General features: G+C 48.7%; 3 protein-coding genes and 2 long non-coding RNA genes across 5 annotated transcripts; 3 read left to right on the top strand and 2 right to left on the bottom strand.

The window, feature by feature from the left end:
- Nucleotides 1-30,290: 30,290 nt before the first annotated feature.
- On the top strand, nucleotides 30,291-32,025 carry LOC139061123 (uncharacterized). The gene is made up of 2 exons (XM_070540708.1): nucleotides 30,291-30,724; nucleotides 31,624-32,025. The coding sequence occupies exons 1-2, from the start codon at nucleotides 30,527-30,529 to the stop codon at nucleotides 32,008-32,010; spliced, it is 585 nt and encodes a 194-aa protein (XP_070396809.1). The 5' UTR covers nucleotides 30,291-30,526; the 3' UTR covers nucleotides 32,011-32,025.
- Nucleotides 32,026-32,240: 215 nt separating this feature from the next.
- On the top strand, nucleotides 32,241-141,697 carry LOC139046773 (uncharacterized). The gene is made up of 8 exons (XM_070540682.1): nucleotides 32,241-32,304; nucleotides 32,588-33,005; nucleotides 103,198-103,555; nucleotides 104,874-105,005; nucleotides 105,898-106,276; nucleotides 117,472-117,892; nucleotides 125,904-125,976; nucleotides 141,440-141,697. Exons 2-8 carry the CDS (start codon nucleotides 32,812-32,814, stop codon nucleotides 141,539-141,541), a joined length of 1,659 nt encoding a protein of 552 aa, XP_070396783.1. The 5' UTR covers nucleotides 32,241-32,304; nucleotides 32,588-32,811; the 3' UTR covers nucleotides 141,542-141,697.
- LOC139061120 (putative solute carrier family 22 member 31) lies at nucleotides 56,512-61,631 on the top strand. Its single transcript, XM_070540697.1, has 2 exons — nucleotides 56,512-57,118; nucleotides 60,049-61,631. The coding sequence occupies exons 1-2, from the start codon at nucleotides 56,925-56,927 to the stop codon at nucleotides 61,118-61,120; spliced, it is 1,266 nt and encodes a 421-aa protein (XP_070396798.1). The 5' UTR covers nucleotides 56,512-56,924; the 3' UTR covers nucleotides 61,121-61,631.
- Nucleotides 73,063-77,127, bottom strand: LOC139046878 (uncharacterized). Its single transcript, XR_011506965.1, has 2 exons — nucleotides 76,975-77,127; nucleotides 73,063-73,168 (listed from the first exon to the last, which is right to left on the bottom strand). It is a non-coding gene; the product is annotated as an uncharacterized lncRNA (long non-coding RNA).
- On the bottom strand, nucleotides 78,869-82,833 carry LOC139046877 (uncharacterized). Its single transcript, XR_011506964.1, has 3 exons — nucleotides 82,697-82,833; nucleotides 81,886-81,976; nucleotides 78,869-79,135 (listed from the first exon to the last, which is right to left on the bottom strand). It is a non-coding gene; the product is annotated as an uncharacterized lncRNA (long non-coding RNA).
- Nucleotides 141,698-144,179: the final 2,482 nt, after the last annotated feature.

Here is a 144,179-nt window from a genome sequence, read left to right as displayed (position 1 = left end):
GTAACATCCCAGTTGTGGTGGTCGGCGCCATTGTACATTGAGAGCATGTCGCTTATGGGGCGATTAAGCCGCTCGGTGAGACCACTTGCCAGAGGATGATAGGCGGTGCTGACCTTGTGTTTTGTGGAACACGAGTGGAGGAGGTCATCGATGACACCGGACAAGAAGTAAGGACCGCGATAGCTGAAGAGCTGACGAGGAGCTCCGTGATGCAGAAATATATCGCGGAGAAGGAAGTCGGCTATATCGGTAGCACAGCTGGCTGGAGGCGCGGGTGTAGCAGCGTGGCGCGTGGCATAGTCTGTAACGACAGCAACCCATTTGTTTCCTGATGCTAATGTAGGGAAAGGTCCGATCAGATCGAGGCCGACGTGGTAGAACGGCTCTACTGGGACATCGCTAGGCTGAAGAAGGCCGGTAGGAAGCGTCGGTGGTCCCTTGCGTCGTTGACACTGTTCGCAGCTGCCAACATACTTCTGCGCGGAGCGATAAAGCCGCGGCCTAAATAACCGACGCCGCACGCGGTCATAAGTGCGCGTTACGCTAGGGTGACCGCTGTGGGATCGTCTTGTAGCTGCTGGAGTACGGTAGAACGCATGTGGGAGGGCACCATCAGCGAGTACGCAAGGTGGTACAAGGCTCCATAATGTGAAGTATATATCCGGAGCGACTCGTCAAAGGCCCTTGAGCTGAGACAGTCGATGATGGAACGCAACGCCAGATCATGCGGCTGTTCAGCGCCAACATGAACAAATTCCGAGAAAGAAAAAAAAAACACAGGCATTGGAGTCAAGGTTGGTGTTGTCGGGCGATTCAACGATATATCGGCACAGGCAGTCCGCGTCCTGATTTAATTGGCCAGACTTGAGCACGACGAAAAACGAGTACTCTTTATTCCGCAAAGCCCAGCGTCCAAGACGGCCTGCAGGATCTTTCAGCGAGCAAAGCCAGCAGAGCGCATGGTGGTCCGTTACTACCGTGAATGGACAGCCAAAGAGGTACGACCGAAATTTGGAGATGGGCCAAACATGGACAAGACATTCACGCTCAGTAATTGAGTAAAATCGCTCCGGGGCAGAGAGTAGGCGGCTAGCATTCGCTATGACGCAGTCACGACCATGCTGGGGCTGGGCAAGGGCAGCTCCGATTCCATATCCACTGTCGCCCATCCGAACTTCCGTAGGAGCAGAAGGGTCGAAGTGCGCTAACAGAGCGGAAGTCGTGAGAAGGCGGATAAGCGCAGAAAGCGTATGAGAACGGCGTATGAAAGCCCTATGAAAAAGGCGTATCTTTCTTGAGACACTCAGTGAGTGGACGTGCGTGCAATTTCAGCATGATTTTCGATCAAGCGACGGAAGTAAGAACATAAGCCAATAAAGGAGCGAACGTCTTTGGTAGAGGAAAGTAGGGGGAAATGTGTCACGGCACGATTTTTTTTCACGGTCAGGTCGGATACCTTCGCCATTAACAAGGTAACCGAGCATTTTTATTTCGCGGCGACCAAAGTGGCACTTGGACCAGCTGAGCTGAAGACTGGCGCTATGGAACTCTTGGAGAATGCCCAACAGGCGCTGAATATAGCTGGAAAATGTCGTTGAAAAAAGAATAACGTCATCCAGGTAACGTAAGCAGGTCAACCATTTCAATCCTAAAAGGAGCGAATCCATCACGCGCTCAAATGTGGCTGGCGCATTGCATAGACCGATGTGCATAACCTTAAATTGGTATAGCCCGTCAGGTGTTACAAATGCGGTCTTTTCGAGCTCCATAGGATCTATGGGAACCTGCCAATAGCCACACCGCAGATCGATGGACGAACGATCGCTCAGTGGAGGCAGTCGCGGGCATATCTTTGCGAGGCAACAGATATACGTCCTTCTTAGGGATGTTGTTTATGCGTCTGTAATCGACAAAGAAACACCAAGTGCCGTCTGTTTTCTTGGCGAGCTCAACAGGAAATGCCCATGGGCTACTCAAGGGTTCTATAATTATTTTTCTGCCATCTTGTCTACTTATTTTTGTATAATCGCCCGCTCAGCAGCAGAGACGCGATGATGAATAGGGTTTGCGTCGCCGGTGTCGATTCGATGCATGACAATCGTTGTCTGGCCAAGGGGGCACTTGTCCAAGTCAAAACATACCGCTACGACGCTAACACACGGCAAAGATCAGCAGCGTGTGCAGGTGAAAGGTCCGCAGTGATCATATAGGAGAGTTCACTGGTGGGCAAGCTGATGGTTCCTGCAGCGCTCGTAGGACGTGAAGGGACTTCGCATGTTAGGTTGGGAATCTGACAGTCGTTTAGGGATGACAACGTTGCAAGCGGAATTCCGGAAGGTAGAACATGTGCGGGTAAGTCGAATTTGAGCGCAGAGAAATAAGCTTCTTTGTCGACAATTTCGAGAACCGTCTATCATAGGGGATGCAACGTAATCCCCGTAAGCGACAGAAGGAGAGGGCGTCAAAACAACATTAGTGGATTGCAGCGGCTGTCGCACAAACTCGGCAGTACACAGTTGCGTAGGCCGGGCAGCAATAGTATCGAGGACAGAAGGGAGTTCGAGTTGAAAGACACTGGCGCCGCAGTCGACAAGGGCTGAATGTGGTTAAAAAGTCAATGCCCAAGATCACGTCGAATCGGCCACTGCTCAAGCAAACTAAACAGACCACTTGTCCAATAGCCAGATATAGTGACGCGGGCAGTGCATGTTCCAATAACGGTAGGTGTGTTTCTATGGACGACTCTTACTGCATGTTGCACGGCATGCATGTTGCAGGACTTTCTTCAGCTTCTCACGAAGACCAGCGCTCATCACAGGGATTTGTGCACCCGTGTCGATAAGGGCCGTAACAGTAACACCGTCGACTTGGATTTCAAGCAAATAAGAGCGGGTAGGGACAGTAAGACGAGGATTTGGAAGAAGAGTCAAGAATGCTGCGTCACCTCCGGGCGCTGCACTGGTTAGTTTTCCGGTGCGTAGCGTCCAGGTTTTGCAGGCGACGGAAAATGGCGTGCTTGCGGCGAAGGCGAGGGGAATCGCCGGGCTTGCGGCAAGCGAGATCGGTGGTCGTGCGGTGATGGCGACCTGCTATACAGATTAGTGCGAGTGTCGACATCGGGCGTGTCCGTCGGTAAAGAGAGCGACGATGTTGCACGAGAGTAGCCTTTAGAACAAGGGTTGTGGGTGCTGTAGCCAGTCGGTGATGTCCGATCGCTCCAGCAGTGCGGCGCAATATGCCCAACTCGAGAGCATGCGAAACATAGTGGGCGAGTGTCTGGCATCCTCTACTTGACGGGATTGTGATATCACGAATAGAGGGGCTGGCCCCTCGGTGCGACTTCTGGAACTGATGGTGTGACTATTGGAACTGGTGGGACACGCACCGTGCAGACAGAGGAGAGTCACAGATTAACGGCTTCCTGTCGAACCATGGTTTGAATCAAGGAAACCGTAGGTTGGTCAGCAGTCGAGACGTCGTGCACAAGATGGTGACATTGCTTCTATTTCATGACGAAGGATACGTGTCAAAGTGTCCGAAGCAGGCGATTGTAAAGTCTGAGGCGGTTCTTCGCATTCAAGGTACCCAAAAACATGCACACTGAGTACAATAAGGCAAGGCGAAAAGTACGCGCACAACATATCAGAACAATGTATGAAAATAATCCCACGTCCAACACAATATGCACGGACGCAGCAGCGTATTCGAACGTACACTCGAACGCCAGTGATGCCCAAAAGAACATCAGGAGGTACGCAGTGGCAATCGTCGATACGAAAGCACAGGAACAATTTACGGCATCCGTCAAGGCAGGTAGTCCGGCGGCTTCCGAAACTTTCGCCGTGGCAATGGCCCTCGCTCATGCAGAACGCACGCAAAAGAGCGTCCCCATAATAACAGACTTACAAGAAGCATGTCGCCTTTTTCTCAGGGGCCACGAGACCAAAACATGTCATTCAATAATACCGACGAAATTTGCCTGTCATCACCGGATTCTATGGTGTCCAGGTCATACAGGCCTTGAGTGGGACGAACTGGCCGATTGGCTAGCCCGAGGTATTATTAACCGGGTCGACTCGATTGGGACGCTCCCAGGTAGGCACTGTAATGACCCCAATCCAACGAATGCCTGGGAGATTCTCACTCATCAGCGTGCAACCAGAAAAAAATACTCTCCCCCTCACCCACAACTCAGTGGAGAGGAAGCCACCAGCTGGTGCAAAATCTAGACTGGGGTATTCCCCAGAATGCGATGTTCCCCACTCGCTACAGGCCCGACTGCCCGTGGTGCGGAGGCGTACCAACATTACAACACATTACTTGGGATTGTGAATCAGACTCGTTCTATAAAACACACCACACAATGGAGCAATGAGAGGCACAGCTATCCAGCTCAGACCTGGCGGGCCAACAATCCTGTATAAGACATGTCAAGCGTGCGGCCGAGGCCAGCGGGGCCTTGGACTAAAGGGTCTCCGACCACTGCACGTAAATCATTTGTCAATAAAAGCTTCTCTCTCTCGCATGATGACGATGCGGTAGAATTGTGGGCGGTGGGGAGGGGTGGTGATTTGCTGCGGAATACGGCGGTATTTTGCTTGTTCGAATCGCTGACACTCTTTCACGATGGCATCCGCAGCAGCACAGTTCCTGAATACCAAGAGGTTAAATGCGTCGTCGGCGATACCTTTGGGTATGTGCCCGATCTTGTCCGCTTCGGACATGTCACCGTCAACATTGCGGCAAAGCGCTAGACTATCCTGAATATACGAAATCTATTATTGAGTAGATGACTGCTCGCGAGAGCGAAGTTCTTTTGTAGCGTCTAGTTGACGACCCAATGGCTTTCCGAACAACCCGTTCAGTTTTTCTTTTCATAGGTCCCAGCTGGTGAGATCGTGCTCAGGCGCCTTGTACCAGACACGTGCAGTTGCTTTGAGAGAAAATACCAGATTTGCCAGCATAAGGGTACCGTCCCACCTGCTCTGTTTGCTTACACGCTCGTACCATGAAATTCAATCTTCAATGTTCACGTCATCTGTGCCACAGAAGGTGCCTGGATCTTTTGGAAGCGATCAGATGACAGACGGTGGGGAAGGCTGCGGCGTGGTAGGTTCTGCCGCTGTGAGTGCTTCAATATCCATCGGCGAGGGAACAACGAGGGGGATACTTTGGAGTTCCGTGCTGGGATGATAATGATGAACAGGCAGCGTACCCCGCACCTCCATCAGAAATGTTGCACAAAACACGTATATTTACAAATATTTGCGAATGAGGTGAGCAGCACAGGAGTCACAAGAGCCAATATGGTGAGGAACCACTTTTACGTCTTCTTCACCGATGCTGGTTTAATGCGACAGACTTCTTTTGCCTCGCAGCAATATTGTGTTCAATTCAGGGTGCTTTATGAAGTAACTCGCACGCATATTGCATTAGACCGTTTCCTTATTAATCACCACAGTGAATTTTACCTTGTGTACGTTAATTCGGCAAGTACGACACCAATTCTTTAACCGTTACGATCCCGGTCATTCAACATTATATTACTACTCTCGATAGCCTTTGTGATGGCAGGAATTTTTGGTTCGACGGTTAGTCATATTCATCTGGCATCGGGCCCTCTGATGATTATGGTTTCGTACTTTATTCTCTGTAACGTTGCAATTGTCACTGCTACGTCTTTTTCAGCGATGCTGGTTTAATGCGACAGACTTCTTTTGCCTCGCAGCAATATTGTGTTCAATTCAGGGTGCTTTATGAAGTAACTTGTACGCATATTGCATTAGACATTTTCCTTATTAATCACCACAGTGAATGTTACCTCGTGTACGTAATTCGGCAAGTATGACACATATTCCTTAACCGTTACGATCCAGGTCATTCAACATTCTATTACTACTCTCAATAGCCTTTGTGATGGCAGGAATTTTCGATTCGATGGTTATTCATATTCATCTGGCATCGAGCCCTCCGGTGATCGCGGTTATATACTTTACTCTCTGTAACGTTGCAATTCCCTGAAGCATGCCACTCCTCATAAGATTGGAGCGTAACATTTTTGAGCTCCAGGTAAAGAAATGTTCCTTAAGTACCGGGAAATCTGGCAGTTGTAACCAAGCCGATTACCGAAGCAGTGCAGTCTGCGTCAGCGATCGACGTCGCACAGCCAAAACAGCTGGTCGTCCTTTTCGCTGTCGTGTTGTCGTCATCATATTTTTTCCTTGCTGGAGAGGGCAGCATTCTTCTCGCATTTTTACTTTGTGTTCATTTCAAGTTGCCAGAGGGCGTAGCCTGCTCCATATAGTGCTCCGTCAAGATGTCTTACTGCTCTACGGGTGCGCAATATTTGTGCGCTGCGGAAACGTTTCTTTTTCCTAATAAACTATCGTCAGCTTTAGCACACTTGGCGTAATTATTATGCAAACCATGCCGGTATATGCACAGTCGACATTGTTTGTGTTTCTTATTATACTTAGAAATAGAACAAATAAACTAGACAGTCCTGACATGTTATTTTTTATCATCACTTGATGCAGCCAAGCGCCAGGCTATGTGCTATATTCAATCATTTGCGTTTATTTTATTTATATCTTAGGCCGCCTCTTATCGGCACGTAAAATGATGGTCACGGTTAAATTTGGAGAATAGTACGGCCACAGAAAATGCTAACGCCTGAATTTCCGTTGGAAATTCCTATTAAGAGGAAGCTTTACCTCGGCCACTACTCCAACGCCGCCTATTGAAATACGTGTAAAGTGCAGAGTGCTTTTCTCAAATAACCCCTGGGCTTATTTTAACGAAACTTGGTGCACTTCAGAGAAAACCCTCAATTATGACATCTCTCAAGCGAAACTTATGTTTATGGCGTTGATCTTTTTACAAAAATTCACGAAACTCGCCTTATTATTTACTTATTTATTTATTAGGACCCGCCGTATACGTAATTTCCTCCGAACTCTGCCACACACTACGAAAGGTTTTGACGCCTATCTCCGACTTCATTCTTCGAACCGAGAACGCTCACCATATTAAGCCTCTCGCTGCCTGTACTGCTCGCGTTTGGATTCAAGAGCTACTATATACCGTCGAATTCGTCGTGCTGCGCTCGTGTTCCCATGACATTATATTAGGCTGGGATTTCCTTGCAAATAATAACGCCGTTAGTGACTGTTGTCACGCCGAACTCGAACATTCTGCACTTCCCGACCTTGATACTATCGAAAACGGCCCTTCTAGTGCAAAACTGGTTGTGTCCGAAGACAATGCCGTCCCTCCACGCTCTTCCCTGCTTGTGCTGGTGTCGTGTGCCGCTATTTCTGATGGCACAGTTCTCTTTACACCCTCTGAGGTGTTCATTCGCCGCCGATGTTCTCCGCTGCCCTTAGCTCTCCTTACTTTTCACAGTGGCGTCACGAAAATAGTCGTCGATAATCCCACGGCCTGCCCTTTACCGTTATTTCACGGTGAATGCCTAGGCCTCGTTCAACCAGTAGACACCTTTTGTATCTTTGACGCTGCCACCGTTTCTACTTCTGCGGACTTTGGCGCACTTACTTGTGACCCAGCGATTGATCAGTCACTCCTCGACGCTTTCCACTGCTCCATCGACGATGCAACGTCATGTTCAGAACGAAGCCAGCTTATTGTTCCTCTGCAGAAGTTCAGTGCTTCTTTCGACAGCCATGATTCCGGTTTGGGCCCCACATCTACCGTTTTTCACTAGGTAGATACCGGCAGTCATGTACCTTTACGGCAACGCCCTTACCAAATATCCTCGTCTGAGCGCCACGTCACTGACCACCAGTTTGCTGACATGCTCAAGCGCGGCGTTGTGCAGCCTTCCAAAGTACCTGGGCACCACCGGTCGTTCTCGTTGAGAAAAGGGATGGCTATATTAGATTCTGCGTCGAGTATCGACGTCTGAACTAGATAATGCGCATGGACGTTTACCCGTTACCACGCATCCATGACGCCCTTGACTGTTTGCAGGAAGCGGAGTTCTTTTCTACGCTGGATTTACGTTTCGGATACTGACAAGTCTCTTTGGTACCATCTGATCGGCCTAAAACAGCACTTGTAGCACCTGACGGATTATACGAATTCATCGTAATGCCTTTCGGCCTGTGTAACGCTCTAGCCACTTTTGAGAGAATGATGGATAATATTTTACGTGGCCTCGAATGGAACACATGTCTGTGCTACCTGGATGACCTAGCTGTCTTTCCCGCTGATTTCCGAACACATCTCAGCCGTCTCGAGTACGTTCTGAAATGCCTTATTGACGCGGGACTTCAACTCAACTTAAAAAAATGTCGTTTTGGCGCCCGAAAGCTCGGTATTCTTGGCTATGTTGTATCGCGAGACGGCGTCCTTCCCGATCCAGCCAAGATCCGCGCTGTCACCGACTTTCCACAATCAAATAAGTTAAGGGAAGTTCAGAGTTTCCTTGGTTTATGCTCGTATTTCCGACATTTCATTCGAAATTTCCCTTCCATAAGTGCATCCCACACAGCCCTCCTAAATGGCAACAAAGAACTTTCCGCTTGGTCGTCCGCCTGTGATGCCGCCTTCACGAAATTACGCCACCTGCTAACCTCGCCACCTATCCTCCGCCACTTCGATCCTGCAGCCCCTACAGAGGTCCACACCGATGCCAGCGGCTTCGGACTCGGCGCCGTACTCGAGCAACGAAAAGAGGGGTTTGATGAATATGTCGTTGCCTATGCGAAGCGAACTATAATAAAGGCCGAGGCATATTACTCTGTTACAGAGAAGAGTGTTTAGCCATTATTTGGGCCCTTGGAAAATGCCGTCGTCATTTGTATGGTCATCCTTTCGATGTCGTTACTGATCATCACGCCCTTTGTTGGCTGCCTACCCTTAAAGACCAATCTGTCCGACTTGCTCACTGGGCCTTTAAGCTACAGGATTACGAAATCCACGTTCTCTACCGTTCCGGCCTGAAACACACGGACGCTGACGCCCTTTCTCGCTCACGGGGCTCCGCTGACTGCGCTTGCCTATCCGCCCTTGAGCGCACACTTACGTCTCATGCACTGCGCAACATGCCGTCGGAGCTGCACAAGGATCCCTGGATAAGTGCTCTCATCAGCATCCTTTCTGATCCATCAACCTCTTCACCATCTTGCGCCCTTCGCCGCCAGGCTGCCCACTTCTGCATTCGCGGCGGCCTTCTTAATCGTCGTAATTACGTCTCTGACAGTCGTAAGTACCTTCTTGTGATATCCCGCCATCTGCGTGACGTTATCTCCGATGCTTCTCACGCAGACCCTCAGTGCGCGCATGCCGGCCTCTTCAAGACCTGTGCTTGACTACGCATCCGATTATATTGGCTCGGCATGTATAACTACAGCCGAAAGTTCATTCGCTCCTGTGCCCAGTGCCAACGCAGAAAATTACCTCCCGGACAAGTCTACCCGTCACAACCGCTTCGCTGCTCTAGTCGGCCCTTTGATCGTGTTGGTATAGACATACACGGACTGGTGCCCTCCACACCACCAGGCAACCACTGGATTTTTGTTGCAGTGGATCACTCGACCCGCTTTGCTGAAACAGCCTCCCTGCCGGCTGCCACCGCTCGCTACGTCGCATCATTTCTTTTTCATTTCCTTCTTCGCCACGGGGCCCCTCGCGAACTTCTGAGCGATAGAGGCCACGCCTTTCTTTCCGATGCTTTGAAGGCACTACTCGACGATTGCCGAATCGTCCACCGCACCAGTACAGCATACCATCCGCAAGCTAACGCCATGACCAAGCGCTTCAACCGTACTCTTGGCGATATGCTCTCGATGTACGTCACCTCTGATCATTCAAACAGGGACCAAGTTCTCCCTTTCGTGACGTATGTGTACAGTGCTGAGGCTCAAGGAACTACTGGATTTTCCCCGTAATCTCGCCTATACCAACGAGAACCGAGAACGAGAATTCGCAATGAAACCCCACACGTTGTTTTTAGCACAGGTCCGACGCACTGCAATGTCTTCTGATGCCGAATTCTGAGGACTTGGAAACACTATTTGTAACTCAACCCATTAGCAACTGTACACACGAACTTGGACGAGGGAAGATCAAAATATCACTGTTTCAAGAACTAGCCCCAGTTAGAGCGCACTGTAGCTACATTACTGCGAATAGCACAAACAACAGCAATATTTTTTCTTCCTGCTAGTATAGGCAAAGGTAGGTACTTTCAAATTTATTTTCATTCTGGTACCTGTGACACTATTACAAATGGCAGCGCATCCATACTACGGATGTCATTGGCGACGTCACTGTGATCTACCTTTTATATTCTTACAATGGGTGTGGAGCTAGTGATGACTCGTTATTTAGATGGTGCGCTAACGGATGCATTTCTGCATTCGCTCCAGCGGCACGGGCCTCCGCCGTCTTTCGCCGCATAGCGGCCCAGATTGTCGCATATTTCAATGGTGCGTAAAGTGCATCCTTTTTGTCTGCTTTAAGGTTTTATTAGGTGCTGTGCACAGAATGGAGATGCTATTGTAGTTTGAAATTATAAACAAATAGGTAAACAAACGAAGCGTGGAGTATACAGAGTTGAAAAATTTATACTTGTGGTCTCTTAGTCTGTAAAAATATAGATGGCCTATAAATAAAGAACCTGGGCCTGTATTCACAACAAGCTCGTACGCTATAATTTATTCGTTAAGTGCAAAGATAACCCAATCCTTATGCTGGACATATTATTTGCGCGAGTGATCGATCAATGGCAAATAGCACCCACGAACGATATTTGCTAATTCGGCTCCTGCTTACTAAAGTCGCCAAATTTGAACGTTTCTTTTAAATGCACAAATAGAAAAAAATGAATGGTTGCCGAACAGAACGATTACTCCGTTCCGATGAATTTAGATTTATTCTTCTGAACTATACTTTCCTTTTAAGTAGTTTGAACGGAACGAAAAGAAATGAAGAGCAATAATTAGTGAAACATTGCGAGCTGTAAAACTAGTTGTGTTTCACGCTCTGTCCGCTGTAGTAAGACGAGTTGGAAGCGAGCCCTCTACGTATATTATGTTGAACATTTTCTTCGCGGTGCAATGTTCGTGGTAGCTCTATAATCACGCTCATTTATTATCTACCGCAGGGCGGGTATACATTTATCCAGTTGTCTGCAGCTGTATTGAACCACAGGCTGCCAGCCATTCTTTTGCTCGTGTTTCCCTTCATAACGCTGCCTTCGCTGTCCTTCGTCCTCACTTCTTATGTATTGCACTACGACCACGTGTTATGTGCTCTGTGTGGGCCTATGAAAAGGGCGTTGCAAATTTGCATCCATGTGCGGCTGAGTTTGTCGCGCTCATCAGTGCATGGATATTTAATACTACAGCGTACTCCGTAGAAGCTCACCAATAGTAAATGTTCTGTATTTGCATGTTTGTTTCAACAAGTGTACTTCTAGAATAATTTGCCACTTACAAAAAAGGTTAGTGTGTTTTCTTGATTTTCTGATTGGTCGTTCGACGGGCATCCTGCCAAGCTAATATGCGCTTTTGGCTTTGAAGGGACCTGGTTTTGCCTGACGATAGTTATTACTTATCAGGATTTGGGGATCTTTTAATTGTGTGCTACATAACGCAGCGGGCGCCTAATCCATGCCACAAAGTGAAACTGGATTTCATGGGACATGCAATTTAAGAATGATACCTATTAACTGCAAGTACTAGAAAGTATTGCAGGCGACGGCCGTCGTAGCCAAGCTCGCGCATGCTGGATCCCGATTTAGTTAGGCATCCGCCAACGTTGCTTTGCTAGAGCAGCTTGGACACACCACGCAAAAGGTCGTCCTCCTTGCTGCCGCGTTGCCGTCGTCATCGTGTTCCATCCCTGAGCGCAGCGCGCTTTTTCAGAGAGGTTCTACGAGTTCGCGTCAATTCCCCCAGAGGGCCTAGCATGCTTGGCAGCTCACTATAGGTAGCACACATGGAAGGTGATGTCTTCTGCTGTCGCCGTCAAAGTTGCTGTGCAGAGCCCAGGCCTTTTCATTTTTTTTTAATATAGTGACACTGACTCATACACACTGGCCGCCATTAAAATTCAACCTCGAGGGTATACGTAAGGCCTGCTTGCATGCTCGCTCGAGTAGAGCACTCTTGAAAAGCGGGGAGGCTGGCAACGTCCGCGTGACCTTTAAGGGGGAATGTGCGCCCGGCCTGGTCGAATACAAAGCACCTTGGCATTTTGTGGCTGTCTGCGAACTCGTTTGTGGAGTGGAGGGCCGGCTTTACGGAAGGAGAGATAGAGAGAGAGAAAGAGAGATAGATAGATAAAGAGAGAGAGAGAGAGAAGAGGGGGGGGGGGAGGGAGGCGACTGCGAGTGCGCGCCAGTGACGCGCGGAGGACAGTGAAAGGTGCACAGTATAGCGAAGGCATTTGTTGTGAAACGAACTTGAAGGACCTCTTACGGGCTGAGTGCGAAGGCTGTATGGTGGCGGCGTGTACCGCTATTAGCCCCGAGAACGAACGCGAGCGGCGCTGCGAGCGCCGCTCGCGTGACGTCAGGGCACGGACTCGCGCCTGTCGTCTGCTACAGTTCGGGCGTTGTCCGGGCGCTTTCTGCGGTGTTTTCGTTTGTTCGCCCTCGTTCTCTCTGCTTGTATACTTATGGTGGTCGTCTCAAATATATTTTTACGACGTCTTCCTTTGCGAACATTTATTCAAAGAGCTAATTTCTTAGACAACAACGCAGCTCTCGAAGGCAACGCTTCAGTGCCAGCCGAAGCGACTCAGACCAGCCCATTGTGGGTTTTTCATGCGCGGATAGACAATCGCAAAAGCATAGCCTATAGGAATCCAGTTATGATACCATACTTGCCGCGGTGCAACAAGTATGTCACAAAGCTGGCTATATATGACTTCTACAGCAGTTACGTTGATTTTATTCCGCTAAAATAGGTTTGCTCACGACGAGTAGTTCATGGTATAATATCGAATTTTTGCATTTCCTCACAGAAACGCTCGGCAGTAGCACGGGGACTTAACTAATACTGGAGCTTAGATTCTACACGCCTCACTTGCTTCTTTAACTGCCTGTCAACATTAGGCGGTTCTTCACGTGTCTATTTTTTTTTAAGCGGCGGAAATTTGAAGTAAAGTTAATGAAGGCTTGCAGCTATTTACAGAGTACAAATAGGAATGTACCAATATATATTTCCTTTTCCGTGTTACACGTTCAACTCACCTCTTTAGGGCGCGTTTGTTAATGATTAATAATGCAAGTTATGTTCCTCTTTTTTGTCTATATTACCAAGTGTATATCATTTTTTTTTCAATGCCGCAGTGTGTTTTGCATTGTTATTGTGGAAATATTTCACTGTCTTTCATATATTGTATAACTGCAATGTTTTATGGCCACTATATAAATGTAATTTATATGGCGCTTGATGAGTTACCCCATGCAGCCATATTGTACCTAAGGGGGTGAGGTTGCCTCAAGCCGCGTCTGTGCGACTTTTTTCCCTCATCCACCTCCACTTACCACTCCTCTGTACATGTGTGTGTGTAAATGGAAATTAATAAATCAAATCAAACTCACTTGAGAAATTTACTGGTGCTTGCCGCTTGAGGAATATACATGACGAATCTGTTTGGCGAACGGACACAGGCTGCTCGGCCCAATGTTTTTAGTGAAGTATGCCTGCTGGACCGCATAGCTGCAGCCAAAAGAAGTCGAAGCGTCAATGATTAGTAGTATGGGACATATTGAAGATATCGAAATTCCCCCGGTGGAGGGTCAGATATCAAGTGAAGGTATATGCAAGGCTTGTGGTGCTTTCTTTATGAATGTTTGCGATTGGATTGGAGCAAACTTAATTTGCCTGCAAGGTTCTCTTTTATGTACCGACGAAGCGAATAGTTATCCGTTTGTATAATTGAATAACGCTGAATCGAGACATGGTGAGACAGAAGGTGCTTGAATTTTCCTTTTGTATACAGGAAATCTAAGCTGCGGTGTAGTAGCTTGAGAATACTTTAGCCATTCCAGTTGGCGCTGTAAAAAACATGCTTTATGGTTTTAATTCGAAGTTGTAGTGAACTGATGGGTTTCGCGAACATAGCGTGCCTCGCCATACGGACAGTCGATTGCTACCGTTACGTGATCAGGGGTGTGCCATATTGTCGATAAAGGCTACTGAGGGCCACTATGAAACATTTCATCACTTTCAATTGAGTGGCTCTCGATCTTAACAACGAAACTTTTCTCTCAGGTGATTGCTACTATGGTGTTTGTGAATTAACTATGTAAATACTCTACATGACGCGCCGTCGTGTTAGCAGCCAAGAGCAATTCGTTTTTTGGAGGCCTGTTTCAGAGGGGGATGAAAGTAGCAGCAAACTTTTTTATAAGAAATGCGCGCCTATTTTTTTACGCATTAACGAATGGCCGTATTTCAATAGAACAACACACCAGAGTAATAGGAATCATGATGAGAGCTTCGCTGGGCAGTGTCTTTCTAAAATCAGATAACATGTTGACGCCAATTACCAAATTTTTCTTCCACGTAAAACGCAATGCCTCTCATAGCTAAATACTAAAGGAATGTTAAATGTTTAGCGAAGCATCATACACAACATCGCGCGTTGAATTTGCAGATATTCTTTTTTCAGTCAAGATTTACCGATAGACACGGCGCATATATGCATCGCAAAACCTAGTAGACCCCTTTAACGCTACTTAGCTTGCGATATCCAAGCCGCAAAGTTTCTCGACTCACACGCTTTTGAAGAAGAAACTGTGGTTAAGGTACGGCAGCTGAAAGAAGCCGACGTATTCTTCAATACGTTCAGCTCGAGCCACCCATACCCCAAGCATACACGAAGGGAACGAGCGCGCGCGGCAGCCGAGCGAGCCGGAGCGAGCGGCGTCCTGGCCGTGACGTCACTCGCGAGAGGGCGCCACTCATAACTCTCGGGGCTAATAGTGTCCTAAATGGCAGCCCTACACATCGAAAGCATATACTGAGCGCATTCGTCATGTTTTGCTGCCTATAGAGTTGCAAATATATATTCTCTGGCAACAGATGCCTCGTTATCTTTGGCGACGGCCAAGATCCGCCACCTGCGAGCATTAACCGGAGAACCGGGAGAGCTGACCGTCTTCGCACGGGTGGGAGGGGTGAATGGAAGAACCAACCTCTGTGAATTTGACTGCATGTTTATGCGATGACTTGTGCATTCTCAATGTACAGCCAAAGAGAATAAACGTGCTGGCGCAGCTTGGTGGATTATCAGTTTGTAGAGGCAATAAGCAGCCTCAACGTCCGCTGTTGAATTATCTTTGTAGAGTTTGTTGCTATGCTGCAGCGCTTGTCATTGTCTTTACAAATGGTGATGATGATGACAGGTATACACGAGAATGAACGCGGCTCTGGGCGGCAAGAAACACGACTTGCAGCTGGGAAATTCAATGAGCACAATCACTGTAAATGATCACATCACACGCATCTCTACTTTTTATTGATAAATTTGAGAAAACAGCATGACACTGAACACACAGTCATGACTTATCATGAAAAAGTCTTATCCACAAATTAGGGACATATTTCATCACAGTGTATAATACATTACTTTGGTATGCTTTAGTTGCATTTTTGCGTTCAATTGACAGAATTATGATATCGCTGTCTAAGTTGAGGTAAATAATTATAAAGTTAATAATTGTGTTCCTGCTTCTTTGCAGGAATGCCCATTTGAACGTTTTCTTTAAATCAACAAACCCTACTAAATTGCTAAATTAAGATGCTAAAGCTTCTTTTTAAAGCGCAGCATTATAGGGCTGATACAAGAAGAAGTCTTACTTTAAGCACAAGGAAAAATGAGCAAACGTAGCAGAAAATCTTCCAAGGGGATAAAATCAAACATTGTTGGAACAGTAAATGTGGAAGAGGCAACTAGATAATGCTTAGTGACACGAGAGAAATGCATCTGCGATGAGAAATAGTGAACTGTCGTATTTTAATAGTTCAGTGTCCTAACCAGACAAATTGGAGCGCTCACTGTGAAGCACTTTGTGCAGCCGTAGAAACAGCTACGAGCAACAATCTTGACGGTGGAAGCGTCACAAGATTCAATGTACCACGCGGAAACAACGGTGGCTGCGCTGAGCTTGGTTGCTCCTGCATCTGATTTATTTTTACGTATTTTTTTGTAAGAACTCTTGCAGGGAGTTTCCAACTGCAAAAATACTTCATGACGGTAGAAATGTCTTGAGTACTGTACTCTGAAGATGAAACCTTAAAAGATGTTCGTGGCCTGGAAAGGAAGTTGAATTGAAATTACATCCTAGCGTTCTACGCGGCCAAAACGACGATATAGTTATGAGGCACGCCGTAGTGGGCGACTCCTGAATAATTTTAACCACCTGACGTTCTTCAAAATGCTCCTAATGCACGGTACAAGGGCGTTTTTTAATTTTATCCGAAATTTTATCCCACAAGCTCGGGCTTAGCAGCGCAACGCCAAAGCCACCACCACACCACGGCAGGTCAGGCAAGCAAGCTGAGGTAGTGAAAAGGGCAATCATCATATTTACACCGACAGGGGAGGTGATCAGTATAGAGAAACCAGAAAGAACAAGATATCAGCATATCAAAGGACGATGCCTCAAGAAATGTCAGCGCCTGGCATTAGCAGAGTAAACAAAAAGATCAGTCTCTGAACGCAGAGCTTGCATATTTTTTTTCCTCGAAGAGCACGAGATTTCCTGGTGAGCTGGCCGAAATGACGTCCGTTTTCTGCGTGAATGAGCATGCGTATGTTGACTTTGAGATTCAAGGAAGAGTTCTGACGTTGACAAAAGCGTCACTGATGTTTATGCGTTTTAAGGCCGCGAAATAATTGTGAAGGCCCTTCGAGCGCGAAGGCTCGCGAAACTGCCGAGAAGTATCCCAATAAAATGAAGGCATGGGTGGCAAAGCTGTTTGTTGAATTACCAAAGGGAACACGGAGAGGATTCCAAGAATGACTGCGGTATTTTGTTCCTTGTCAGTGCTTCAGTTGACTCGTACGAAAGGAATTTTTTCGAGCTAAAGCTAATCAAAACATATCTACTGGTCACCTCGAGCGACGTTGCGCTCCTGAGTGTGTCCGTGTTGTCTTCAAGAAAGAGTGCGTCTTCAAAAATATGAAGCATTTCACTAAAAGATTTACCGATATATATAACACAATGCGGGAAACAGGTATCGCAAAAGTAGCCGCGCAAGAAAACGAAGGGCTCAGCATTTCTAAACTTCGTTGTGAGATGCTAAATTTCAAAGAAAGCTTCAAGTGTCGTCGTGTATACATAGTTAAGTAAAGAAACGAGAAAAGTATTCGGTGGCAAAACCCACCGAAATTATTTTTTGTTTACTACTGCATGACTTTAACCCACTGTGGTGTCTAAATGGATATGGCTTTGCGATGCTGAGCACGAAGTCGAAGGTTCGATACCCGTTGGCGGCAGCCACATTTTCATGGGGACGAAATGCGATAGTGCTCGCTTACGTGCATTTATGTGCACGGTAAACAAACCCAGGTGACAAAATTATTTCGAAGTCTACAACTGCGGTGTGCCTCACGATCAAATTGTGGGTTCGGCACGTAAACCCTCATAATTGGTAAAAAACGGGATTAGCATTCTTTGCAAGCTGTACCCACTTTGCGGTGTGCCTATTTAGGCTCGTCCCTGGTTAACCTCTTTCGTGCCAACTTGGCTCACTCGGTAGTCGTTGGTCCAATGGGTAGCGCATCGGGATGTTGGGTTGAGGGAACAGGGTTCGAAACCAAAAGTGGGACTAACTTGGTCACAGAGACACTGCGACACTGGGGATGCGGCACTCTTTAGTCAACATCTTTCACGTCAGCTTGGCTCACTGGGTAGCCCACGGTCTAATTAGTAGACCATGGCACTTCTGTGATGAGACATCCTGGTTTAAAACAAACCGTCGGACCAACTTGGGTTACTCGGCATGGTACACTGGGTATGTGTCGTACTTTACGGAAGGAGAAAATCTTTGATGGTATGTTGGGCCACTGCGTATGTGGCGCTAGGTATGTGTCGCCCCTTCGATTAGTAAAAAAATACTTCGGAATTTGACGAATCGAAGCCATGCCATATTTGGGGAAAGCTCCACCACTTGAGAGACTGGCGCTGCATTCGGCATGGCGGGGCATGAAAGATGACGTGGACGCAGCTGCCGCGTCGGCTGCTTCGGAACTAGGTAATTGGGCCGAGAACGAAAGCTGTACCAACGTCATAGAAGCCTCATCAGCATTGCATGTGGTTACTCGCCGACCTATGATAAATAAAAAGATACAAAAAAATTCCCAAAGAAAAGGTCAGTATCGACGAAGTGTCGGCGCTTTCGAATGTCAGAGACGAAGTCAACGTATGCGGTTGTGCAACTGATTGTACGATTGAATGTTGATTATACGTGTCTGTCTGTCTCGTTTTCAAGTTTTTTATTCGCCTAATTTTTATCTTAATCGTATTGTGTTTGATGTGCAATTATGATCATGCCCATCAGGCCTGCTTGTTCATTCTGCTACGTAGTAGACGCTCGCATTGTTGAGAATATTCGGTAGTCGCGCATTGGTGTTGGGCGGTGCTCTTCGGCCCCCCAAACGCTGCCCGAGGTCCTGCGGCTTCTGGCGGGCGCAATGCCAGTGAAGCATTGAGGTGAGACCGGCCTCGCGAGCTTCGGCCGTATTCTCGGCATGGCTGACGCATGTGCTCAACGCTCGTCGACACTCTCACTGGCCCGTCGAATGCGTGAGGCCTCGGCGTGATTGCGTTTCCTCTCTTGAGCGTCGAGCCCTGTCTTTCGACACGGCGGCGTGTTGTCGTTAGGGAATCCCTCAGGGGAAATTGTAGCCTGACGCATTCAGCGTGTCACGCAGCCGCCGTCGATATCGAGTACGTCACGCTGACGACGCGAGAATCGCCCAACGTTTGCACCCTGCATAGAAGTTTTCATTGGGCGAGGGGTCTGGCTTGCGCAAGTCGGCGTGGAGCTGCTTGAATGTGTTGCGTGTTGCGAAACTATTTCGAGATGCACGTTTCTGCGTGAAATTTATGAGATTTCTGTTCATAGAAAGCCGTCGAAGAACCATTGTGTAGCCCTTCGGTACAGCGGTAGCTACAGTGCGCGGGAATGTCTCTTGACTGCGCACACATGCAACCTGCTTCATCAGCCGCGGGTGTGTACACGCGTGTTGCGATCTGTTTTGGATGCATCGTGTTTTCACTGCACGAAAAGAACCGGCATCTATCAATGCTCAGCGTGAAGTGGCACTTGACACATGCAGACGCGTTTGCAATACACCGTGATTTATTCTCCTGTTGATGTTTTTATGCATAGTGAATATTCTTTATAGAAATCGCCTCTTGAGATGGGTTATCTCAAGAGGTGGCCAATATTTTCCACGGTAAACCAGTGTCCGGGTAGCTAGAAATAAAATAATAACGAAATACCTTTTCCCTTTGGCGCTATGTTGGATGTGGAAATTGGGCAGTTGTGAAGTCATGCCTGATTAGTGTAAATTTTAGCACTAGAACCAGTAGAGACACCTGGGTCTCCAAAATTTGGTACGAAATGTATTAGCTTTGCTTTTAACAATTTCACAAAAGCGTCCCTCTAAGAGTTCGGAACCATAATAACTGTATCTCCAATGGAAAGATTATCACTTTCTGTGGAAAAATACGTTCCAACCAAAAAAAGAAAGAAAAGAAGAAAAAGTGAGGCGCACAATGGTACCACTCGAAGCAAAATGGAAATATTGCATGATAACATACAGGCTCCCGGACGACGACTGGTCAAGGATCAGTGCGATCTCTTCATTGAGACAACAATGGCTGTCGCTTTAGACTGTTCAACTCGAATAATATTGGATTGCTTATTGCCCGCAAAATACCGGCTCGGCCTACCCTATTCTGACGAACGCACCCAATGGCCCCCAATTTAACGTTTTTTGTTGCGAAATTCTGCTGATGTGCTGTGTTTGCGGTTTGTCCAGGACCAGTAATATTTCAGTTACCAACTTTTCTTGTTTTTAAGGCACTTACAGAACGGCACGTGGGGTGCTTTGTGTGAGCGTAGGCAGCCAAACTATGACGAGCGCTACCCGTGTTATTTCTCATGCTACGTCATAGGCGGACTCCCGTAGGATGACACCACGGTTGTCATCGCCCCCAATGTCTGCTCTCATTTCTGTTCTCACTGGGATCAGGTTACGTCTTTTCATCATCATCTAGAACTGACTGCCCTGATGCTATCGGATGCCATCCTTGTCGAAAACCGCGATGTAAAGTAGGCCCCTACATGGTCACATCGCAACAGGTTACTAGTACGTCTTCAAACTTTTGTTTAAATATCAAAGGCGATTTCGACTGCGACACAAAAAACGTAATATACATGCTTGAATTTACGCTCTGCAAAAAACGGTACATCGGACAAACAGAAGGGCCTTTCAGATTCCGCTTTAACAATCATAAACCCCACGCTAACACGTTGCCCAACCTGCCCATCTCAAGACACGTGCATCTTCCAGACTACTCATTTGATAAACTGAGAGTCACGTTGCTTGAATCTGGATTTCGTTCAAATTATGATAGAGAAGTCCGCGAATCCTTCCTTATCTATAAGTTTGATACCATCGCATGTGGTATGAATGAATGTGTAGGAAAATTGAGTTGCCTGTCTTTGTTGCCCGTTACTTGTCCCTTGTTCTACTAGTACGTGGCTATTCCCCTTTTTCTGTGTCTGTGTTTGCTTGATAACATAGCACGTATTGAGCAGATATTGACGTTTTGTTGTCACGTGGCAATAGGTTTTTACAATTCATTTCGGTGCGTTTTTATGCTTTGTATTTTAGATGATATGTTTGCAATCGTCATCGGTCTATACACGTGTCAGCTATCCTTTGAACGATTCGGATGCATTTTGTTCGTCCGTTTTATTCATTTTTCATGTAAACGTATCTTCATTTGGTTGACAGGCACATGTATATTAACTGTACTGACACCATGCAATGTATTCTGATGAAGGCCGGACCCCGGCCGAAACGTCCATAAACCGCTTCATACGCGCGTCTGCTTCAGTGTGAATATTTACCCGGAGCCATAACTGTTCTTTTCTGGTTTATATATATATATATATATATATATATATATATATATATATATATATAAACAGATACACGAACTTCTAAGCTGTCGGAGCGCCTTTCTACTTCTACTACGTGACTGGACCCGCCGCTCTGGTTTAGCAGCTGTGGTGCTGCGCTTCTAACTACCAAGTCACAGGCTGAACTTGCGGCCGCGGTGGCCACATTTCCTGGGGATGAAATAATGCAAAAACGCCCATGTTTCGTGCACTGGGGGCACGTTAAAGATGAGTAAAATTAATCTGGAATTCCCCACTATGGCGTGCCTCATCATCGAATCATGGATGCGGCATGTAAAACCGAAGAATCCATTTCAATTCACGAGACCGACTGCCCACACTTCCCATACATACACTTTTTTTCACTTCGAAGCTCTTAATGTTAACGCATGAACGAGGAAAATGACGGTATCGCTCGAAGGGCGAAGCGAGAGCTAAAGCAATATTTAGTTTCGCGCTTGAACTGCTTGGTTGGTGTTCCAACCGCAAGCTGGTGTGACATGTTGCCCTGGCGGCTGCCAGGCGTCTCAGGATGCTGCCCTAATGAGGACCGCCACCAGTGGCGCTGTAGGCGTCGCACCTCCATAGTCGACTGTAACATATGTGACATGTATCAAGGACTTTCTCGCCTTTTTCCACAAGGTTGACGAGAGTATGTCAGAAGAATATAAAGGGAACCACGTACTGAAGGGCATAGCCGACAACGCTTTGAACCTTTTAGTGCACAAGAAACTTTCCACCATGAATGAATGCCGACGCATCAAGGAAGCAAAAAGTCACCGCATCTCATAGCAGTTCACGCGCCTCCTAAATACAGCTTCGACGTCGTCGTGCGAGAACCTCCACTCTCTGCATTAGCCGCCAACGTTCGAGAGCCTCGTTCTCATTGTCCGCCGTGTGATCGAAGCAGCGGTACCGGCTGCTTTCCCGACCTAATCTAACGATTTCGATCAACCATTTCCTTGTGCTGTCTGTCGTATGCGAATAGTTGGCGAACCTTGGCACTCAGGCTATCCGGCTATCGCGCGTTGTTGCTAGCGTTGCTATACTCCGTTTCATACATCAGGTGCAATGCTGTGGAGGCTTGAGATACTTCTTGCAGTGGCTGCGTTCGCACTTAGAAAAAGTTCGGTGTTTCTTGACCTGATTTTTGAGAAAACGTTTCATATATACGCTCAGGTCTAAATGAAAAAAAAAAGAATTTACCCGTAGAAACAATCCGTGTACTTATACGGCTGCTAACACGTTCTTTTAAATGAATTTTCTTTTCGGCATTGTTTAATTGCAGTCCGTCGCGGCAGCTTCACGTGCATGCTCGCGCGAGCAAATGCCGCTGGCACGCTGCGAACCATAGACGGAAACGCGCGCATGTAATAAATTTTGGTAACCGGATTTCGTGCGTAGCTTCCACAGCGTTGCACCTGAGGTATGAAATGGAGTATAGGCTTGCCTAGTGACATTCGACGTACGGTTGTAGTTATCATATTTACCACACGGCGGTGCTAAAACTGCCTAATATCTTTATGTCAACACTAGCATGGAGCGCGCATACCGATTCTTGATCAAGCCACAATCGCAAAATCGTCGAACCATATTCTGAATATTGCACATATAATCCCCCTGACCATCTCCACCTGGATGTGTATGATAAGCAACTTCCATGACTGTACCTCGCAGCACTGCATGTGCGCGCTTTACCCCGCAGGGGCGTCTGCGTAAGCAGGCGTTTGGTGTGTTGCGACACCACGTACCCGAGCACACGAGGGTTGGACCCTCCCGCGTGTAGCCGTGCGCGGCTTAGCCGTGTCCGGGGAAAAGGGGATCCTGGGGGTTGAGCCAATGCCGGGTGTTTGGACCTTTACGGCCCCTCGGCGGCGGCAACACACCCCTTTGGCCTCGGCTTCACGTAGACGGCACCCCCGGACTGACCCACCCGGGGGAAATCGGCAGTCGCCTTTTCCTGTCCTCCTCTCCAATCTTCGTCTTTTCTCTCCCACTTTCCCATCTTTCCTGTCTTCTCTTCACTTCTTATTACTTCCGTATTTCCTGGCGGCAAGGGTTAACCTTGTGCATTATGCCCAGCCTCGGGTATAGGTATTTGGTTATAGTGGGGATGTACCGCTGGCGTGCGCAGAACTGGATACTTCCCGTCCTGTGTCGTCCCCTGGTTGGGCTCCATGGTGGGTGGCGGCCACCCCTGCCGAATATTATTATTACTTATGGAATCAAATTTCCCTTCACTCCCTGATCGCTCCTTCAAGAGGGGGCGCACCGAAGATTCCTTCAACTTCTTCATGAGTCACAAAGAAACATTCCCAAAATACCATGTCATTCACAGTCAACATGAAAGCAAGACAGTCCGAACAATATCTCCTTTTGTTGTGGCAAAATCATTGGCAAACGCCATCGGCCCAGGTTACAAAGTAACTAAAATGGGAAGCGGCGATCTTCTTCTTGAACTTCGTGACAAGACACAGTACAGCAAACTGTCAAAACTAATTGCTTTTGGAGACATTCCAGTTTCAGTAGGCCCACACAGATCTTTGAACACTGTCCGCGGTGTCGTCTCTGAAGATGACCTGCTCGATCTTAGTGAAAGTGAACTACTTGAGGGATGGCAAGATCAAAATGTAGTAAAGGTCCAGAGAATAACGATTAGGCGAGACGGCAAGGAAATCCCCACAAAACACATAATCTTAACTTTTGGAACTAGCAACTTACCAGACTCAATAGAAACAGGATACTGCAAACTCCGTGTAAGGCCATACATTCCTAACCCACGCCGATGCTTCAAGTGTCAGCGGTTCGGGCACGGTTCACAAAACTGCCGAGGGCGCACTACTTGTGCAAAATGTGCATCAAACGAGCACTCATCTGACACTTGCACTTCCACCACCCATTGTGCTAACTGTGACGGGGATCACCCAGCGTACTCCCGTTCTTGCCCATCCTGGAAAAAAGAAAAACAAATCATCGAAATCAAAATCAAACTGAACCTTTCCTACCAAGAGGCGCGCAAGCGCTTCTCGATGAACCAATCTAGTCCGTCTTACACCGATGTGGCGCGCCGGGGGGCAGCGCTACATCATTCGGCGGCCGCCCAAGTCACACGGAGTGTGACGGCGGTCATGCCACCAGCCCCCCCCGGCCGGAACAGCCAGCGCTGTTCAGGCCCCCTCAAAGGAGGAACAGCAGACCCTCGGGCCTGTTGAACCCAGGGCCACTGCGCGTGCAGATAGGCCCACCACCCCCGCGAACGTGCCCGCTGCGCAGGCACTATCCACCGCCTCAGACGAGGTGATGGACACGAACGCAAATCCGGCGTCTCAGACGCCCAAGGAACGGCGCAGCTCCCTCGAGCGCGTCCGGAAGCTAGAGAGATCTCGTTTCACGGGGCCTGGAAAGGTCCCGTGAGGTAACCTAATCTATATTTCTTAGACACACAGCACAAAACACATACATTATGGATACACAAATAATACAATGGAATGTGAGGGGTTTACTCCACAACCTAGACGACATTAAGGAACTTTTACATAGTTACACCCCAAAGGTGCTGTGTGTCCAAGAAACACACCTTAAACCTTCACAAACAAACTTTCTCCGACAGTATGCCATTTTCCGGAAAGACCGCGACGAGGCCCTTGCCTCGTCGGGCGGTGTGGCAATAATAGTAGATAAGTGTGTTGCTTGCCGGCAGTTACCCCTTAAAACGCCCCTAGAGGCAGTTGCAGTCAGAGCAGTGCTTTTTAGTAAGCTGCTGACAATTGCATCATTATACATTCCTCCAAACTATCAGCTCTCCAAAACTGAATTTGAGAGCTTTATTGCGCAACTCCCGGAACCCTACATTGTCGTCGGAGACTTAAATGCTCATCATACCTTATGGGGTGACTCTCGGTGTGATGCCAGAGGACGTCTGATTGAAAACTTCCTCTTCAATACAGGGGCATGTTTGCTAAATAAGAAGGAGCCAACCTTTTACAGCGTTGCGCACAAGACATTTTCATCTATAGATTTATCCATTGTTTCAAGTACAGTCGTGCCGTACTTGGAGTGGAAAGTACATAAGGACCCATACGGGAGTGATCATTTCCCGATTGTATTAAAATTAAGGAAACGGGACGAGTGTTATCCACATGTACCCCAGTGGAAAGCTGACTCAGCGAACTGGCAGCGATATGGAGAGCTGACATATATGACCTGGGATGATATTCGTGCGCTTAGTATCGCCGATGCAGTGTCATATTTAACAGCATTTATTGTCGACGTAGCGTCGATATGTATCCCGCAAACAAATGCATCGCGTAATAAACGACGTGTTCCCTGGTGGAATGATGAATGTAAGGAAGCACGAACGAAACAGAATAAGGCTTGGAATCAGCTCCGTGACTCTCCGACTATCGAAAACCTTATCAGATTTAAGAAAATAAAATCAGAAGGCAGAAGAACGCGCCGCCGTGCCAAAAGGGATAGCTGGCAAAAATACATTTCCGGAATAAACTCTTATACAGACGAAATAAAAGCCTGGAACAGGGTAAACAAATTAAAAGGCCGTGAAACTCATCCTCTACCGTTAGTAAACACACAAGCAGACACTATTGAGGACCAAGCTGATTGTCTAGGAGCACATTTCGAGCACATTTCCAGTACATCTCATTACACAGAAACATTCCTAAAATACCAGCGACTAGCAGAACAGCTGCACTTGGGTCGGGAAAGCACATCAAATGAACCATACAATCGTCCATTTAGTATGGCTGAGTTCCAGGCCTCAGTGAGCTGTTGCAACAAGTCCGCTCCAGGAAGTGATAGAATATTGTATGAGATGATCAGACACTTACACCCTGAAACCCAAAATACACTACTGTCACTCTTCAATTCCATGTTCTTTGCCGGCTACATTCCTTCTGCCTGGAAGGAAGCAATCGTAATCCCCATTCTCAAAGAGGGCAAGGACCCTTCCTCACCGAACAGTTATAGGCCTATAGCTCTGACAAGTTGTCTATGCAAATTATTTGAGAAAATGATTAACCGTCGCCTCATCCATTTTCTTGAAAGCAACAAGACTCTCGATCCCTTTCAATGCGGCTTTAGGGAGGGTAGATCCACAACAGATCACCTTGTCCGCATCGAGACAAATATCCGAGATGCCTTTGTCCACAAACAATTTTTTCTCTCAGTATTTTTAGACATGGAAAAGGCATACGACACAACCTGGCGCTTTGGAATCCTCCGTGACCTGTCTGAAATGGGAATTCGAGGCAACTTGCTGAACGTGATTCAGAGTTACCTCTCCAATCGCACGTTCCGTGTTAGAGTTGGTAACGCTCTCTCTCGTCCATTTACGCAAGAGGCTGGTGTTCCGCAAGGTGGTGTGCTGAGCTGCACTCTTTTTATTGTTAAAATGAACTCGATCCAGACTGCCATACCACATACTATGTTTTATTCTGTATATGTGGATGACATCCAGATAGGTTTCAAATCATGTAACCTAAGCATCTGCGAGCGGCAAGTACAGCTTTGCATAAATAAATTATGTATGTGGAAAAACGGTTTCAAGCTAAACCCGCAAAAAAGTACATGCGTCCTGTTTTCTAACAAGAGAGGTATACTTGCGGACCCCGCAATAGATCTAAATGGAGAGCGGCTATCTGTGAGCCATGAACACAAATTTCTAGGAATCCTTTTAGACAGTAAGCTGACTTTTGTACCACACTTGAAGTATCTGAAATCAAAGTGCCTCAAGACTATGAATCTGCTGAAGCTCTTGTCACGCACATCTTGGGGAAGCGACAGGCGGTGCCTTTTAAAACTTTACAAAAGTCTAATATTAACACGGCTTGACTATGGAGCAATAGTTTATAATTCTGCTGCACCTAGCGCTTTGAAAATGCTAGATCCTATTCACCACTTAGGCATCCGCCTTGCCACAGGTGCCTTTAGGACTAGCCCTGTGCAAAGCCTCTACGTCGAATCAAACGAATGGTCATTGCACTACCAAAGGACATATTTAACTTTCTCCTACGCCCTGAAAGTTAGCTCAGATGTTAAACATCCTTGCCATTCCACTATCTGCGACTTGTCCACTGCTAGGCTGTTTCGTAACCGCCCGGCCACTAGGCCTCCTCTGTCCCTCCGGTTGGAAGCACTCTCAGAAAACACAGGGGTCCCTCTTTTACACAATGTCCTAATGCCTCCTACAAGGCTTCCACCGCCTTGGGAGTGGCAGACTATAAGATGTGACATCTCCTTTTTAGAAATATCGAAACAAGCACCTGAGGCTCACATACAATCGCATTTTCTAGAACTTAAAGAGAAGTATTCCTGTGACGAATATTACACTGATGCTTCAAAGTCTCCTGCTGGTGTTGCTTACGCAGCTCTCGGACCCTCATTTGCAACATCTGGGCCACTAAACCCACACACCAGCATCTTTACGGCAGAAGCATACGGTATACTTTCGGCGATTAAACACATAAGGCGCAGAAATGTCACTAAGGCTGTTGTCTTTACAGACTCACTAAGTGTGGTGAGAGCCCTGATTAGCTTACGAAAGCATAAGAATCCCGTTTTGAAAGAGCTGTATAGTTTGTTGTGCTCCGCATATATCTGCAACCAAGTGATTATCCTATGCTGGGTACCTGGTCATAAAGGTATAAAAGGCAACGTAGCTGCTGACGAAAACGCTACGTCAGTGAGTTTTAGCGACACAGATGGAAACATCCCCATTCCTGCCACAGACCTAAAGCCCTTTCTACGCCATAAATTGAGGAAACATTGGCAAGCAGAGTGGGACACACAAACATTGAATAAGTTACATATTATAAAACCAAGAGTGCGGAATTGGATAAGTGAAAAAACAGCACGGTACAAAGAAGTACTTCTTTGCCGATTAAGAATAGGACATACTTACAGTACTCACTCCTACCTCTTAACTGGCGGGGAACCTCCTACTTGTAGTAGGTGCGGCGATGGCCTGACTGTCATCCATGTTCTTATCCAGTGCCCTGCAATAGAAACGGAGAGGAAAAAGTATTTCCCTTCTGCATATCGCGAAAATATACCTCTCCATCCTGCATTTTTTCTTAGTGACGAACCGTTTTTCAAACTACAAACAGTCTTAGATTTTTTAGACGAAACTGACATCCTGAAAATCATTTGGTCAGGAAATTTTAACACGTGATTACCAGCCCTTGCATTCGAGGGCCGTCTTGATGATTTAATGTAACTGTTGTCTCGTTTTCGTATGTTTTTTATCAAAACACAACTGCCATCGTTCACGTCCATAATTAATCAGTGTCATTGTTTTACTAGCTATATATTGACGTCATCTACAGCGAAAGTTTTTAGGCCCTTATACAGCCATGTCACACCTACCATAATAAATTCACTGTCCACCCCATTCAGAATAAATCCTTTAAATTACCATTTGTCATGGCGCTCTTTGGCCATAACTGGCCCTTGCGCCATTAAAAACCACATATCATCATCATGTGCGCGCTTTAAAACGCGGCACTTATGTTCGCGATCGTGTATCAACGCTCAGAAAGCCACGCGATGTCAAGCAGCGGCAAGGTGCTTGACATCGCGGAATTGTACCCGTGTTTACAATCTAATGAGAAGTTAGTGCTTCGGCATTCTTCCAGCAGCAAGTTCCCAGTGACACTCTAGCGCATTTTTTCTCCCGTCATTGGAACGTGCAGCTACATGAAAAAAAAAGCATACCTAACAGCTAAGATTTCCAACGCTCGAGAAGGTGCACACATCACTCTCGCTTTTGGCACACTCAACATCGTCGTTGCCGCCGTTGCCGCCATCGTTTTCCGTATCGGCTGTAGGTTCGAACATGTACGGCGAAAATACAAGCTGTCCGAGACAGCGAGAACGTTCCATAATGCTTACAACTCAGCTATGACGCCAGAACAGAACTGCGTGCTATGCTCTGAAACGGCGGCGCCTACCGGCGACCGCCGCCATTGACGTCACAGCGGCTCCGACCAATCACGGGCAACAGCGGCGTTCGCGCGATACCCTCAGGCGCTGGTGCGCGTTTTCATGAAAAAACAGCCGCTTGCGCTTGTTTCCGGCCTTTTTAAACGAGATATTCGTGTTCAGGGGACTCAAAACTGTAGAATGCCGCAGAGAACTCATTTTTTTTCGAAAACTGCTTCAGCTTCCCTTTAAGGACATGGGACCAGTGCAGCAGTCGGTTTGATCAATCAATCAATCAATCAATCAATCAATCAATCAATCAATCAATCTACGCAGTCGTGTCCTGGTTAGGCACTTAGACTTCTGTTTGGCAGAAGTCTGTCAAGGCGATCGATTAATCGACTCTGCCCTGTTCAACTTAACGTACGCGAGGCCACTGTTGACCAGTGTCATATATATCGATGAGTCAATGAAACAACATATCTATCCTAAGTAACGTTGGCATGAAACTTGATGACTTAGATTGCAATAGATTCAGACTCGGAAAAGACTCGCTGGTTAGGAAGATGTCTTGTTGTGTGCCAACCTTGTGTGCCACCTGAATCGTATGTGGCTGAAGTTAGGCACTACACTGCAAGGAAAAAGTTGAACCGATAAAGTGCAACAAGGTTAACTGAACAAACCATTAAACACAAGCAAACTGTGCACGCAAATAAACACGAACTAACGCTGACACTTGACGCGGTACTGACGCGTTTCCTTAGCCCCAGTATTTTGAGCACACATTTTGAGCACCACCACCAAGCCGTCGTATAACGAACATTCAGGATTAACCCAGTGATAAACACCGGGGCCGCACCTTTCAGCTTCGCTGGTTAAACATTTGTACGGGGTGCTTGGGGGGTGATTTTTTTTCTTGCTTGTAGAAAATAATACAGAAAGTAGTGTTGGCTCTAGCTGTCGGAAGTTGGCGTCGAGCTTTGTTTCGGCCGCGTCGTACTCTGACGTTGTTTTTTAACGTACTAACTGGAAGAGAGTGCACGATGTCGAGCGCTTCTTCCCCGACTTAATTAGCTTTCTGCGAGTGTCCGCGCTATTGTCGGACGCGACGAGGAAGTTTTGGAGCCGTTCTACCCGTTTTGCCTATTCCTGATCGATGTTCGTGGCGTCGGTTGCTCGGGGCTCGAAACTAGGGATTGGCGGTTGTATTGCGCCATGTTGTGCTAGCCTGCCTGTTGAAATTTCCTGCTGGCATTGTCATCCATGATGTCGATATATCGTTGTCAATTTTCCTGTTGCTTTAATTTAGCACTTCTGACACCAATGTAAGGGCGACATGATGCTTGATGACTTAGAAGCGGGGGCGGCTTGCTCGTTAGGAATTTTAGAGCTTCGGTTGCCATCCGAAGATGTGCCTGGATATACTTGGATATTACATCCAGTTCTTTTTTTCTACTTTTTGTGCACGTACACAGGCGATTGATATGCGAGATGTGGACGAGTCCGAGAATGTATTGGCCCAAAGCCGACCAGTGTCCGGCTACGCCCCGATCGAGAAGGATGGCCGGCTGGTGATGCCGCCGTCCTTGGAGCTGCCGTCACCGGCGGTAAGCCACGAAACGATTGCTGTATAGTTCGATAATAAATTTGTGTCACGAGAAACATATTATATGATTATATAGTGTATATTTAGCAGCGCTGCCATTTCACACTTATGAGGACTGGCTGTAGCGTGACCACAAATAGAACGCCCCATGAAATGCTTTTTAGTTGATATCCCGGCGTCCGCAACACCGGCTCAGCTCGGGACAGGACATCGAAGTAAATATAGGTCGACTGCACGACTTGCCCACAACGCATGGGACTACAGTCAGTCAACACTTGGCCGAAAAGGGAAGCTTGAGCATGAAGCGTAGGTTTTCGACAAGGAAGCTTGCTACCGTCATGGAGGCCCTCGCCCGGCCTCAGAGCATATCTAGCAGTAGACCCTGGGCCCTTCCGGTTGTTCGTGCATACTCGTCGCGTACTACCCTCGGTCACTATCATCAACTGGGTAGCCGCACTCGGCCTCGCCGACTCCGGGCAGTGAAGCAAAAATTACGGGTTGCGACAGGAAACCAGAATAGACACTCCGGAGAAAGGCTCATTCATTGTCAGCCTGTAACCTCTCTCAGCGCGATGACGATTTAAAGGAAGTTTGTCGCAGGTATTAACAGCGCGCAGTGGGAGCCCTCTTCCCTCCTCCGAACGCTCGTTTACTGAATGCCTCATAACGAGCCCTAGCCTTCGCGGCACCGCGCGGGGTTGTAGAGACTGAGCGTATAGGGACGATCGCGTGTGTTCGTGGAACGATTGGCCGATGCTGCAACTATTTGATCACTCTATTACACCACGTGGTCCGCAATTTCTCTAGATATCGCGATAAGCATGGCAGTGGTGCAATTTCAACCTGCGCCTCCTGAGGTCCCTTTGATTTTCTTTTCTGAACTGGCATGTGCATGCGCAGCTCTCTCAGGATGGCCAGGACCCCACGCTGTCGTCGTCGCCCAAGCGCAAATCGCGCGGACAGAGTACGGTCACGTTCGGCGACGCGCAGTCGTACCGCCTCACGTCGGCCGAGCTGTCGACGAGCGAGATTCTGGGCCAGGGATCGCACCAGCTGCGCATCTTGGCCTGCGCCCAGCTGTCGCTCGGGGCGCTCGCCTTCCACTACCAGTCGATGCGGCTGCTGGCGCCCGTCGACGCGGTGGACCACTGGTGCAGGCAGCCGCCCGAGTTCGCCAACCAGAGTGCGCAGGCGTGGAAGCACGCTTCCATTCCCGTTGGTCCCGACGGCCACTACAGCAGATGCACCGTCTACAGGTTTCCCTACTCGCACGGCACGGGTGCGTAGTAAGCACACAGGCGTGTTTAGGGTTGACGAGTTTGCTGACAGTTCGTTATCGGAAAATGGGTGACAGTTTACTTTCCTGGAAATTCTCAAGGTCGGAAAACTACACGCGTTCTGTCTTTTTTTTTTAGTACTGCGTTGACAGCATTCGGTGACAGATCAGAAATCAGTGATCAGGGAACCCTCAAACGAAACGTGTGTACTACATGCGCCAGCGATCCATCTAAATTTCGGTGGGTCGCGCTGCTTACGGATGGTTCACGCGGTGTGCGATTGCGACGTCGGGCGGGTACGGAGGTGAGGTTGATCACATAGAATCCCGCATCACAATCGCAGTCGTTAGATAGCTTTAGTTTAGGGGACCCAAGCGGCTTGCGTACGCAAGAACCAGAGGCGACGGTTCTGCGCATGCGCAGACGCACACGTAGGGTCTGCGCATGCGAGGTACCGTCAGCCCTAGTTCTTGTGTACGCATGCCGCTTGCGTCCGCTAAACTAAAGCTCTCTATTGCGATCACCCGTTGGCCGATACTGCGGTATAACTTCACGCAAGTTCGCTTTCTCTCTGGACGACGCAGCAGCAGCGGCCACATCGGGCTCCGCGTCCTCCTCGGCATTGTGGCCCGGGGCCGTCGCCCAGCCTCGGGGCGAGCTCCCGTGCCGCGACTGGGACTACGACCTGCCACCGGACGTGCTCACGGCCCTGAACGAGTGGGACCTGGTGTGCTCCAACGTGTGGCTGCTGCTCGCGGCGCGCCTCTACACCTACCTCGGGGGACTCGTCTGCGCGCCCTTCCTCGGCAAGATGGCGGACAGAACGGGTCGCAGGCCAGTCCTGCTCGCGTGCGCCGTGCTCGCGGTGGCCGCCGCGGCGTTGACCGTGCGCGCGCACTCGTTCCTGCAGCTCGTCCTGCTGCGCATGCTGGTGGCGGGCTCGCTGAACGGCTTTTCGCTCGTTTCCATCGTTCTTCTGTTCGAGGTCACCTACGAAGCCAGCAGGTCGGTGATTGCGATTTTTTTTGACGACGAATAGTTACGATATTCCAAATGTGGCGGCCATGATGTCAGCGGTCCCTTTTGTGACTGCCGGTAGTACAGCGAAAGCACGATGGCCTCCTAGTGGGTTGTAATGTTAACGCCGCTTATCTATAGGCCTTCTTTTTTAATGGGCGCTGTAGCGCCGTCTAATTGCGTAAAGCTCCCTTTAATAATAGGCGTCTGCCTCTTTTAGCCGCGATGGGAGAGTGCTTTATGTTACATCCCATGTTATACGCTCGGCGGCACTCGACGCGGTGGCTGTTTTCGGACTCGCGTGGTCTGCTTGATACAACGTTGCGTCTTCTGCGTTAGAAACGGCTCCGTGAGACGTACTGAAGTCATCTCACTCGGTGTGGCCGGAGTTTCCGCTGCCGGTAAGGCGGACGGAGCAGATCGACGAAGGGCGTTGACTCTTTGCACTGATGCAGCCACAACACTTTCGACCGCACCACGCCATAGTAGCTTGTTGTCGATGGTGACGCCCAGGAATTGAACATGAGTTGCACGAAGAATTGAATGCCCTCTGATATTCAGCGTCAGACGTGTTGACTTGCGTCTCACTCCCGGGAAAAGCATGAAGGCAGGTTTTTCTGCTGATAAAGATAGGCCAAGCGTCGATAAGTGGCGATTGATAGTGGAGATTGCGGCCTGGGCTATCCAGGCCAAACGTTTGTGTCGGTACCCCGAGATCCAAATGCAGATGTCATCTGCGTAGATGGACATTTGAACTGCCGTCCGACCTACTTTCAGGGCATCTGGAAGGCTGGTCATGGCAACAGTAAAAAGCAAGGGGGATAGGACACTTCGTTGAGGGACGCCGAGGGGAAATTCGTCGCTTGTGACTCATTATACTTCCGAGGTTAACTTGGACACATCGATCACTGAGAAATTCATGGACGAATCGAAGAGCATTTCCCGAGACTCCCATGGCTCGGAGTCCGTTGATGATGCCTGTATGAAGCACACAGTCGTATGCCTTGGCAACGTCCATAAAGATGGCAAGTGTGGAGAGGTCGTCTACGCGATGGTGCTCGATATGGCTTAGTAGATCCAAGACACTGTCCCGGGCACTCAACCGTGGACGAAATCCGGTCATACATGATGGCAGTCTATTTCCTTGCTCAAGATACCATGTTGACCTCGTACATATTATTCTTTCCATCAACTTTGATACGCATGATGTTAGCGATATTGGCCGATGTGAGGTAAGGTTAGCAGGATCCTTTCCGGACTTGAGCACTGGCACCACCCATGCTGTCTTCCACGCTTCTGGGATCTCTCCTGTGCTCCAGACGTGATTAAATATGTCCAGACGGGCTCGTTTTCGTTCATACGGCATATTTGTCAGCATCTGATTGCTGATCAAATCGAGACCCACAGCACAGCGTCTTCTTAATTTGCTAAGCGCCAAATCCAGCTCACGAAAGGTGAACGGCGTATCCATGGTATGAAATGCTTCAGACAACAGATGGTTCGATACTCGTGCTGATCTGCCAGATGTGTATACGTCTGCAAAATCTTCAGCAAGGGTTTGTAAATCTTTTCCCTGCTTTAAAGCAAGTGCTTCGAATGGCCTGTGTAGGCGAATCTTTCCGGATAGGCTCTTCATTACTCCCCATATCCTTGTCATGGGAGTAAACACCGGCAAACTCTCACAGAAAGCAGCCCATTGAACTCGTCTTAACCGGTTTGTGTGAAGAGAGATGACAGCTCTTATCCTGTTGCATTCAGTTTTCGCAAATGGATTTCCCGTTTTTCTCATTAGTTTTCGCTCCGCTCTCCTACGCGCAGCGCAGAGGTTGTTTAGTTTCAAATCAGGAGTAGGGAAATGATCTGGCAGTTTCAACATTGAGGTAGCCACACTTTTGCTCCACAGCACATCTGCGAACAGCTCATCAGGGGAGTCATCCAACGCTTCTCTGTATGTGTCCCTGCGTGTCCCAGCACAGAATTGTCGCCCAGCAGTGTGAAATCCGGTGATGTTGGTGAAGATCGGAAAGTGGTCACTGCTCATCCTGTCTGGGGCCGTTGTTGACGATACGACAAGGTCTGTAGAATGGATCACGAGGTCTATGGCTCTCCATGAATCTGGTAGTCTCAAGAAAGACGGTTTGCCATCGTTCGCGATACATAAGTCAGCAGCATACGCGGCTGCGACAAGTTCCTTGCCTCGGGAATCTCCAGTCTTATCTCCCCAAAGCGAATGATGTGCGTTAAAGGCGCCACAGATTATTCTAAGAGAGGGGCAACGAATGCAAAGGTCCTTTATAAACACCTCCATGGAGACCTTCCTGCGCGGACTTATATACATACACCGACACCACACTAAGTTTTCCTAGGCACACTTGCACAGCGGCGACTTCCAAAAAGGCACAACAAAAGTCTTGCACTGGTAAGGTAACGTGAGGTATTTGTCGCCTGATGTATATCACCGCACTTCCATTTGCAAATGACGGTATACTCGGATTGGCATGTCTGATGTACCCTGGGATCGTCCTTCCATTTCAGAGACCGGCCTCCGAGAGGGCTAGAATTCGTATAGGTGTGTGTCGAAGGAAAAGGCTGAGTTCAGAAAGACGCTGTAGAATACCAGCGCAGTTCCATCGCATTATTAAGGGAACTTTTGGACGACCGAATGGACCAAGTGAGCGAGAAATCGCCATTATGCTACTGAGGGTATGTGGAAGTAGAGCAGAGTATTACTGACTCAAGAGCCAGCACCGCTTCCAGCATATCCTTCGTTGAACTGGTAGGCATGTTCGCGATGTGGGAACGTAGTGCCTTGAAGAAAGCGCGTATCACATGATGGCAGTGTTCCTGCTGACTGTTTCCAAGTGGTACTTTTCCTTTGTGTCATCGTATCGTAGGATCGGCATACATGGAAGCCTGCGTAACGCTGTTGTTGAGTCGTACACACTTGAACATGCTTTTGAGAGGTGTACACTGACAGGATATTTCTAACTACTCATTCTTTTTTTTCTTAATATGAATGTTCTAGGCATCTTAACCATAGAAAAAATACTGGGAAATCCCATATAGCGCTCTGACTTATGTAATTATAATACTTTTTCTACAGCTATTCTCGGATTTATTTTCCGGGAGGTTTCCGCGTTGTGACGTCAGGAGGGAGGACGTGGTCACGTGAGAGCAGGACATTGCGATTCTTCGACACTCGCCCAGGCTCACTTGGTGGCCTCCCACGCTGCTGCTTGTTATGAGGCCGATGCAGGAACATATCAGGCGGCCGAGCGAGCCGGAGCTCGTGTCAGAATCTCGCAATGTCTCGCTTGAGCGCTCTCCGCGTCGTGACGTCACCACACGACAGAGGCGACACCGAAACTGGTGAAGATTAGAGAGCAGATGGGTATAACTGATATTTCAGTTGATATTAAAAGAAAAAGAAAATGGAGCTGGGTAGGTCACTTAATAGGGACGATGGTCTGCCGGTTGTCTATTAGAGTTATAGAAGGGTGTCCTAAGGGACGGTAAGCGCAGTCGAGGACACCCAAGAATTAGTTGGTGTGATGAAAAGAGGAAATCTGCAGGCATAACTTAGAATTAGCTAGCGCAAGATAGCGGTAATTGGAGATTGCTGGGAGTGCCCTTCATCCTGCGGTGGACATAGCAAGCCTGCTGATGTTGATGATGATTATGTAAAAGCGCAATCTTCAAGCCCCTGTCCACTAAGAGTCCCAGACCGATCCAATTGGAGAGGGATGGCCTTGGCCTCCCTCCCCGCCTTCTACAATGAGCACTTTACCTCTCCATGACCCCCTTCCCGGACCTGTACAAATTTCTCTTCTGGAACGATGTTGAGCCGACTTGAACAGTTGTCTGTTGAGAAGAGAGCTCCCCTTCAAGCTACGCTTGATTCGCTCCTGCCAGAAGTCGCACTGCCGTTTCGACACTTATTGGCTCGAACATGTCGCGACAAGCAGCGAAAACGCCTATCGATGTGGCCTCACGTCTAGACTCGAACGAGTGAAGAACTCGATAAAGCTGCCGCGGTGTAACGCAGGACTGACTACCTCTGCGGAGCGATGGCGGCGAGTATTATCTGCGGCTGGGCTCCTTGCCTTCTCAGCGCCGCCGAGCATGTGTTCAACCGACGAGCGCTGCCGTTCGGCTTCCTCGTGCCGGTCTCCCTGCTAATGACCAGCTTCCAGGCCGTGCGGGAGTCCTCGCGGTGGCTGCTCGTCAGCGGCGGCGTCGCCGACTTCATCGACAGGCACAATGCCATGTCCGCTCATGGAGGAGGGCGTCGCTCCGACGTCGAACTGGACCGTGGCGCTGTACGGCGGCTGCGTGATGCCAAGGCCGCCGCGACGGCCGAAGGACGTCGCACCACGGAGGCGTCTCTGCAACCTGGCAGCGCTGCGAGCATGATCGTCCTGCCCGGATTTGTGGCGAGGACCGCGTCGCTGTCGGCGCTTGTCTTAAGCCTGATCGTCATCATGAACGAGACGTCGGAATGCGGCGAACCGGAACGGCGCCTGTCATCGCCGGCTCCGTCCTTCTGGCGGGCGGCGGTCCTGGTGATCCCGCGCGCCGTCAGCGTCCTGCTGGCGGCTCGATTTCTGCGACGCTGCGAGCGCAAGAGGGCGCTGATGCTGGGTCTCCCGCTGAGCTGCGCCGCCATCGCGCTACTAGCCCTCGTCGAGCTGGCCCTCCCGAGCGGCGGCTCGTACGTCCTCCTCGTCGTCGGCGAGCTGGTGTTGGCCTCCGCGTCCGTCAACCTCGCCTTCGCCTGCGTCTACTGCCTCGAGCTGTACGCGACGGCCCATCGCGCCTCGGGCTTCGCCACCGTCTGCTCGTCGGGTGTTCTGGGCGGCATCGCGCTGATGAGCCTCTTCAAGGGCCAGGACCCGGCGGTGCGGAAGATGCTCGGCCTGTCGCTGGCCATCGTGGCCATGCTGATCGGTCGAGCAGCTGCCCGAGACCAAAGACGCTCGAGTGCCGGACGCGTTGTTCGACGCCATCTCGCAGCTCAAGCGCTACAGCATGTCGAGCTCGTCGAAGAGCTTCGCGGAGCCGCGTCCATCCACCGAATCTGGCTGCTTGCCCCAGGGGAAATTATTCGCGACTTGCGACTGAAATCCTCGAGTACAAGATGTGTCACACCGTCGTTTCAATTTCGCGATCTGATTGTTGAAATTTTAAACGTACGTAAAGAATTCCCGTTTGTTGTACGTGTCGTCGTACGTGTTGTACCTGCTTACTTGCACGAGTCAATACGTACTTATTAACCTGATCGGTGACCAAAGTTTTTCTGCAGCCTACCCTTGCTCTTGCTTATGACCGAAGTGACTTTCGTGGGACTTTAATGGGTAGCTGTAATCATTTACTTTAAAGAAATAACGGGACTGGAAAGGTAATCGGTCACCTTTTTTTCTGTAACGTGTCTGCACTTGGGTCTATCGTTGAGACTTCGGCCCCGTTTGACCGACCTATGCGCCCGCGCACGTTGGCGGTATTTGGTGCACAACTCTGGTTCCACGGACAAAAGACTGCTTTACGTGCCTCTTCCCGCCTACGACTTTTACCTTTTTCGTTTTGTAGCTGACGAGGGCCCGCGATTTTGAGAACTTGCAAGGCGCCGTGAGCGTGAGGACAACTCCATGTTGCTGCCGTAACCTTTTTTAAGCTGTATGACATGTGGCAGGAACATACAGCATCACTACGTAGTTCAGTGGTTGCTTTTTTTGCATGCTTGACCCGTTGAGACCGTGGTATAGCTCTTGAAGCAAGGAACAACTCACAGCTACGAGAACAATGGAGGGGAAATCCGAGCTGGTCAGGTGCATAAGATGATGTTCGACGCTATGGCCAGCCTTCTGCATACAGTACTTTGGCAATGGGGAGTTTTGGCATGACTATTTGGTTCCTCGTGTCACCAGCTTTGTATGGGAAGAGTCGTATGGTCAGCTGCTTTTCTTTACTGTGCCATGTGTGTATGTATGTATGTATGTATGTATGTATGTATGTATGTATGTATGTATGTATGTATGTATGTATGTATGTATGTATGTATGTATGTATGTATGTATGCATGCATGCATGCATGCATGCATGCATGCATGCATGCATGCATGTATGTATGTATGTATGTATGTATGTATGTATGTATGTATGCATGCATGCATGCATGTATGTATGTATGTATGCATGTATGTATGTATGCATGCATGCATGCATGTATGCATGTATGTATGTATGCATGCATGCATGCATGCATGTATGCATGTATGCATGTATGCATGTATGCATGCATGTATGCATGTATGCATGTATGCATGTATGTATGTATGCATGAATGCATGCATGTATGTATGCATGCATGCATGCATGTATGTATGTATGTATGTATGTATGTATGTATGTATGTATGTATGTATGTATGTATGTATGTATGTATGTATGCATGCATGCAGGGGGGAGCCCTGTAGTGGATCCGATTCCGCCGCCGCCGCCGTGAGCGTCTGCACAACGAGCGGATGTTTATGTTCGCGGCGCCGGCCTCCCCGGCGTGGAAGTCACGTACAATAAAGTTTCAGTTTCACCGGCGCTCGGCTGCTCGCCGGTCGCTCTCAAAGTTCGTTCTCTTCTCTCTACGCGCGTCTGTCTATAGCGGACGCATTTCGCGCCCCTATAGCATGCATGCATGTATGCATGTATGCTTGTATGTATGTATGCATGTATGTATGTATGCATGTATGTATGCATGTATGCATGCATGTATGTATGCATGTATGCATGTATGTATGCATGTATGTATGTATGTATGTATGTATGTATGTATGTATGTATGTATGTATGTATGTATGTATGTATGTATGTATGTATGTATGTATGTATGTATGTATGTATGTATGTAGGTATGTATGTATGTATGTATGTATGTATGTATATTGCCAGCTAATGTGATCGTCCTGATAAAAACAAACAAAATGAAAGCTAGGTTTAGGAATCGATGACAGGCGGTTTTTATATTGTAAGTTCAGTGGTAGTAGGAGACAGCGAGTGGGAACATCTGTTAAGACATTGTGAAATTCTATTAGTCACAATTAGTGTACTGTCAAGATGCCTTCGTAAAATTACGAGAAAGTCGGCCACGTATCTGTGTCTTCAAAAACGCATTTCCTCAATTTGGTGCACAAGATGGCGGGGAAAAACAGCTGAAAAGTTTTGGAGCAGCTTGTGGGAGGCCGCCTGGCCTCTCTTTTCGCGACAACTTGTTTTTTCCGTTGAACGCAGTGATGAATATGCGACACCAACTACTCCCAAGTCTGCACCCTTGTACTGCAGTAATTTTGAGAATCAAATATCATGCTGACGCACCAGGCACACTGACAACGACTACAAGCCGAGTAATATCAACTGGAGAGATCGTTTCGACGAAAGTTTAGTAGGTTCCAAAGTATTCAACTCTACCACTATCACTAATTCGTGTTCGCGGTCGATTGCGCAAGGCCCTTTTTTGCCACTTGAGCTTCACTTTTATCCTTGATTCCTTTACGAAACCATAGCGCCGCAAGAACGACCATTCCTACTGTCGCAAGGACAGCCAGAACCAGTGGCTTTGAAGGTGTGGAAGATGAGCTGCCATCGCGCTCGTTGCATTCGGTGGTGTTTCGGCCTGTGAATTTTGTTCTACTTTTCGAAGCTGCCTGGTTTTGTGGACACCGCTCTTCGGGCCTTTGACGTGTATTTTTGATGATCGTGCGGGTCTCCTGTAGTGGACTTGTACACCTCATCCTCGTACACAGCTGTGTTTCCACCTGTGTTGACCTTGTGCTCTTTCCTCAGTGGTCGCGCGTGTTGTGGGTCGCCTCTTACTAATCCTTATTGCGCACGTACATGATAAAAACAAACAAGCCAAAACAAAGTTAGGCCCAAGACTCGATGACAGCCTTCTTTTAGGAAATGGTAGTAGAGAACAGTGAGTGGGAAGATCTTTTAAGACGTTGTGAAGTACTATTAGCTACGATTAGTGTGTAGTCAAGATGTCTGCCTCTTTTCCATTGCTCTCGCCGTACCCGAGGGTTTCATGGAGGCCAGTGGTGCCTACATCGACCGCTGGGCAGACGTCTTCACATTCTAATAAAACATGCTCCATCGCTTCCCTGGCTTTCCAACTTCGCCGTCTCTCCGAGTGAAGCGAAAGTCGCAGTCTGTTTCACACGGTGCGATTGAGGCGAAAGAAACCCTTCTGCAGCGCACGTCGCAGAACGAGTGTCGCTTACAGCTTTCACATATGCGTTTCCGGCAGCGCGATTTCAGTCGCAGCGATGCGCAAAGTTGCCTCCTGCTCGCGAAGTATCCATGCCTGCATCGTTAAAGGAAAACAACATTGATACTAATGAAATATTCGAAGTTTCCTATTAATTTTCGATAACAGAATAGGTACACCATTTAGAGCAACTTACGACAGTACACCAACTTTACGACAGCTTGCAGATACGGTGAGTGTGGCGTTGCACAATGCAAGTATGAGCGTGCGGCTTGTGCGGCGTCGGTGGCGTGGTTCCTTTTAGTACACTCTAGTTTTGTTGTTACTACTGAAGACGCAACTTCTTTTCCTGGATGAACATTTGCTTTTGCAAAAGAACAGGCTACTATTGACTATGCATGTATAAGCAGGTTGAGCAATTTGTCGCGAGGAAGAGGTTGATGGTGGCGATCGAGTGGGTACGTGCCTTATGTTGAAGCTGTGTCCTTCTCCCGACCTGAATACCGTGCTGCTTCTCCTTTTAAACGAATTGTGTAAGCGGAAGAAAAGAAAAAAATAACGTTTATGAAGCTACTAAGCCGCAAACCGTAGTGGATACGCCCTATTAAAAGATAGGTAAAACTGGTGTGTGAAATTGCTCCACTGAGCTACCAACGCGCGCTTAAACAGGAAAGCGCCTATTTTGACGGCGCTTTGTTTCGTTACACGCATTGCTCCTCCCACATCCCGCCGCTCGCTGCGAATAGGTGATGGCGCGACCAACTTCTTGGAAACCTGTCGCGGAGAGCCCGCGACGTCGCAGCGGTCGTTGAGCGACGGAATTCGCTGTGTCGCTGAGCTGTAATCGCGCCATGTGAAGCAGCCTAAAGGCTAAGCATTGATAGCGATAGCAACGTATCACACTAGTATGCGAAGTAAGGTTCGTAGGTTTATCGGTCGTATATTTGCAGTACACATTCGGTTACTTATTAGCAAGCACGGTTTCACTCGCGCTCAGGCGAACACGCAACAGATCTCGCTCGATGATCGAGAACACACACTGTCCCGACGCTGGTGGGATGAAGCGGGCAAACTGAAGGGAGCGAACGCTTCTTCCAACTTTCCCTTCAACGCGCTTATTACGCGATCTTGAGCACTCTGTGCTCGTGGAGACAGCCTGCGGTCAGCGGCGAGCCATCTTGGCTCGTCAAATCTTTGCACTATCTCCAAGGTAGGATGCGGGTGGCGCACGGCCGGACTAGGCAGAGACGTGAGCCCCCACCCCCTACGTGAAACGCTTTTAGTGAGCTCCAAGCGAGTACTAACTGCTGATTAAGTGGAAACCTGTAAGCATCGTCGAGCGATCACGATGGACGAGGAGCAAAGTTTGTTCAGCCTTAACTAAAATAAAGAGTGAGATATGTACCAAAGTACTAGACGCTTCGTAGTTGAAGTAGCAACGTGTTTCGCGTTCGCATATTTGAAGTTCGCCATTGAAGAAACGTGTGTGGCACAGCCTCGCGTTGCTTTAGTTTCGCTTGTGCGAAAAAAAGCACACGTCGACACAGAAAACCAGGTATCAAAGAGTCAACTACACGAAAACGGTACCCTGCAATCATTTAATTATTATGCTTTATTGCGTTACCTACACCGGCAAAGAAAAGATTGCCGAGAGCTGGTGGGGTTAAAGTGGATTCGCTCAGTGGACCTTCGTGATGGTGAACGAAGGCCCGCTGAGCTTCAACAAAAAGCACTTCCTCATCAGAACAAGAATCGGCCTCCCTGGTGCAGTACGCGGAAACTACCTGCCTCACGACTCCTGTAATTAAGCTACGGCCCTCAATCGTCTGCGGCTGCGCAGCACCTGAACAAAGCGGCGGTCAGACCTGTGACGCGGCAGAGGATGATAAGAATCTCTGGATCTGGACAGGTCACCACTGGAAATTGAACCTGGCAACTTTTGAATGCGCGAACCCTCTCAAGTGATGAATTACCAGGCATTACCTGGGATATTATTGGCGTTAGTGAGGTTAGAAGAACCGATGAGGCTTATAATTGTCACACGGGCACATTTGGGAGGCCTTCCCGTCAACGGCCTTCGCAGTGCCACAACTCTATCATAGACTGAAAGGAGTCAAGGAGTTGTTGCGCTGCTACACGGCACTTTTGAAAGGCCTTTGAGTGGTTCAGGCGTTTCTCGCAAAATATTGTGGCGCTGAGGATCTCTATTTTCGTTTTCATGTCACACGAAGTAAAACAACATTAAAATCACATAAAAGCGCTATGGAGGTGGTATGGCGGCAGCCGGCAACACATGGAGTAGATGGAGAGTGTACTAGACGACATGCATGGAGGACGAAATGAACACAAGCACGTCACTGTTGTCCAGAGTATGTGCACTTCGTACATATCAAGTGGCAAACGTACTTTACTGAATAATCAATAACATTGATATTATTTTTCGAGCATTTTGGTTTGATTTGTTCTTTCTAACCGTGAGGACGAGCACACTGTGAATGAGAGCGCATAATCGCGCTGTTTCCGCTTCCGTTGCTCAAAGACTATCGAAATTTCGATATATTTGCAAGGTGCTCCATTGACTCGATAGACTATTTATTTGTTTATTTATTTATTTATTTAAAAATACCTTACAGGCCTCAAAGTGACGCATTGAGCAAGGGGGGCAGTACATAGAAAATACATTGAATACAAGACATCTATAAACCGTATCTGTTTACAACCTACAACCAAAGTGCAACTGAGATGAAAAAAGAATTATTTAGATCACGATTCACTAGGGAAAAGAAGAAACATAAAAAAAACATAATATAGTAACAAGGAATAAATCACACAGATTGTTTTCAGTGAAGTCGTGTAATTAATAACAATAGTAATGATGAAAACAATGACAGAAAAGTTACGGACGCGACATTCCAACGTAACGGTAAACATAGCGACATAACAGTAATAATGCGAGAATAAGCTGTAAATATAGTGCAAGTACAGAAAGCATTGTGCGACAAACGTAAAACTTCACTTTTCTTTAGTCATGTATTCAGTCAAGGCATCACGGAATGAATCGTAGTTAGATTGGCTTGCAATGCTGTCAGGGAGCGAATTCCATATTCTGGTAGCACGAGGAAGAGCAGAGTAATGGAATGCCTTTGTAGACCGGTATAGGCGGGCATAGCTGAAATGATTATGAAGCCTATGTGACGTGGAGTAGGGTCGTTTCAAGCATGCGGGTGTTCGAGTGGAGTGAAGGAATTTGTGGAACAGTGTTAAAAGGGCAATGTCTCGGCGAGTGCTCAAGGATTGTAATGAAAGCTTAAGTTTTATTTGTGTAACACTAGACTGGTAGAGAGCTCGGCGACCTTCGAAACCGCCCGTGTAGCAGCTCGAACTTGACCTTTGAGTCAACTGACTATCGGTTGGAAGGCCTTCGAAGCTCCCGTGTGACACGGGTATTAGTGCTGACTAGCGGCCACGTCCTCTGCTACAAACCAGATAGGATTTCTGATCCACAAGGACACAGCGGGCGACATTGAATTCTACAGCGTTAATGTGAGGGTAGCAGTCGTATAGTAATAAAGCTGGATATGGGAAGTATAGAATAAAGGGAGTGGAAGAATGCGCTCCAACCTCCACTGATGATGATGAAGGAATAGAACAGTTTTATGAAGATGCTGAATTAGTGAGGAGAAAGGTGCAAACGCAGTATCCCGTAGTCATGGGCGACTTCAGTGCAAAAGTGGGTAAGAACTGGCTGGGAAAGAAGCAATTGGCAACTATGGCATCAATTCTAGGAACACTAGAGCAGAGATGTTGGTAGAATTCGCGTAGAGGAATAGGCTCCGAATAATGAATGCTTTCTTCAGGGAGTGAAGTAACAGGAAGTGGACCTGGAAAAGCCTTAATGGAGGCACACGAAACGAAATATATTTCACACTCTCTGCAGATCTGAGCATAGTGCAAGATGCAGAAGGGTTAGGTAGGGTAAAGTGCCGTGATCACAGGTTAATTGGTGCAGTGCGAAGCACAGGAGAGGGACACAGAAAGTATATTCTCGAGTATTCTGAGACAGTATTATTGTATATAAGGAAAACAAAAGCTAGTGCCGCAGCAAGGGGCTTCGTACTAAAAATGTCACACATTTTTGGAACTACCTGTGGGCCAAAGCTTCCGCGTGCCTTAGCAGAGGGCACGTGCCTAAAAGCTTACGAAGAAGAAGTTGAATCGAACGCCGTTTCGCGTTTAGCCGAGATCGAGTTCCCTGATAGAGAAGAACGTCTCCTTGCGTCTAGCTGGCACCATGAGCGAAGGAGGCACGTACTCCAAGGCAGAAGGAAAAGACTCCAAGGCGTCGAAACGCCATCGGAGTCGCTCCCGGGCCGGCACGGTGACCTCGGCAACGTCCAGGAGGAGGTGAGCTGCTGCATTACTGGGCCCTTTTCGATAGTGTAATTACCATGGTGCCACAAACTTGAACGCTGCCCGGCGCCCTGCTGCGGCAGTTGGGAGTAGTCGTCTGCTATTTCTGGAATTTGCGAAGAATCTTGTTTGCCAGCTGCAGTAAAAACAACGTGGCGTTCTTCGCACTTTACGCACAGCGCTGGATCAAGCCCGTTTTATCTAAGCGTTGGCTAACTGAAATTTAAGGAAAATATAATATCTCGCTTCTTTCAGACCCAACGACTCGCCAGCAGAGGTGGGCAAATTATCTTCTTTTTTTGTTTTTCTGCCGAACACAACACATGATTCCTTCCCACGTCGCTCTGATCCTCACCTTGTAAAAGTTTACCCCCTCCCCCACTAAACCTCACCCTCCGCTAATAATTTTTCTACCTTCCTCACCCTCAGCTAGATGGGTTGCGTCGTTCGTCGTCATGGTTAATTCTTGGGTTTACTGAAAAAAAATATGCTACAAACCATCGAAGACCATTGCCAAAGTATGCGAGTAGCCCGAACGAATGGACGAACCAACGAGCGAGCGACAGTCCCCTGCTCCTTCCTCCGGCCCCACCCCGGAACCCGGTTGCAGGTTCACAGGGAGGACCAGTGGCAAACGTAGAAAAAAAGCGGCGTAATCTTGTCTTGAATATACAACAAAACGCCATTTTGACGCATAATATCTCCACAGATCAACTATAGAAATGAACGTATGATAACATGCAGCGCAATCATCAAGCAGACCGTTGCCTAACCTATCCATGATACACGTGTCCACTGCGGAAAAACAGGCTCGCCTCAACGTTCTCGAAGATAGGGCGTGGTACTTAGAATTTAAAAGGTTCGCTTCTTTCGCAGATGCAACAGTGGTACCAATCTTCATACAAATCGCCAGAAGCATAGAAGCACAGCACGGGTTTTTACATGAATGGTATTAAAAGTGTGCGTCCCCCTTTATTCATCATCATCATCATCATCACCATCATCATCATCATCATCATCATCAGACTGGTTACGCCCACTGCAGGGCAAATGCCTCTCCCATATTTCTCCAGCAACTCCGGTCATGTACTAATTGTGGCCATGCCGTCCCTGCAAACTTAATCTCATCCGCCCACCTAACTTTCTGCCGCCCCCTGCTACGCATCCCTTCCCTTGAAATCCAGTCCGTAAACCTTAATGACCATCGGTTATCTTCCCTCCTCATTATATGTCCTGCCCATGCCCATTTCTTTTTCTTGATTTCAACTAAGATGTCATTAACTCGCGTTTGTTCCCTAACCCTATGTGCCCTTTTCTTATCCCTTAACGTTACACCTATCATTCTTCTTTCCGTAGTTCGTTGCGTCGTCCTCAATTTGAGTAGAACCCTTTTCGTAAGCCTCCAGGTTTCTACCCCGTAGGTGAGTACTGGTAAGACAAAGCTATTACACACTTTTATCTTGAGGGATAATGGCAACCTGCTGTTCATGATCTGAGAATGCCGGCCAAACGCACCCCAGCCCATTCTTATTCTTCTGATTATTTCCGTCTCATGATCCGGATCCGCAGTGACTACCTGCCCTAAGTAGATGTTTTGCCTTACCTCTTCCAGTGCCTCGCTACCTATTGTAAATTACTGTTCTCTTCCGAGATTGTTAAACATTACTGTAGTTTTCTGCAGATTAATTTTTAGACCCACTCTTCTGCTTTGCCTCTCCAGGTCAGTGAGCATGCATTGCACTTGGTCCCCTGAGTTACTAAGCAAGGCAATATCACCAGCGAATCGCAAGTTACTAAGGTATTCTCCATTAACTTTTATCCACATTTCTTCCCAATCCAGGTCTCTGAATACCTCCTGTAAACACGCTGTGAATAGCATTGGAGAGATCGCATCTCCCTGCCTGACGCCTTTCTTTAGTGGGATTTTGTTGCTTTCTTTATAGAGGACTACGGTGGCTGTGGAGCCACTATAGATATCTTTCAGTATTTTTACATACGGCTCGTCTACACCCTGATTCCGTAATGCCTCCATGACTGCTGAGGTTTCGACAGAATCAAATGCTGTCTCGTAATCAATGAAAGCTATATATAAGGGTTGGTTATATTCCGCACATTTCTCTATCACCTGATTGATAGTGTGAATATGATCTATTGTTAAGTAGCCTTTACGGAATCTTCCCTGGTCCTTTGCTTGACAGAAGTCTAAGGTGTTCCTGATTCTATTTGCGATTACCTTAGTAAATAGTTTGTAGGCAACGGACAGTAAGCTGATCGGTCTATAATTTTTCTAGTCTTTGGCGTCGTCTTTCTTATGGATTAGGATTATGTTAGCGTTTTTCCAAGATTCCGGCACGCTCGACGTTATGAGGCATTGCGTATACAGGGTCGCCAGTTCCTCTAGAAAAATCTGACCACCATCCTTCAACAAATCTGCTGTTACCTGATCCTCCCCAGCTGCCTTCCCCCTTTGCATATCTCCCAAGGCTTTCTTTGTTTCTTCCGGCGTTACCTGTGGGATTTCGAATTCCTCTAGACTATTTTCTCTTGCATTGTCGTCGTGGGTGCCACTGGTACTGTATAAATCTCTATAGAACTCCTCATCCACTTGAACTATCTCATCCATATTAGTAATGATATTGCCGGCTTTGTCTCTTAACGCATACATCTGATTCTTGCCAATTCCTAGTTTCTTCATCACTGTTTTTAGGCTTCCTCTGTTTCTGAGAGCATGTTCAACTCTATCCATATTATACTTCCTTATGTCAGCTGTATTACGCTTGTTAACTTCGAAAGTTCTGCCAGTTCTATTCTAGCTGTAGGGTTAGAGGCTTTCAAACATTGGCGTTTCTTGATCAGATATTTTGTCTCCTGCGATAGTTTACTGATATCTTGCTTAACGGAGTTACCATCGACTTCCATTGTGCACTCCTTAATGATCCCCCCAAGATTGTCGTTCATTGCTTCAACACTAAGGTCATCTTCCCGAGTTAAAGCCGAATACCTGTTCTGTAGCTTGATCTGGAATTCCTCTATTTTCCCTCTTACCGCTAACTCATTGATCGGCTTCTTATGTACCAGTTTCTTCCGTTCCCTTCTCAGGTCTAGGCTAATTCGAGTTCTTACCATCCTGTGGTCACTGCAGCGCACCTTGCCGGGCACGTCCACATCTTGTATGATGCCAGGGTTAGCGCAGAGTATGAAGTCGATTTCATTTCTAGTCTCGCCGTTCGGGCTCCTCCACGTCCACTTTCGGCTATCCCGCTTGCGGAAAAAGGTATTCATTATCCTCATATTGTTCTGTTCCGCAAACTCTACTAATAACTCTCCCCTGATATTCCTAGTGCCTATGCCATATTCCCCCACTGCCTTGTCTCCAGCCTGCTTCTTGCCTACCTTGGCATTAAAGTAGCCCATTGGTATGGTGTATTTAGTTTTCACTCTACCCATCGCCGATTCCACGTCTTCATAGAAGCTTTCGAATTCCTGGTCATCATGACTGGATGTAGGGGCGTACACCTGTACAATCTTCATTTTGTACCTCTTATTAAGTTTCACAGCAAGACCTGCCACCCTCTCGTTAATGCTATAGAATTCCTGTATGTTACCAGCTATATTCTTATTAATGAGGAATCAGGAACATAGAAGCCAAAATTATTACATGCAACCATCACCGTTTCTTCCGTCTCTTTAGACAATTATAAACACGGCCTATGCATTTAAAACGCTTTTTTGTTTAGAGTTAATCACAAATTTAGAAGTTTGCCGTAGAACGCACGAGAAATTATCTGTGCAGGTCTTTACGGCATGAATCGCGATTATTTTATTTAAGCATGCAAGAAAGACACATTCCGCGCATCAGATCCAGAATAAAACAAGCCGGTTCCTTCTCAGCCAACTCCACTGCGATTACACGAGTGCGGAAGCTTATTGAGTCCGCTATAGCTCATGGTCTTCGAGTTTGCGGGAGCTACTTCCAGCACGCTTTCCCGGAGGCCATGCGTGGTTCAGTTTCTTGAGAAAGTTACTGGGGAAAACTCTGGTGCTAGTGTACACGGCGACATGCTCCCGGGCTGACTGAACCACCAGTAAGCATGGTGGTTCAGTCAGTATGGGAATGATGGGCAGTACAAGGATTTGCCTGGCTTCGTTTTTCTGGCTTTACACGGCTTTGCAAAGTTTACTATATAAAAAAAAAAGTTTGCCATGTGCGGAAGTACTCGCATAGATTATGCATGTACGAAGAAATTGTCCCTGCCGGTATAGCGAAATATGATTTCTTGGAACTTAGGAAAGTTAAAGCGGGACGAAAAACGTCACAAGAACATGCAACTCTCACAAACACGAGCATTAGAATGTGCCCAGTATTCTCGTTGTAGTTAAACAATCCCTATGTCAGAGTTCTCTATATTAATTTTTGCATAAAGGTTTATGGCGACAGCTTCACTTTTGCCACGCGCCGTGCAAGCCATGCACCCGTGAGCACAGACATAGCCAGAAATTGTTTTCTGGATATACGGGACAGGCTTACGCTCTTAAACGGGGAAGACGAGGAGGGAAAAAGGAACGAATGGTAAGGCCACGTACTAACACAGAAAGTTCCGGGAGAGGGGTACTTCTCAGTGTACAACTCCTCTATTGAGTCGCATACCACAGGCTTGTGGAGAAACTGAATCATTTCGTAATTCAGGCCCACAAGATGGAACTGACGGGCTTTTCAGCAAAGATCTCAACGCCAAATTCCTACTGCGATCCCCGAATTCAAGCTACATTGAAATGCGCAAATGAAAATCGGCTTTGGCGCGAAATTTCTAGTTAGTAAACTTTTGCTCAGGGGAGTGCACGTGGTGATACGGCGTCGTCCGATCGCCCCATTGCAGAAAATCGAAGAAGAGGCATGCTGGTGAGACGCCAACACCATCAACATCGCGTGTCTCTGAGGCGAGCATGCTCTTGCCATCCAACGCATCCACGCCCCTTAAGGAGGCCGTGGCGTCGACGACCATCTCGATCGACCCAGGGTCCGACCTGGCTGCCACCTGCAGCGCCACTTCGACGCCGGTGACCGAGGTTGTTCCCGAGAACGCTACGACGACCACAACCCGCGGTGCGGCCGGGCCGTGCGGCAAAAGCAGCAGCGTCATTAGGGACGAGAAACTCATGTTCATCGCGCTGGCTGCCGAGGCCTCGGAGAGCACCGGCACCACGCACGCTGCCACGGATCTGGACATGGCGGCAGTGAGCACGTTTTCTCGATGTCTGGACGTGTCGTCGTGGCCCAGTTTAAGGACACGGGGCCAGTGCAGCAGTCGGTCGGATCAATGAATGAATGAATCAATCAATCAATCAATCAATCAATCAATCAATCAATCAATTGGTCGGTCGGTCGGTCGGTCGGTCTACGCAGTCAAGTCGTAGCTAGGCACACGTAGGGGCCTCTGTTTGAGAGAAGTCTGTCAAGTGAATCGATGAATCGACACTACCGTGTTCAACTTCGTAGCAAGTATGTGACGCCCCCTCGGGCATAATCTTGGTTCGCCCGCCAAGCTCGGTGGCCTGATAAAAGTTCGGCAGGCAACATTGGTCACTGCACCACAATAAACACCGACGAGCACGGCTCCTCGCCGGTGAGTCATCATTCAGCACCACCACGCTGCGGAGCGTGCGTCTATCGGAGGGTGCCAGAAGCCCTCCCTTGTTCGCGACCCGGGGTGGATCGTGACCCTGGCGACGAGGGTGGGACCCTCGTGACACTGGCGACGAGAATGGGATCCTCGTGACACTGGGCGAGAGGGCGTCACATACTTGCTACAAACTTAGTGTGCGCGAGGCCGCTGTTGACGTATATCGATAAGTCGATTAAACAACTTACATATTCTGTGTAACGTTGGCATGGTGCTTGATGACTTAAATTGCAGTAGATTCAGACGCGGAAACGTTTCGCTGGTTACGAAGCATTCCTTGTTGTGTCCCAACCTTGTGTGCCCCCCTAATCGTATGTGGCTGAAGTCGGACACCACACTATAAGGAAAACATTGAACTGAGAAAGCACAAGGTTAACTGAAGAAACCATTAAACACAAGAAAACTGTGCACGCTAATAAACACAAACTAGCGCTGACATTTGAGGCAGTTTTGACGCGTTTGGTTAGCGCAAAGTTGTTTAAAGTAACCTAATACTTCATATTTTCTAAGCCTTGCAAGGTTAACAAAGCATATGCAGTCAGCAACGCGGCCACGCTCCTGTCACGGATGGGCTATCATTGATGGGGAGGCTCGGGCTGTTGCAGAGGTTCTGATGGGCTATCTTCCGTTTTTGGCGACAGCAACAAGTCGGCATATTCTTTAGCTGTCGACGGTGTGCATGTTTTGTACAGCACGTTCCCGGAGTTTCATCAGGTTAACCGGACGTGTTCCACTGGGAATAATACCTTCTGGTGTTGTTGTCAATCGTGCTCTTATTGCTACAGATGGGTTTAGTTTTGACATCCACAACAAAATATGCGGGATGACTTTCACAAGCCGCGGCAGTTGTGGATCTGTTTGTTTGACTGATTCCTGTATTGAGGCTTTTGGGATGCAGTGGCGCTGGATAAAGTAAACATATCAATCTAGTACTTTGTTGTCGATTCGAGTTTCCAGCGTCTCGATGGGCACTGGATGTTTTAGAAAGCAGGGTGTGTTTAGGCTGTTGACAGTATGCTGCACGTCGTATGCATACTGCTGTATCTGTAAAGCAAAACATGGTATAAGGGCAGATCGCGAGCTGATCTGGGGTTTTCCAAAATAGAAACCAAAGGCTTGCGATCTGTGAGACGACCGAAGTTGGCTCTGCACAAGTAAAGTAGAACGTTGTCTGTGCAAAACACAGCTGCCAGCATCTCCCGTTTGATCTGAGAACAGCGGCTTTCAGCTGTTGTTGGCGCTCTGCTTGCATATGAGGATGTTTGTGTCAGAATTGCACAAAACGCATGTGGTGTAAGCGATGGCATCAACGACAAGGTTTCTGTGTTTGGACGGGTCATAGTTTGCAAGCCTAGAAACGTTTGACATGGCTTGCTTCTAATTGTTGAAGGCCTGCTGATGGCAGGCAGGTCATTCACTAGTTGCTTTCTGAGTGTCAACTACCGTAAAGATTACGTGAGATCTGCGAGGTTCTGCAAAAAACAACCGGGATAATACACCGCGCGGACAATTTTCTTGTGGTGTCTCTGGCGTTTTGATTTGCGATAAGCCCCGTACAATGCAGCGTTGAGCTCTTGCTCAGTTGTACGAAAGACCAAGATATCGTCGCTGACGTTCAACACATTAGCGATATTGTTTATCGTATGGTGTCATAAGAGTTCTGCGGCACTGCAAGTGTCGAAGATGAGACACTTGTAGCGAAATAGGCCAACAGTTGTGGAAAACGTCATCAGCTGTCTAGAGGATCCCAATCGACAGTAGCCATTCTTCAAATCAAAGCTGGATCAAACTGTTGCTCAATTCAATGGCACAATGATGTCGTCTACAGTTGGGTGCAGCTGTTTTTCGCTTGGAATCACTGTGTTGAGAATGCACATAACAATGCATATCCCAATCTCATCAGTATGATGGAGTTTGGGAATGATAACTACCCCGGACACCGATGGTGTGAGATGAACTGCTGCTCCGTACGGGTGTGCAATGCCATATGTATGCATCTGTGAGGTTGGGAAATTGGAGGGACTTTTTGGTCTACAAGCAGATTTTACAATCTTGGAGCTTTTCAATTTCTTGTAATATATCTGGGAATCATTTGGACGGTTTGCTTTTCCTCTAAAATGTTTTCACTTTGATATGTGACAAGTACAAAGTCAAGAGAAGTTGTTGCTGCAGAACTTCTGGATAAAGAAAGATGTCTTTACCGGTGCACTTTGTATGCCAAACACCTCACATAGCTGTAAGAGCGACGTTACTCTGTATCAAAAACTCCGATGTTTCTTCAAAGTAGTTGTTGATGTTACAGTTAGGGAGACCATTTTCATTGATGACTGACACCGCTGCATCGTCATTTGCATCTGTGTCGATCCGAAAGACAATGCGTTTGTTGTTGACTTTGGACCATTGCTCCGGGGGTCTGTTAGAATTGTCATAGCTACAATGACATACTCGTTACTGCTTGAGCTTTTCATGACTTGCTGCTTTAACTGCAGCGTCGAACGAGACAGCTTCTCAAAATGCCCGATTTTGTTGCAGGCCTTGCGGGTTTTGCCCCCGTACAGCCCAACCTACCACCTTTATGTGGCTATTACACAAACGCAGTTGTGAAACAAAGTTTGGCTTGTCGCATCGTTCGTTTCATAGGATTGTAGAGAGGGTGGATTTGCGCGCAGCAAGAACAAATAGAACCCGCGAGCGATTAGGCAGAAAATAATCAGATAGTGACCGCACCGAGGAAGTCATAAATGTGACAAGCCGCTTCTTCAAAATATTTGCCAAATAAAAAACTAATAGCGAAACACACTTGTCCTGATTCAATTCATAGGACGAAAGTTTGGACAGCTTGGAATACATATTTGGCCCCGCTTTTAGAACAAGCACCATGTACAGTCGCCCAAATCTTTAACTGGTGTGCGGGAGCGGCGACTTTTCCGTGCGTCAGCGCCGTTTGACGGGGCGAGGCTGGAAACAGTCTGAGGCTAAGCGCATGCGGACAAAGCGCGCTCAGCTGGGCCCATCGTCTACTAGGTTGTTTCCAGCCTCGCCGCGTCATACGGCGCTGACGCCCGGAAAAGTCGCCGCTCCCGCACACCAGTTAAAGATTTGGGCGACTGTACGTTGCTTGCGCCATTTGGACATTGCTTAATCAGCTTCGAAATCGCTTTTCCGTGTTGTCTGAGGCTGCGGCCAAAGTTTCGTTTCGTCCACCCAGTCACCGTCTACGATATCCCCCGAAACAGAAGTTTCCTAAGCCGCACCGGAGTCATACAAGCCCATTGTAAACAGGAAGGCAACGCAGGCAGGTGAAGGCAATGAACGCGTCACTACGTGATGAAACATGGCAGCTCCCACGGGATCACCGCAAAAGGGGCCAATATGGCTAGCCGATTTGCCCGTCCGTTCGCCTATACGCGGAAAACTTCTCCGGCGCAACCCCATGCGCATGTAGCAAAAAACGAAAGAGAAGGAGCGCGATTGGCTTCGCCAGTATAGTGACGTCGTTGGTCTCAATCGCAACCAAGCGCGGGCGCAGCAGGTTCCCTCCGGCTGATGGTATAGATGGTATAGATGGTATATAGTTGTATACTGTATATTTAGCAGCGCTGCCATTTCACGCCGAGAAAGACTGGCTGTAACGTGACCACAAATAAAACGGCCCATGAAATGCTTTTTCGTTGATATCCTGGCGTCCGCAACACCGGCTCAGCTCGGGACACTACATCCAAGTAAATGTAGGTTGACTGCACGACTTGCCCACAACGCATGGGACTACAAGTAGTCAACGCTTGGCCAAAAAGGGAAGCTGAAACATGAAGCGGACGTTTTCGACAAGGTGGATTGGCTACCGTCAAGGAGGCCCTCGCCTGACCTCTCAGCAGATCTAGAAGTAGACCCTGGGCACTTCCGGTTGTGGGTGCATACTGCATGGTCATTGCGTGCTATCTTCGGTCACTATCATCAACTGGGTAGCCGTACTCTCCCTCGCCGACTCCGGGCACTGAAGCGAAAAGTACGGGTCGCGACAGCAAACCAGGATAGAGAATCCGGAGAAAGGCTCATTCATAGTCACCCGGTAACCTCTCAGCGCGACGACGATTTAAAGGAAGCTTGCCGGAAGTATTAGCTGCACGCAGTGGGAGAGCCATCTTCCCTTCTTAGAAGGCGCGCTATAGGGTGGTTAGATAACGGCTAATAGCGAGCCCTTGCCTTCGCGGCACCGCACAGGGTTGTAGAGACGGAGCGCATAGGGACGAGCGTGTGTGTTCGTGGAACGATTGGCCGATGGTGCAACCATTTGAGGACTCATTTGATGAAGCATGGCAGTGGCACGATTTCAACCCGCGCCTCCTGAGGTCCCTTTGGTTTTCGTTCCTGAACTGGCATGTGCATGCGCAGGTCTCTTACGATGGCCAGGACCCGACGCTGTCGCCGTAGCCCAAGCGGAAATCGCGCGGACAGAGTACGGTCACGTTCGGCGATGCGCAGTCGTACCGCCTCACGTCGGCCGAGCTGTCGACGAGCGAGATTCTGGGCCAGGGATCGCACCAGCTGCGAATCTTGGCCTGCGCCCAGCTGTCGCTCGGGGCGCTCGCCTTCCACTACCAGTCGATGCGTCTGCTGGCGCCCGTCGACGCGGTGGACCACTGGTGCAGGCAGCCGCCCGAGTTCGCCAACCTGAGCGCGCAGGCGTGGAAGAACGCCTCCGTTCCCGTGGGTCCCGATGGCCGCTACAGCAGATGCACCGTCTACAGGTTTCCCTACTCGCACGGCACGGGTGCGTAGTATACACACAGGCGTGTTCAGAGTTGACGAGTTTGCTTACAGTTCGTTATCGCAAAGTGGTTGACAGTTTACGTTCCAGGAGTTTCGCAAGCTCTGTCTGTCTTTTTTTAGTACTGCATTGAGAGCATTCGGTGACAGATCAGGAATGCAGTGATCAGGGATCCCTCAAACGAAACGTGTGTACTACATGCGCCAGCGATCTATATAAATTTCAGTTGCTCGCGCTGCCTACCTATGGCTTATGTGGTGCGCCATTCCGACGTTGGGCGGGTGGGGAGGCGAGGTTGATCAGATAAAATCCCGCATCACAATCGCAGTCGTTAGCTTTCGTTTAGAGGACGCAAGCGGTTTGCGTACGCAAGAACCAGGGGCGACGGTTCTGCGCATGCGCAGACGCCGACGTAGTGTCTGCTCATTCGGAGTACCGTCGGCCCTAGTCCTTGTGTACACAAGCCGCTTGCGTCCCCTAAATTAAAGCTCTCTATTGCTTCGCCCGTGGGCCGATACTGCAATATACCTTCACGCAAGTTCGCTCTCTCTCTGGACGACGTAGCAGCAGGAGCCACGTCGGGCTCCGCGTCCTCCACGGTGTTGTGGCCCGGGGTCGTCGCCGGGCCTCGGGGCGAGCTCCCGTGCAGCGACTGGGACTACGACCTGCCTCCGGACGTCCTGACGGCCCTGAACGAGTGGGACCTGGTGTGCTCCAACGCGTGGCTGGTGCTCGCGGCGCGCCTCTACACCTACCTCGGGGGCGTCGTCTGCGCGCCCTTCCTCGGCAAGATGGCGGACCGAACGGGTCGCAGGCCGGTCCTGCTCGCGTGCGCCGTGCTCGCGGTGGCCGCCGCGGCGTTGACCGTGCACGCGCACTCGTTCCTGCAGCTCGTCCTGCTGCGCATGGTGGTGGCGGGCTCGCTGAACGGCTTCTCGCTCGTTTCCATCGCTCTTCTGTTCGAGGTCACCTACGAAGCCAGCAGGTCGGTGATTGTGCATTTCTTTTTTTCACGACGAACAGGCGCGATGTTCCAAACGTGGCGGCCATGCCGTCAGCGGTCCCTTCTGTGACTGCCGGCTGTACAGCGAAAGCACGATGGCCTCCCAGTGGGTTGCGATGTTAACACCACTTATCTATAGGCCTTCTTCTTGAATGGGCGCTGTAGCGCCGTCTAATTGCGTAAAGCTCCCTTTATTAATAGGCGTCTGCCTGTTTTAGCCGCGATGGGAGAGTGCTTTATGTTGCATCCCATGTTGTACCCTCGGCGGCACTCGACGCGGTGGCTGTTTTCGGACTCACCTGGTTTGCTTGATACAACGTGGCGTCTTCTACGTTAGAAACGGCTACGTGAGACGCATTCAAGTAATCTCACTCAGTTTGGCCGGAGTTTCCGCTGCCGGTGAGGCAGACGGAGCAGATCAGCGCGGTGTGGTCGATAGGGTGTCGCGCCTCTAACCAGGGTGTACAAACGGTGAAACATTCATTGGACAAAGAAGGAATCCTTAGTAGTGCGCATATCGTAAAAAGAACAGAACTGTCGCCTTCTTCGTTTCTTTGTACGATTTGCCCATTAGAAAGGAGTTCGCCTTGCCTGAAGAATGTTTCATCAACCTCCCCAGTAGCCACCCTTCTGCTTCTGGGTATTACCCGGTCCGTTTAGGCTCGTCTCCGAAGCGACGGTTTCAACCTTTTCAAACCAGTTCATGAGGGTTCATACCGGTTTCGAATAAATATAATTGAACAAAAGGTAGCTCATTTCTGCTCCTACGTGACGCATACTGATGAACTCCGGTGTATTTAATATTACGCACCAAAGCAAATACACTGTGACTGCAGACGCGCAAGCGTGCTGTGTTATCTTTCTTTTTTTTTCGAAGGCCACAGTGCCCAATGTGTTCAAAGCACTATTAATCCTATTGTTGTGCCTGGGAGCTGCCCTATTCCATTGTGCATATCGCCCGTTGAGGTTCTGAGGAGTCATGGAAGGAATATTATAGTAAGATTAACGATAACGTAGAAACGGTACAATAGCAATCAATACCGCTCGTGCGACGGCAGAAGCGCAATCAGCAAGCACTTGCCTTCATCGATCGAGAACTGTTGGAGCATAAAAAAAAGGATGCGTTTTTGGATTTCGTGTCTACTATACGAACGGCGATATCATCTCAGGCACCGAGTCGTGCTGAGACGATATCATTCACAACGCAGATGTTTGTTCCGTCTCATGCAAACTTCTACCGCGAAGTGGCGGCGGCGGAGGCGTTTCTATTCTGGTTGACAATAGATTAAAAAGCGTGTCGATATCGTGGACAATTCCTTGAGTGCAAAAGTGTGTGGCGTAAAATTGAACTGTCTGGTGCACACCACGTTGCTTTGGGTGGTTTTTTTATCGTTCTCCGAACAGTGACAATGCGCTGCCGCTTTAAGCTTTGTCTGAAGCATTGGCTATATTTCAGGTGCTGAGCACGTTCTGTTGAGAGGTGACTTGAACCTATCGGATATTGACTATAGAAAACTTACGCCACCGTCTTACGTTAGCTGTCTGACCCATGTATACTTGACAGTTGAGGAACTTATTAACGAGCTTGCGTTGCATCAGTTTGTCAATTGCCAACTCCCCCACTAGGCACAGTGGGGTATGTGCTAACCTAATAGACCTTTTCTTTTGTAACCACCGACTTTTATGAAGTCAGTTACAACAGTAATTGTGATTAGTGACGATGAGATAGTTGTCGGTAGTATCCTTTGCGAGACTATGATATTCACAAGAATGCAGCCGTGAAGGATGTGTCCATATCTTGCACATCCTGTACACTGACAGGATAATATCCTGTACAGTGACAGGATATTTCCAACTACTCATTCTTTTTTTTTTCTTAATATGAATGTCCTAGGCATCTGAACCATATAAATATACAGGGAAATCCCATATAGCGCCCTGAATAATGTGATATAATACATTTTCTACAGCTATTCCCGGTTTTATTTTCCAGGAGGTTTCCGCGTTGTGACGTCAGGAGGGAGGACGTGGTCACGTGAGAGCTGGACATTGCGATTCTTCGACACTCGCCCAGGCTCACTTGGTGGCCTCCCATGCTGCTGCTTGTTATGAGGCCGATGCAGGAGCATATCAGGTCCCCGAGCGAGCTGGAGCTAGTGTCAGAATCTCGCAATGTCTCGCTTGAGCATTCTGCGCGTCGTGACGTCACCACACGACAGAGGTGATACCGAAACTGGTGAAGAATAGAGAGCAGATGGGTATAACTGATATTTCAGTTGACATTAAAAGAATAAGAAAATGGAGGTGGGTAGGTCACTTAATAGGTAGGACGGTCTGCCGCTTGTCTATTAGAGTTATAGAAGGGGGTGCTAAGGGAAGGTAAGCGCAGTCGAGGACACCCAAGAATTAGTTGGTGTGATGAAAAGAGGAAATCTGCAGGCATAACTTGGAATTAGCTAGCGCAAGATAGGGGTAATTGGAGATTGCTGGGAGTGTCCCTCATACCGCGGTGGACATAGACAGCCTGCTGATGTTGATGATGATTATGTGAAAGCGCAGTCTTCAAGCCACTGTCCACTAAGAGTCCCAGACCGACCCAATTGGAGAGGCATGGCCTTGGCCTCCCTCCCCGCCTTCTTAGATTAGCACTTCACCTCTCCATGACCCTCCTCCCTGACCTGTAGAAATAGCTCTTCTGGAACGATGTTGTGTCCCCTTGAACAGTTGGGTGTTCAAAAGAGAGCTCCCCTTCAAGCTACGCTTGATTCGCTCCTTCCAGAAGTCGCATTGCCGTTTCGAAACTAAATTGCTCGAGCATGTCGCGACAAGCTGCAAGAACGCCTAACGATGGGGCCTCACGGGTACAGTGGAACGAGTGAAGAAACCGATAAAGCTGCCGCGGTGTAACGCAGGACTGACTACCTCTGTGGGGCTATGGCGGCGAGCATTATCTGTGGCTGGGCTCCTTGCCTTCTCAACGCCGGCGAGTATGTGTTCGACCGACGAACGCTGGCGTTCGCCTTCCTCTTGCCGGTCTCCCTGCTAATGACCAGCTTCCAGGCCGTCCGGGAGTCCTCGCGGTGGCTGCTCGTCACCGGTGGCGTCGCCGACTTCATCGACCGGCACTACGCCACGTCCCCTCATGGAGGAGGGCTTCGCTCCGACGTTGAACTGGACCGTGCCGCTGTACGGCAGCTGCGTGATGCCAGGGCTTCAGCGATAGCCGAAGGACGTCGCACCACGGAGGCGTCTCCGCAACCTGGCAGCGCTGCCAGCACGATCGTCCTGCCCGGATTTGTGGCGAGGACCGAGTCGCTGTCGGTGCTCTTAAGCCAGATCGTCATCATGAAGGAGACGTCGGAATGCGGTGAACCGGAACGGGATCTGTCCCCGCCGGCTCCGTCCTCCTGGTGGGCGGCGGTCCTGGTGATCCCGCGGGCCGTCAGCGTCCTGCTGGCGGCTCGATTTCTGCGACGCTGCGAGCGCAAGAGGGCGTTGATGCTGGTTCTCCCGCTGAGCTGCGCCGCCATCGCGCTACTAGCCCTCGTCGAGCTGGCCCTCCCGAGAGGCGACTCGTACGTCTACGTCGTCGTCGGCGAGCTTGTGTTGGCCTCCGCGTTCGTCAACCTCGCCTTCGCCTGCGTCTACTGCCTCGAACTGCACGCGACGGCCGATCGCGCCGCGGGCTTCGCCACCGTCTGCTCGTCGGGCGTTCTGGGCGGCGTCGCGCTGATGAGCCTCATCGAGGGCCAGGACCCGGCGGTGCGCAAGATGCTCGGCCTGTCGCTGGCCATCGTGGCCTTGCTGCTGGTCGAGCAGCTGCCCGAGACCAAAGACGCCCGAGTGCCCGACGCGTTGTTCGACACCATCTCGCAGCTCAAGCGCTACAGCATGTCGAGCTCGTCGAAGAGCTTCGCGGAGCCGCGTCCATCGACGGACTCTGGCTACTTGCCCGAGAGGAAATTATTCGCGGCTTGCTACTGAAATCCCCGGAGTGTAAAATGTCTCACACCGTCGTTTCAATTTCACGTTCTGATTGTTGAAAGTTTAAGCATACGTAAGGAATTCCCGTCCCTTGTACGTGTCACCGCGGTATTCAGTATGTCTTTTTTTCCTTTTACGTATTGTTTACCTGAGCTTTGTATCTCTGTCCAGCATTTAAGCACGAGTTGGACGCAGACTTCATCCATATTGACACGTAATAGCGCTAAAGCAAAGGCTGCTCTCTCTGACTTCTCTGTGCGCCGAAGAGCGTGCGAACTAATACCTTTTTGTTGTGGAGTTCTCGACGCTTGCCTAGAACCGTAGAGGCAGTTATGCAGGGCTCCACGAACTTCTAAAGCGCAGCGCTGGTTTATGACGTTTTTAGCATTAGTTGTATCCTCTCTGGTTTGGTACCTTGGTCAAGAACCCCCTTCATGATGAACACAATCGGTTTCGCTGCATGCATCAAGCCTTGCGCAAACGGTTGGTTTGCAGGCAGGTTCCGTGTTACGCGCGCTTCTTATTGTCGGAGTTAGTATTTCTAAATATATGTTTGTGCCTATTATGCCAGCGTCAGATGCATATTAAACCCTTTGTGTTGAAGCTTAGGTGAGGGCGTACAAGCGCGCGTTTTTCGCGTTGTCCACAAGGTCACTCACTGATTATCTTAAACGCAATGAATAATATACTTGAATTCCCGTATTCCATAAGAAGAAGGAAGATAATAATATGTTATCTAGAATTTCCGTTAATCATACACTGCTATTGCAGACCTACTTGTGCTATCCTTCTGGCAGGAGTAAGGAAAGAACGCATACCCTTGAGCCTACGAAAGTAACGTCAATATAATAGCCACAGTTGAGAGTTTAATCCTTTCCCCTATAGTCTAGTGCGTGCTTTGTCTCATCTTAATCAAAAATAAGATATTGTATAAACAAGACATGCGCACGCACATGCACGCACACATAGAATTTGTGTGTGTGTGTGTGCATGCGAGATTGCTTTTTTCGGAATACGGATTTCTTTTTGTGTTTAACGTTATTCGGGTCACTGCTTTACTGTTGTTTGGTCCGGCGGACTTTTATCCGGCGGAAATTTATGCATTTCAATTGGTGCAGCTTTGCGAACAAGGTCAATAGTAGCTTAACCATAACATGCGCTGTGGCAATTCTTGGGGCAAAGGAATGTCAACAGTGAAAGAACGAAGGGAATGCGCAGTGTATGCCCACACAGTGCAGCGTATGGGGTGCCGAGTCCGAGCCAAGTAGGCCTCGTCTTAAAGTAGGCCTCGTCTTAAAGTAGGCCTCGTCTTAAAGTAGGCCTCGTCTTAAAGTAGGCCTCGTCTTAAAGTAGGCCTCGTCTTGAAGTAGGCCTCGTCTTAGAGTCGGCCTCGTCTTAGAGTCAGCCTAACCACAAGGGGAACCGTGTGATGCCCAAGTCCTCCTATTTGAACGTTGCCTACAGCCTGAGCCTCCTCTGCAGCTCTGGCGACTGTGCGGTCACTTCAAGTGCTGATTTTTCCTACGAACTTGTTGCCTTCTATTTGGGTCCAGCTCCAATTTTGGCACTAATAACCCATTTCCCGCACAAGAACTGATGTTCGCTGTGATTGGCTTCCCTGGGCTCTCTTAATTTCTTAGTGTGTGCGAGTTATTTCTCGATAAGAAAAGTCGAGAGAAGTTGATTAGACCTCGTTGAAACATCGCGTAATCCATGAAGTAAAGGAAAAAAAAGGCTGTGCCATCATATTAACCACGTTACTCCCGACATCTGTTGACACCTCAGCAGCGTTGCGTTGAATTTGGTTTCCCTGTCCACAAGAAGTTGTTGAACGAGTGGGTAAGACAATGTGTGGGAAGAATGACATCAGTAATTTATAGCTTTCTTATTCTGTATTGTACTGAAACTACTCTTCTATAGTGTCCGTTTCAACAGGAATAATTCACATCCGTGGATTCTCCATGGGGCGTTGCAAGGTTATCTGATCGAGGTGCAGCAGCGCCTAGGAAGTATTCACATTTCTCTCAACAGCTACCAGGAGTGCCATTATGTATCTTGCGCTACAGAGTCCTCTATATATACTGCTCTCGAATTCATCCTACAAATTGAAGCCTAATAATATCTTCGGCAGCCGGTTCTAGACCGCTCTCGCGAGCAGCGCTGTATTTGGCCGGCGGAAAAGGCGGATGCTTTTTTTATGCGAAGCATATTAACGTAAGTTTCGGGCCTTCGCGCGACGCCCGGCGGTGGCCACCATTGACCCTGAAGTGGGTTCACGTGAGATGACGTCACGTGATGACGTCACACAGGCTGCAGATGGGGCGTCATATCGCGCCGTCGGTCGCCTCCCGGCGGTGGCCACCATTGACCTTCAAGTGACCTTCAAGTAGGTCACGTGACATGACGTCACGTGATGACGTCACACCGGCTGCAGATGGGGCCTCATATCGCGCCGTCGGTCGCCTTCCGGCGGTGGTCACCACGCTTCGGTTCGCGCCGTCGCGCGCGACGCGGCGGCGGCGCCACCATCGCTGCATCACGTGATATGTGACGTCACGCCAGGGATGAAGCGGCGCGCGCCCGCCATCGCGTCAGTCTCTGTGCCCGCAACCGCGCCAGCGCCTTTGCGCCGGGCGTGTATGCGGTCAAGATGCCTCCAAACGCTAGGAATACGCTAAAGTTAAGCCCAGTGGATGCGAAGCATCCACTGGGCTTAACCTTGATACGCCTCCAATTTTTTATATCGCTCTGTACTCCCGCATCAAGCTCTCTCGTGCCCTCCGAGCCGTGTCGTCGCAAACAGCCGTCGAGTGTGAGAGCGTTTTCTTTCACCACGTCATCACGACACAGCGTCGCTGCTGTTGGCGACAGTATAAACTGTCATCTGGGTCCCAAGTCACGCTGACGTCTCAAGAACGCTCGTCCCACCCCAGTTTTAGCGCGTCCCACCGCAGTTTTAGTAAGTAGCGCGTGTCGCCGAAAATCCGGCGTCCCGCGTCGGTGTCCAGCGTCGGTATCCGTTGTAGGAGTTCGTTTTGGCCAAAACTGCGGAGCTCCATTTCCAGCCGTGGTGCCCAGCACCTCCCAACAATATGTTACGGGTATGTTGTGAGTATAGAAAGACCGTATTCACAATATATACACACGCAGAGTCAGTGCAGTTAAAGATCGCTGAGCAGCAACAACACGCACCAGCCAGCGACTCGCGATCTTCTTCTTTTTTACTCTTCTTTTATCCTTCCGTAACAATAATTTTCGATCCACCCGCACCCAGGCCCACGATGTGAGGCAAGAAACGACTGAACTAATCGAATTTCTCAAGCTAACATACGTGGAAAAATCTTAAACTACATGACTTACAAACCTACACTCGTGATAGCACTCGGAGTGTAATTTGACTATACGAGAAAACGTAATTCTGTTACGCGAAAACTCGAACAAACTCTTGTTTCAGCGTTTCTACTATTCATAGGCCAGCCGCGGCGTCCGCCGTTTGCGCGAGTGTCTTGAGGGCCACGGGGCGGCGCGCTCGGTTCCGTGCAATAACCCCTGCTGTCGCTCGCCTCCATCACATCGCGGCCCACGCAAGACGCGACGTTGGTACCACAAAGCCCGCGTTCGTGCATAGCGTTCGCGGCTAGCGTTTCCCGGTAAACATTACGGCTACATACGCTCTAGTTGCCGGGAGGCGTGAGAAGCAGTCGGGGACCTTGCAATGCTATCGCATTCCACTCTTAAAAGCAAAGCTTAAGCGTTCTCAAATTTTATGCGAAGCATATTACTAGAGGGCAACCCAGCTCCTCAGGCGCGGCGGTGCCGCCTTCAATACCACGTGACACCGTGACGTCACGACAGAGGAGAAACGGGGCTACAACTCGCGCCGTCGCTCGCGGCGTCGCCTTCAAGGCTGACCACGTGACACCGTGACGTCACGACAGCGGAGAAACGGGGCTCCAACTCGCGCCGTCGCTCGCAGCGTCGCGGCGGTATATAAGCAGCTGCGCTTGCCTCTGCTAGACACTCACGAGGTGAGATGCCTCCTGGAGACAGAGCTGCTCGTTGGAATGAGAAGCGAAGGTTGCGGCGTGCTACAGAGACTGATTTTCTAGGTGGCCTTGTTACGGCGCAGCGAATACGCGCCCCGCATCGGACGCGGTGAGCGTCGAACAACGCAGCGTTCGGCGCGACAACGAAATGTGCGCCTGAGCAAGCGCCGCACGCCTGAGCCGACGCCGACGACACCGGCTTTTCTGCGACACGAGCTCCTTAACGCTGTAGCGTTAAAATAAAGGCTAGTATGCTTCGCATCCTGGGCTTAACCTTAGCTAAGCCACAGCCATTTTTTTTTCTAGCAACGCCGGACGAATGCGTCGGAGATGCCGGGTTCGGAATCGTGTCGCATGTTCGAATCCTAGGCGAAGACGTTTTTTTTATTTTTTTTACTTTTATGTTTTTCTTTTTTGTACTAACAAATTTACATAACCTTACGGACGTCTCTGTCAATTTTTAATTAAATATTGATCAATAACTAAAGAACTTTCTACTACAGGACGTCACACTACAGACAACAGAACTACAGAAACAACGTCCCAAAATACGACAGATTGTTAAAATTTCCTGTTGTGTTTTTCAACTGGGAAGTAAGGGGGGGGGGAGATCTAAGCAAAAAACCTATTTGTTAGTGAGTGTGAGCGTGAGCGTCAGTCGTTCTAATCAACGGGTAAGCTTCGGTGAAACCTTTATAGCCACCACGGACCGAAAAGAAAGAATTCCTTAAAATTTCCGCAAATACCTGTGCATATATCCCCAATTCTACGCAACATGCACCCCACGTACCACAAGGAAAGAAGACTAGCGCGAGTGGATGCTCTAGGGCGAAGACACAGGCAAGATCGGGACGCGAGATACACCGGCGCAGCCAAATACCCGCAAAGAAACGGTTACGCCCTGAGCGTCGTAGACTCTCAGGGCAAAGAGCTAGCGTCTGCCACAGTCCGTGCACAAAACCCCGAGACTGCAGAAGGGACGGCGATCGCCCTAGCAACTACCACGTGCATGGACGCAGCTGTCATCTTCTCCAATTCTCAAGCAGCCGTCAGGAACTACGCTAATGGTCGCGTGTCGACAGAAGCACTGAAGATATTGAAGCGCCGCAGTACTCCGATCCCCTACACCTGCGTGACATGGGTTCCTCGGCACGAGGGGCTGGAGGGGAACGAAGCGGCACATGCCGCGGCCCGAGGCCACACCTGCCGGGCCAGCCCTTCCTACTCTCTAGACGCCCGGTCTACGTCAGCGGAGGCAGAGACCGCACCCATCACGTACTCGGGGATCCTTCAACATCACAGGCTGGAACGCAGGGTGTACCCACCACCTCACCCTAAGCTCAACAAAGAAGAAAGCACTAGACTCAGAAGACTGCAAAGTAATACTTACATCCACGGAAACATCATGCATAGACTGTACTCAACGATACAAGGATACCACTGCCCAATGTGCGGCGTTCCGGACACCTTAGCGCACCTGATCATGGAATGTCCATGGCATCTAGACAAAGACGTATTGCCTTCACCGAGAAACTGTTAAACGCCACACAAAGCGAAGACCTCATAGAAACGTGGGAGGCCAAGCTCGTCTCCGAAGACCTGGACCAACAACTACGCCTCGTCGCCAGGGCCAAGGAGGCAGCGAAGGCCAGAGGGTTGCTGGAATGAGGAGACCTCCCACCCAGAGTAGAACCGGGGCTTACCCCGGAATACTGTTTCCAAAATTAAAGTTTATTCCTCCTTAGCGAGTGTGAGGGTTCTGTTTATTTAGCCAGCCTGTGCCAGTAACATGGGAGACGGAGGACAAAGCGCAGTGCGTGGGACCTGTTTCCCGAACGGAACTTGAACGAAGTTGAAGTGCGTTGAACCAGATCCGAACAACCGAACCTTTTTCTGTTCGACCTAATACCATCGTAAACGACACGAACCTCTCGTCATGCTTAGTACACCCCGTTGTCTTTAGCTGTTGCTTGAAAGATGATGCCAAGATGCTTAAGCTCCTTCTGGAAACTTTCTTCAAAGCCTAGATACAGGTACGCGAAGTACTGTGTGACTTACAGGATATACCATAGTCAAGATAGAGCGATGAGGAGTAATGAAGGCTTCAGTGCCCAATCTTTGCGTATACATGCATGGATGTAACTAACATATTCTTGTTCTTGTTCCCTAATGAAATGGCGCAACCCACTCTGGACGATCGGCCATGAATGGGGTGGTTCTAAGTATAGGCCGTGAATGCCATGAAGTCTCATTCCCCCCCCCCCCCTTCCTAGTCAAAGGCGCATGCGTCGCGTAATTAGCCCTCGCATTTTGTCAGTAAACACCTAAAATCCCATCAAATCAAATCCAATCCAGCGGTTTGCACGTGCAGCATGAAAGGTCCGGTGGCAGCAAAGAAGACGAAGACGCTGACCGCACACATACCTCCTCTAAATTTTTACTTACACAGGTCTGGTCTCGCAGTGTCCCTTCTATGTTATTTTTGCAGTGAGCCTGAAACTATCGAACATTACTTTCTCTCGTGCCGCCGCTTTCTAAGACAAAGAAAACTATTAGAATACTCATTTACTAAACTTTGCCTTTCGCTAACCTCGCCAACCATTCTTTCTTTTGGGGCGACTTCACTGGGATCCAGCCACAGGGATGCTTTTCTGGCAGTTTACGATTTCATCAGAGACACAAAAAGAGTACCTTGCTGAATTTCTAAAATTATCTATAATTTATAATATTTCATTTCTTCACGTTTACTTATTTTATTGGAATTCCTAACAATAATTATATAAACTTCTAATTTGCAGTACTATCGTCCCACGCTCCACTATACAAATCTAGTTTGTCTCTACTTCTAACCATACGGAAAACCGCCTGCTTCTTGGCCAATCCCCCATAGTGGGTACGCGCCACTCTCAAGGCCACAAGACAAGACAAGGATGGCCGACCCGACTCGTTCGCCTTCTCAGACAAGCGTTTTCATCATCCCCGCTCTCAGCGGTCACCTGAGGCTATTTCCCTGCCGCTTGCTCTTCAGCGTGCTCTCAGTAGCAGCCGCCGTGACAATTGCCATTGCCGTCGTCTCACTCGGAGTGTACGGGGTGAGCCGCAAGGGCTACCTTGTCAAATCAAGCTCGGTGCCTTCTTTCTGTTGCCCGGAATACGTTCGGGAGGTGGTGCGATTCCTCAACAGGAGTTGCGACGTACCCCTGCCACGACTTCTACGCGCGGGTCTGTACCAACGGTCTGAGGTTCAGGCTCTGGAAGCAACTGGCCCGCGAGTCCGAGCTCGAGCAAATGATCGTCACGGGCCGAGTGCCGTGGCGCCTGCGGGAGGCCAAGGGCACGACGTTCCTCACCGCCTACTACAAGACTTGCAGCGAGGCCATCCGTGACAAGGAAGGCTTCGTCTCGAACCTAGCCCAAGTCCTGGCGAGGAAAACGCACCGGTTCCTCGCCAAGCCGGACTCCTGGAACGCCCTCGCCTACGCCGCCACGGTGTCCCTCAAGTACAAACTTCCGACCGCCGTCGAGGTCAACTACGAGCCGAGGGTTCCGCTCGGGGAGCTGACCGTCGCCACGCTCTGTTCGCTCGAACTTTTGCATCCGGCGATCCTGACCTCTTCCGTCGAAGCTGTAGCGGAGCTAGGCGTAGCTTCGGTCACGCCGGACGGAGTGAAGGCGCTGATCGGCAGCGTATGCGGTCGCTTCATTTCGGAGAACAATAATTCGAAGTGGCGCGCCACCGGCGACGCCTTGAAACGGACGCGTTGGCACGTGGATGGCTTGCGATTCGCCCTGGCTTCCGTGGGCTACACCATGGACGTCAACACACGTATCAGCGTGAAGGGCGTCGCAGGAGTGTTGGCGGTCCACGACGCTTACGCGGACGGCGACCATCGCGAAGCCGACGGTGATAAAGCGGCCTGCTTGCTTTTGCACAGCGTCGCGAGCGGGACGTACGAGTTCTACAAGTCGTACGCCGGCCAGCCGGACCGCGTGCGGGAAATCTGCAAGGCCGGCGTACAGGACATCGGGGAAGTGTGGGACATGTTCGCGGCGGAATACTTGAGGACTCCCGAGAAGGAAGACCGGCTTCGTGACATATTCGCAGCCGTCAGACACACCGTGTACAGCGAGTGCCGCGGGAGCCGTATCTTCGACGCCGAAGACGATGACAGTCTCGGAGACTTCTTCGGCAAGCTGTCCCTCAGCGCCACCGCGGAAGCGAGCCCAACCATCGACTTGGCGCTGAAGCCCGCACCCATCTTTGCCGAAAACCTGTTGAACGGTCGCGCCTATGACTTCCACGCCCGAAGAGACAGCCAGCAGGGCACTAAATTCCTAAAGTTTCCGAAAGCACGCTACATTTGGATTCCTGCCGTTATGCTTGACATGATTCGCACCGGCCCGGCGACGGGCTCGGAGATACCTAATATGGCGGCACTCGGGTGGTTGGTAGCACAGGCTGTTTGGGAAGTGGTTCTCAGTGGTAATTTGTGGTTGCCGAAGACCGAGGCCAAGATCAAATGCCTGTGGTCTTGCCTTAACCCCGAGGAGAACGGAATTAACGAGAGCGTATCGGTGCCCCTCGTTCTGGGCTTGTCGTCTGCGCTTAAGTCCTTCAGTCGTCCCGACTGGGACCTGGCGCGGCCGGCTGTGGGTCGGCTGAAAATGTCACATGGAGAGATTTTCTACATTTTGGCCTTCTTGTCCAGATGCCCGTTGGATACGACTCCACAAACGGTGCGCGAGCTCAACGAGGCACTGATGTATGCGGGAGACTTTGCGTCGGTGTTCAGCTGCGCGGCCGATTCACCGATGGCAGAGAAGTCTCGGTGCTCCTTTTAGACCACGCCGGCACCCCATAGACAGTAATGCCCCACTGGAACCTGTCGCTTAAGCGCACAGATAGTTGACACCGCTTTCCTTTTTTTCTGGCTGAGTAAAACGCTCTAACGATCGGTATGCTTCTGTAAATCTCTTCCGCAAGATTCCCGTATTCTTAGATTAGGCCTCAATTATACATAGGCCCGATACCCATCAAATGGCGCGTATGTTACATCGATTCATTGAACTGCTCAAGGAGCACGGACAGTCAAAGGACAAACGGACAGACATATATACTGCAAACCAGTGAAGTTTCGAAAAATTCTAATTACAATTGAAAGGTGATTCCTGAAGGTTTTCATTTAGCTACTTGTATAGTGCGATCTTTATAAATGCAATTGTCCGCCCGCCCACCCGCTTACTTGCACGAGTCAATGTTACTTATTAACCTGATCGGTGACCAAAGTTTTTCTGCAGCCTAGCCTTGCTCTTGCTGATGACCGATGTGACTTTCGTGGGACTGCAACGGGTAGCCGTAATCATATACATTAAAGAAATAACGTGACTTGAAAGGTAATCGGTTACTTTTTTTTCTGTAACGTGTAGAAGTCTGTACCTGGGTCTATCGTTGAGACATCGGCCCCGTTGGACCGACCTACACGCCCGCGCACGTTAGCGGGATTTGGTACGCAACTCTGGTTCCACGGACAACAGACTACTTCACGTGCCTTTCTCCGCGTACGATCTTTTCCCTTTTCGTTTTGTCGCTGACGAGGGCCCACGATTTGGAGAACTTGCAAGGCGCCGTGAACATTAGGTCACCTCCATGTTTCTGCCGTAACCCTTTTTTAAGTTGTATGACATGTGGCATGAACATACAGCATCACTACGTTGTTCCTTGGTTGCTTTTTTTTTGCATGCTTGACCCGTTGAGACCGTGTTATAGCTCTTGAAGCAAGAAACAGCTCACAACTACGAGAACATTGGAGGGGAAATCCGAGCTGGTCAGGTGCATAAGATGATGTTCGAAGCTATGGCCAGCCTTCTGCATACAGGACATTGGCAATGGGGAGTTTTGGCATGACTAGTCGGTTCCTCGTGTCACCAGTTTTGTATGGGAAAAGTCGTATGGTCAGCTGCTTTGCTTTACTGCGCCATATATATATAATATTGCCAGCTAATGTGATCGTCCTGATAAAAACGAACAAACAAAATCGAAGCTAGGTTTAAGAATCGATGACAGGCGTTTTTTATATTGCAAGTTCAGTGGTAGTAGCAGACAGCGAGTGGGAACATCTGTCAAGACATTCTGAAATCCTATTTGTTACAATTAGTGTGTTGTCAGGAAGTCTGCCTAAAATTACGAGAAAGTCGGCCACGTATCTCAGCGTCTTCAAAAATGCATTGCCTCAATTTCGGGCGCAAGATGGCGGTCAAAAGCAGCTGAAAAGTTTTGGAGCAGCTTGTGGGATGCCGCCTGGCCTCTCTTTTCGCAACAACTTGTTTTTTCCGCTGAACGCAGTGATGAACATGTGACACCAACTACTCCCAAAGTCTACAGCTTTGTACTGCAGTAATTTTGATAATCAAATATCATGCTGACGTACTAGACACACTGACAACTACTACAAGCCGAGTAATATTGTTACGTAGGAAGACACCGACGAAAAGCTATTTACAAGTATATTTACAAGGCTATACGCCGCAGTTGACCAAGAGGCAAGAGCCCGCGCTAGCTTCCAATCGTCGTCTTCGTCTTCTTCCTGCTCGGCTCTTCGTCATTGGGGAATACTACCCCGTAGCACTACCCCCGGCGGCAAAAGCGCCGTCCCGGAGCGACTAAAGGCTGGAGTCTGAAGCAGTGTAGTAGCTCTTGAGCCTACTGACGTGCACGACATCACTAGACGCGAGAGTAGATGACGAGGTTGAGCTCACAGGAGCAATTTCATAAGTCACAGGCGTCACCTGGCGCAGCACGCGGTAGGGCCCTGTGTATCGCGAAAGGAGCTTTTCGGAAAGTCCAACGTGACGACAGGGCGACCACAGGAGCACGAGTGCACCAGGTGAAAACTGTACGTCACGGTGGCGGGCGTTGTACTGACGCTGCTGCGTGGTTTGCGAGTCCGTCAGTCGAGCACGGGCAAGCTGGCGTGCATGATCGGCGAGGGCGATGGCGTCGCGCGCATACTCGGTTGTTGAGGTCGCAGCAGGAGGGAGTACCGTGTCAAGGGGCAAAGTCGGTTCGCGACCGTAGAGTAGATAAAATGGAGAAAATCCGGCGGTGTCGTGCCGGGAAGAATTGTAAGCAAAGGTGACGTACACTGTAAAAAAAATTTTCCTTTCTTTACAGAAAATTTGCTGGTAATTTGTGACCGAACACTCTTCCCTAAATTAAGAACGGTCATTTCCGTAGAACGGACAACTGTAAAAAAAGAGACTGTAATACATGATACGAGTGCTTCTGTATCTAGAAAACGGAAGACTCTGTATTCTGAATCTGTACTATAACCGTTAAAGTACGGTGCTTCTCGTATTCAGAAAACGGAACACACCGTATGCTGAATCTGTGCTATAACCGTTAAAAAACAGGTGCTTGCCGTATTCAGAAAACGAAAGACTCCGTATACTAAATCTGTACTATATCCGTTAAAGTACAGGCGCTTCCCGTATTTCATCTTGCAGAGCATATCCATTCGAAGAATGTGCCATGGGGCACAAAATTGCCCAGGACGTGCGAGAGTCGACCGAATTTCATTGGTGTGCTATTTGCTGGGATCAGCCGTGCCACCATCTGCGTTCGGAATGTGCATACGTGACCCACTGTTTTCAGCGGTCTTGAGCAGAAATGCAATTTGGTCAACGCTCGCACTTCCAGGGTACTTTTGTCCACGATAGTACATCTCCTTTAATGCAAATGTCATGAAGGCAGCTCATAGTCAAAGCAGCAGGTCACCATTGAGAAAATTGTCTTGCCAACACACTGACATGGCTGCAGAGATAAAACACTTTGCACTTTGTGATATGAATGCACTGCATAGCATATATACAAAAAGGCGCAACATTTCAGTCCTCAGGTTCTTAGATCACAGAAGCAACTTTATTTTCTTCAATCACTCGTCTTGCACTTCTTCCTGGTGAAAGTTGTTCTTGACTCCAAACACTTGCAAGGATAAACTTGCTGCTGTTAGGAGAAACAAATAGTATTCGTGAATATCCATCCTAAAGAAAGCGGCAAAAAAGTTTAATCACAGAACACGACAAAGCAGTAACTTCTGTGTTAGAAAAACATGTAAGTAGATCAACATTGTTGGCACAAGGGATGTTGCTGTAGCCAACATTTCGACATAGGTGCTTGTCATTAGGGTAGCAAATGTTTTCCTTGGCTGTGTTGTGGGATTGTGCATATCTCACTGGCCCCTAGCCTCATTGGGGGAGAAGTAACTGGTGCATATAATAGGTCAAGAGAAGCCAAAGTGTTAAAATAAAGGAAGGAAGGGTGTGCTTAGCAGTGGTGATTGTGATGGAGCGGGTATGAGCAATGCTGTCAGTACTTGCCAAGAGTAGGGGTGACCAAAACAGAAAACGATGTACACATGTATGCAGTCATTATTCCAGTAGAACCAATATTCCCAGAAGACAAAATAGGTATCAAGATAAACAGTTTGCACTTTTGGAAAAGGAAAACGAAGAATTAAGGAAAATAAATTTTGTATCAAGATGCATCTGGTTAAGATCACTGCAAATGGTAAGTGAAGGCACATTATGAATATATATTTTGTTGAAAGCCGATGAAGAAAATACATATTAACCAAATATTAAAAAATAGGGACATTAAAATTAAACTGGATATGATCATAAAACAGTAAAGAACAGCCTGTGGAAAAAAATTGGATGGCTAATATAACCAGGTGCAAGATTGCAAAACGTCGAGTGCTGTTTATATTCATGCTGCTGTTGACGGCTTCAAGTTTCTGTCTTCCTGTGGAACCTTTGTCTTACTTGAACAAGGAAATGGGTCATTTTTTAAACAAGCCAGTTCAAATGCAGTTCAAAGCTTCAGCCGTGTTATAATGAAAGAAAATATTATGGTCAGTTCTCCTGCTCATCTTGAAACTTATTGTGCGCAACAAACAGGGATGAAGAATAGAAGAAACACAATGTTAAGCGCTCGTCCTTGTGTTTCTTCTATTCTTCGTCCCTGTTTGTTGCGCACAATAAGTTTCAAGATGAATTTGTTCCAACTAGGCCGACTCGCAGTCTTGCTTCAGTTCTCCTGGGTGTGCTTTCATTCACCAGTTATTTCCACCGGTGTAAGTTCAAAATGTAATGGTCTAAATGGACCTTAGCTCCTGGCAAACCATTAGCTGGTCTTTTTTTCAACACAGATGCCTGCATATTATATGTGTTGGCAGGAGTGCTAGCGAACTACATTATACTTGTTGCCACAACCAAAGTGAAACTTGGTAACAGTGATTGAAAAAAAAAAACAGCATTCCACAATACTGATTCAAGTCATCTGGAAAAGTTGCTTAAGTTAACGTACACCCCCTACTCGACCAGACACAATTATTCACCACACTGACTCTCATGGTGTCAACCATGCTATTACAACACTAGGCATCAAGTGAGGAGAATTAGGGGATAAGAGGGCACAATGCTTTTTGTTAGAACATCAAATGTGCTTTACATAAATGCTACATTCCAACTAACAAAGGAGCAACCGGTTTGTGAGATAGTGACCAATGCATACGAAAGCTAATGACATTCTGTGCAGCAGAATGTTGACGATGAGGTGTTATGCGCACAAGTGTACTCTTTCACACAAAATGACATCCTGCACTCAAACCTTGTGCCAATATTAGAGTTTGAAAAACACCGTAGTGGAAAGCAAAGAGTGCTAAATTTGTTGAAAATTACTAAAAATTATTCGATTATTCATTATCCTTACTGTTCGTTAAAGATTCACAGATTGTTCCCTATGGGTGCTGTAAACAGGCACCCTGCTTTTACAGTGGTAGCAACAATGATCTGTGGCACAGACAAGAATAAATGCTCATGAAGTTTATGCAAGAGTATATCCTACAAATTACACCCCATTTCACATTCCAATATGGTAGAAGAGGAAGACGAAAAAAACTACTTTCTGGTGGAGGATGCATACCCCAGAATAGAAGAAACAAGTGTACCCTAACCATTGCTGCTGCCGATGCCTGTGCACTAGCAGTTACATATAATATGGCAGTTACAATTATTTTTCCAGAAGCACTGCAAGCTGCGGCCAGTTTACCAGTACACAACTGTAACAAATCTAGGGCAAGCTAAAGCTCTTTAATGGATTTATCTCATATGACACAATTGGAATGCAATATTCTGCAAATAAGTGAAGCGCGATGTGCCATCCCGTACAATGAAACACCTTTGAAGAATCTGAATCACCACCTGCACTCTTAGGCAAAGTTACACCCTTTGGAGTGCCCCTTCTGCCACACAACAATAATCGTTATTTGCCTTGATGCGTTTCGTTTCTTGAAGACGCCACGCCCGCTACTTTGTTGTCGAGAATGCTATCATGCTGATAACGCACATGCCGTTCGTTACTGGAAAGCACAGGGCTCGCAGCGTTAAAGAAAGAAAATGCATAAAGGCAGATGACAATTATCGTTGTGTGGAAGAAGGGGCACTTCAAAGGGTGTAACTCTGCCTAAGAATGTGAGCCGTGACGAGGGAAAAGAGTGTGTTCTGTGTAAAGTAGTGCACCTGTATAACCTAAAGCTTTGGAGAATGCATTTAGTATGAGCTGGGAAGGTTCCTAATTTTAATTGCACACAGTGAAAACCTCCATGCAGTTTTGCAAAATGCAAACCCCCTACCTTATTGTTGTTCAAACGTAATGACACGTAGGGCCATAACATGTACATTATGGGTTTCGTTCCCAAACAATCAAAGTGAATAGCACCACCCTAAGTGTTATGTGCCTTCTTGTTAGTGTCGAATGCTGCGATCGGCAGAGAAACGGATTTCTGGAGCAATATAAAGTATTAGGTACTGTGATCTCAGTTCTTTCACTGCTGTTAAGGCATTATTGGGTCCTAAAGTAAAGAAACAAGAAATAAATACATGCATATTTTACGCTACAACCCTCATAAGTATTTAGTAGTCTGGATTATAAAGGATTCCAGATTTACAATGCAGGACAGATTTTATTCCACTGAAAGAATGGCATCATGCCAATGATTCTGCATTGGGTGCTATATTTATTTGTATTTAGTTCAGTTGGAATGTGTGTGTATCGTCAGCGATATCGCTTGACATGTTTTATATTGATTGTTTTCTATATTTAGGCAAATTCGTATTCGCAAGTAACCTTGTATGACACCAAGAACTTGCTTAGCAGGAGTATTTCTAACATTTGCAAGATATGAGGCTCTTGAATGCGTATCTCAGCCTGGGGTACACGCCGCCCCCTAATCTCATCAGCAAGTTTCTGGAACTCATCTACGAGGTTTCTTATGATGAATGTAAAGTTGCTTGAATGGGGGAAATAGGGAATTTATAACAGGTGAATTATGCAGCATAAGAATGATGTCAGCAAGAAGCAAGCATCAAGAACTATACAATGAAGACTATAAAATGCAAGAATTATTTGGGATGATTTAAAATTCTGGCATTGGAACGAAATGTCTTTCAATCTATATATAAACTCTGATTATTCACTCTACTACCACTGCCTTCATGAGAAACATTCATAATCATTATCGTATCTATGCCACATTATCATAGCTAATATTCAAGCCTTCATAAGCTGCTTTTTTTACTGCTAATTCTCTGTGGGAAAGAGGTGTCCGTATGAAGACCATATCATATACTTATTACCCGTTTTTAGATAAATGATAAGGGAAAAACTTCACACCAAAAATGCATTGAGCTTGAGCAAGTTCTGCGTTTGATGCTGTTGATTCTTTTTTCCCTTTGCCATCATTGACCTACCTGGTTAGCTAAGTAGACAGAAAAGCTGCAGGAGAAAGGTGGGGGTGCCAAACCAGACTTGTGCCCCAGGGGACCTTTTCACGGTCACTGGAGGAACTGCCTGTGGCCTCGGCATCTTCCTTGAGGGCCACGGCCATGTCTAAGAAACCTTGTCTCCACAGTCTGCACAAAGAAAGATAATTTGCTGAGCTAAGTCTTTTTCTTAAAAGAACCCATTTAAGTTGTATTCGTGGCTTTGCACCACAAAACTGACACATGACTGGCCACTCAAGACACTTTTTGTGTATTCGCAGGCTTATTCCTTGGAAAAACACTTTTATGTAGCACACAATGAGTAACAGTAACACAAAAGTGTATCAGGAGGCTTTCATATTGCTCTACAACTTTTCATTGACACATTTCATTTAATTATTTGAGATATTTATAACTAATTAAGAATTATGTAATTAGGCAGAATGCACAATATAATCAGAGTATCTCCAGGCGATGGCAAACATTACCTTCATTTTGTCTAGTTACATCGCATTTACATATTTCTAAATCTTGGTGCATGATAGTTAAGACACCCTGTAGATCAAAAAACAATATTAAAATTCTCATAATCATCTCTTGCATGTTATTGGTGGCTATGGCTGCTTCAAGTTATCCTTTCAGTATGGTACAAGCAGTTTTGAAGTGAAATTGTTTTGCATCGAGGGCATGTAATCTAGGCAATCAAGCAAAAGGTCAAGTTGTGTTCACTATTCAGATGTTTAACTAAGAAGCTGCAGGAAAAGGAAACAAGACACAACACCTAATAAACAATGCAAAATTTGAAAATTTAAACTGAACAAGAAACCAGTTTTTGAAAACACAGAAAAAAAGCCAGCAGCTTACATCGAATACACCCTTGCTATGTACTCCAAGTGAAGTTGTTACCGCAATGCTTGGGCACCATATGAACGTAACAATCAACAACTTCGAGCAGAATATTAACACCACTAAATGAACTGGCCTTTGAAGATTCTTGATCTGAAATCCTCAACGACTTGTTCTGGCGTGTAATCTGTCAAGCTCAATCTGTATTCTCAAAAGCTGGCTCTCGGCCATAATTTCTCTAAACGCAACATCAGCTTAAATCTCAAGATAGGGTTGACCTGTAAATAAAGTGGATAATGCATGGCAAACATCATGAACTCTCTTACATGTTAACCAGAGGGTTCACTCATGCAGCCATGAAATTGTGATGCAGACACGATATATTGAAGCTGGTTTTGTGAAGTGTTTCATGCTTCCAAGGCTTCTTCAGTTGTGAAAGCTGTCTCCGTTAGCTAAATAAGCGATGAGAATAAAAAAAGAACTTCAACATGCTCACAATATGTTGGCCATTTGCAAGTAAACAGCAGCCTTTTTGGGCACCCAGGTTGCCTGGTGCAAATCTACTATGCCACAGTCCTTGCGTTACCCAGTACCAGCCACTTTAAAATGCAATGTGTTCAGAACCCTTTCCCTCTGTTTGTCTGCTTTGGAAACAGTTTAACATGTGTTCAGTAGGCGTCGAGAAAGGGGACAGAAAACACTGTGCACCACTGATTTCTAACATGTTTCGCTGGATGCAGCACACTGCACTGGATGCAGGTGAAGCCAGTGGAAATGCGATGTCATGCAGTCGCTTGTCCTGGAAGCAGGGCATATGGTGGACTAACTAGTGCGTGCGATCAGATAATATTGCTGCCGAAAAACTTTTCTTTGTGGTTTTTCACATTTTAGGAGGTCTCTACATGTCTGGTAAGCACTTTTATGACAATCTGAACCCGTATACGATAGTGTTCTCTTACATCAAGTTTTTTCTGATTTACCAGTGTTTCCATTGCACACCACTTATGTTAGCGACACTGTAGACACTACAATGGAAAAATTCTGGACACCTCGAAACACTGCTTGGGTAGTTTATGGCACATCAGGCAGGCATGTTAGGGGAAGAAATGCTACACACCCGTGCAACAAAGTGCTGCCGCAAAGTTGTCAAGCACCAACTTCCGGGACAAGGCCGGCTTCAGTCGAGGGCGCTCGATGTGCTGTTCATCCCCTGTAGTAGAGATCAGTGGCGTGGACCCTTTTATACTGGCTGTCTTTTCTGGTCGGAACCTTGGCAACAGCTTCCACCATACTTTTTTTGAACCTGCAACATGTGCAGAGAAAGTCACATCACTGTGCGTTGATTGTATGGCTTTATTGTGCTACATATTCTATCAAATCATTAAAAAATACAGTTCACACATTTTTACTTCTGTATATAGACAGTCTAGTTGCTATACGCGCGAAACATTACCATTCCTCTGACAGAATGCAACAATAGAAGCGTACACTGTAAAGCTACACTAAAATTTTAATTGATGTGACACCGTATGAGCATACAGTATGCTTACTGTATGCTTTAGCCCTGTGTCAAGTAAAAGTTAATTGTCAATCATTTATGGTGTATTTCTACTTATTCTGGGTCATCAAACTGTACAGTCAATGTTCCAAGTTTACACAATGTTGGCTTTTGATTGCCTATGTGATCCGTTTCCTACTTACGCATGCAGTAATCCCACTGTATTAAGGAAAAAGAGAATAGGAAATGCCGTGATAATCTTCTACATTTGATGAGGGCAGGAGCAATGACCAATAGCATGTGGTTGAAGCTACATAAATACTTAGTTTTCACACAGCTTAATTATTCAGCAAGTAATAAAGAGCTATCCTGTGTACCTCTGCATGACCAATAAAATCTGACTACTTGACACTGCACTAAGGCTGCCGCTTGGTACTGTTCGGCAGTTCAGCTTTGGTTTTCTGATATACAGAACTGTTTAGGTACCAGTAGTTTACTTTGCGAAAAAATGGAGCTTGGAGCACTGGTCATTTGCACATAAATAATGCGACAGCAAATATAACACAAGGATAGGAATATGGGTCTCTTGGAAAAAGTACATACACATTATGATTATAATGTGATGTGATGCCACAATGGAACAGAAAGCAACGCATAGAAGTGGACGGCGCTTCCATGCCACCAAGGTTATTGGACAGACAGTACTTCAGAAGTGCCCGCAACACAATGTGTTGGCGGGCTAGTTGGTGTGAATCCATAAATACTTTGTTAAGCGCAAAACAATGGACACAAGAAAGACGACCAGCACAAGGCGCTACACTCAACTGACATCACTTTATTGCGTCGCTCCTTTATAAATAGTAGAATCTAGAAGAACATCCGCAGTGAGCACCATGTGCAGAGACCACCAACAACCAATCACAAGAGCGTACTCATGCGACGGGATCCAAAAAACCATATTGAGCACTGCACAAGGTTAAAGAAGGCACACTAATGCACTGTGGCCCCAATGACTGTATGAAGAAAGCTTCCGATAACTCTCAGGCGGTGGTATCACAGCACTTTTTCAAAATCGTAGTATCACGAAACATGGCTTTGCACTTCCATATTTTACAATGTTGAGCCGAATGGGAACCTGTGCCTGTTGGTATGGATCGCTTAGGTTCGCAATGTTTCGTAATGCTACGATTTTGAAAAAAGAGCCGTGATACCACCGCCAGAGAGTTATCGGAAGTTTTCTTCATACAGTCATTGGGGTCACAGTGCATTAGTGTGCTTTCTTTAACCTTGTAAAGTGCTCAATATGTTTTTTTTTTATTCTGTCGCATGAGTGTGCTTTTTTGATCAGATGTTGGTGGTTCCTGCACATGATGTTCACAGCAAATGTTCTTCTAGATTCTACTGTCTACAAAGGAGGGACGCAATAAAGTGATGTCAGTTGAGAGTAGCGCCTTGTTCTGTAGTTTTTCTTGTGTCCGTTGTTTTGTGCTAAAAAAGCAATGATGTATTCCTTGTGTGTGTTTGAAGACAGCTCCACACGCAGTAGCGTATCCAGTATTGCTGCCCAGTGGTTTAGCTCGCCGCAGTTTGAAGTGCCACAACACATAAGGAGAGAAACCTGCATTATAGTCTTGTTGCAAACAAGAATATAACGTGAAGTGCATTCTGAGGCCAGAAACTATATAAAAAAAATTTCATGATGCACCGCTGTGCAAGGTTTTATAGCAAAGTCAAATACATTTAGTGTAAATATGACACTATGATGGTGCACAATGGTGGTAATCTGTAATAATATAAAAGGTGCCTTAATGTTACAACAAAAGCTGACATTACTTAATAATAGCCCTGTAAAATTTAGCATGCAGGGGCACCGCTTGGTTAAACAATAGTGATGTATTGTCTATGTACACAAGTATTACCCACGCATTTCTGCCATTGTCTAAATGGCATAAATGAATGGGTAATACTTGTATACATAGATATTACATCTCTATTGTTTAACCAAGTGGGTAAACTATGTCTGCCTGACACAAGACTAGAATTAAACCATAAATTATATATAGTCACCCTAACAGTAACACCTCATTTGAACTTCACAGTAAGTAGACGCCTGTTGATGCCAGCCTCCCCCAATGCTAAACTGTGCTGCATGCTCTACAGAGAAATTATAGTGGTATCACTCAACTCTGAAGCAATTCAGGACTGCAGCACTGTAGAAGACATCTACAAATGTCCCATTTCATGTATAACAGCCTGAATTGCTTGCACATCTTACCAAGTGCAAATTAAAATTTCTTTTTGTTTAGCATTTTTGCCTGCTAGACCACAATCCAATGTCATCAATATATTAACATATTACCTCAAAGAACCTAATTTGGCTTATAGATTAACACCTTTGCATACTGCCACAGCTGCACTCTGTCATATGCGTTGCAATCATAAAGGAGTGCTGGTCCACCAGCACTCCAATGTCACTAACAGTGATCACCTACACAGCTAAGTAAACGGTCATGATTCAGGTGGCAAATAGCTATGAGAAAAAAAAATCCACTCACCTTGAGAGCTATAATACTGCAATAACTTGAGAGAGATGGACCCATTGCAGGCAGCAGACCTCTTCTCAGCTCCAGCACAACAGCAACTTGCCTTTCAGTAAAAGAAAAGGATTGATTAGTAATGATAAGTTACCTTGTTTTTGCTGAGTATCAATACAATCTGACTTTCATGCATATCCTCTCTCCGCTTTAGTAATACAACTGAATTATTCGTCAAATAAAAGAGTCTATGATGATACCATTCGCTTCTCTTGTATGTCCAAATTTTTTCGCACTGATACCCCGTTTACTGCTTGCTTAGTGGCACGAATGCCTTGACTGCCCAGACATCATTCGAAGGAACACGTCTTGCTGCACCGCAAACGGTGCAGCAAGACGTTTTTTTCTGGTCACAATTAAAACGTGCACCCAAGCAAGAAAGTAACGATCACAGGTAGTGAGCGACTGCTATTGCCTCGAACGTTTATTTCCGTATTTTAACAGAAGTTCGTGTATCGGATACAGTATGCTCTCAAGCCAATACAAGCGTCAATACAAGAGCTCAACTGAACTCAGTTTTATTCTACGCTTTTAACGCGAGTGAACAAAAGGTTAGAAGTACCTCACGGAAATTGCGATCGAGCCAAACGCGCTACGACTGGAATCGATCTGAAAAGATAGGTTGATCCCTTTCCCCATTCATGCGTAATTTTTGCCCTAAGTCGTTGCATAGTGGTCTTTTGAAACAATATTTCTGTTCGCGACACCGGCTTACCACACATCATTTTAACACCTACGTTATGCAAACCAAATAAGATTAAAATGGGCTTACCTCATGAGCAAGTTACGAGCGCGCGTAGACTGTTGAACACCCGTTGAGAGCATTGCAAGCAGGCTATCCGTGTCCAAGCGCATACGTGCACCCAAACACAGGACAACTTCTTCGATGCCGCAGCGAGCAAAGTTTTGTACACGAAGTGAAAGACATCCAGCGCAAATATCTCCGCGCGATGACGGCAAATAACGAGCGCACAAGCGTACACAACACAGCAACAAATTCGGAACTTTGCCAATTCGAACGTGCCGAGTCCCAAGCAGCGTAACCATCCATCGTTTCTGTTCTTCGCTCCCGATGCGTCAATCTCTCTTCCTTGGGGTCTTGCTCCACCCTTGAGTACAAATCAAGAGATATTTACGGCGAATTAACAACATTTACAACACGACTCGAAAAATGCCGGCTGACTACACATGTGCATCTCCGTCTGCCACTCCTAACCGACGCGCAGCGCGCGCTGCCCCCTGGTGCCGTACTCTGAGCGCGGAGAACCGAACAGAATCGGTTTCGTTTTCGCATTTGTGCTCTAGTTACTGGAACTGCAATATAATTGCTTGACAATTAATTGAATTCTAAAAGAGGAGAACGCTTTCTCTCCCACAAGTTAGTGCGTTTTATACAAAGGGAGAGAGAATTCAAAAGGCAGAAAGGCAGGGAGGTCAACCAAAGCATTCGCTACTGGCGATAGCAAACCCCTGTGCTACAATGAAGTGCAAAGCAGTGCACTGCGATGCGTCCATAAGCTCGAGTACAGTGATAATTTGGGCGGGTTGGTGCATGTAATGAACGGGTAAATAATGAGTTGTGTCATAACATTACCCATGCATAAAGCACGTGGAACTAATGGTGTTGCATTCTAGGTCAAAAAGAAATAACGCTTGAATCGTTACATCTCGACACTGGGCATTCTTTCTTTCCGAAATATTTTTTTCTTCTTTTTGACAGTATACACAGTACTAGCACGGTAATAGGTCCTTCATCTTCAGTCACCTTCCAGTAGTTTACATACATGTCGGTGCATGTTCGCGTTCTTTATTCTACCGTACAAGAACGAGCGCGCTTACCGGTCTTGTTTCAAGATGAAGCGCCAAATGTTTGCGATTACATCTTACCGCAAGAATTAACACATGAACAGTGAAGATTATGCGTAATCGATTTGTCTCAATGAATGGGCAGTTATTGTAGGAGACGAGATATTTTGTAAATATCATGGGAATGAGTTCAACCAACTACATTGCAGTTCAGCAGTGCCCTTTGACACTTGGGTTAATTGCTTGCCGCAGTCGAAAATTTCCTCCGACCGTTGTACTTGGATCTATAGGCCGCCAGTCCCCTTCGAGACCATTTATTGCCAAATGTAAACGCAGTTACGGTCATTATACCACTCCCTGCGTTTCGGTACTGATTTAGAGTGCGCACAATTTTTGGCGTATAGAGCACCAATGTCATTCCCAGTGCACCAGCACCTGAGTGCCGCAAGCTTGTTTACGTATGCACGTATGTCCCCGGCTCTTCATTCACTTAAACATATATGCTGCGTTATTAACTACAAAGCGCTTAATTTGAGAACATTGCGAGAACACGCATATATTTGCGCATATGATCAGCGTTACTAAGCCCATATGCGCGGCAAACTGCGACCGGAATAGAAGATGCGTATATATATTTATACGATCTGTTATTGCAGCTTTTGGTAGAAGCCTAGCTCTCACATTTTGTACGCAACTTCATAATGCGTACAGTTTGCGTGTTCAATAAAGTATTGTTAGCTGAAACTTTATGAGTACGAGCGCTCATTCAGACAGCTTAAATTTTCTCACAATATACGGATGTTCTCATAACAAAAATACGGAATTCTCTCTGTTTCGTCCAAAACAGTGTATAGCCGTTATATGATTACAGTGAAAATGTCCGTAAAGCTGAATACGGAGAGCACTTTCCGTATATTAACGGCAGATTTTGCCGTATTTTTGAAATATGACATACTTTCCGTATTTTTATCTGCAGTTCTCCGTATAATGACAGAAATCCCCCGTAAAATTACGGAAATTTTTTACAGTGTAAGGAAGGGCAACGTCCCAGTCGTGGTGGTCCTTCGAAACGTACTTGGACAGCATGTCGGTAAGAGTACGGTTTAAGCGCTTTGTCAGGCCATTGGTTTGAGGATGGTATGAGGTAGTCAGCTTGTGTTGAATAGAGCAGGAACGCACAACGTCGGCGATAACTTTCGAGAGGAAGTTACGACCACGGTCAGTAAGCAGCTGTCGCGGGGCACCATGCACTAAGATAATGTCACGCAAGAGAAAGTCGGCGACGTCAGTGGCGCAACTGGTAGGAAGAGCCCGCGTGATAGCGTATCGGGTGGTGTAATCAGTTGCGACGGCTACCCATTTGTTCTCAGAGGATGACGTGGGAAAGGGACCGAGGAGGTCTAATCCAACACGAAAAATCGGTTCCACAGGGATGGGGATCGGCTGGAGATGACCGGAAGGTAGCACCTGAGGCGTTTTCCGACGCTGGCAGGGATCACAGGCAGCAACATAGCGTCGGACGGAGCGAGCAAGACCAGGCCAATAGAAGCGGCGGCGGACGCGGCCGTACGTGCGGGTTACGCCAAGATGTCCTGCAGTGGGTGCGTCATGCATCTGAAAGAGCACAGTCTGTCGTAGATGTTTTGGCACGACAAGAAGAAGATCAGGGCCATCAGGGAGGAAGCTCCTTCGGTACAGAATGCCGCCCTGGAGGACATATCGGCGAACGGATGCGTCGGTAGGTGTAGAGCGCAGACGCTCGATGAGTACTCGCAGCGATGGGTCTCGGTACTGCTCATCGGCGATGTTAGCGAAGGCAGACACAGAGAAAATGCCGTCGGCGGTACTACTGTCGGCGTCGTCAGGCTCGTCGACCGGGTAGCGAGACAGGCAGTCAGCGTCCTTGTGTAGTCGGCCAGATTTGTAGGTGACAGAGAACGAATATTCTTGGAGGCGTAAGGCCCAGCGACCAAGTCTTCCTGAAAGGTCTTTCAATGAGCATAACCAACAAAGCGCGTGATGGTCTGTGATGACGGAAAAGGGTCGGCCATATAAGTATGGGCGGAACTTCGCAACCGCCCAAACTAGGGCCAGACACTCACGCTCAGTGATGGAATAGTTGCGCTCCGCGGGCGAGAGGAGCCTGCTGGCGTAAGCGATAACACGGTCGTGGCCACGCTGGCGTTGAATAGCCGGTTGAATAGCCGTCTACTGAAATCGATGCTACAGAGTGATCCTCGAATGAGCAAAGTTGGGCCAGAGACCTCCCGCGTGGCAGCACTTGTGTCGTCAAGGCAAAATTGACCACTGGCAGGCAGACGCAATTCGCCGTAATAGATAAAATAGTATGAGGTAGTGTGATCCCGTGTGTAAGGAGGACGTCTTGCATAGGAGCCGCGATGTAGTGACCGTCGGGCACTGGTGGGGATGACTCGAAGTCAACTTAAGTCAGTGCCGAAGGTGGCAAACGAACGAAGTCGACGGAACTGAGGCGAGGAAGGTCTTGTTCAGCGGGATCCAGAACAGGCAGGTCGAGGCGGAGAGTACTGGCGGAGCAATCGATGAGAGCAGAATGTGCGGAGAGGAAGTCGAGGCCGAGGATGATGTCGTGGGGACAGTGAGCGATGACTGTGAATAGCACGGTAGTGGAGCGAGCAGCGAAGGAGACGCGGGCGGCACACATACCAATTACGGGGGCTCTTCCGCCATCGGCGACACGGACAACAGGCGTCGTGGCGGGCGTGATTATTTTCCTCAGCCGGGTACGAAGATCCGCGCTCATTACCGACAAATGCGCCCCAGTGTCTATGAGAGCTGATACAGGAACACCGTCGACTTGTACGTAAAGAAGGTTCAGATGAGTGGGCAACGTCAGGAGAGGATTTGACGGCGTAGGGAGCAATGCAGCGTCACCTCGAGGCGCTGCATCGTCTAGTTTTCCGGCTGGGAGCGGCGGCCGAAGGGAGTCGGCGAATAGGAACGACGGGGCTGGGGAGAGCGAGAATGTCGTCGTTGGGGCGAAGGTGAACGAGAAGAGGGGCGGTTCGGCGCAGGAGAATCGGTGGCGGCATTATCTGAGCGGGCAGCATAGCGACGAGAAAGGCCATCTGGGGGGCTAGAGTAGGCAGTATATGTAGACTGGTTCAGGGAACTCCAGCGACTGCGGCAGTGCCGAGAAATGTGCCCAATTCGATGGCAGTGAAAACAAATTGGCTTGTCGTCTGCAGTGCGCCATTCAGAGGGGTTGCGGAAACGTGGTGGGTAAGAAGGTGCGGGACGGGGTGGAATCGAAGATGCCGGGTGGGGATCAGGGCGATGGGCCGAGCAGATGGTGTGAATACCCATGTTGGCGAACTCCTGGCGGACAACTGCCTGAATCAGGGAAACAGTGACTGCAGGTGCATTGGAGGGGCTGGAGTCGAACGCAGCCGGATAGGCGGCCTCGAGCTCACGCCGGACAATCCTGGTAACATCGCCAGTGTTGTTGGGACGAGGAGCGTCGGCACAGGAAGATGTCGCCGGGGTGTTGGGCAGACGGGCAAACTGTTGGTCGATACGTCGGCTTTTAGCGAATTCCAGGCGGCGGCACTCTTTTATAACTGCATCCACCGTCGCGACGTTGTTAAATACGAGCAAGTTGAAGGCGTCATCGGCAATGCCTTTGAGGATGTGGGAGACCTTGTCGGACTCAGTCATGTGTGCGTCAACTTTGCGGCATAGAGCCAAGACGTCCTGAATGTACGTGACGTAGGGCTCCGTTGAGGTCTGCACACGACCGGGAAGCGCCTTCTGCGCGGCAAGTTGGTGACCGTAGGGGTTGCCGAACAAGTCTCGAAGCTTTTGCTTAAGCGAATCCCAACTGGTCAGCTCATCTTCGTGCGTCCGATACCAAACTCGAGGTGTGCCACCGAGGTAAAAGACGACGTTGGCGAGCATGATAGTTGGGTCCCACCGGTTATTGCGGCTGACGTGTTCGTAAAGGCTGATCCAGTCCTCGACGTCTTCCCCATCTTTTGCCGAGAATACGCCAGGATCACGGGGAGCGGAGAGGGTGATGTAGGTCGTCGAAGTGGCAGCAGGTGTCGGAGCCGGTGGAGTCGGGTTGGCGTCGCCGGGAGCCATGAAGGTAGGCTCGACGTACCGTCCACTGCGAAGCTCCGTGACGAGGTACAGGGAACGTCCACCTCCACCAAATATGTTACGTAGGAAGACACCGACGAAAAGCTATTTACAAGTATATTTACAAGGCTATACGCCGCAGTTGACCAAGAGGCAACAGCCCGCGCTAGCTTCCAATCGTCGTCTTCGTCTTCTTCCTGCTCGGCTCTTCGTCATTGGGGAATACTACCCCGTAGCAATATTAACTGGACAGATTGTCTTGACGAAAGCTTATTAGGTTGCAAAGTACTCAACTCTACCGCTATCACCAATTCGTTGTCGCGGTCGATTGCGCAAGACCCTTTTTTAGTGCCACTTGAGCTTCACTTTTATCCTTGATTCCTTTACGGAACCATAGCGCTGCAAGAACGATCGTTCCTACTGTCGCAAGAAGAGCCAGAACGAGTGGGTTTGAAGGTTTGGAAGATGAGCTGCCATCGCTCTCCTTGCATTCGGTGGTGTTTCGGCCTGTGAATTTTGTTCTACTTTTCGAAGGAACCTGGTCTGTTGTGGAGACCCCTCTTCGGGCCTTTGACGTGTATTTTTATCATCGTGCGAGTCTCCTGTAGTACCCTGGTGCAGTACTTGGCCACAACCTCCTATATGAACACAACAATCAAACCCCGGCCCTCAGTCCCCAGCAGCTGCGAAGCAACTGACCACGGCGGCGGTCAGACCTGTGGCGCAGCAGAGGGTGCACAGAATCACTGGCTCGGGACAGGCCGCCATTGGAATATGAACCTGGCAACGTTTAACGCTAGAACGTTATCTAGTGAGGCGAGTCTAGCAGTGCTATTGGAGGAATTAGAGGGCAGTAAATGGGATATAATAGGGCTCAGTGAAGTTAGGAGGCCAAAAGAAGCATATACAGTGCTAAAAAGCGGGCACGTCCTGTGCTACCGTGGCTTAGCGGAGAGAACTAGGAGTCGGATTCCTCATTAATAAGGATATAGCTGGTAACATACAGGAATTCTATAGCATTAACGAGAGGGTGGCAGGTCTTGCTGTGAAACTTATTAAGAGGTACAAAATGAAGATTGTACAGGTCTACGTACAGGTCTACGTATTGTATAGGTCTTCCTGGTCATCCAGTCATGATGACCAGGAAGTCGAAAGCTTCTATGAAGACGTGGAATCGGCGATGGGCAGAGTGAAAACTAAATACACCATACTAATGGGCGACTTTAATGCCAAGGTAGGCAAGAAGCAGGCTGGAGACAAGGCAGTGGGGGAATATGGCATAGGCACTAGGAATAGCAGGCGAGAGTTATTAGCGGAACAGAATAATATGAGGATAATGAATACCTTCTTCCGCAAGCGGGATAGCCGAAAGTGGACGTGGAGGAGCCCGAACGGCGAGTCTAGAAATGAAATAGACTTCATACTCTGCGCTATAACCCTGGCATCATACAAGATGTGGACGTGCTCGGCAAGGTGCGCTGCAGTGACCACAGGATGGTAAGAACTCGAATTAGTCTAGACCTGAGGAGGGAACGGAAGAAACTGGTACATAAGAAGCCGATTATTGAGTTAGCGGTAATAGGGAAAATAGAAGAATTCCGGATCAAGCTACAGAACAGGTATTCGGCTTTAACTCAGGAAGAGGACCTTAGTGTTGAAACAATGAACGACAATGTTGTGGGCATCATTAAGGAGTGTGCAATGGAAGTGGGTGGTAACTCCGTTAGGCAGGATACCAGCAAACTATCGCAGGAGACGAAAGATCTGATCAAGAAACGCCAATGTATGAAAGCATCTAACCCTACAGCTAGAATAGAACTGGCAGAACTTTCGAAGTTAATCAACAAGCGTAAGACAACTGACATAAGAAAGTATAATATGGATAGAATTGAACATGCTCTCAGGAACGGAGGAAGCCTAAAAACAGTGAAGAAGAAACTACGAATTGGCAAGAATCAGATGTATGCGTTAAGAGACAAAGCCGGCAATATCATTACTAATATGGATGAGATAGTTCAAGTGGCTGAGGAGTTCTATAGAGATTTATGCAGTACCAGTGGCACCCACGACGATAATGCAAGAGAAAATAGTCTAGACGATTTCGATATCCCAAAGGTAACCCCGGAAGAAGTAAAGAAAGCCTTGGGAGATATGCAAAGAGGGAAGGCAGCTGGGGAGGATCAGGTAACAGCAGATTTGTTGAAGGATGGGGGACAGATTGTTCTAGAGAAACTGGCCACCCTGTATACGCAATGCCTCATGTCCTCGAGCGTACCGGAATCTTGGAAGAACGCTAACATAATCCTAATCCATAAGAAAGGGGACGCCAAAGACTTGAAAAATTATAGACCGATCAGCTTACTGTCCGTTGCCTACAAACTATTTACTAAGGTAATCGCAAATAGAATCAGGAGCACCTTAGACCTCTGTCAAGCAAAGGACCAGGCAGGATTCCGTAAAGGCTACTCAACAATAGATCATATTCACACTATCAATCAGGTGATAGAGAAATGTGCCCAATATAACCGACCCTATATATAGCTTTCATTGATTACGAGAAAGCGTTCGATTCTGTCGAAACCTCAGCAGTCATGGAGGCATTACGGAATCAGGGTGTAGACGAGCCGTATGTAAAAATACTGAAAGATATCTATAGCGGCTCCACAGCCACCGTAGTCCTCCATATAAAGCAAGCAACAAAATCCCAATAAAGAAAGGCGTCAGGCAGGGAGATACGATATCTCCAATGCTATTCACAGCGTGCTTACAGGAGGGATTCAGAGACCTGGATTGGGAAGAATTGGGGATAAAATTTAAAGGAGAATACCTTAGAAACTTGCGATTCGCTGATGATATTGCCTTGCTTAGTAACTCAGGGGACCAATTTCAATGCATGCTCACTGACCTGGAGAGGCAAAGCAGAAGAGTGGGTCTAAAAATTAATATGCAGAAAATAAAGTAATGCTTAACAGTCTCAGTAGAGAACAGGAATTTACAATAGGCAGCGAGGCACTGGAAGTCGTAAGGGAATACATCTACATAAGGCAGGTAGTGACGGCGGATCCGGATCATGAGAAGGAAATAATCAGAAGAATAAGAATGGGCTGCAGAGCATTTGGCAGGCATTCTCAGATCATGAACAGCAGGTTGCCATTATCCCTGAAGAGAAAAGTATATAATAGCTGTGTCTTACCAGTACTCACCTATGGGGCAGAAACCTGGAGGCTTACGAAAAGGTTTCTACTCAAATTTAGGACGACCCAACGAGCTATGGAAAGAAGGATGATATGTGTAACGTTAAGGGATATGAAAAGAGCAGATTGGGTGAGGGAACAAACGCGAGTTAATGACATCTTAGTTGAAATCAAGAAAAAGAAATGGGCATGGGCAGGACATGTAATGAGGAAGGAATATAACCGGTGGTCATTAAGGGTTACGGACTGGATCCCAAGGGAAGGGAAGCGTAGCAGGGGGCGGCAGAAAGTAAGGTGGGCGTATGAGATTAAGAAGTTTGCAGGCACGGCATGGCCACAATTAGTACATGACAGGGGTTGTTGGAGAAGTATGGGAGAGGCCTTTGCCCTGCAGTGGGCGTAACCAGGCTGATGATGATGATGATGATGATGATGATGATGATGATGAGTCTGCTGTAGTGGACTTGTGCAGCTCATCCTCGTATACGACTGTGTTTCCAACTGTGTCGACGTTGTGCTTTTTTCTCAGCGGCTGCGCGTGTTGTGAGTCGCCTCTTACTAATCCTTATTGCGGACATGGTAAAAACAAACAAGCAAAAATAAAGTTAGGCTCAAAAATCAATGACAGCCCTTTTTTTGGAAGTGGCAATATAAAACAGTGAGTGGGAACATCTTTTAAGACAATCTGAAATCCTATTAGCTACAATTAGTGTGTAGTCAAGATGTCTGCCTCTTTTCAACTGCTCTCGCCGTACCCAAGGGTTTCAAGGAGGCCAGTGGTGCCTAAATCGACCGCTGGGCAGACGTCTTCACATTCTAATAAAACATGCTTAATCGTTTCCCTGGCTTTCCAACTTCGCCGTGTCTCGGAGTGAAGCGAAAGTCGCAGTCTGTTTCACATGGTTCGATTGGGGCTAAAGCAACCCTTTTGCCGCGCACGTCGCAGAACGATTTTCGCTTGCAGCTTGCACATATGCGCTTGCGGCAGTGGCGTAGCCAGAAATTTCGTTTGTGGGGGGCTCACTTTGCAGCTCGGGCGCCTCCTGATAGAATTAGTGGAGGGAACAATAATATATATATTGTTACGTCCAAGCGCGTCAAAGGGACGCGGGGATCAAGAAGAGAGAGGAAGAGGAGAACGAAGACTGCGCAGCGGCCATTCCTGTTGTTCGTAGCCTGCCGTTCCTGCTCGCGCACGCCCGAATAAACCCCTTTTCCCCGTGCTTGTAACAAATTGGTGGACGGTGCGGGGTACACCTCGTAACCACGGAGCCTACGCTGCTACAACTTCGCCGAAGCCGTCGACTTGCCGGACTTCCGCCACCATCACCTGACATGACTGAATACGCCTGCCAGATCCCCGAACGTTCTGACGCGGCTTCAAGGCCAGCACCTGGCGTTCCGTGGCAATACTACCGGGTGCCACTCACATTCGGGGGAAAAGCCGGAGAAGATGTCGACGAGTGGCTCACGAACTACCGAAGGGTGAGCCGATCTAATGGTTGGAACTCGACCGCGCAGTTGTCAAATGTTGTGTTTTCCCTTACCGACACAGCACTCGTCTGGTATGAGAATCACGAAGACACGCTCACTTCATGGGAGCTTTTCGTAGAGGAGCTTAGAGCGTGTTTTGGAGACTCTAGCGCAAAAAAGAAACGCGCCGAACAGACGCTTTCGCAAAGAGCTCAGATTCCCGGCGAGACCTGTACGACTTATATAGAAGAAGTGCTGAAACTGTGCAAAATAGTGAACTTTCAAATGTCTGAAGAGGACAAAGTTGGACATTTGTTGAAAGGGATAGCCGAAGACGTCTACAATTTTTTGATCGGCAAAGAAAGCTTGGATTCCGTGTCTGACGTCATTCGCCACTGCAGGACCTTTGAGACGCTGAAGATGCGACGGATAATACCGAAGTTTGGTCGCCTGGCTAATGTCACGACGGTGGCAAGTGTAGACCCGAGTTCGTGTGTTGACCTTCCATCAACAATACGGCAGATTTTTCGCGAAGAGTTGCTCCATCGGGAAGAGATGCACCGTTGCACACCCGGCATCGCTGGTGCGTACTTACCACACGAGATGCGAAACACGGCCGTTTCGACCGCATGGCAACCCACGGTTCACTCAGCGACCGTCGAGTATTGGTCTACCCCACAAACGAGAGGGACCCTAAGCTATCGAGATCATGACTACGACCAACGCCCTCGCCGCACGCATGCCTCCGGGCGGCCGATGCCTAGCCGTGATGAATGGGACCCACCTGCTGGCTATGCAGTCGACAGCAACATGCGTGACTACGTGCAAGAACATCGAAATTTGCGGCATCTGCCAGTATGTTTCCAATGCGGTGTCGCGGGCCACATAGCGAGATTTTGCAATCGTCGCCCAACTACGTGGAATCGTCGATCGGGGTCTTCAACAAGGACCACACCACCTACGAGGACAACTCAGCAGCCATGCACCTCTTGGTCAGCTGGCGTCCCTCCTGGCAACGATTACTGGCAGAGAAGCTTCCGGAGCCGCTCGCCGCCATCTGACAGGAGTTTGACGCCACCACCAACTTCTCGTGCACCGCGTTTACGTCAATCTCCATCGCCGGTGCGCCGCTCAGCCTCGCCTTCACAACCGGAAAACTAGCTAGCGCGGCCGATGGGGGTGAGGTCGCTCGACACGCGCTATCGACAGAAATGCCCCCCTGCAGTTGCTATGATTAAGAACAAAGTGCATGTACTTGTTGATGGTGTTCCTACAATGGCTTTAGTGGATACCGGGGCAACTGTATCCGTAATGAGTCTCGGTTTTAAAGGGCGGTTGGGGCGCAAAGTCGTATTTCCGTGGGACCAGGCTGCAACGTGTTGTGGAGTGAGCGGCGAGTCGTTGCGCCCTGTTTGTGTGTGCACTGCTGAAGTGTCCCTGGCTGGTGGAGTTTTCGCGACGGAGTTCGTAGATATTCCCCGATCGACGCACGAAGTGATTTTGGGCATCGACTTTTTGCGGCAGTGTGGTGCGACCGTTGATTGTCGCACGGGGGAAGTTTGCGTCGATGGCCATGTTTCGTCCGGGCTCTTAGAGGAGACTTGCAGTCAAGGTGAACTTTGTGTGTCTGCAGATACTGTTGTGCCTGCGTCCACCTCGGTGTGCGTGCCGGTTGTATGTCGCGGTGAAGTTCCACACAGTTTCGATGCCTCCGTAGAGCCAATGCATCTAAATTGTGTGAAGAAGAACGTTTTTGTCCCTCATTGTGTGGTATCCATCGGCAACGGGCGTGCTGGCTTGTGGACGGCCAACTGCTTGGCAGAACCCGTCCTGCTTCCAGACGGCTTGAAACTCGCCTACTTTACAGAATACACGTCTTCGTTCATAGCCGTACTAACAGACTCGCCGTGTGAACCTGCTGACCTTCGCCAAGTCTCAGACAAAAAGCTTCTGTCTATGATAAACAAGTCGCTCAGCACAAAGGAGCGCTATACCTTGGTGGATACGCTTTCTAAGCATCTGTCAGTGTTTGACTTTGCGCAGCCGGACAAAGCGTTCTCGATTCCCGAGTCACGAACGCGCCATACTATCGATACAGGATCTGCGCGCCCGATCAGGCAAAAGCCTTATCGCGTGTCGCCTAACGAGCGCAAGATAATCGGGGAACAAGTGAGTGACATGATGAAAAATGGGATAATTCAAGAGTCCTCGAGTCCTTGGGCAGCTCCGGTCATACTCGTCAGAAAGAAAGACGGTAACTGGAGATTTTGCGTCGATTATCGAAGATTGAACGCCGTAACTAAGAAGGATGTCTACCCGCTGCCCCGGATTGATGATGCAATTGATTGCCTTCATTCGGCCTCTTATTTTTCTTCCGTGGACCTGCGCTCAGGATATTGGCAAATCCCGATACACCCGACAGACAGAGAGAAAACAGCCTTCATAACCCCGGATGGATTATTCGAATTCAATGTGATGCCATTTGGGTTGTGCAACGCTCCAGCAACCTTTGAAAGGTTCATGGACACCATTCTGCGTGGGTTAAAATGGAACATCTGTATGTGCTATCTTGACGACGTTGTTATATTCGGGCGCACATTCAATGAGCACAATACGCGCCTGGATATTGTCCTCGACTGCATCAAAAACGCCGGCCTGGTTCTGAACTCCAAGAAATGTAAATTTGGTGACCGTCAAACCCTTGTGCTGGGTCATCTTGTTGACAAAGACGGTATCCGGCCTGATCCCCTCAAGACGGCAGCTGTCGAAGCATTCAGTGCACCGCAGTCAGTGAAGCAACTTCGTAGTTTTCTGGGTCTTTGCTCTTACTTTCGCCGATTTATTCCTGGTTTTGCTGACGTCGCTTATCCTCTGACAAATCTGCTGCATAAAGACGCACGGTTTGAGTGGACACCCGAGTGCGATTCTGCATTTCGTCAGCTGAAGTTCCTGTTAACCTCTCGACCTATTCTTCGCCACTTCAATCCTACTGCGCCGACAGAAATCCACACAGATGCTAGTGGCGTTGGTCTGGGTGCCGTATTGGTCCAACGCTATGACGACCGTCAGCACGTGATTGCTTATGCAAGCCGCTCATTAAGCAAACCTGAACGGAATTACACGGTGACAGAGCAAGAATGCCTCGCTGTAATCTTTGCGGTTCAGCGATTTCGCTCGTACTTGTACGGACGCCCATTCCAAGTCGTCACAGACCACCATTCCCTGTGCTGGCTCGTGAACCTTCGCGACCCTTGTGGTCGCCTTGCGCGCTGGGCTTTGAGGTTGCAGGAATATAACTTCACTGTTTCCTACAAGAGTGGCCGAAAACACGCTGACGCAGACTGCCTTTCCCGTATGCCGCTTGCCACGACGGACTGCGACGCAGACGATTTTGATCATCTCGTCGCTTCTGTGACACCCGCTTTTCCAGATATCGATGCGTTCAAAACAGAACAACGGACAGACACTAAATTGGAGCCACTCTTTACTTCTGCCCATTCAAGTGCAACAAGCAGCTACTGTGTACGTGACGGGCTCCTGTACAAAAGGAACTACTCAAGCACGGGTGCACGCTTCCTTCTAGTGGTGCCGGAGCGTCTCCGGCCAGCAATCCTTCAGGCTGTGCACGATGACCCTACCTCCGGGCACTTAGGCACTGTGCGCACACTTTATCGCATTCAAGAACGCTTTTACTGGCCCCGGATGCGACATTCAGTTGAGTTTTATGTCGCCAGCTGCATACAGTGCCAACGTCGGAAACGCCCAACCACTGCCCCATCTGGTTTCCTTCAACCTGTGCCGCCTTCCAGCTCACCCTTTTGGCAAGTTGGAATTGATCTGTTAGGCCCTTTTCCAAAGTCATCTAAGGGGAACCGCTGGATAATTGTCTGCGCCGACTATTTCACACGCTATTGCGAGACGGCGGCTATACCATCAGCAACTGCCACCGAAGTGTCACTTTTCTTACTTCACGCTATTGTTCTACGACATGGACCACCTGGTGTTATCATAAGCGACCGGGGACGTCAATTCACGGCGGATATCGTGGAAGAGCTTGTGCGTTTGTGTAACTCGCACCTCAGGCACTCGACGCCATATCATCCGCAAACGAACGGCCTCACTGAGCGCACCAATCGAACGATCACAAATATGCTTTCCATGTATGTGGCGTCCGATCACAAGAATTGGGATGAAGTTCTACCGTTTATTACTTACGCATACAACACCGCCAAGCACGAGACAACCGGCTACAGCCCTTTCTTCCTTCTATATGCTCGGCCGCCCCGGTATACGCTCGACACTGTCCTCCCTTTTTACCACCACGACAATCCTACGGTCGCCGATACGCTGTGCCTCGCTGAAGAGGCTCGGAGACTTGCGCGTCTTCGGACTTTGGCATCACAAGAAAACTCGAAAGCCCGCTACGACGCACGACATCGGCCAGTTACATATAACCCTGGTGATCTCGTTTGGCTTTGGACTCCCACAAGGAAGCGCGGTTTGTGTCAAAAGCTGCTGGCAAACTACGATGGACCGTATGTTGTCATCGACAGTCAGCGAAGTGAACTATACTCTCGCGCGCCTCACGAACACTGGTAGACGTTCTGCTAGGACACAAGTCGCTCATGTCGCACGGTTGAAATCATGCACGCCACGACAAGCTAGTTGACTCGCCCAGGGCGCTTTGTCTGCGAGGGGAGGTATGTTACGTCCAAGCGCGTCAAAGGGACGCGGGCATCAAGAAGAGAGAGGAAGAGGAGAACGAAGACTGCGCAGCGGCCATTCCTGTTGTTCGTAGCCTGCCGTTCCTGCTCTCGCACGCCCGAATAAACCCCTTTTCCCCGTGCTTGTAACAATATATATATATATATATATATACATATCTCGGTCATTCAACAACCATGCTTACATTTTCGGACATATGAACGACCAGAGGAAAATCTAAATGACGCTTTCCTTTGTTAGAATGCATTGCGCAGGTGCAGCTATCACCGGTTGTGTATTGCGAGTAATTGCTCCGAAATTATATATAACACATATAACACATATAAAAAGCAGGAGTTCTGCAAAATATACGAGGGGGAGTCAAATGAAAGTGAGCCAATGCGAATATATGACAAATGGGGTACTTTATTTAAAAGTAGTCACCATGAGTATTTAGACACTTGTCCTACTAACGAGTCGCGTAATTCCCGTCTCATAAGACTTCTTGGGTTGCTGCCTCAAAAATCTGTAACTAATTACACTTCATCTTCCGACATGAATCTGGTTCCCTTAAGCAGTTTTTTTTTCAAATTTTACCAAATGTGGAAGACACAAGGCAACAGGTCTGGGCTGCATGAGGGATGATGCAGCATTTCCCACTTTAACTTTGCCAGTTTTGTATTAACCACATCAGCGACGTGGGAACGGGCAACGTCGTGAAGGAAGATGTTCCCAATGCTCAATTTTCCACGTCGTTTGTTCTAGATTGCGACACGCAGCCGATCCGACCTTTCACAATATCTCAAATTATTTAGAGTTTCTCCAGGTTTAGAAAATTCGATCAATAATGGCCCTTAACGATCTAAAAAGAAGTCAGCACTTTTCCGGCAGAAATGACGGCCACTGTTTTCCTTGGGAGTGGTGAATTTAAATGTTTCCACTGTAAGCTTTGCCGTAGTGTTTCAGGCTAGTAGTAGCGGCACCATGAGTCATTCCCGGTCACAATTGCAGACAAAGAGTCGTCGAGCTCATCTGGGGTTCTTTGACGTGCACTTAAATCTAAGTACACGGGTGTTTTCGCCTCCCTCAAAATGCAGCCGCTGTCAGCGGGATTCGATCTCGCGACCCCGTGCTCAGCAGCCCAACACCATAGCCACTGAGCGACCACGGCCTTTTCAATTGTGTTCAGGGTGATTGCACGGTGGCTTTGGCCCGGGCATGGATCGTCTTTGTGACTTTCATGTCCTTCTTTGAACAGTTTGCTACAACGCTTCAAAGTGGCCAATGAAACGCAATCTTCCACGCATACGGTAGCAATACGGCGAATAATTTCTTTTTGGGAAACATCTTCATTTGTCAAAAACCTCACGACACAGAGCTGTTCGACTTTTGGAGGGTCCATTATGTCACGCAGTCATGTTCAACCCAGAGTATGAGAGCTATAAAGAACATTTAACCTCACCTCTGCATGTCACTTGTAAATGAGATGCGTATGTGCTATGCGCATGCCTCAAAAATAATGAAACTAACCATCATTGCGCGGCACGGGTTGTCTCACTTTCATTTGACTCGCCTTCGTACATTAGAAATGCGAAGATACAATGGAATATACAAATGTGAAGATACAGCTTGCAGATGCAGATATATATATGCGAAGTGAACAAAGTTCACTCCGCATATACACAAAACCTCGCAACAAGATGTTTAAATATACGTATAAGTTTCCAATAAATCTACGTACCTAAGAAAAAGCCACTATATATAATGCATCAAACAAGGCAAATAAACAGGTTGCGCAACCACAGGTACACAGATCACAGCACCCCCCCGCCTCCCTCCACTCCCAAAATATATCGCGTGCGACGGAAGGCGGCGCGCTTCCTCCCCGCTTTTCTCCCTTGCGCACACAAGACTGAGCCACCATCGTCGGCTCGACCCCTCCCCTTTCCCCCCACGCTTTCACTCGCACATAGAGCATGCGGTCACGATGTTATCGCCCTTGGCCTTTATTTATACGGAACATGAGGGCAACGGCAGGAATGCGCCTGGAGTCTTTGGCGTCAAATGTTTACAACAGCATTAAACCCACAAAGTTCCGGAATTGAAAATCTAAAGCACGACTTTGGAAATGTCAATGCACCTTTCGCATCAAAATGTTATGAGAACTTTATACCCGCAAAGTTTCAGAATTGAAATCCAAGCGCTCCGTAGATACTGCGGCCTCCGCGAGGTGCCGAGACGAGCCCGCTCGCCATCATAACGCCCTTGAAATTTTGTGCTCGGTGGGGCTCCTTGCGTTACGATATGCGAGTCCCGATGCATGGGCGTTTCCGCGAAATCTAGCCCGATTTCTCAATGTTTGCGCTAAAATGTTTTTTCGAGCGTGAATTAAGGACATTCTAGACAAAATCGAGCATGATTTCCGGCGCCGGGAGGTGTTTTCGTCGGCGGCGCATGAGAGCACGAAAAAAATTTCGAAGGGGGGGGGGGGGCTGAAGCCCCATAAGCCCCCCCCCTCCCCCTGGCTACTCCCCTGGTTTGCGGCAGCGTGATTTCTGTCGCAGCGATGCGCAAGGTTGCCTCTTGCTCGCGAAGTATTCATGCCTACGTGGATACTTCGTATCCATACAGTATCTAAGTTCGTATCCATGCGTATCCAAGTATCCATGCGTGATTATTGAACCTGGCAACATTTGAGTGCGCGAACCCTGTCAAGTGATGAATTACCAGGCATTGCCTGGGATATTATTGGTGTTAGTGAGGTTAGAACAACCGATGACTCTTATACAGTGGTGACTAACGGCCACGTCCTCTGCTACAAACGTCTTCCTGATAGGATTTCTGACCCACAAGGACATAGCGAGCGACATTGAATTCTACAGCGTTAATGTCAGGGTAGCAGTCGTATAGTAATATAATAAATGTGAATATGGGAGGTAAAGAATAAAGGTAGTAGAAGGCTACGCTCCAATCTCCGCTCACGATGATGTAGGAATAGAACAGTTTTATGAAGATGCTAAATTAGTGGGGAACAAGGTGCAAACGCAGCATACTGAGCAATCATGGGCACTTCACTGCAAAAGTGGACAAAAAGCAGGCTGGAGAACAAGCAATTGGCAACTACGGCATCGATTCTAGGAACACTAGAGCAGAGATGTTGGTAGAATTCGCGTAAAGGAATAGGCCCCGAATAGTGAATACTTTCTTCAGGAAGCGAAGTAACAGGCAGTGGACCTGGAAAAGCCTCAAAGGAGGCACAAGAAACGAAATATATTTCCTACTTCCTGCAGATCCGAGCATAGTGCAGGATGCAGAAGGGTTAGGTAGGGTAAAGTGTCGTGACCATAGGTTATATGGTGCAGTGCGAAGCACAAGAGAGGGACACAGAAAGTATATTCTCGAGTATTCTGAGACAGTATTATTGTATATAAGGAAAACAAAAGCTAGTGCCGCAGCAAGGGGCTTCGTACTAAAAATGTCATGCATTTTTGGAACTCCATGTGGGCCAAAGCTTCCGCGTGCCTTAGCAGAGGGCACGTGCCTAAAAGGTTACGAAGAAGAAGTTGAATCGAACGCCGTTTCGCGTTTAGCCGAGATCGAGTTCCCTGATAGAGAAGAACGTCTCCTTGCGTCTAGCTGGCACCATGAGCGAAGGAGGCACGTACTCCAAGGCAGACGGAAAAGACTCCAAGGCGTCGAAACGCCATCGGAGTCGCTCCCGGGCCGGCACGGTGACCTCGGCAACGTCCAGGAGGAGGTGAGCTGCTGCATTACTGGGCCCTTTTCGATAGTGTAATTACCATGGTGCCACAAACTTGGACGCTGCCCGGCGCCCTGCTGCGGCAGTTGGGAGTAGTCGTCTGCTATTTCTGGAATTTGCGAAGAATTTTGTTTGCCAGCTGCAGTAAAAACAACGTCGCGTTCTTCGCAGTTTACGCACGACGCTGGATCAAGCCCATTTTATCTAAGCGTGGGATTACTGAAATTTAAAGAAAATTAATCTCTCGCTTCTTTCATACCAAACCACTCGTCAACAGAGCTGGGCAAATGATCTTTTTTTTTCTGCCGAACCCAACATATGATTCCTTCTCACGTCAGCCTCATCCTCACCTGGTAAAAGTTTGCCCTCTCCACACTGACCCTCACCCTCCGCTAATAATTTTTCTCCCCTCCTCATCCTCAGCTAGATGGGTTGCGTCGTTCGTCGTCATACTTAATTCTTGCGTTTATTGAAAAAAAAATTTATGTGTAGTAACCATCGTAGACCATTGCCAAAGTATGCAAGTAGCCCGAACGAATGGACGAACCAACGAGCGAGCGACAGTCCCCTGCTCCTTCCTCCGGCCCCTCCCTGGAACCCGGTTGCAGATTCACAGGGATGACCAGTGACAAACGTAGAAGAAAAGCGGCGTAATCTTGTCTCGAACATACAACAAAATGCCATTTTTGACGAATAATATCTCCACAGACCAACTATAGAAATGAACGTATGATAACATGCAGCGCAATCACCAAGCGGTCCGTTGCCTAACCTATCCATGATACACGCGACCACTGTCGAAAAACAGGCTCGCCTCAACGTTCCCGAAGATAGGGCTTGGCACTTAGCCTTTAAAAGGTACGGTTCTTTCGCAGATGCAACAAAGGAACCAATCGCGATGCAAATCGCCACAATCGTACAAGCGCAGCACGGGTTTCTATGTGAAGTTTAATTTTTAAAGTGTACGCCCGCCTCTATCACAGAAGCCAAAATTACTTCGTGCAACCGTCATCGCTCCTTCTGACCCTTTAGACTATAATAAACAGGGCCCATACATTTCCACCAGTTTTTTGTTTGGAGTTAATCACAAATTTATAAGTTTGCCGTAGAACGCACGAGAAATTATTTGCGCAGGTCTTTAGGGCATGAATCGCGATTATTTTATTTGAAGATGTAAGAAAGACATATTCCGCGCATCAGATGCAGAATAAAACAAGCCGGGTCTTTCTCAGCCAACTCCACTGCGATTAGATGAGTGCGGAAGTTCATTATGTCCGCTATAGCTCGTCGCCTTCGAGATTGCGGGAGCTACTTCCAGCACGCTTTTTCGGAGGCCATGCGTGGTTCAGTTTCTTGAGAAAGTTACTGGGGAAAACTCTGGCGCTAGTGTCTACGGAGACATGTTCCCGGGCTGACTGAACCACGAGTAAGCATGGTGGTTAAGTCAGTATGGGAATGATGGGCAGTACAAGGATTCGCCTGGCTTCGGTCTTCTTGCTTTAAACGGCTTTGCAAAGTTTACTATATCACAAAAAATTTTTGCCATGTACGGAAGAACTCACATAGATTATGCATGTACGTAGAAATTGTTCCCTACCGGTATAGCGAAATATCATTTCTTGGAACTTTGGAAGGTAAAGCGGGACGAGAAACGTCACAAGAACATGCAACTGACACAAACACGAGCATTAGAAGATGCCCAATATTCTCGTTGTGGTTAAACAATCGCTATGTCAGAGTTCTCTATAATAATTTTTGCATAAAGCTTTACGGCGGCAGCCTCACTTTTAACACGCGCCATGCCAAGCCATGCACCCGTGAGCACAGACATAGCCAGAAATTGTTTTCTGGCTACACGGTACAGGGTTACGCTCTTAAACGGGGAAGACGAGGGGGAAAATTGATAAGAATGCTAAGGTGACGTACTAACACAGAAAGTTGCGGGGGAGGGGTCATTCTCAGTGTGCCACTTCTCTATTGAGTCGCATACCGCAGGCTTGTGGAGAAACAACCAATTCGTAATTCAGGTCCACAAGATGAAATTGACGGGCTTTTCTGGAAGGATCTCAACGCCAAATTTCGACTGCGACCCCCGAATTCAAGCTACAATAAAATGCGCAAATGAAAATCGGCTTTAGCGCGAGATCCCCGGTTCGTAAACTTTTGCTCAGGGTAGTACGCATGCTGATACGGCGTCGTCCGATCGCCCTGTTGCAGAAAATCGAAGAAGAGGCATGCCGGTGAGACGCCAACAGCGTCACCGTCGCGTGTCTCCGAGGCGAGCATGCTCTTGCCATCCAACGCATCCATGCCCCTGAAGGAGGCCGTGTCGTCAACGACCATCTCGATCGACCCGGGAGCCGACCTGGCCGCCACCCGCAGCGCCACTTCGACGCCGGTGGCCAACGTGGTTCCCGAGAACGCTACGACGACCACAACCCCCGGTGCGGCCTGGCCGTGCGGCAAAAGCAGCAGCGTCATTGGGGACGAGAAACTCGGGTCCATCGCGCTGGCTGCCGAGGCCTCGGAGAGCACCGGCATCACGCACGCTGCCACGGATCCGGACATGGCGGCAGTGAGCACGTTTTCTCGATGTCTGGACGTGTCGTCGTGGCCCAGTTTAAGGACACGGGGCCATTCAGCAGTCACTCAGTGAGTCAGTCGTCGGTCGCTCGGTCGGTCCGTCGGTCACGCAGTCAGTCGGTCACGCATTCAGTCAGTCACGCATTCAGTCAGTCACGCAATCAGTCACGCAGTCATGCAGTCGTGTCGTAATTAGGCACACGGGCTTCTGTTTGGCAGAAGACTGTCAAGGCGGTCGATTAATCGACTCTGCCCTGTTCAACTTAAGGTATGCGAGGCCACTGTTGACCGGTGACATATATATCGATAGGTCAATGAAACAACATATCTATCCTAAGTAACGTTGGCATGAAACTTGATGACTTAGATTGCAATAGATTAAGACGCGGAAAAGACTCGCCGGTTAGGAAGCTGTCTTGTTGTGTGCCAACCTTGTGTGCCACCTGAATCGTATGTTGCTGAAGTCGGGCGCTACACTACAAGGAAAAAATTGAACCGAGAAAGCACAACAAGGTTCACTGAACAAACCATTAAACACAAGCAAACTGTGCACGCAAGTAAACACGAACTAACCCTGGCACTTGACGCGGTACTGACGCGTTTCCTTAGCGCAAAGATTCGCCAGTATTTTGAGCACACATTTTGAGCACACATTTTGAGCACCACTACCAAGCCGTCGTATAATGAACATTCAGGATTAACCCAGTGATAAACACTGGGGCCGCAGCTTTCAGCTACGCAGGGTAAACATTTGTACGGGGTGCTTGGGGGGTGATTTTTTTTTCTTGTAGAAAATAATAGAGAAAGTAGTGTTGGCTCTAGCTGTCGGAAGTGGGCGTCGAGCTTTGTTTTGGCCGTGTCCTATTCTGACGTTGTTTTTTAACATATTTACGGGGAGAGACTGCACGATGTCGAGCACCTCTTCCCCGACTTTGGAGGAAGTTTTGGAGTCGTTCTACCCTTTTTGTCTATTCGTGATCGATGCTCGGGGCGTCAGTTGCGCGGAGCTCAAAACTAGGGATTGGCGGTTGTATTGCGCCATATTGTGCTAGCCCACCTGTTGACGTTTTCTTCTGGCATTGTTTCCCATGATGTAGATATATTGTTGTCACTCTTCCTGTTCTTATAAACCAGCACTTCGGTCACCAATGCATCAGTGACAAGATGCTTGATGACCTACATAGTCAGGAGCGGGGGCGGCTCCTTCGTTAGTAATTTTAAAGCTTCGGTTGTACACCGAAGATGTGTCTGTCTATGCTTGGATACTACATCGAGTTATTTCTTTTTCTACTTTTTGTGCACGTACACAGGCAATTGATATGCGAGATGTGGACGAGCCCGAGAATGTATTGGCCCAAAGCCAACCAGTGTCCGGCTACGCCCCGATCGAGAAGGATGACGGGCTGGTGATGCCGCCGTCATTGGAGCTGCCGTCACCGGCGGTAAGCCACGATAAGATTGCTGTATAGTTCGATAATATATTTGTATCACGATAAACATGTTATATGGTTATATACTGTATATTTAGCAGCGCTGCCATTTCACATTGACGAAGACTGGCTGTAGGGTGACCACAAATAAACGCCCCATGAAATGCTTTTTTGTTGATATCCTGGCGTTCGCAACACCAGCTCAGCTCCAAGTAAATATAGGCCGACTGCACGACTTGCCCACAACGCATGGGACTACAGTTAGTCAACGCTTGGCCAAAAGGGGAAACTTAAGCATGAAGCGGACGTTTCCGACAAGGGGGCTTGGCTACCGTTAAGGAGGCCCTCGCCTTGCTTCTGAGCAGATCTATAGCAGTAGACCGTGGGCCCTTCCGGTCGTTGGTGCATACTGCATGGTCATTGCGTGCTATCCTCGGTCGCTATCATCAACTGTGCAACCGTACTCTGCCTCGCCGACTCCTGGCAGTGAAGCGAAAATTACGGGCCGTGACTGCAAACCAGAATATAGAATCCGAAGAAAGGCTCCTCCATCGTCAGCCTGTAACCTCTCTCAGCGCGATGACGATTTAAAAGAAGATATTAACAGCGCGAAGTGGGAGAGCCCTCTTCCCTTCTCCGAAAGCGCACAATAGGCTCGTTTAATGAACGGCTGATAACGAGCCCTTTCCTTCGCGGCACCGCACAGGGTTGTAGACACGGAGCGCATGGGGACGAGCGCGTGTGTTCGTGGAACGATTGGCCGGTGCCGCAACCATTTGATCACTCTGTTACACCACGTGTTCCGCAATTTCTCTAGATATCACGACAAGCATGGAAGCGGCGCAATTTCAATCCGCGTCTCCTGAGGTCCCTTTGATTTTCTTTTCTGAACTGGCATGCGCAGGTCTCTTACGATGGCCAGGACCCCACGCTGTCGCCGTCGCCCAAGCGGAAATCGCGCGGACAGAGTACGGTCACGTTCGGCGACGCGCAGTCGTACCGCCTCACGTCGGCCGAGCCGTCGACGAGCGAGATTCTGCGCCAGGGATCGCACCAGCTGCGCATCTTGGCCTGCGCCCAGCTGTCGCTCGGGGCGCTCGCCTTCCACTACCAGTCGATGCGGCTGCTGGCGCCCGTCGACGCGGTGGACCACTGGTGCAGGCAGCCGCCCGAGTTCGCCAACCAGAGTGCGCAGGCGTGGAAGCACGCTTCCATTCCCTTTGGTCCCGACGGCCACTACAGCAGATGCACCGTCTACAGGTTTCCCTACTCACGCGGCACGGGTGCGTAGTAAGCACACAGGCATGTTCAGAGTTGAAGAGTTTGCTTACAGTTCGTTATCGCAAAGTGGTTGACAGTTTACGTTCCAGGAGTTTCGCAAACTCTGTCTGTCTTTTTTTAGTACTGCATTGACAGCATTCGGTGACAGATCAGGAATGCAGTGATCAGGGACCCCTCAAACGAAACGTGTGTACTACATGCGCCAGCGATCTATCTAAATTTCGGTTGCTCGCGCTGCTTACGTATGGCTCATGTGGTGCGCGATTCCGACGTTGGGCGGGTGGGGAGGCGAGGTTGATCACATAAAATCCTGCATCACAATCGCAGTCGTTAGATAGCTTTCGTTTACGGGACGCAAGCGGCTTGCGTACGCAAGAACCCCGCAGGGGCGTCTGCGTAAGCAGGCGTTTGATGTGTTGCGACACCACGTACCCGAGCACACGAGGGTTGGACCCTCCCGCGTGTAGCCGTGCGTGGCTTAGCCGTGTCCGGGGAAAAGGGGATCCTGGGGGTTGAGCCAATGCCGGGTGTTTGGACCTTTACGGCCCCTCGGCGGCGGCAACACACCCCTTTGGCCTCGGCTTCACGTAGACGGCACCCCCAGACTGACCCACCCGGGGGAAATCGGTAGTTGCCTTTTCCTGTCTCTCTCACCCTACAACCTTCGTCTTTTCCTTACTTTCCACCTTTCCTGTCTCCTTCTCACTTCTTTATTACTTCCGACCTTCCTGGCAGCAAGGGTTAACCTTGTGTGAGTAGCCAACCTTGGTTATATCATATTGGGTTATAGCGGCAACGTACAGCTGGCGTTTGCAGGCCCTGTTTTTCAGGCCCTGTAGCGTCCCCTTGTTGGACTCCATGGTGGGTGGCTAGCGTTGCTGCCGAAAACTACACATCCACACATGGCTGCTTTCTTCCCTCCACTACCTGATCGCCCTCAGAAAAGAGGGCGCACCTATGAAGTATTCCAGTTTTTTGACCGCCAAAAAGAATCCTTCCCGCGCTTCCATGTCATTCATTCTGCACAACCAGATAAACCAGTACGAACAATCTTACCCTTCCTTGTTTCCAAGTCATTGACTGAAGTCTTTGGTCCTGGTTATAAGGCGTCGCGGATGGCAAGCGGTGATCTCCTTTTGGAGCTCCGCGATCAAAAACAATACGAAAAAGTGTCAAAACTAGTGTCATTTGGGGAAACCCAAATAATTATAACCCCGCACCGCACAATGAACACCACCCGTGGTGTTGTCTCTGATGATGACTTGATGGAGCTCACTGAGGCAGAACTCTTGGAGGGCTTCCGTGACCAGAATGTTATCAATGTTAGACGAATTAAGATGAGGCGAGATGGAAAAGAGATCAAGACGAAACACCTGATACTCACGTTCGGCTCAAGTGTCCTTCCCGAGTCCATCGAGGCCGGTTATATCAAACTTCGTGTTCGACCATACGTTCCCAATCCTCTCAGATGCTTTAAGTGCCAACGTTTCAGCCACAGTTCACAGAACTGTCGAGGCCGGCTGACTTGTGCCAAGTGCAGTGACAAAGAACATTCCTCTGAAACGTGCCAGAACACTCCACATTGTGTTAATTGTGATGGTGAGCACGCCGCGTACTCGCGGTCGTGCCCTTCTTGGAAAAAAGAAAAGGAAATCGTTACAATCAAGGTAAAGGAAAACATAACTTTCAAGGAGGCACGGAGGCGGGTATCATACCTGCCCAAGAAAACCTTTGCCGATGTGGCGCGTCAGGGGGCAGCGTCACAACGGCCTCCGGCGGCTGTCCGACTCACAAGCAGTGAGTCGGCAGTTACGCCTTCTGCCCCCGCGGCGGTAGCAGCTAGCGCTGCTTCGTCAACCGAGGAGAAGGGACCATCGACCCCGAAGGTGGGCGCAGCCGAGGCTGCCTCAACTTCCCAGGTCCCTTCCAGCGCTGGCAACGGCCGGCGCAGCCAAATCCCCCAGGGAGCCCCATCGGCCTCCGGGCTGGTGGGCGCAGGGGTCTTGCCCTCCAAGGCGGGACCCTCGCTGGTAACTTCCCGCTCGCAAGAGCACGTGTCCGGCGCCTCACAAGAGGCAATGGACACTACACCTATCCTCCAGGGGCGCCAAGCGCCTAAGGAGCGGCGAGGTTCACTCGAACGCTCCAGAAAGGGCAAGACCCCGATTACAGGGCCTCGAAAGGGCTCTATAGTCTAAGGCATAACTTCTATTTCCGTACACACAGCACGAAATTAACTTCATTATGGACACGCTAATTATCCAGTGGAACGTCAGAGGTCTCCTCAGAAACCTTGATGATGTTCAAGAACTTCTCTACGAACTCACTCCAAAAGTTATGTGTGTACAGGAAACCCATCTTAAATCTAAACACACTAACTTTCTTCGTCATTATGCTATTTTTCGTAAAGATCGTGATGATGCCATCGCATCATCTGGTGGTGTAGCCATTATACTCGACAAAGGTATAGCGTGCCAACATCTACAACTACAAACGCCCCTAGAGGCAGTGGCCGTTCGAGCCATACTTCTAAACAAACTTATTACCATCTGCTCTTTGTACATACCCCCGCATTATCAGCTCCATAAACATGAATTCCATACATTAATAGATCAATTACCTCAACCCTATTTGGGTCTAGGAGATTTAAATGCACACAGCAATTTATGGGGTGACTCTCATTGCGATGTGCGAGGTCGACTGATTGAACAGTTTCTTTTTTCTTCTGGTGCATGTCTTTTGAATAGTAAGGCGCCTACATATTATAATACTGCACATAAAACCTATTCCTCCATAGACCTCAGTATTGCATCTCCCACCCTTTTACCTGATCTTAAATGGAATGTTATTAGAAATCCATACGGGAGCGACCATTTCCCGATAGTTCTGTCTACACCGAAGATGAATGAATGTTTCCCACAGTTTCCTCGGTGGAAAACTGATTCAGCTGACTGGGAACAGTTCCAAAAAATTACTCTGATATCGTGGGCTGACATCAGTGCTCTAAGCCTGGAAGTTGCGGTTGAATACTTCACTATTTTTCTGATAGATGCCACAACCAAATGTATCCCAGAAACAAAGGGGTCATCTAACAAGCGTCGTGTTCCGTGGTGGAACGAGGAGTGTCCTAACGCGCGTAAAAGGCAGAACAAAGCATGGGGGTTGCTCCGCGATTCTCCGACGGCAGAAAACCTTGTTAATTTCAAGCATGTGAAATCTCAGGGAAGGAGAACGCGCCGACAAGCTAGAAGAGAAAGTTGGCAGAAATATATATCAGGAATTAACTCTTACACGGATGAGACAAAGGTCTGGAATAGAGTGCACAGAATAAAAGGTCGACAACCCTACTCGCTACCTTTAGTAAATACACAGGGAAATAGCATGGAAGACCAGGCGAACTTTCTAGGCGCACATTTTGAACGCATATCCAGTTCGTCGCACTACTCTGACACATTTCAAACACACAAAACACGAATAGAACGGCAGCAATTAGTACGAAAAAGTGCAAAATCTGAGGTATACAATAGACCATTTAGCATAGCAGAGCTTCAAGCAGCACTAAACGGCTGCAACAAATCTGCCCCAGGCTCTGACCTGTCACGCGTAGGTTAACGCCTGGTACGCTTGCTTGAGTGAGCGGAAGGAACACACGAACGCAAGGTGCAGCACACACAACATTCATTCAAAATGGACTCTTAAGAATATGAAAACACGGTAACATTCGACTTATCGCACATGGCTTGCGTCCTCCCTTACTAAGCTCACCGCGCACACTACCGCGTTTACAAACGTCTGTGCGGCGATTGTCTATTCACTGTAGTAGGAGCGCTTACAGTACCGGTACTGTTCGACGCGAGTATCGGCGTCCCCCGGTCTGTGGTCTGTCGATGCGATCTGGTCGTCGTCCGTCGTTGTTAGTGTCCGGCGTCACCGATGCCCCAGCCGACGTGACGACGGCACGGTCGCTGAGGCGCTGTCGCGCTCCGGCAGAGCGGGGCTCGTGCCGGCTGGCGCTCCCGGTGCGCGCCGGCCCAGCTTGGTTCGCCGGACGGGATGGTGACTGGCTGTAGCCAGCCTCCGCGCGTCTACGTTCAGCGGCAGCAACGCTGACGTGTCCTAGCAGGTAGGTCCGGGCCAGCGGTGGTTCCAGGGACGTCGGACATCTGCTCGCCGAGCCTGGTACTCGGGCGGGACGTTGATGTGCCGCCTAAGATCTGGGGCAGGACCCAGACAGGCGATCTCCGGCCGTCTTCTCTTGGAACGCTGCGCCCGGTCACCACGTCCTTCTCTGCGCGTGCCCCTTCTCCAAGATGGCGGCTCCACGCGCTCGCTCCACTCCTTCTTCCTCGTCCTCTTTCTTCGTTTACGCTTGTCACTCCTGACAATGGCCCCCTTGTTTTCTGAGTTTTCGCTCCGCGAAAACTTCCCTCACTGCTCGTCTCCTCTTGGGTTTATACGGACACTGCACTTCCACTTCACCACACCACATATAACTTCACTGCGCCACTTCTTCACCCATCACTGCATTTCACCGCGCTTCACTGTACTACACCACATGTAACTTCACTTCGTCGTTTCTTCATTCACACATCACACTTCACCGCACTTCACTACACCCACGCGCACATCACGTACATTTCTGCCAAATCTTTACGATACATCAGTGTCAACGACAGCACCATTCACAAGGCACTCTATTTCACGAGTGTTTGAGGAAGACTCCTCAGAAGCTCTAAACACTATATGCATGCGCCGCAAGCTGTTTCCCAGTATACGAACATATTCACACAGTCAACACGTAAACGAACATATTCCGCAAAGTCAGTGATGTCCTTCGTGTCACGTTTACTCACTAAATCCGCTTCTTGCCTTTCCTTCATTTCTGTCGCGGTTATATCGATGCCGGTGCCTGAAGTCTTCTTTATACCGACATCTTTCCTATCCTGGTTCCTCGTGCTTTTCTCTACTGACAAAATGCTAGCTTCTCCGGTATATGGATCCGAGCTTCTTTCGTTATCTCTGCCCCCGGCTTTGGTGGATTCATGCTCCGTTCTACTTGTAATCTGGATATTGGGAAAACTCCAGAGGGGATCTGGATCATCCACTCTTCTAACTCCTGGCACATTCCCAAGAATGACGTCGTAAAGCGGTTCTTTGACGCACCGGGCTTCAATCCAACCGCAATAATAAGGCGTCAAAAGCAACACACGAGCCATAGGCATTCGCCTTACTGTACCATCCGCCAATCGAACTGGCGTTTCTGTCCCGGTGACATCTCTTTCCGGCACCATGGATTGTCTTACCAGAACAATGTTGGACCCAGTGTCTCTGAGTACAGACACTTTTCGTCCCTGCAGCATTCCCTCTACTACTGGCATAGAGGTCTCCGGGTCTTCCGACGACGGAACCGTCATGACAGCACTTGCCTTGTCGCTGGACTCCTGTTCCATTTGCGTCCTCTCACCATAAATGTGACTTTTGCTTGCAACAACACATGCAGTCTTATTTTCTGAATTAGCTCGACAGGTTTGTATTGTATGTCCCTGCCGTCCGCATCCCTCGCACTTCAACGTCGCACTGCGAGTGCGACCCAAGGGACAATTCATAGCCCGATGCCCTATCTTGTCACACATAAAACATTTGATTGTACTCCGAGTATTTTCTCTCTCATCTGGTATCTTCTTATCTTCTTTCCCCTTTCCCAAGTGCCTTTGGCCTTGGGCTTCTTAATACCGGTCGGCGTGTTCAGATAGTTCAGCCACCGTCCTCAAGTTGCGCTCTTTCAGGAATATTGCCACGCCCTGATGACATGATCCTAGGAACTGTTCTGCAATCATGTTGTCCCTCAAGTCTTCAAATGTCTTCTCTATGTTAGCCATCTCTAACCAACGATCAAAGTAGTTGGAGATTCGTGCGGCAAATTGCTGACCCGTTTCATTTTCTTGTGGCTTGGAGTTTCGGAATTTATCCCTGAAACCTTCGGCCGTTAGTCTGAAGCGCTGTAGGAGAGCCTTCTTCACCTTGTCGTAATCTAGTGCGTCAGTCGCTGACATCCGGCTGTACACGGCCAACGCTTCCCCCACGAGAGACATACTCAATCCCGTCGCCCAGTCACTCTTCGGCCAGCCTTGTCCAGTTGCTATTCGCTCAAAACGTTGTATATAGGCATCTAGATCATCTCGCCTTTCGTCAAAGGGGGCGATGAGCTTTTGGGGACACACTGTCGCTATTCTCTGAGGTAGCACGTATGAGCTATTTCCTGCCTCTTCTCCACTATTACACATGCGCAGCTGCAATTTCTTTTCTGTAAGCTCTTTTTCCAAAATCAAATTCCTATACGCACGCTCGTCCGCATCCTTCGCTCTCTCCTCAGCTGCCTTCGCTCTCTCCTCATCTTCCTTCGCAGCCTCTCGCGCCTCTGCGCGTTCTTCTCTTAATCGCTTCTGTTCCTCGTGGTACAGTGCTATTATGGCCTCAGCCGACATGCCCGCGGCACTCCCCGCCGTCATCAAACGTTCAAGGTCCATTCCGCTGCTCAAGACACCCCGAGGCACGTGACGAAGTTAAAGGGATCCTGGCAGGCTCGCCAATGTTGTCACGCGTAGGTTAACGCCTGGTACGCTTGCTTGAGTGAGCGGAAGGAACACACGAACGCAAGGTGCAGCACACACAACATTCATTCAAAATGGACTCTTAAGAATATGAAAACACGGCAACATTCGACTTATCGCACACGGCTTGCGTCCTCCCTTACTAAGCTCACCGCGCACACTACCGCGTTTACAAACGTCTGTGCGGCGATTGTCTATTCACTGTAGTAGGAGCGCTTACAGTACCGGTACTGTTCGACGCGAGTATCGGCGTCCCCCGGTCTGTGGTCTGTCGATGCGATCTGGTCGTCGTCCGTCGTTGTTAGTGTCCGGCGTCACCGATGCCCCAGCCGACGTGACGACGGCATGGTCGCTGAGGCGCTGTCGCGCTCCGGCAGAGCGGGGCTCGTGCCGGCTGGCGCTCCCGGTGCGCGCCGGCCCAGCTTGGTTCGCCGGACGGGATGGTGACTGGCTGTAGCCAGCCTCCGCGCGTCTACGTTCAGCGGCAGCAACGCTGACGTGTCCTAGCAGGTAGGTCCGGGCCAGCGGTGGTTCCAGGGACGTCGGACATCTGCTCGCCGAGCCTGGTACTCGGGCGGGACGTTGATGTGCCGCCTAAGATCTGGGGCAGGACCCAGACAGGCGATCTCCGGCCGTCTTCTCTTGGAACGCTGCGCCCGGTCACCACGTCCTTCTCTGCGCGTGCCCCTTCTCCAAGATGGCGGCTCCACGCGCTCGCTCCACTCCTTCTTCCTCGTCCTCTTTCTTCGTTTACGCTTGTCACTCCTGACAGACCGTATAATATATGAAATGTTAAAACACCTCACATTGGAGAGATACGATCTCTCCAATGCTATTCACAGCGTGTTTACAGGAGGTATTCAGAGACCTGGATTGGGAAGAAATGGGGATAAAAGTTAATGGAGAATACCTTAGTAACTTGCGATTCGCTGATGATATTGCCTTGCTTAGTAACTCAGGGGACCAACTGCAATGCATGCTCACTGACCTGGAGAGGCAAAGCAGAAGAGTGGGCCTAAAATTTAATCTGCAGAAAACTAAAGTAATGTTTAACAGTCTCGGAAGAGAACAGCAGTTTACAATAGGCAGCGAGGCACTGGATGTCGTAAGGGAATACATCTACTTAGGGCAGGTAGTGACTGCGGATCCGGATCATGAGACAGAAATAATCAGAAGAATAAGAATGGGCTGGGGTGCGTTTGGCAGGCATTCTGAGATCATGAACAGCAGGTTGCCATTATCCCTCAAGAGAAAAGTGTATAATAGCTGTGTCTTACCAGTACTCACCTACGGGGCAGAAACCTGGAGGCTTACGAAAAGGGTTCTACTCAAATTGAGGACGACGCAACGAGCTATGGAAAGAAGAATGATAGGTGTAACGTTAAGGGATAAGAAAAGAGCAGATTGGGTGAGGGAACAAACGCGAGTTAATGACATCTTAGTTGAAATCAAGAAAAAGAAATGGGCATGGGCAGGACATGTAATGAGGAGGGAAGATAACCGATGGTCATTAAGGGTTACGGACTGGATTCCAAGGGAAGGGAAGCGTAGCAGGGGACGGCAGAAAGTTAGGTGGGCGGATGAGATTAAGAAGTTTGCAGGGACGGCATGGCCACAATTAGTACATGACCGGGGTTGTTGGAGAAATATGGGAGAGGCCTTTGCCCTGCAGTGGGCGTAACCAGGCTGCTGCTGCTGCTGCTGCTGATGATGAAAACACCTGCGATCTGAAACACAAAGAACTCTTCCTTTACAATGGTATATGGTCTTCCGGCCAGATTCCCTCTGTCTGGAAAGAGGCCATTATAATTCCCATTCTGAAGCAGGGTAAGGACCCCTCCTTGGCAAACAGTTATAGGCCGATAGCGTTGACAAGCTGCCTGTGCAAACCCTTTGAAAAGATGGTGAATAAACGCTTGCTCCACTATCTGGAAACCAACAAAATATTAGACCCATACCAATGCGGTTTCAGGGAAGGTAGGTCGACGACAGACCAGCTTGTCCGCATGGAAATGTACATCCGTGAAGCCTTTATCCACAAACAGCTTGTCGTATCTGTATTCCTTGATATGGAAAAGGCGTATGACACTACGTGGCGCTTTGTGATCCTTCGGGATCTTTCTGGAATGGGTATACGTGGCAACCTGCTGACCATTATTGAAAGCTACCTGTCTGACAGAACGTTTCGTGTTAGAGTTGGCAATATGCAGTCACGATCATTCGTACAAGAGACAGGTGTGCCGCAGGGTGGAGTACTGAGTTGTACGCTCTTTATTGTGAAAATGAACTCCTTACATACCATCATACCTCGCACACTCTTTTACTCGGTTTATGTAGATGATGTACAGATAGCTTTTAGATCATGCAATCTTAGCATCTGCGAGAGACAGCTACAGCTTGGCCTAAACAAACTCTCAAAGTGGTCAGAAGAAAATGGTTTTAAATTTAACCCTCAGAAAAGCACATGTGTTCTTTTCTCAAACAAGAGAGGCATATCACCAGGACCCACTATTCACCTTAATGGACAACGACTGTCGGTCAGCCTTGAACACAAATTTTTAGGTATCATCTTGGACACAAAACTTAATTTTATTCCGCACTTGAAATATCTCAAAGCGAAGTGTCTGAAGACAATGAACCTGCTGAAGCTACTTTCTCGAACAAACTGGGGCAGTGACAGGAGGTGTTTGCTTAGCCTATATAGGAGCCTTGTACGATCACGCCTCGACTATGGAGCCGTGGTGTACCAATCCGCATCGGATAGTGCTCTCAGAACTCTCGACCCAGTCCACAATCTAGGCATACGGCTGGCAACAGGCGCATTTAGGACAAGTCCTGTGGAAAGTCTGTATGTGGAGGCGAACGAATGGTCGTTACATCTGCGCAGAACGTATCTAACCTTCTCCTACTTTTTAAAATGTAAATCGAATAACGAACATCCGTGTTATTCAACTGTACATGACTTATCTTCTGCAAGACTTTACCATAACCGCCCACCTGTTCGACCTCCTCTATCTGTGCGCTTAGAACAACTGGCTCATGAAACTGCTATTCACCATCGAGAAACAGTCCTAATGACTCCCACTAACATTGCACCACCTTGGGAATGGCAGAATATCCAATGTGATATGTCTTTCGTCGCATTAACAAAACATGCGCCTGAGGTACACATACGTTCACATTTCCTCGAACTCCAGGCGAAGTACTCTTGCGCGGAGTTTTATACAGACGCTTCAAAGTCTGCTTATGGTGTAGCCTGTGCAGCTCTCGGACCGTCATTCTCAACGTCCGGTGCACTAAATCCAAACACCAGCATTTTCACAGCGGAGGCATACGCGATTCTCTCTGCTGTGAAACATATAAAACAAACAGGTATAATAAAGGCTGTCATATTCACAGATTCATTAAGCGTTGTTAGTGGGATATCAAATCTACGAAAACACAACAACCCTATCCTTAATCAAGTCTACAACCTTCTATGCTCAGCCTACATGTCGAAGCAAACAATTGTTCTTTGTTGGGTGCCTGGCCATAGAGGCCTAGAGGGCAACGTAGCTGCTGACGAAAGGGCTACATCTGTAGCTTTTTGTGATGAAGACCTCAATATACCTGTACCTTACACAGATCTTAAGCCTTTCTTACAATATAAACTACGGAAATATTGGCAAAGGCAATGGGACACTCAGGTATCCAACAAACTGCACCTAATTAAACCAAAGATAGGCAACTGGATCTCTGAGAAAAAAACAAGACACCAGGAAGTACTGCTCTGTAGATTAAGAATTGGGCATACCTATAGCACCCATTCGTATATTCTTACTGGAACTGACCCTCCAACATGCACTAGGTGTGGCAGTAGACTTACAGTCCTTCATGTTCTCGTTCAGTGCCCATTATTAGAAATGGAGAGAAAAAAGTTCTTCCCTTTCTTATACCATCATAATGTACCTTTACACCCAGTCTTCTTTTTAGGCAATGAACCTCTATTTAATTTTAAACTAGTTCTCAAGTTCTTAGAAGAAACAAATACCATAGACATTATTTGGCCAGGCTATTTGTAGCACAGCCTCTGCCTAGAGGCTTTAGCTGCAATGAAATCACTCACAGAGCACATGCCTCGCAGCCCTTGCACTGAAGAGCTCTGCAGAGGCACTGGTGCTGCTATAAATTAACATGTTTTAGTATCTTATCGTTCTCAACGTACTTTTACAATCATAGGACTCACTTTTCATTGACATTATTTTAATAGGTACATATTTTACACCATTTACAGCTTTTACTCGATTACCGACATATTCACCGATACTCATTGCCATCCATCACCAAATGTCATGGCGCTCTTTGGCCATTTCTGGCCCTTGCGCCAAGAAACAATATCCATCATTGCGTACGCAAGAACCAGGGCGCGACGGTTCTGCGCATGCGCAGACGCAGACGAAGGGTCTGCGCATGCGAGGTACCGTCGGCCCTAGTTCTTGTGTACGCAAGCCGCTTGCGTCCCCTAAACTAAACCTGTCTATTGCTTCGCCCGTTGGCCGATACTGCGATATAACTTCACGCAAGTTCGCTCTCTCTGGACGACGCAGCAGCAGCGGCCACATCGGGCTCCGCGTCCTCCTCGGCGTTGTGGCCCGGGGTCGTTGATGTGCCTCGGCCCGAGCTCCCGTGCCGCGACTGGGACTACGACCTGCCCCCGGACGTGCTCACGGCCCTGAACGAGTGGGACCTGGTGTGCTCCAACGCGTGGCTGGTGCTCGCGGCGCGCCTCTACACCTACCTCGGAGGCGTCGTGTGCGCGCCCTTCCTCGGCAAGATGGCGGACAGAACGGGTCGGAGGCCGGTCCTGCTTGCGTGCGCCGTGCTCGCGGTGGCCGCCGCGGCATTGACCGTGCGCGCGCACTCGTTCCTGCAGCTCATCCTGCTGCGCATGGTGGTGGCGGGCTCGCTGAACGGCTTCTCTCTCGTTTCCATCGTTCTTCTGTTCGAGGTCACCTACGAAGCCAGCAGGTCGGTGATTGTGCATTTCTTTTTTTCAGGACGAACAGGCGCGATGTTCCAAACGTGGCGGCCATGACGTCAGCGGTCCTTTTTGTGACTGCCGGCAGTACAGCGAAAGCACGATAGCCTTCCAGTGGGGTGCAATATGAACGCCACTTATCTATAGACTTCTTTTTTTTAATGGGCGCTGCTGCACCATCTAATTGCGTAAAGCTCCCTTTATTAATAGGGGTCTGCCTGTTTTAGCTGGGATGGGAGAGTGCTTTATGTTGCATCCCATGTTATATGCTCGGCGGCACTCGACGCGGTGTCTGTTTTCGGACTCGCCTTGTCTGCTTGATACAACATGGCGGGTTCTACGTTAGAAACGGCTTCGTGAGACGTACTGAAGTCATCTCACTCGGTGTGGCCGGAGTTTCCGCTGCCGGTAAGGCGGACGGAGCAGATCGACGAAGGGCGTTGACTCTTTGCACATCTGCAGCCACAACACTTTCGACCGCACCACGCCATAGTAGCTTGTTGTCGATGGTGACGCCCAGGAATTGAACATGAGTGGCACGAAGAATTGAATGCCCCCTGATAATCAGCGTCAGACGTGTTGACTTGCGTCTCACTCCCGGGAAAAGCATGAAGGCAGGTTTTTCTGCTGATAAAGATAGGCCAAGCGTCGATAAGTGGCGATCGATAGCGGAGATTGCAGCCTGGGCTATCCAGACCAAACGTTTGTGTCGGTACCCCGAGATCCAAATGCAGATGTCATCTGCGTAGATGGACATTTGAACTGCCGTCCGACCTACTTTCAGGGCATCTGGAAGGCTGGCCATGGCAACGTTAAAAAGCAAGGGAGATAGGACACTTTCTTGTGGGACGCCGATGGGAAATTCGTCGCTTGTGACTCATTATACTTCCGAGCTTAACTTGGACACATCGATCACTGAGAAATTCATGGACGAATCGAAGAGCATTTCCCGAGACGCCCATGGCTCGGAGTCCGTTGATGATGCCTGTATGAAGCACACAGTCGTATGCCTTCACAACGTCCATAAAGATGGCGAGTGTGGAAAGGTCGTCTACGCGATGGTGCTCGATATGGCTTAGTGTAGATCCAAGACACTGTCCTGGGCACTCAACCGTGGACGAAATCCGGTCATACATGATGGCAGTCTATTTCCTTGCTCAAGATACCATGTTGACCTCGTACATATTAGTCTTTCCATCAACTTTGATACGCATGATGTTAGCGATATTGGCCGATATGAGGTGAGGTTAGTAGGATCCTTTCCGGACTTGAGCACTGGCACCACCCATGCTGTCTTCCACGCTTCTGGGATCTCTCCTGATCTCCAGACGTGATTAAATATGTCCAGACGGGCTCGTTTTCGTTCATATGGCAGATTTGTCAGCATCTGATTGCTGATCAAATCGAGACCCACAGCACAGCGTCTTCTTAATTTGCTAAGCGCCAAATCCAACTCACGAAAGGTGAACGGCGCATCCATGGAATGAAATGCTTCAGACAACAGATGGTTCGATACTCGTGCTGATCTGCCAGATGTGTATACGTCTGCAAAATCTTCAGAAAAGGTTTGTAAATCTTTTCCTTGCTTTAAAGCAAGTGCTTCGAATGGCCTGTGTAGGCGAATCTTTCCGGATAGGCTCTTCATTACTCCCCATATCCTTGTCATGGGAGTAAACGCCGGCAAACTCTCACAGAAATCAGCCCATTGAACTCGTCTTAACCCTTTTGTGTGACGACGGATGACAGCGTTTATCCTGTTGTATTCAGTTTTCGCAGATGGATTTCCCGTTTTTCTCATTAGTTTTCGCTCCGCTCTCCTACGAGCTGCGCAGAGGTTGTTTAGTTTCAAATCAAGGGTAGGGAAATGATCTGGCAGTTTCAACATTGAGGTAGCCACTCTTTTGCTCCACAGCACATCTGCGAACAGCTCACCAGGGGAGTCATCCAACGCTTCTCTGTATGTGTCCCAGCGTGTCACAGCACAGAATTGTCGCCCAGCAGTGTGAAATCCGGTGATGTTGGTGAAGATCGGAAAGTGCTCACTGCCCATCCTATCTGGGGCCGTTGTTGACGATACGACAAGGTCTGTAGAATGGATCAAGAGGTCTATGGCTCTCCATGAATCTGGTAGTCTGAAGAAAGTTGGTTTGCGATCGTTCGCGATACATAAGTCAGCAGCATACGCGGCTGCGACACGTTCCTTGCCTCGGGAATCTGCAGTCTTATCTCCCCAAAGCGAATGATGTGCGTTAAAGGCGCCACAGAATATTCTAGGAGAAGGGCAACGAATGCAAAGGTCCTTTATAAACGCCTCCATGGAGACATTCCTGCGCGGACTTATATACACCGACACCGCACTGAGTTTTCATTTTTCTAGGCACACTTGCACAGCGGTGACTTCCAAGAAGGTAGAACAAAGGTCTTGCACTGGTAAGGTGACGTGAGGTATTTCTCGCCTGATGTATATCACCGCACTTCCATTTGCAAATGATGGTATACTCGCATTAGCATGTCTGATGTACCCTGGGATCGTGTTTGCATTTGAGAGAACGGCCTCCGAAAGGGCTAGAATTGGCATAGGTATGTCTCGAAGGAAAAGGCTGAGTTCAGAAAGACGCTGTAGAATACCGGCGCAGTTCCATTGCATTATTAAGGGAACTTTTGGACGACCGAATGGACCAAGTGGGCGAGAAATTGCCACTATGCTACTGAGGGTATGTGGAAGTAGAGCAGAGTATTACTGACTCAAGAGCCAGCACCGCTTCCAGCATATCCTTCGTTTAACTAGTAGGCATGTTCGCGACGTGGGAACGTAGTGCCGTGAACAAAGCGCGTATCACATGATGACAGTGTTCCTGCTGACTGTTTCCAAGTGGTGCTTTTGCTTTGTGTCATGGTATCTTAGGATCGGCATACATGGAAGCCTGCGTAACGCTGTTGGTGAGTCGTACACACTTGAACGTGCTTTTGAGAGGTGTACACTTACAGGATATTTCTAACTACTCATTCTTTTTTTTCTTAATATGAATGTTCTAGGCATGTGAACCATAGAAAAAATACTGGGAAATGCCATATAGCGCTCTGATTAATCTAATTATAATACTTTTTCTACAGCTATTCTCGGTTTTATTTTCCAGGAGGTTTCCGCGTTGTGACGTCAGGAGGGAGTACGTGGTCACGTGAGAGCAGGACATTGCGATTCTTCGACACTCGCCCAGGCTCACTTGGTGAACTCCCACGCTGCTGCTTGTCATGAGGCCGATGCAGGAACATATCAGGCGGCCGAGCGAGCCGGAGCTGGTGTCAGAATCTCGCAATGTCTCGCTTGAGCGTTCTCCACGTCGTGACGTCACCACACGACAGAGGTGATACCGAAACTGGTTAAGATTAGAGAGCAGATGAGTATACCTGATATTTCAGTTGACATCAAAAGAAAAAGAAAATGGAGCTGGGTAGGTCACTTAATAGGGAGGACGGTCTGCCGGTTGTCTATTAGACTTATAGAAGGGCGTGCTAAGGGAAGGTAAGCGCAGTCGAGGACACCCAAGAATTAGTTGGTGTGATGAAACGAGGAAATCTGCAGGCATAACTTAGAATTAGCTAGCGCAAGATAGCGGTAATTGGAGATTGCTGGGAGTGCCCTTCATCCCGCGGTGGACATAGAAAGCCTGCTGATGTTGATGATGATTATGTAAAAGCGCAATCTTCAAGCCGCCGTCCACTAAGAGTCCCAGACCGATCCAATTGGAGAGGTATTGCCTTGGCCTCCCTCCCCGCCTTCTTAGATTAGCACTTCACCCCTCCATGACCCGCCTCCCAGACCTGTACAAATAGCTCTTCTGGAAAGATGTTGAGCCCACTTGAACAGTTGTCTGTTGAGAAGAGAGCTCCCCTTCAAGCTACGCTTGATTCGCTCCTGCCAGAAGTCGCACTGCCGTTTCGACACTTAATGGCTCGAACATGTCGCGACAAGCAGCGAAAACGCCTATCGATGTGGCCTCACGTCTAGACTCGAACGAGTGAAAAACTCGATAAAGCTGCCGCGGTGTAACGCAGGACTGACTACCTCTGCGGGGCGATGGCAGCGAGTATTATCTGCGGCTGGGCTCCTTGCCTTCTCAGCGCCGCCGAGCATGTGTTCAACCGACGAGCGCTGGCGTTCGCCTTCCTCGTTCCGGTCTTCCTGCTACTGACCAGCTTCCAGGCCGTCCGGGAGTCCTCGCGGTGGCTGCTCGTCACCGGCGGCGTCGCCGACTTCATCGACAGGCACAATGCCACGTCCCCTCATGGAGGAGGGCGTCGCTCCGACGTCGAACTGGACCGTGGCGCTGTACGGTGGCTACGTGATGCCAGGGCCGCCGCGACGGCCGAAGGACGTCGCACCACGGAGGCGTCTCTGCAACCTGGCAGCGCTGGAAGCACGATCGTCCTGCCCGGATTTGTGGCGAGGACCGCGTCGCTGTCGGTGCTCTTCTTAAGCCAGATCGTCATCATGAACGAGACGTCGGAATGCGGCGAACCGGAACGGGATCTGTCCTCGCCAGCTCCGTCCTCCTGGCGGGCGGCGGTCCTGGTGATCCCGCGCGCCGTCAGCATCCTGCTGGCGGCTCGATTTCTGCGACGCTGCGAGCGCAAGAGGGCGCTGACGCTGGGTCTCCCGCTGAGCTGCGCCGCCTTCGCGCTACTAGCCCTCGTCGAGCTGGCCCTCCCGAGAGGCGACTCGTACGTCTACGTCGTCGTCGGCGAGCTGGTGTTGGCCTCCGCGTTCGCCAACCTCGCTTTCGCCTGCGTCTACAGCCTCGAGCTGTACGTGACGGCCGATCGCGCCGCAGGCTTCGCCACCGTCTGCTCGTCGGGCGTTCTGGGCGGCGTTGCGCTGATGAGCCTCTTCGAGGGCCAGGACCCGGCGGTGCGGAAGATGCTCGGCCTGTCGCTGGCCATCGTGGCCTTGCTGCTGGTCGAGCAGCTGCCCGAGACCAAAGACGCCCGAGTGACCGACGCGTTGTTCGACGCCATCTCGCAGCTCAAGCGCTACAGCATGTCGAGCTCGTCGAAGAGCTTCGCGGAGCCGCGTCCATCGACCGACTCTGGCTGTTTGCCCCAGGGGAAATTATTCGCAACTTGCGACTGAAATCCCCGGAGTATAAGATGTGTCACACTGTCGTTTCAATTTCGCGATCTGATGGTTGAAATTTTAAACGTACGTAAGGAATTCCCGTCATTTGTACGTGTCACCGCGGTAGTGTTTCTTTTTTCCTTTTACGTATTCTTTACCTCAGCTCTGTATCTATGTTCAGCGCTCAAGCACGAGTGGGAGGCAAACGTCATCCGTATTGACACGTAATAGCGGTGCAGCAAAGGATGCTTGCTGTGACTTGTCTGTGCGCCGAAGAGCGTGCGAACTAAAACCTTTTTGTTGTGGAGTTCTCGACGCTTGCCTAGAGCCGCAGAGACATTTATGCCGGGCACCACTAGCTTCTAAACCACAGCCCTGGTTTATGACGTTTTTAGCATGAGTTGTACCCTCTTTGCTTTGGTACCTTGGTCAAGAACCCCCTTCACCATGAAGACAACCGGTTTCGCTGCATGCGTGAAGCATTGCGCAAACGGTTTGTTTTCAAGCAGGTTTCGTGTCATAGGCGCTTCTTATTGTCAGATTTAGTATTTCTAAATATATTTGTGCGCCTATTATGCCAGCGTCAGATGCATATTAGACCCTTTGTGTTGAAGCTTAGGTGAGGACGCACAAGCGCGCGCTTTCCGTTGCGTCCACAAGGTCGCTCACTACTTCACTTGAAACGCAATGAAGAATAAACTTGAATTTCTGTATTCCATAAGAAAAAAGGAGATATTATTATGTAATAGAGAATTTCCGTTAATCGTACACTGCTATCGCAGACCTTTTTGTGGCATCCTTCTGGCAGGAGTAAACAAAGAGTCTAGGAAAGTAACGTCAATAGAATATCCACAGTTGAGAGTTTAATCCTTTCCCCAATACTATAGTGCGTGCATCGTATCATCTTAATCAAAAATAAAATATTGTATACACAAGACATGCGCACGCACAGACACACGCACAGAAAGACACACACGCACAGACAGACAGACAGACAGACAGACAGACAGACAGACAGACAGACAGACAGACAGACAGACAGACAGACAGACAGACAGACAGACAGACAGACAGACAGACAGACAGACAGACAGACAGACAGACAGACAGACAGACAGACAGACAGACAGACAGACAGACAGACAGACAGACAGACAGACAGACAGACAGACAGACAGACAGACAGACAGACAGACAGACAGACAGACAGACAGACAGACAGACAGACAGACAGACAGACAGACAGACAGACAGACAGACAGACAGACAGACAGACAGACAGACAGACAGACAGACAGACAGACAGACAGACAGACAGACAGACAGACAGACAGACAGACAGACAGACAGACAGACAGACAGACAGACAGACAGACAGACAGACAGACAGACAGACAGACAGACAGACAGACAGACAGACAGACAGACAGACAGACAGACAGACAGACAGACAGACAGACAGACAGACAGACAGACAGACAGACAGACAGACAGACAGACAGACAGACAGACAGACAGACAGACAGACAGACAGACAGACAGACAGACAGACAGACAGACAGACAGACAGACAGACAGACAGACAGACAGACAGACAGACAGACAGACAGACAGACAGACAGACAGACAGACAGACAGACAGACAGACAGACAGACAGACAGACAGACAGACAGACAGACAGACAGACAGACAGACAGACAGACAGACAGACAGACAGACAGACAGACAGACAGACAGACAGACAGACAGACAGACAGACAGACAGACAGACAGACAGACAGACAGACAGACAGACAGACAGACAGACAGACAGACAGACAGACAGACAGACAGACAGACAGACAGACAGACAGACAGACAGACAGACAGACAGACAGACAGACAGACAGACAGACAGACAGACAGACAGACAGACAGACAGACAGACAGACAGACAGACAGACAGACAGACAGACAGACAGACAGACAGACAGACAGACAGACAGACAGACAGACAGACAGACAGACAGACAGACAGACAGACAGACACAAATTTGTGTGTGTGTGCATGCCAGATCGCTTTTTCGGTATAGGGACTTCTTTTTGTGTTTAACATTATTAGTGTCACTGCTTTACTGTAGTTAGGTCGGGCGGACTTATTAGCATAGCTCTTGAACGAAGTTATGCATTTCAATTGTGCAGCTTTGGGAACAAGGGCAGTAGTAGCTTAATCATAACATGCACTGTGGCAATTCGTGGGGCAAAACAATGTCAACAGCGAAAGAACGAAGGGAACACGCAGAGTATGCCCACAAAGTGCAGCGTATTGGATGCCGAGTCCGAGTCAAGTAGGCCTCGTCTTTGAGTCGGCCTAACCTCAAAAGGAACCGTGTGATGTCCAAGTCCTCCTCTTCGAACGTTGGCTACAGCCTGAGCCTCCTCTGCAGCTCTTCTGGCGACTGTGCGCTCACTTCAAGTGATGATTTTTCCTACGATCTTGTTGCCTTCTATTTGGGTCCAGCTCCGATTTTGGCACTGATATCGCGTTTCGCGCAACATGAATGATGTTCGCTGTGATTGGCTGCCCTGGGCTCTCTTAATTTCTGAGTGTGCGCGAGGTATTTCTCGATACGAAAATCTTGACAAATTTATTAAACCTCCTTGAAACATCGCGTAATCGATGAAGCAAAGGAAAAAAAGAAACGTGGTGCCATCGTACCAATCACGTGACTCACAACATCACGGTGACACCTCAGCAGCGTTGCGTTGAATTGGTTTCCAAGTTTAGGAAAAGTTGTTGAAAGAAGGATTAGGACAATGCGGGGGAGGAATAACATCAATAATTTATAGCTCTCTTATTCTGTATTGTACTGAAACTACTATTCTATTGTGTCCGTTTCTACAGGACTAATTCACATCCGTGGATTTTTCACGGGGCGCTGCAAGCTTATCTGACCGAGGTGGAGCAGCCGTCGAGTGTGAGTGTTTTTTTCTGCCACGTAATCACAATACAGCGTCGCTGCTGTTGGCAACGTTATAAACAGTCAGCTGGGTCTCAAGTCACGCTGACGTCTCAAGAAACCTTCGTCGCACCGCAGTTTTAGCGCGATAGCGTTAAGGAGGAGCGCGTGTCGCCGAAAATCCGGCGTCACGCGTCGGCGTCGGCGTCCAGCGTCGGCGTCCAGCGTCGGCGTCCGGTGTAGGACGTCGTTTCGGCCAAAGCTGCGGAGCTCCATTTGCAGCGGCGGTGCCCAGCACCTCCCACCAGTATGTTATGGGTATGTTGGGAGTATAGAAAGACCGTATTCACAAGGTATACACACGCAGAGTCAGTGTACTTAAAAATCGCTAACCAGCAACAACATGCAGCAGCCAGCGTCTCGCGATCTTCTTTTTCCTTCCTCTTCTTTTATCCTTCCGTAATAATAATTTTCGAACCACCCGTACCCAGGCCCTCCATGTGAGGCAAGAAACGACTGAACTAATCGAATTTCTCAAGCTTACATACGTGGAAAAATCTTAAACTATATGACGTACGCACAACCCACACTCGTGATAGCTCTCGGATTGTAATTTGACTATACGACAAAACAGAATTCTGTTACGCGAAAAGTTCAGCAAACCCTTGTTTCAGCGTTTCTACCATTCACAGACCAGCCGCGGCATCCGCCGTTTGCGCGAGTGTCTTGAGGGCCGCGGGGCGGCGCGCTCAGTTCCTTGCAATAACTGAAGCTGCAGGCGCTCGCCTCATTCGCATCGCGGCCCACACGATAGGCGACGTTTGTACCACAAAGCCCGCCTTCGTGCATAGCGTTCGTGGCTAGCGTTTCCCAGTAGAGAGAGAGAGAGAGAGAGAGAAAAAAAACATTTATTCGAACCATCGAGGTGGTTGCTCTTGAGATCGAGTGGGTGGTGTCCTCATTCCAGGACTCCACTGGCCATGGCTGCTTGACGTACTTGCTGGACGAGGGCTTCTTGTCCCGCCAGGGTATCGCCGGTCAGCTGTACCTCCCTACGCTCAAATGACGTGCTATGCGTCTTTAAGTGTTGAGGTTTGCCCCCGCGCCCCGACGAGATGTGGAAGAGTGTAGGGCGTGTGTCGCCGCACCAGGGGCAGATGCCGCGATATGTATGTGGGAACATTTTACTGTATTTGCGTAGGTTAGGAAATGTGTTTGTCTGAATAAGTCAGAGAGCTACGGCATCTTCAGTGCTGAGTTTTCTGTGAGGCGGAAGATAAATCCTGCGGTTGAGTCACTGGATCTCGAGTCGGTCGCAGTAATAGGACGGCAGGGGCATGAAGGTAAATGGTGGGGATTGATGAGACGATTCGTCTTGCCCCGCTCGGTTGATTAGCGCTCGAGCTAGGGCGTCCGCCCTCTCGTTCCCCTCCAGACCCGCGTGGCCCGGCGTCCACGTGATTTGATGGTATTCTTGCAGCCTCGGGCTTAGAATCTGAGCCGCCAGCAGCAGTGTTCGTCCGTTGGTAGAGTTACGGCAGGCCTGTTGTGAGTCGGTAACGACATGGACTTCCCTGCCTACCCTGTCTTCTTGCTTTATTACCAGCGCCGCAGCTATGGTCTCAGCCGCAGCTGGGGTCTCTGCACTTATGGAGGCCGCGAGGGTCAAGGAGTTGTCTCTTCCGTTCACGGCGGCTACCGCGAAGAGACCCTCTACACGGTACGCCGCCACGACCACGTACGTTACGTACGGGTCACCCTTGAATTGTCGGCGCTTTCTGTCGACGAGAGCCTTGCGTCGTCCTTCATGGAGTTCATGGCTCATGTGCTTCGTTATCGGGTTCGCCTTGATCTTGCCTCTGACCTCAGGCGGGAGTGATCGTTGGCCATCGAGGGCACGGAGCTCCGTTGCCGTTCCAGTCCGGTGGAGGATGGCTCTGCCCGCCGCCGTCTTCTGTAGTCTGGTCTTTTGCGAAGCCATAACCGCGTCCGACAGCTCAGCGAAGGTGTTGTGGATCCTGAGGGCCGCTAACTTCTCGTTTGAGGTGGTGACAGGGAGACCCAGGGCTGTTTTGTACGCGCCTCTGATGATGGCATCGACTTGTTCTTGGTCGCGTTTGTTTAGCGAGTGATAGTGATACGGCATGCTATACGTGATTCTGATGATCACCAGAGCCTGGACGAGGCGAAGCGTGCCCTCTTCTCGCATGCCCTTGTGGCTTCTTGTAATTCGTTTTATAATCCGCGAGATCTGGTTGGTGGCAGACCTTAGGGTTTGGATGGTGTGGGAGGCTTTCAGGTTGCTCTGGATCCAAAAACCCCGAATCCTAGTCTTATTGCCTTCCGTGATCTTCTGGCCCTCAAGATAGAGGTCGATAGGGCCGGGGGACTTGTAGATTCCTCCTCCGTGCACCCGGATCACCTCGGGCTTTTCTGGCGCACAACGCATCCCGCTCGCTGCCGCAAATCTATCCACGGCCGTCGCGGCCTCTGGAAGGGTCGCCTCTTTTCGCGCTAGGGAGCCCTTGATGGCCCAAAGCGTGATGTCGTCTGCGTACAGGGCGTAACCTAGGTCGGGGATCTTCCGCAGCTCTTTGGTCAGCGTTAGCATCGCGACGTTGAATAGTATCGGTAGATTATCGCCCCTTGCGGTGTACCTTTGTTCGGCACGTCGATCGTATCCAATCGAGTCTGTCCTATTCCGATGGTTGCCGTCCGGCCCGTCGAGAACGATTTAACGTAATTAAAGATGTGCTCCCCGCAGCTGATGTCGTTCAGTCCCTTGAGAATGGCCTCGTGAAAGATGTTATCGAAGGCCCCTTTTAGGTCGAGTGCGAGCAGGAGATGCTCTCCTCCTTTCGGGATGCCCTTAAGAACTTCTTCCCTTAGGATTAGGAACGCATCTTGCGCAGAAAGTCCCGGCCTGAAGCCAAGCATGGTGTGCGGGAAGAGGTCACCGTCCTCTATGTAATGTTGGAGGCGGGTTTCGATGACCCTCTCGTACAGGTTGCCGACGCACGAAGTATGCGAGATGGGACGCAGGGCGTTGATCGCTGGCTTCTTGCCGGGTTTGGGAATGGTCACGATTTCCGCGTGTTTCCACTCGTTCGGTACGTGGCCCTTGCTCCAGAGTTCCTCGTTTAGGTATTCGATGAAGTCCTGGATGTGCATCGGGCTCAGGTTTCTAATCATGGCATTGGTGATTTTGTCAACTCCCGGAGCAGTGTTGCACTGTGAGGCTCGTGCCGCGGCATACACCTGTTCCTCCGTGATGGGAGCGTCCAGTTCTGGTCTTGGTTCTCCTTCATATTTTAGGAGGCAGGGTTGTATGGGGTCGCTACCAAGGTATCTGGTTTTTAGGGTGTCAATCAGATCCTGGTCGTTTCCGGGGAACTTGTGAGTGATTTCTAGGAGCGTGCGACTGGTCGTCGATTTCGCCTTGTCGGGCTCGATCAGGCAGCGTAGGATGGCTCACGTCTGCGCCGTACTCAGGGTACCCTTGAGCGAGGTGCAAAACTGTACCCAATTTTGCTGCGTCAGCTCGTTTGCGTAATTTCTGAATTCGTCTGTTATTTTCTCGATTCGTAGACGTAGCTTCCGGTTTAACCGCTGTCACTTCCACCGTTTGAGGAGGCCCTCACGGGCTTCCCACAGGTGTAAGAGCCGGTGGTCGACTTCGGGCGTCTCGACCGAGCGCTGGATGGTTTTAGTGGTTTGGATGTGGGCGTCCCGGAGGTGCTGCATCCATTCCGCTATGTCCGTTATACCGTTTTCGGGCGGGAGGTACTACCTGAATGCCTCCCAGTTCGTAAGCCTAATTGCGCCAATTGTTCGCCAAGTTTCGGCGTGGATACCGAGATGCTGAGGATGTAGTGATCACTGCCCAATGTTTCGTCCAGGTGCGCCCATGAGTATTCCCTTACGTTTTTGCCAAATTACAGGTCCGGAAACGTGTCTCAACTTACAGTATTGCCTACTCGGGTTGGTTTGAGGAAGTTGGTTGTCAATTCGAGGCCCATTTGGTCAACCGCATCGAGGAGCGACCTCCCCTTTTGAGTGTCTTGATGGTAGCCCCAAGTCGTGTGTCTAGCGTTCATGTCTCCCACCACTACCAGCTGGTTGCCGCCAGCGGCTCACACTCTCGTAAATGATGTTGCGGAAGTCGTCTTTCTGAGCCCTCGGTGGACTGTACAAATTCAGGATGAAAGTGCAACGTCTGCCCCTCTTCTGCGGGAGGACTTCCAGTAGCACATGATTAATGTCATGATGTTGATAATGTTGTCCCACGGCCGTCACCGTTTTGTGAACTAAAACCGCGACCTTCGGTGATCCCGCGTGTTTAATTACGTAGTAACCCCGCAGCCTGATCGGCTGGTTCCCGATCTCCTGAAGGCAGATGACGTCGGGGGGGGGGGGGGGTATAGGTGATTTTGGATGAAAAGTTGGACTGAACTTGCCTTCTTGTAAACATTACGGCTGCATACGCTCAAGTTGCCGGGAGCCGTGAGGAGCAGTCAGGGACTCTGCAATGCTATCGCGTTCCACTCTTAAAGGGGAAGCTTAAGCGTCCTCCCATTCTTTCCTAGCAACACAGGACAAATGCGTTGGCAATTTTTGGCTATTTGTTTTGTCGGCAAGCTAACTCATGATAGCCGACTCACTCATGCCAACCCCTGAGTCAGTTGGCTAGCGGAGTAGAGTTTCGATTAGTTTGAGTCGAAGTAATTGGGGGGGGGGGGTGGAGAGATCTAAGCAAAAAACCTATTTGTTATCGGGTGTAAGGGTGCTGTTTATTTTGCCAGCCTGTGCCAGTAACACGGGAAACGGAGGACAAAGCGCAGTGCGTGGGACCTGTTTCCCGAACGGAACTTGAACGAAGTTGAAGTGCGCTGAACCAGATCCGAACAAGCGAACCTTTTTCTGTTCGACATAATACCATCGTATACGTCACGAACGTCACGTCATGCTTAGTACACACCGTTGTCTAGCTTTTGCTTGAAAAATGATGCCATGGTGCTTAAGTTCCTACTGGAAACTTTCTTCAAAGCCTAGATATAGGTACACGAAGTACTGTGTGGCTTACAGGATATAGAATACTTAAAATAGAGCGATGAGGAATAATGAAGGTTTCAGTGCTCAATCTTTGTGTATACATGCATGGATGTAACTAACATATTCTTGTTACTCTTCCCTAATGAAATGGCGCAACCCACTCTGGATGATCGGCCATGAATGGGGTGGTGCTAAGTATAGCCTGTGACTGCCATGAAGTCTCATTCCACTCGCCCACCCCCCCTAGTCCAAGGCGCATGCGTCGCGTAATTGGCCCTCGTATTTTGTCAGTAAACACCTACAGTCCCAACAAATCCAATACAATCCAGCGGTTTGCACGTGCAGCACGAAAGGTCCCGTGGCAGCAAAGAGGACGAAGACGCTGACCGCGCACAGGATGGCTAACCCGACTGGTTCGCCTTCTCAGACGAGGATTTTCATCATCCCCGCTCTCAGCGGTCACCTGAGGCCATTTCCCTGCCGCTTGCTCTTCAACGTGCTCTCAGTGGCAGCCGCCGTGACAATTGCCATTGCCGTCGTCTCACTCGGAGTGTACGGGGTGAGCCGCAAGGGCTACCTGTTCAAATCAAGCTCGGCGCCTCCTTTCTGTTGCCCGGAAGACGTTCGGGAGGCGGTGCGATTCCTCAACAGGAGTTGCGACGTACCCCTGCCACGACTCCTACGCGCCGGTCTGCACCAACGGTCCGAGGTTCAGGGTCTGGAAGCAACTGGCCCGCGAGTCCGAGCTCGAGCAAATGGTCATCACGGGCCGAATGCCGTTGCGCCTGCGGGAAGCCAAGGGTACGACGTTCCTCACAGCCTACTACAAGACTTGCACCGAGGCCATGCGTGAGAAGGAAGGCTTCGTCTCGAACCTAGCCCAAGTCCTGGCGAGAGAAACGCACCGGTTCCTCGCCAAGCCGGACTCCTGGAACGCCCTTGCCTACGCCGCCATGGTTTCGCTCAAGTGCAAACTTCCGACAGCCGTCGAGGTCAACTACGAGCCGAGGGTTCCGCTCGCAGAGCTGACCGTCGCCATGCTCTGCTCGCTCGAACTTTTGCATCCGGCGATCCTGACCTCATCCGTCAAAGCTGTAGCGGAGCTAGGCATAGCTTCGGTCACGCCGGACGGAGTGAAGGCGCTGATCACTGCCCAATGTTTCGTCCAGGTGCGCCCATGAGTATTCCCTTACGTTTTTGACAAATTACAGGTCCGGAAACGTGTCTCAACTTACAGTATTGCCTACTTGGCAATATCGGCAGCGTATGCGCTCGCTTCATTTCGGAGAACAATAATTCGAAATGGCGCGCCACTGGTGACGCCTTGAAACGAACGCGTTGGCACGTGGATGGCTTGCGATTCGCCCTGGCTTCCATGGGCTACACCATGGACGCCAACGCTCGTATCACCGTGAAGGGCGTCGCAGGAGTGTTGGCGGTCCACGACGCTTACGCGGACTGCGACTATCGCGAAGCCGACGGTGATAAGGCGGCCTACTTGCTTTTTCACAGCGTCGCGAGCGGGACGTACGAGTTCTACAAGTCGTACGCCGGCCAGCCGGACCGCGTGCGGGAAATCTGCAAGGCCAGCGTGCAGGTCGTCGGGGAAGTGTGGGACATGTTCACGGCCGAGTACCTGACGACTCCCGAGAAGGAAGACCGGCTGCGTGATATATTCGCAGCCGTCCGAGACACCGTGTACCGCGAGTGCCGCGCGAGCCGTATCTTCGATGCCGAAGACGATGACCGTCTCGGAGACTTCTTCGGCAAGCTGTCCCTCAGCGCCACCGCGGAAGCGAGCCCAACCACTGACTTGGCCCTGAAGCCCGCACCCATCTTTGCCGAAAACCTGCTGAACGGTCGCGCCTACGACTTCCACGCCCGAAGAGACAGCCAGCAGCGCACTAAATTCCTAAAGTTTCCGAAAGCACGCTACATTTGGATTCCTCCTGTTATGCTTGACATGATTCGCACCGGCGCAGTGACGGACTCGGAGATACCTAATATGGCGGCGCTCGGGTGGTTGGTAGCACAGGCTGTTTGGGAAGTGGTTCTCAGCGGTCATTTGTGGTTGCCGAAGACCGAGGCCGAGATCAAACGCCTGTGGTCATGCTTCAACCCCGAGGAGAACGGAATGAACGAGAGCGTATCGGTGCCCCTCGTTCTGGGCTTGTCGTCTGCGCTTAAGTCCTTCAGTCGTCCCGACTGGGACCAGGCGCGGCCAGCTGTCGGTCGGCTGAAAATGTCACATGGAGAGATTTTCTACATTTTGGCCTTCTTGTCCAGATGCCCGCTGGATACGACTCCTCAAACTGTGCGCGAGCTCAACGAGGCACTGATGTACGCAGGAGACTTTGCGTCGGTGTTCAGCTGCGCCGCTGATTCACCGATGGCAGAGAAGTCTCGGTGCTCCTTTTAGACCACGCCGGCACCCGATGGACTATAATGCCCCACTGGAGCCTGACGCTTTAGCGTACTGACAATTGACACCGCTTTTACTTTTTTTCTGGCCGAGTAACGCACTCTAACGATCGGTGTGCTTTAAATCTCTCTGCCGCAATATTCCTGCATTACATTATAGGCCTCGATTGTTCATAGACCCGATACACATCAAATGGCGCGTATGTTACCTCCATTCATTTAACTGCTAAAGTAGCACGGACAGTCAAAGTTCAAACGGACATACATGCTTACAGCAAACCGAGTGAAGTTCCCGAAAAATCTAATTACAATGGAAAGGTGATTCTTGAAGGTTTTCATTTATTTACATGTGTAATGCTCTCATGAATGTAACTATCCGCCTGCCCACCTGCTCACTTGCACGAGTCAATAAGTTAATTATTACCCTGATTGGCGTTCAAGATTTCTCTCTCTCCAGCCTACCCTTGCTCTTGCTGATGACCGAAGTGACTTTTGTGGGACTGTAATGGGTAGCCGTAACCATTTACATTAAAAAAATAATGGGACTGGAAAGGTAATCGGTTACCTTTTTTTTCTGTAACGTGTAAGACTTTTTGTTCCTTTGCTTGCTTCTTTTCTCCTTTGTCTGTTTGTTTTTGATCAGGACGACAACTTTAGCCGAAAATTTATATACATGCCAATCTAAAACGCGCCTTGCACTCTAACGCACTCTACGGACAGTCAAAGGACAAACGGACATAATGCTTACAGCAAACCGAGCGAAGTTCCCGAAAAATCTAATTACAATGGAAAGGTGATTCTTGAAGGTTTTCATTTATTTACTTGTGTAATGCTATCATGAATGTAATTATCCGCCTGCCCACCTGCTCACTTGCACGAGTCAATAAGTTAATTATTACCCTGATCGGCGTTCGACACTCCTGCGACGCCTTTCACGCTGATACGAGCGTTGACGTCCATGGTGTAGCCCACGGAACCCAGGGCGAATCGCAAGCCATCCACGTGCCAACGCGTTCGTTTCAAGGCGTCGCCAGTGGTGCGCCATTTCGAATTATTGTTCTCCGAAATGAAGCGAGCGCATACGCTGCCGATCAGCGCCTTCACTCCGTCCGGCGTGACCGAAGCTATGCCTAACTCCGCTACAGCTTTGACGGATGAAGTCAGGATCGCCCGATGCAAAAGTTCGAGCGATCAGGGATCGGAAGTTTGACACTTTAGCTATCGTGGAAATGGCTGGCAGTATATAGTTAGCCTTAAGCTCGTCCCTCTGGCTACAAACGGCTGCGCGACTTGAAAATTGCAAGTACTTTGCGGCGTTATAGAAGCAAGGAATCCCAATGACCATGCTCGTACCCAGATGCTAATATCCATGCGTTAGAAACGTTTGAAACCAGAGGCGCAAAGATTGAGAAGTCCGTGAACTAATCACAATTCCCACTGCAGTTGGACGATACTGAGCCCCGAGTTGTCAAAAGTCTTATACCTTGGTCTATCGTAGAGACATCGGCCTCGTTTGACCGATCTACATTCCCCCACACCTTAGCGGGATTTGGCACACAACTCTGCTTGCACGGACAAGAGGCTGCTTCACGTGCATTTTCCCGCGTGTGAACTTTTCCCTTTTTGTCGTTGACGGGAGCCCACAATTTGGAGAACTTGCAAGGCGCGCTGAACACGAGGTCAACTCCATGTTTCTTGCCTATCCTTATTTAAGTTGTATGATGTGACATGAACATACAGCATCACTACGTAGTTCCTTGCTTGCTTTCTTTTTTTGGCATGCTTGACCCGTTGGGATCCTCTTTGAGCTCTTAAAGCAAGGAACAGCTCACAGCTACGAGAGCATTGGAGAGGAAATCCGAGCTGGTCAGGTGCATAAAGTGATGTTCAAAGCTATGGCCAGCCTTGTGCATACAGGACTTTGGCAATGCTGAGTTGGGGCATTAGGCCGTCCCTCGTGTCACCAGGTTTGCATGGGAAGAGTCCTATGGCAAGGCGCGTTTTAGATTGGCATGTATATAAATTTTCCGCTAAAGTGGTCGTCCTGATCAAAAGCAAACAGACAAAGGAGCAAAGAAGCAAGCAAAGGAACAAAAAAAAGAAACATACAAACAAATAAACAAACAAACAAACAAAGCTAGGTTCAAGAATCGATGATAGCCCTTTTTTGTAAGTTTAGTGGTTGTAGAAGACAGCGAGTGGGAACATCTGTTAAGATATTGTGAAATCCTATTAGTCACAATTCGTGTGTTTTCAAGATGCCTGCCTAAAATTACGAGAAAGTTGGCCACATATCTCACTGTTTTTAAAAATGCATTGCCTCAATTTCAGGCATAAGATGGTGGTGAAAACCTGCTAAAAAGTTTTTGAGCAGCTTGTGAGATGCCGCCTAGCCTCTCTTTTCGCGACAATTTGTGTTTTTCGCTCAGCGCAGTGATCAAATGCAACCCCAACTACTCCCAGACTCTACAGCCTTGTACTGCAGCAGTTTTGAGAATTTGATATCACGCTGGCGTACCAGGCACACTGAGAACGACATAGGAGCCAAGTAATAATAACTGGAGTATTATCTTGATAAAAGTTTATTAGGTTCCAATATAGTCAACCCTACCGCTCTCATCAACTCGATGTCACGGTCGATTGCGTGATTCCAACTGTGTGCAACTGTGTTGCCCCCAATCTTGAAAGCCAAGGTTGCTGCTCAAAGTCTGTCTTGAACCATTTTTGTGGCACACAGCGTCTCGTTAATCTAGGCATGCGGGTCACTGCAAGATTACTAAGACAACTCGGGGCTCGGTATCGTCCAACTGCAGTGGAAGTTGTGATTAGTTCACGGACTTCTCAATCTTTGCGCCTCTGGTTTCAAACGTTTCTAACGCATGGATATTAGCATCTGGGCACTAGCATGGTCATTGGGATTGCTTGCTTCTATAACGCCGCACAGTACTTGCAATTTTCAAGTCGCGCAGCCGTTTGTAGCCAGAGGGACGAGCTTAAGGCTAACTATATACTGCCAGCCATTTCCACGATGGCCAAAGTGTCAAACTTGCTGATCACCATATACAATAGTGCTACGGCTTTCTGCAGAAAAATTTCGCAGCAAACTGTCGTGGTTGTGAGCGACCGTGTTTCCACGCGGTGCTGTAGTTCACTTCATGAAAGGCCTTGTTTGTGACACGGTTGCATCTCTGCTTCCAAGCCAAACGTCATTCTGTGATCCGAAATAAGAACTGAAACCTCCAAGCCCAACACGATTTGCATTTCCTTGAAAAGGTGCGCTGATGACAGCCACATTGCAACGAAAATGCAAAAAAATGTAGATGAATATGAAGACGAGAGAACGCTGGCCATTGTTGGGAGTCGAAAACTATATAACAATGCATGTTCTTTGTGTAATTTAATCCATTTTCTCGTTCGGCATAGATTAAAAAAATGTTGTCCGTTGTTTGCTGGCCTTCCCCACTTTGCGAGACATATTTTGCAGAAAAAGTCAAGTGAGCACGTGAATGCTAGATTATTATATTACGGAATACTTTATAAAAGACATTGCAATATATTTATTACAGCCGGTTGCCTTGTATCGATTTGCAACGAATTCTAAGGACGACACAAGCTTCCAGATATGCGTTCCCAAAGTTTGCGACGATTGCATTGGTGTTCAAGCAACATTTAAGCTTCAGTGCACAAAGGCGCGTTTTCTTTAAAAAGTGGTTCAAGTGTGCATTTTAAGTGCGCTTATCTCAAAAGTGGTTCTAGTTTCACGCTTTTTTCCACGTTGATGTGCCTTGTGAAATCGCTGGCTTTATTTCGTGTATTGCAAAATGTGCACAGAAGTAATTAGTCGGCGGGTTAATTGGTGAAATTTTGTTAGTTGGTCAGTTATGCGTACTGATTTTCCGTGTAACGTATACCACTTCGAGTATTCCAGATATAAAAAAGTAGATTTGCGCTGAATGCCACGGCTGATTTGGAAAAATTCTGTACACGCTGAAAAAGTACGGCAGCATGTTGCACTCTTGTAGCACGTGAAGGCGATAGCTGGCTGCATACTTGATGATGCGCCTTCACGCATTGTCGTGTTGCTGCTTTCGCAGTTCGGATTCTTCTTATCGTTTTCGACGCTTAGCTGCGGCTTCCCGCGCTCGTGTAACAGGGTCAGACTCGCGTCAACGACGTTTCTCTTTGACTTTACGCTGCATCCTCTCAACAGGGGAGGAGTAAAATGTGATTCGTTGTGATTCATCTCCACCCTCGGTGTCCGGAATGGCCGTTGGGGGACAGGTGACTGAACGGGTGGCTTAGGTTAGAAGGACGCAGACGCTGATGTGCGAGCGAACAAAACTTGTATTTGGAAATAATTTACGAGGTTCAGTTACAAGATTGCGTGATTTCGTCAGTACATCGGTTACAAAGAGCACCTTGGCTTGGACCACGTAGGGCGACCCTATTTCGGCCGAGTCGGTGGCGCTTAGCAGTGAAGTCAGGGTGCACAACCCCCGATCGGAGCGCTGCGGCCGCATTTTCGAGACCCAGCGCTCCGGCCAAAATGTTAACAGGCGAATTACTGATGGTTGGTTTTCCGACTGGAGAATCCGTTCACCAGTCCTTGCGTTTGTGAGAACTTCCATGCGTGAGTGGCCAGTCGAGCAACCAATCATCTCGGGACATTTTTTTTAGTATAGTTCATGGCATTCAATCTTCGCCCAAGATACACGATATACAACAACGATGGAGCGAGGGTCACGCTAGCCATACATGTCGCAAGTTCCGAGAAACGGCACGTCAGCACAGCTGGTGTAACAAGGTGCTGACAAGCAAAGCGCATGCGCAAACCCAAACGCTAGCAAACGTCGGGATCATGCTGCCAGTCCTCGAACACGTGCGCCACGCGACCAGATTCCCAGGACCCGAAGGCCATGTGGCGCCTTACGCAACCACTTGTTTGTGTGTCATGCTGTCACTGAGGTGCACAGGATAACTGTCCACCCTCCGACGCCGGCCCCGTGTCTGAACCGTAAGTCGAAGAAAACAGTCTTGTCGCCTCGGATCCGAGACAAAAACCGTTGGCTTTCATGCGGCTCTAAGGAACCGCGTGGTTGCACACCCATAAAAAGTAATGGTGGTCGCGCATATGGTGGGCATCACGTGATGTGCACTGGCCGTGTCCAGACCCGAACCACGCACACTCCAAGGTCACCCGCCAGAGAACCGCTGCGGATGTCAGACGCGCAACGGTGTCGTTTGTCGCAACGAGCTCGTCGAGACGCCAGCCCACTGCCCAGATAGCCCGCGCCGGGCTTTTCGGTTTGTTTTTTACTGCCGCTCCCGGCGGGTGACTTACAAACGGGATTTAACTGTATGCTGTTCTGTGTGTTGTGTGGGTGATTTCAATGAACGTATGCACTGCCCGCTTCACCTTGCTCGAGCGCTTCTAGCCTATGCATTACGAGAGGGATGAGCGAATGCATTTTCTGCTTGCTTAATGGGTACGAACAATTGCTGACGACGACAGTTATTTGTGCCATTGGGCCTTACGACGCGTTTAAATGGCGAAAGCCTTAAATGCCTCATCGAACCGTTGCCTTGAGAACGCGGCGTGCGGTATAGTGAGTGATATGGGCTCACCTCGTGCACACACGTGCTCGTGCCGCTGCTGGCGCGTTCGTCGTCTTCTGCAGCTCGCTCCGATGGCGCTCATCATGATAATTAAGATAGAGTTAGTTCAGGCACTCGAACCCACGACCTTCTGTGGGAGCCGCACCCTCGACTATTGGTGTGAGTGGAACCCGCTGCCTTTGGTGTTAATTTGGGCGAAGTTAAGAGGAAGCTGTAGCTCGGGTGCTCGTATCTAAATACATGTAAAAGGAGAATTCGTGTTTCTCAGCAACCACTGCACCGAATTTAGCGAGGTTTGTTGCATAAAAAAAAACTTAACGTCTAGTGACTCTTTGTTTCGAATTTTCGATTTAGGTCGTGAATATTTTAATAAAAAATGGCAAAAAATCGAAAATTTTTACGAAAACGAAACTATCAAGTTTACAACTCTAACGCAACGATGAAAAAATGATACAATTCTGTCACTTGCATCCAATAGTACATCTAAAGTGGACAAAATCGATATGTTACACATCAATATAAAAAATTGAGTAATATGAAAATACAGGTTTTGCAGAACCGTTGTACACAACGTAACAAATTCACGTAAGATATAAAATGGCACATCAAATTTGTCCGCTTTCAATGATGTAATGGAAGCCATTTGCAGAACCGCGATATCTGTTTTTCATGCAGAGCTATTAATTTTTAAACTTCGTGCTTCCATTTCTTTCACACCTTCGAATTTCTTAAAAATTAAGAAATTTCAAGCTCTAAATCGAAATTCCGCTTCCAACAGTTACTATAATTTAGGTTTCTTTCTCAAATGCGACAAATTTCATCAAAATCGGTCCGAGGCTTATCTCAGAAAAACACTCTTGCGTTTTACATGTATTTGAATAGGCTGCGTCGGAGTTGGGCCCGAGCTAAAGCTTCCTCTTAATACGGCACAGTTATATAATGTAGCGTCAGCCAAGGCACACGAACGCACAAGAGCTTTGGTACGAGAAAAGTAGTAAGAAGTAGCAACGCATTCGAATAAGAATGTCGAGTAATTTCATGAATGTCTCTTGAGCGCGCAGGCTTGCCTTCACCGTCTTTGGCTTATGTTAACGTGACTGTCAATTTTCAGTGCCATCAAGTGTGTGGGCCATTTAAGTCGTTCACCTTAACAAAACAACTGGTATACGGGATGTCCTAAATATGACGCATCAAGATTTAAGATGTGCAAATGCCGAGTAGCTGGACAGAATCAAAGCAACGTTGTTTCACGTTGCTTGGAGATACTCAGATTCTTTTCTTCCGCCTAATGTTTACATATTTAGTCCTAATTAATCAATCAATTTCTCGAATATTATAATTACGTGAAAAGTGTCGAGAAAATTGTAGAGCGACAGTAAAAAACACCCGATACAGCTCTCTATTGGTGAGTACGCGCTACACAAATGTGTTTTTCCGAGTGTGAAAGCAGCCCGTAAATACACACAAAACGACAGTCGTTCATCTGCGCGAGTCCCATCCATTTTCGTCCTATGCTCTTTGGCGCCATACCTCCCGCCTTCTTTTTTTTTACTAGATTCTATAAGGTTCGTATTATTGTCACCACCGACAATAGTACAATACCGGCTGCCACAACAAAAGTAAAGAAATCGAACTGACATGTTTGTTTGTAAACTGATTCTATTTAGCAGCGCTAGCTATATTACCGGCACTTCGTGCATCAATTAGAACAAAGAATTCTGAGAGTGTGGTATTTTAGGATCATATTTCACGCGTGGCAGCATGCTTTAAGTAATATGGTTCGTATGCTGCAAACTTAGCAAAGTGTATTGAAGTAGAGACCTCGTATCACTTCGTTAAATGACATTACACCATTTTAATCACACAGCAAAGCTTCTTCCTTATATATGTAAGAGCGACAGAATGTTAAAGCATGAAAGAGGGAACTCATATTTTAGAAGGGATTACTTTAGCTGCTGAGGGAGCAGTAATGCGAGGTACTGCAGTGTGGAATTGACGAGAAATCGCTACAAGGTCTCTTAGAGCGTATGGCAAGAGGGCGGTTACTGTGCTGCTCCCTAACGAACACCTTTCTGTTTGCCATACCAAGCCAGAAGGCTTGGCTCCCACTTTGTATGACATAAAAGCCGCTTGCGTTTGGGTATGTTATCGGTGTTACAGAAGCACTTTTTCAAGATACGAATCCACGTTCCACTGCAAGTAACTAATCCTACGCATTTTGGCTAGCAAAATGCACAAAGAGCTTCGGAATTTCGTTAAACGTAGCTGATTGCGGATGAATAATTTGCTAAACGGAAACACGTACCTATCCTGGTTTTTTGAACGTGCCGCTCGTTCTCAAACTTGTCTATACCGGAAGAGTCGTTGTCAACGTGAAGTCCTCACTTTTCAGCTATTTTTCCAAGGCACTGGCCCAACAACCACATTGTCCCGGATCATCGGCGCAGAATACTGTCCCACAGCGAAGACCGTCGTCCTTGGTGGCCTAATATGAGCAAGCATGGCTGTAGGCAACACATCTGCAAACGACTGGGCTGACAAATGTCGCCGTGTTCGAGGTGGTATGGCGTACCGATTGGTGTGACTGCTCCCAGCCACAATGTATCTGCTATCGTTACAATATATATTAAAGGTCTTGCCTCTCAAGGTAGTAATGTGGTTAGAAAAATTTTCTTGACTTCTTGCTTGGATGTTAGTGTTGTGCGAAGCTTCAAGAGATGGCAGTTTGTTCCAGTACTTAATACCCAGAAGAAGAGCGTTAAATCTTCCATAATGAGTTTATTCCAAGAAGTAAGAAATTGTTGTCAAATGCAAATATTGTATAGTTTGGTAAGAGTATATGTACTAAATATATGTAAGAACACTTCATGGTTGAGCAGGTGGCATATTAGTGATGCCAATTTGTGCTAAAGCAGACAACGTATAGTGGTACACTGTTAAGCAAAGTTACACCCTTTTGCCACAATGATAACCGTCGTCTGTGTTGTCCGCATTTCCTTTGTTTAACGCGGCGAGCCCGGTACTTCCCTATAGCGAACGGCATGCTCGTTATCAGCATGACATATAACATTCCCGACAGGAAAGTAGTGGGCGCGGCGGTTTCAATAAAGGAAACGCAAGCAAGGCAGGTGACGATTATTGTTGTGTGTCAGATATACACCCCAAAAGGGGGTGTATGTGTGTGTGTTTTGCCTAAGAGTATAGCATGCTTAAACAACTGAAAATTAATACTGCGAGGAGTCACATATCCACAGAAGTTGATGATCCTCACTGCTTGATTTTGGAAATGTTGGACATATAATATTGAAATGTGTGAAATGCGTGAAATATATGTGTTTCCACAAACGGAAAGGCAATATTGTAAGTGGAAATGTGTTAATGCGTAATAAATGAAAGTTCTGGTGCGTTGCTGTACATGGAGGCGTATTGGAACTTTAAACTAAAAAGTTTGTTCGAGACCGTGTTAGCACGTAAGTTGGACTTAGGATGGCAGTCCAACGAGAAGCCAATAAACATTAGCTCAGATGAAGGTCAAAGACCACCTTCAGAGCAACAGCTGCGCTGGCGGTTGTCGATGGTCAAGACGGATGGCGAAGTCTGCAGTGGAGCGCCGGCATCGGACGTGCCTGGATTTGCTGGATGGCCCGTGGCTATATATACGAAGACCCGAGCGGAGCTACAGAAAGGACGCGCTTCAGGAACCAAAAGCACCTCGCACGACTTACAAGGAATCGTTTAATTCCATGATGGAGGCAAAAGGGGTAGCGCATCAGAAACCGAATAAAAGACGAACTCGGACGACACACACGTTTGGCGCTAGGAGCGCCAAACTGGTTGGGTGAATAAATGACTGCCCGGCTGCTGCAGTTGCTAACGTCTGTTTACGCGATGAATAAATGGATCTTTGCAGATTACGTTTTTTGGGGAAAAACGTAAGTCTATCGCCCCTTAATATGACCACGAAGGCAGTTCCACTAACTTCTTTGGAACGCTCTGGTTGGACGTACAAATGGCTGCCCATGGATTGGACTGATGACGCCTATTCGCGATGAATAAATGGATCTTTGCAGATTACGTTTCCTGGGGAAAAAAAGGTAAGTCTATCGCCCCTTAATATGACGGCGAAGGCAGTTCTACTATCTTTGGAACGCACTGGTTAGACGTATAAATGGCTGCCCATGGAATGGACTGATGACGCCTATTCGTGATGAATAAATGGACCTTTGCAGATTACGTTTCCTGAGGGAAAAGGTAAGTCTATCGCCCCTTAATATGACCGCGAAGGCAGTTCCACTAACTTCTTTGGAACGCACTGGTTGGACGTATAAATGGCTGCCCATGGAATGGACTGATGACGCCTATTCGTGATGAATAAATGGATCTTTGCAGATTCCATTTCCTGGGGAAAAAAGGTAAGCCTATCGCCCCTTAATATTGCGGTGCAACCAGTTTCCCAACCTTCTTTGGAACGCACAGGCTGGGCGAATAAGTCACCAGCCCATACTAGTACACGTACTGACGCCTATTTGAGTGATTAAAATGCATATTTGAAGATTCAATTTGCTGGTAAAACAAGAGGTTAGCCTATCGCCCATTAACATGTCGGCGAAGCCAGTTCTACTAACTTGTTTGCAACGCACTGGTTGGGCAAATAAATTATTGCCCATGCCTGTGCACGTACTGATGCCTACTTACTCGGTAAATAAATGGATATGTCAGGATACACCACTTTCCGGTGTGGGAGCGTACAGTCGGGTTTCAGAATCACTCGGAGCGACCTGGGTCCCAGTACCAACACCCGTACAGCTTTTCATCCAACGACTGGCGATGCAGACGCCGGTTTTATGACCCAGGTCTCTGCGTCGCATCCATCTCGGCTCTTCATCAATGACATTTGGAGGCTCGACACCCGCTGTGATTTTTTTTAAGCGATGCAGGCCCGGCGATTCGAACCATCATCCTCTAACGGTGCAAGCCGAATGAACACTTTATCCAGTCGGCTACATGTCATTCTTTTATTTCAGTTAAGTAATAATAAAATAGCCATTTCTCTGGACACCCGACTGAAAGCAAGAGTAGGCGAAATGCGAAAACATCCGCGTACTTGGATTTAGGTGCACGTTAAAGAGCCT

Source organism: Dermacentor albipictus, chromosome 6, assembly GCF_038994185.2.
Source record: "Dermacentor albipictus isolate Rhodes 1998 colony chromosome 6, USDA_Dalb.pri_finalv2, whole genome shotgun sequence".
Taxonomy (NCBI): Eukaryota; Metazoa; Arthropoda; class Arachnida; order Ixodida; family Ixodidae; genus Dermacentor; species Dermacentor albipictus.
Note: the sequence above shows the minus strand (reverse complement) of the source record. Positions and strands in the feature narration are given on the sequence as shown.

Excerpts from the sequence above, each read along its gene's own strand:
- LOC139061123 (XM_070540708.1), top strand. The coding sequence starts at position 30,527 with ATGTGCCTGGATATACTTGGATATTACATCCAGTTCTTTTTTTCTACT. Across the intron at positions 30,725-31,623 it reads TGGAGCTGCCGTCACCGGCG|CTCTCTCAGGATGGCCAGGA; the intron begins GTAAGCCACGAA and ends GTGCATGCGCAG.
- LOC139046773 (XM_070540682.1), top strand. The coding sequence starts at position 32,812 with ATGGCGGACAGAACGGGTCGCAGGCCAGTCCTGCTCGCGTGCGCCGTG. Across the intron at positions 33,006-103,197 it reads GTCACCTACGAAGCCAGCAG|AAAATCGAAGAAGAGGCATG; the intron begins GTCGGTGATTGC and ends GCCCTGTTGCAG. Across the intron at positions 117,893-125,903 it reads GTCACCTACGAAGCCAGCAG|GACTAATTCACATCCGTGGA; the intron begins GTCGGTGATTGT and ends CCGTTTCTACAG.
- LOC139061120 (XM_070540697.1), top strand. The coding sequence starts at position 56,925 with ATGGCGGACCGAACGGGTCGCAGGCCGGTCCTGCTCGCGTGCGCCGTG. Across the intron at positions 57,119-60,048 it reads GTCACCTACGAAGCCAGCAG|GACTGACTACCTCTGTGGGG; the intron begins GTCGGTGATTGT and ends GGTGTAACGCAG.